Source organism: Salvia miltiorrhiza, unplaced genomic scaffold (assembly GCF_028751815.1).
Source record: "Salvia miltiorrhiza cultivar Shanhuang (shh) unplaced genomic scaffold, IMPLAD_Smil_shh original_scaffold_386, whole genome shotgun sequence".
In the NCBI taxonomy this organism is placed as follows: Eukaryota; Viridiplantae; Streptophyta; class Magnoliopsida; order Lamiales; family Lamiaceae; genus Salvia; species Salvia miltiorrhiza.
In genome coordinates this window covers 283,782-427,960 of record NW_026651539.1, presented here as the reverse complement: position 1 = coordinate 427,960, position 144,179 = coordinate 283,782, and the positions used below count along the sequence as shown (strand labels likewise).

Here is a 144,179-nt window from a genome sequence, read left to right as displayed (position 1 = left end):
ACCTTTAGCCTATGTTTGAAAACATTGTCTGTATAAGCCCATTTGCCCAAACTTAAGTTTATTTTGCTGAGCTGGGCCAATATTTATTTATTGAGCCTGTGTTTGATAGAGTGTGGGTTAAAGGCTTTATATGCATTGCCATTGTTTGATAACACGCCCTAATAACTCGGACACCTTAAGAAATGTATAATATGTCCTTCGCAATTTTTGGGAATTACAACCGTGTCCCTCCAATTCCCGCGTAATCAGATAATCAGGAGGGAGGATTTATAAACGCCAAGTGTTGTGTCATTCCACCCAATCGCTTCAAATTCTGAAGAGCCTCTACACTGGGAACACGAGATGAATTCGACGCAGCAGGGTGTGAGCTCAACACAACAAGGTTAGCACTTTGTACTCTGTCTCTGTGATACCGATTCCATGGTTTTTCGAGTGTTTGGTGTAAATCGTGGAGCTCCCCTGATGGCTTTAGCTTACTCTCGTAGCACTTGGGGAAGACTCACTTCCGTCCTCTGCTCGTATCTTCAGATACCGTCACATCGGAGTAGTTCATGATAAGAATAAAAAAGATTAGTCAGAAACTTCCTGACTAAGAATACCATTCCTATCTTAGTACTATTTCATCTCCTCATCACTACACTCCGTCTATCTCGATCTCATATAAAAACTCTTTCTAAGTAATCACTATTCTATTCTTGACTTATCACCTAATTTAGGTCTGTCAAGGAACAACTCATAGATAAACAATCCAAAAGCACATCGCAATCACATACACAAACTCTTTTTTGAAAAAAAAAAGTAAAATATTTTTAGTCGGGGAAAATTCCCAAAAATTTATTTTATAAATCATTCTTAAACCAATTATTCAAAAATTAATTCACATAAACAAGTTATGCCATTTTATTTCATTTTTCATATATAAGCTCAATTCATCTTCACTAAGCCACAATATAGGCATCTTTAATTCATATCTCATCTCATAATCAAAATCTTATTCAATTCACTCTTTCTGCACTGCCTTAACTTAAGAGAATAAACTGTTTCTCCTCGGAACTCTCCTGGGTTAGAGACTCATACTATTGGAAACATATTTGAGTCTAGTTTCATTTAAAAAAAAGTAGGTTGAAAAAATCCAAGTGGTTTAAGAGATATGACCGTTCTCCCACACAGTCTACCATATTCGGCAGTTTTGTGCAACCGAAGGTTTTGATTTTTGAAAAATAGTAAACATTGCCGAAATGACTTGAAATTTTGTGGGTAACTAGATAACACATTAATATCGTTATCATAAAAATTTGGAAGGCAAAAAGTCAGAGGAAGCTACTGAGAAGGGTGACTATAAGGTCTATTCTTCGAAATTTTCGGTAGAAAGTTGCAGTTGGTATTTTCCATTTTAAAAGGGTAGTAAACGATGTCCAAATGACTTAAAATTTTACAAGTACGTTTATAACACTCTTATATACTCACCATAAAATTTTAAAGATTTTTGGGTATCAAAAACCCGAGGAAAGTTATGCTACTTACCTTATGTGAGCACAACTCACGTTTAGCCATCGTTAGCATTATCTTTTTTGTTTTAGACATTTATTTTTATTTTAATACTTCATAAATCGTTATTAGGATCATTAATTTTAAAAATAACATAAAAATCAAAGTCTAATTTGTTCTTTTTATTAATTATTTGAAGTTAAAGGGAATATTAACAAATCGAACTTTGATTTTTATGTTATTTATAAAATTAATGATCCTAATAACAATTTATGAAGTATTAGAATAAAAATAAATGTCTAAAACAAAAAAGATAATGTTAACAAGAGCTAAACACGAGTGGTGCTCACATAAGGTATGTAGCATAACATTCCTCTCAAAAATCCCGTCGAAAGTCAGTAGGTCAGTAGCCTTTAAAAAATTTTCAAATTAACTCATCAACTTACCAACTTTAAGCATTTAGCCAACTATACCCTATTTTTTTTATTTATCAAACTAACTCACTTCAATCCTCATCAAACACCTTTAATCATTATTCTAATCCATCAAATATCATACCAACACTCTCATAAACTCATAATCATAATCAAATCATCACTCACTCATGAACTCCAACTTCTCAATATCATATAAACTAACTCATCCAAAAATTCACATATCAATCTAAATCCGTTCTTTACATGTAGAAATGGACTAAATAGGATCTCAATAGCATGAATATAATCTCAATTTAAGATTAGATGATAATTTTTTTTTGAAGGGTATGAACCCTAATTTTCAAAAAAAATGAAAAGAGAAATAAGTGGGTTTTCATGCTATTTTCATCCATATACATGCTTATATAACTCAAATATGATTAGATTTAAATAAATCTAACACTTACTCAATGATTTTTGAGTAGAAAATGAAAATATCCTTTTGACTTCAAGCTTTAAAAACCTTCCATAGTTGCTCTCGATTTGAAGTGTATAGCTGTTTAGAGCTTGTTTTAATGGAAGCATATGGTATAGAAATGATCTATGAAGTTTTGCACATGATCATCAATGGAGGATGATGAAGAAATTAAGAGACAAAGAGGATGAGAGGGGATGGTACATTTGCGGAGAGAAAGAGAAATAATTTGTTTTATTTACGTCCTTTGCTTAGCCTCCAAGCATAACTTATAATATTTAATTAATTGTTGCACATGCTTAATTAGCAAGTGGAGACCAGAGCTGAACAACTCAGAGGCAGAGACCAGAGCAGAACAACTCAGACGTCACAGCAGAGACCAGAGCATCTCATAGGTCATAGCAGAGTAGCTCAGACCAGAGCAGAGACAATAACATCTCAGAGGCCAGAGCAGAGTAGCTCGGATCAGAGCAGAGACAAAAACATCTCAGAGGCTAGAGCAGTGACAAGACATCTCATAGGCAAAGCAGAGTAGCTCCTACCAGAGCAGAGACAAGAGCATCTCATAGGCAGAGCAGAGTAGCTCCTACCAGAGCAGAGACAAGAGCATCTCAAAGGCAGAGCAGTGTAGCTCTTACCAGAGCAGAGACAAGAGCATCTCAAAGGCAGAGCAAAGTAGCTCCTACCAGAGCAGAGACAAAAGCATCTCAAAGGCAAAGCAGAGTAGCTCCTACCAGAGCAGAGACAAGAGCATCCCAGAGGCCAGAGCAGAGTAGCTCGGACCAAAGCAGAGTATATCAAAGGTCAGAGTAGAGTTTCTCAGACCAGAGCAGAGCAGCTCAAAGGTCAGAGTAGAGTTTGGCGCTACGCGGTCTTTTGGTAAGCAGTGGGGGTGCTTACGGCGATGGCGTATAACCGGCCTTCTTTTTAAAAACTTTGTTTATATAGCAAGTGGCACAATATCTCCAAGCTTTAATATATAATAATCATGTATCTCACATGCTTCCATATAATCATGTACCAAAAGTGTGTAGTATAGGGTAGTAAAAATAATTTAAGGCACATGTCTCATAATAAAATCATTACCCAAGATCAAATAATTGTGTGACTAAAAATAATTATAATAATAATTAGTACACACATAATTCACTCCTCATCTATCTCAGAAAACTTAATTCCGAGAAATTCTGTTAGGAAAAATTTTAACTCGATTTAATTATTCACCGATAAAATATATCTCATTGGTTGCTCGTTTTAATATTTAATCTCGTGTGCTATAATACTCAAGGAAATCATATTCATTCAATCATAGTCACACATGTATCAAGTAGGTCACATAAAAGTCATTTAAATATTCTCACTCAATCTAAATCGGTGAAATCCTAACGTCAACTCAATCATCTCACTATTTCAACTCTTCTCTATTGTGATTCTCACTTACTCTCATCGACTCTATTTCTAGTCGAGTATCCTCTTAAACTCTACACTCTAAACCATCTAAAAATAATTATGCTTCCTCTATCGAAAATATAATCTATATCATCATCCCAGTTCAATCAGCATCTCTATCAAAACTCATTCTCTCAAAGTAATTCATTCACTGGTTTCATCATCAGAATTCTAGAATACTCATATCTCAATTTATTGAGAAACTTCATCTCGGTCTTAAACTACTGCTAATATCTCAATGCTCATAATAGTGTCTCGATCCTATCAATCATAGGGTAAAAATACGGGGTGTTACAAAAATAGTAGAGTATATCTTATTTATTTCCACCTGCAATTCAAAGCAAAAGGCAACATAATATAGAAGCTTTTAGTAGATATAAGTTATTTACTGATTGAAAAAAATTTCCACGTGCCATTCAAAGCAAAGACAACATAATATAAAGTCTAGTAGATAATCCAAATCAAAAGATCCACAAAAGTCTTGGTTTCAGAGTGAGTTACAAAATTTACATGAATCCAGCCAGAGAGGTCTAAATTATTTAGAACATATTAGGGATAATATCACACAAGCTTTCCAACAACAAAACCAAACACGAGCATGCATATCGCCATAAAAATAAAATTCATTTGTTGGTCTGCATCTACCCTGGCGTTTCTTGCTTCAGGCAAATTGGTGCACTGACTTACGGCATCGGAGGAGGGTACCAGCCATAACCACGAGAGTCCATCTGGCATTACCACAAGTTATCAGCTAGTATGAGAAGGCAACTTGGCAAACATAAGCATTCTACATTCCACATCATTGGCATGAACAAGACATAATCAATTCAGGATGAATAAAACACACGCAAGAACCTAGAACTTAAGAGAAATGAACTCAATTTGCAGCAGGAATCAAGAGTAATAGAACAAGGCAGTCACATGACCAAGTTATGTGTAATAATAGCCAACTTGTTGGATCCCACAAACGTTAATGCTGATTTTGATATTGCTGCCACATAGCTTGTGCTAGGGCATCCCTAGTTGCACTCCATGTTGCCGATGGCTCCACTACATCCACATACTCACCATGGTCTGGTTCTGTGTATTCGTGGTCGTGCGGCAAATCATCGAAAACTTGTTCTATAGGATCTACATCCATCTCTCTTCTAATGAAGTTATTAATTAAAAAACATGCCATAATGAGTCTATTTTGCACCTTAATGGGATAGAACGTTGTGCTATGTAGTATGCCCCCACCGCATCTTCATTACCCCGAACGCGTGCTCTATAACATTTCATGCCCTCGTATGCCTCAAATTGAATAATTCTTCGGCATTTTGAGGGCGTGCTGCAGCGGGTCCCCATTCTTTTAAATGATACCTAACCCCTTTATAGAGTGCTAGAAACTCTTCAGTGTTCGCGTATCCATTATCACATAGATAATATGCGCTTATATATATATATATATATATATATATATATATAACATCACCATGTTAGTGCTATAAGAGAAATATGCAGAAACTGAACACAAATACACTCAAAGTTGAACTGAAATGCATTTAAAAGTTAAAAAGAATATACCCCGTGGAACTTTCAAGCCATTCACCCTGTTAAGGGCATCCCGCAATACTCTAGAATCAGCAGCTGATCCCTCCCACCCAGGTAATACGTAGACGAACCTCAGATTATGATCACAGACAGCTAAAACATTAGTTGAAATCTGACCCTTTCTCGTTGGATAACGGGGTTTATCGCTATTGGGCACCATCACATTGATGTACGTACCATCTAAGGCGCCTAAACACCTCTATAAACAACAAACAAGGCGAGGTATAGTGAGTATTATTCATAAAAGTGTCAAATTATAACATATATTAAGAACAACATAGTTGTCTATACCTTAAACCACTTCCAACGCGGATCATTCGAGTTGTCCGGAACAGTAGTAGGCTTAACCATCAAAATAACGTGCAAACTAAGAATTGCCCTCAAAACCACGTCGATGTAGTGTGAGATAGTCTGTCCACTCATCTAGAAATCAAACTTAACTACACGATTTTTCTTGTGATGAGCTAATACAGACAAAAACATTGCTACTTGCTCCTCGACGGACACATACCGACCATCACGAAGACCCCCTAGATCTATAAGCAGTTGACACAATCGACCGAAAGTATTCCGGTCCATCCTAAGATTTGTAACACAGTCTGTATCATTTAAGCCGATCAGCCTATTCAAGTGCTTCACTTGGTCAGGAATTCTATGAAGCATCATGTAAGGCTCAACTAACATCCTCCGTTTTCGTTTACGTATCTTATCCTTTTCAATAGTCTCGATTACGATGGATAATTGCATCAGTTGTGCCTGTAAAATCTCTTCAACAGCCACATAAACACAAGCATTCACACGCCTCTTGTTCGACATTGATTCTGTTCACAAATAAACACAAACAAGTGAATTCACATGCTCAGTGGCGGATCCAGGGGGGCTAGGGGGGGCTTCAGCCCCCTCCCAATTTTTGAGTTTTATTTTTTAATTATAGATATATATATTTATTATTTTGTTTTATATCTATATATATGTGTATATAAATAAAAAAATACAAGAAAAAATGTAGTAATACATTATTTATAGTATCCAACTATCCATATTAATTGCTCAACACATTGAGTTGTTACATTTATATTATTTTTATCATTTTTTTTCTTAGTTAATTTTTAATGTTAAATTTGAGTCAATTCTAAAGTTAAAAGTAAAATTACTAATTACTAACAATGAAAATTAGTTTATTTGTTTAGAAGATGAAACAATTTTTTTTTAAGAAAAATGAATAAAAGTACGTCTTTATATGCTTTCAATCTACTTGATGTTGAATTAATTGAATTGCGAACAATTACCTTATTATATTAAGTGATTGTTGAAAAAATGTATGAAAATGAAGTGTACGGAATGCTTAAACAAATTTGCTTCGGGGGCTCTCGCCCCCGAACCCCGTGTAAATATTTTCAAACACCGTAGTCCAATAGATTCAGCCCCCCCTAACATTGAATCCTGTATCCGCCCCTGCACATGCTCATAACACCCATGTGCATCGAACACATAACACACACAGCAGTGGATCTGTCATGAACAGAAATTCCAGCGCAAAAATAAAGCATTCTAAAGTTGCATAGCATAATCATGAATCAAGGCCCAGAGTAGGCAACATACGTCGTCGAGCAGACACAAAATCAGTATGCGAAAAACACATCTTCAACAATTTTTCCACAAATACAACCACATTCAACTTCTTCCACTAACAGATAGAATGATGAAGAATCGAATATTCCTAGCTTGAAAGTGCAATTCCAGCGCCGCGCAAGCCTCTAAACCGGAAGCCCTAATTGCACCCCCAAACACTATTCCCAGTATCAGCATTCAAAACCCCTGCTAACAACTGGAAAAAAATGTAAACATGGAGTTATTACTATTCATCACCACGAACTACAATCATTGTCGGTGCAAAAATAAAAGAAATCAATTTATTTTTTTTCCAGATCGGCGAATTAAAGTGAGAGAAATTACCGTCGATGGAGCGCCTGGGTATCGTGATTTCTGAGCTCTGGTTGTGTATGTAGCTGAAATTCATGAGCGGGCGGCGGGTCACACAAATTTGAAATTTTTCGAGGGGATTTGGGGAGTAATTTTGTGAATGAAATTTTAATCAAATGTTACTGTAGCACTCAGTATCCATAACCGAGGGTGGGCTCCGGTTGTGTTTCCATTAAGCAACAGTTCTTTTGGCTCGGGCTCTAGCCCAAAGACGGGCTTCGGACTTTATTTTAATTTGCTATCAAAGTCAAAAAGTCGCCTAACTAAGCAAGTAAAGAGCCCATTACTAGGCTTTCAAACTAATGTTATTTCAAATATTCTCTATTCTTATTGTCATGTTTACTTCGCCTTTTTTCTGCTATTAATTTCTATTTACTTTTATTTTTATGTTTTTATATTAAAGGGAAAATAAGTATATAGTATAAGGTTTTGTATCTTAAATTTTTTTAGTTATAACAGTTTAGAATGAAAGAAGAGTGAAGAAAAATATATTGATTCATTTTATAGCTCTTTTGAAAAAATAAATTTTTTGTATTAATTTTAATATAGCTTTGTAGATGAATAATTAGTTATATATTAAAATAGAATTTCAAATATGATTTTTATTTATATCTGTAATAATAATATTGTGTAATGATAATTTTTACTATCAAATAATTTAAATATTTAATAACTATAATTATCATTAAACTGTATACAAAGTTGAAAATTTTAAGTGTTTTCATATTTTTTGGTTCTTTATTGAATAACTAATGTGAATCGTTTTATTTTTTTCAAAAGAAATATTTTAAATTTGCTTACATTATGATTCTATTTCATCTTTATGAAGTATTTATTTATTTAAATATATTATTTAATTTCGATGATCGTCGTACGTCGCACGGGAAGACGTACTACTTAAGTCAAGATAGATATCATAGATAATGTTTGATAAGTATCGTATATTTGTGTTTGATAGTTAAAATATAATCCTTGAGATAACTCATATTTTTGTTTGATAGGCAATATATAACTTAAGATTAAATTAATAAATTATTCCAAAAAATAGATTAAATTTGCAAATTACTTTTTTAACCTTAATTTAAAAAAATAAAAAAAATCCCATAAAAGCAAATGTGTAGTCCCAACCCCCCTTGTGATAGAACACGTAACCCCACCCCACCCCTTTACTTCTTCTCAGCCTCGCCCTACAACCTCCGTCCTTTTTTCTCAAGCATACAGAAAATTATTGTTGAAATTTTCGTTGATTCACCGCCCTCAACGTTTCGACTCCGCCGCCACCCAATGCTCTGCCGCTGCCCAACACGTCTCCCCTCCCACCCCTTTCTTCCCGAGCAAATTACATCGGCTGAATAGAGGACGGTGGTGGTGGAATCGCTAATGGCGCCGCCATGCCCCAATGGCACCGCCGTTGCTATGCCCCAATATCTCCGCACCATTTCTTGTTCAATTTTGTGAACAGCGAGGGCGGGGGTCGACAAGGACAATGGTGGTGGAATCGCTAATTGTCTCTGATGGATACATTTTGTAAAATTCCAAAACAACAAGTTGTAAAATAAAGTAGAAATCAATGCAAGATTCACCCAAATTTTATCAATACTCACATTCAAAAAATCTCAAGAGCATAATGAAGAATTGGGGGGACAAATTTGTCAACCTAAAAAGTAATATATTTTACATGTAGAAATGAGTATAACTTAATTGGGGGGTGGCGGTGGATACAATTTCTAACAAGAACAGTAGGTTAGGTGCGGGCTCTGTTTTTTATGCGGACCTGGATGATAAATAATAATCCTATCAAACAGAACAAAATCTATAGAAATACTAATTAACACGCCTAATACACACTATCAAACAGGCCACTGAAGATTTATGCATTGGGCCCTGTACCGTATTTAATTACCGAAATAATAGTTCTGAATTAATAATCAATTCTAACAATTGAACTATTGGTTCCCTAAAAAAACAATTGAACTATTGGTAAACTTTGTACAAAGAAAATAAAAGTGAACAATTTGTGCTTAAAACATGTACATATAAGCAAATTCGATATAAGTATTGAAATATTTAAACTGCACGTCAGTTTTGATAAGATAGTATATTTTGTATAGTTAATAATATTATAATTATATAAAAAAAAAACTTCCTCGTGAAAAGGATTCGCAGTACTTCTATGAAAATTTATATTATATTATATTATACTCCCTCCGTCCACGAAATGAGTACTCATATTTCCTTTTTCGTCCGTCCACGAAATGAGTACCCATTTCCCTTTTTGGCAAGTGTACCCCACACATCTCTTTAATTAATACACTAAAAAAGTGGGACCCTTAAATTATTCACACTACACTCCATATATTTCTTAAAACCCGTGCCGTCCACAAATGAGTACTCATTTCGTGGACGGAGGGAGTATTATATTATAACCATCGCTACTAAATTAACAATATTAATTTTTCCCGCATTGCTACCAAATTAATTATTAAAAAAAAATACAATTGATCAAATTTTAAGGGGTCAGTCCAAATTACTCCCTCCATCTTTAAATAAGTCTCACATGACACAAAATTACACATATCAAGGAGAAGTATAATTTTACATGCATACTCTTAATTATATTTTCTAATTTCAAAATTTCATTTAATTATAATATTAAGACATGGATAGAATTGAAAGCAAAATTAAAGAAAATGGGAATGGAGTGATTTTACGACGCCATGTGGAGGACATGATGCGTTTTCTTACTATATATATATATATAATATTTTTATAAAAATAAATTTTATTATAATATTATGAATTATATTAAAGTATTATTTCAAAAAATAAAATTAAAAAAATTATATTATCATAACTTTGTAGTATTTTTTAATCTAAATAATGAATTAATTAATAAAAGTGAAATGAAATGTTAAAACATACTAATAATATAAGGTTGATTATGGTAAGAACTACATTCTAAGCACGTGATAACATTGCACTAAATGTATAAAGTTTCATGCATTTGCATTGAAATTTACCGTACTCACCGCAAAAAATAACAATTTTGCTGCCTACGGACAATTCGAACTCAGGTCCTGCATTCACATAAAAAGACAATGCATTTATCATAGTTTTTTATGATCGAATGACTGAAAATGGTTCTTATTCTAATTTTAAATAACGATTCTCATTTGAACCTCCTCATATATAGGGAATGGTTCCAATGAGATACCTCATATATGGTGAGATCTTAGATTGATTTGTAGGTGTTGATTTAATGTATCCTATAACTCTGGAGGGATAAATTTTTTACTTGAGTTCGAATCCTGGAAGGAGCAAAAATTATATTAATTTTTTAAATCTCGTTATTCAACACTGTATACTATTTTATTCATCACTATGTACTGACTTATTCATTAGTCTCACATCTCACGAAAAATAGAAATCTCACTAAAATCTAACTCTCTGTATGTATATATACACACACGTATGTGCGTGTGTGTGAGTTTTTTTTTTTGAAAAAGAAATATGCTTGCAAATCATAAATATATAAGCAAAGACCGACTAAGGTGTAAAACAATAAAGTTTTGAAAACTATGTATTGTAGTAACAAATAACACCACTAGAAATTTCAAAAACATTATATCAAAACTTTTTGAAAGGTAAAATGATACGCCCAACCCAATCTCTAACTTGGTCCAATTATGCTCCAGCCCATAGCTCATTAGGTTTTCATTATCAAATATAAATATTGTAATATCTAAGTTTGCAGAAAAAGGAATGAATATTTTGGTTAATGTTTATCAAATCTCTCTTCTCTTTTGATTTCTGGAGTTTGAGCTGCTCGAAATGCTCCACCATTGATAATAATCGCATCAATTGGTGCTTTCATTGAGGGAGCATCTCTCCTTGATTATCCAAAAAAAATGTCAAAATCTGATATACTCGCTGCCATTGAAGGGCTTCAAACCTCCATCTACAGCCTGCAAACCTCCATCGACGCAAATTTTTCGGCCACAAACACGTTCCCTTCATCACCAACTACTGCTCCAGATCTCTGCTGGTTTCCATCCCCTTCCCCACCACCCATTACTCCAGCTACATACCCACCACGAACGTTTTCCCCAATCCTACATACAACTCACTCCACATCACTTTTTCCCATTCGTCGTCTTAGCCCATTCGAAATTGAAGAGAAAAACGATCGTGGGCTTTGTTACAATTGTGACCAAACCTGGTCCAATACCCACCGATGCCGCAGCAAATACTTAATTTTGTTCGGCGCCAACGATGAGGATGACTTTGGCGATCCTAAATCTCCAGATTTCATGGCTGGAGTTGAAGCTACGGTGGATGATGTTTCAAGTCTTTGCGTCTCTGTCCAGCCACCACCTATGTCTCAGCCGCTATCCTCTATCTCTTTTGTATCTTAAGACCCACCACCCGATCCCACAACTATATCGCCTCATCCTTCACCATTCTCGACCACACATAGCCCTTCTCCGATTTTCTCGCCATCGGCACCCTTCGCCACCACCGTTACTCTAACTATGCAACCTAACTCATTTCCATCTCCTCTTGTACCACTGACCATTCCTGCACCGCCCAGCCCAACAGATCTGCCCTTTACTGATGTTCCATCCCATCAGCTGTCCAAAGCTATTCCATTTGACTTTGTTCTGCATCCGCTCACTCCGTTGCCACACGTATGGATAGATCCCTATTCACCCTGTATCACACCTCCTTCTTTTACAGGACTCGAGCCACTATCTCCGCTACCATCGATAGTTATCTAACTTGCCACCGCCGCCGCCGCCAACACCTCCACCGCCAATACAATCTCCACCCACCGAGCCACCCCCAGACTTACTGTCTTCACCTGCAATACCACCACCACCACCAATAACTCCTCCGGCGAGTCATCCGCCAATTTCTTCCCCACTCAGTCAGTCACCACCATCTCCGACCCTTCGTTGCTGCAACAAAAATTTACTCATTCTGGATTATGGATACCATGACCTTGATTCACCGGGTAGTCCTATTCTGGCAGTCAGCAATGAGGTTATTAAGGGTGAAACCCCACCGTCGATGTTGTCGATAATTGCAACTAATCTATGGCGAACTAGGGTTTATCGTGACTTGTTTAATCAGCTGTTTGACATTCATATTTGGCCCAAGTCTAAAAATGAAAAGCCCAGTCCAACCGTTATAGTTGGGGCACAGTACGAGTAGCCCAAAACATTTGATCGTGGCTACCCATGGCCCAAGTGCACAAGTCCATCTCTGTCACTTTCTTCAAGTTTATAAAATTGAGGTCATTCCACTGCCTCAAGCTGTGTCGCCCCTATTAACCACACTACATCGCACTGTCGAAATCAAGGAGAATGACAGCGGACTCGGCAGTCCATTTTGGTTGCTCATCAGTTCTGAGGACGAGATTGTGTCTGATGCTTTTGGACCTAGATCTGCTGTTATTGTGGATGTTTTAACCGTGGGCGTCAAGAAGTTCAGCTATGCGGTGAAGAAGTTTTCGCCGTAGATGTTTTACTCTTTCATGGTTGTTTTCGCCGCTCAAGAAGTTCAGCTATGCAGTGAACCGCCGCCGGGTCTCTTGGGAATACTCAGTCGATTTCATACCATGCCGTATCAGTTCTTGAGTTTTGCTTGGATTATTTTGTGCAAGTTTTCGGTTGGGACTTTTGTCAAGCACATGGTGGATGCATGGCTTTTTCAAGCTTTTAGCTGATTTAAATCAGCTTGAGCTTTTATCAAGTATGTGGGGCAATTTTTATTTCGGTTCTATTTTGTTTCTTTTTGCAATTAGTGGGCCGAATCATCTGCAGTATTCCCATCATCATTTTTCACAGCTTCACCTTGAGGGCAAGGTGATTGTAAATGAGTGGGGAATGATACGCCCAACCCAATCTCTAACTTGGTCCAATTATGTTCCAGCGCATAGCCCATTAAGTTTTCATTATCAAATATAAATATTGTAATCTCTAAGTTTGCAGAAAAAGGAATAAATATTTTGGTTGATGTTTATCAAATCTCTCTCTTCTCTCTTGGATATTTCTGGAGTTTGAACTGCTCAAAATGCTCCACCATTGATAATAATCGTATCATAAAAGAAAAAGATACTCTCTCTCTCTCTCTCTCTCTATATATATATATATATATATATATATATATATATATATGACTTGGGGGAGTTGGGGAGGGCGAGCACTGAGCAGTGGGGTTTGAACCCGGGACAAATGCTCTAACAGAGTAAGAAACATCAAATTAATTATCAAATTATTAAAGACTATCAAATTTGTATCTTAAAATAATAAAAAATAAAAATAAAACACAACCTATCAAATTAAGACGTCATGAGTATAATTTTCTGGACATTGCTTATAAGTTATTGAAGTATAATTAATTATACTACTGTTAAAGACGGGAGAAGTCTCCAAAGGGACACCAAGTGGTGCGACCTCCTGTGTGTGAACAGTGAGGTCCCGGGTTCAAACCCTACTGCTCCCCCTCCTCAACTCCCCTAAGTCAAAAAAAGAAAAAAGAAAAAAGAAGACGGGAGAAAATATTTGAAGTTCTCTAACATATAAACGGGAAACATGCACGAATGAAATTTGAAGGGACTGATTGTATTACACATATGGTTGTCCTTACTCCTTAAATAATGAAAATAATGACTACTCATCTCATCTACATAGTTAGTTTAACAAACGCAACCAAGAAGACTCCCAAAAATACCACTCTAGCTTCTCAAATGCGTTTAACAAAAAAGTTGGAATATATTATTCTCGATTTCGTGTGGGCAACATTTCTTGTCTAACTCTCCACAGCCATACACCCATAATTACTTATTTTTTGTTAGGTTTGGACAATATTGGAATTAGGTCACTTGCCAGTTTTTATTTTAGCAATTAAGATTTTCCTGCGTTTATTACTAGACATGATTTTTTTTACTAGGAGATGGGAAACTATATTTTGAATAACAATACTGTTTTGTTTCTTCTTAATTGTCAAAATTTAGTATAATTGACCTAGCGGTAGATGGTTAATGTCCAAGGTTTAAGGTCCTGGGTTCGAGTCCACCGTCGTGCGATCTTTAAATTTCTTTATTTATTTGTATAATTTATATATAAAAAAATTACTAATCTTTATTTACTTGTATAATTTATATATAAAAAAATTACTATAGTTAATCATCGAAACCTAAGGTCCTGGGTTCGAGTCCTCCGTCATGCGATTTTTAAATTTTTTTATTTACTTATGTAATTTATCATAATAATAATAATAATAATCATCGAAACTTGTGTCTCTATATATAGATTTGAGTGTCTCATATTTAATTTTTCCAGCATGATTTACCCAGCTTGTACGAAAATATAGACTGGGAATTTCAAGTTTATGTAGAAGGACTAATCAACATGCTAACATCTTTAAATGAAAAAGAATGTTAAATTTCAATCAAATCTTATTTTTTTAATAATTGGTACGTAATTACTACTAGCTAATTCATTAGTGTGAACACAACAGAATGAAATTTCAGTTGTAATTAGGTGATCGTTAGGCGTTGGATTGACCATTAAGCAATCAATGATGATACTATAAGAAATTAAATCGTGGATGAATATAAGTTTCGACATCTGGAATTTTTAGAAAAATGCTCTATTTATTTCAACATGAATTTGGATGAAAATAGTAGTTGGCCAACTAAGCTATTAAATCTCCGAAGTCAAATGCGGAAAAACGATCTCTTTAAATACAAAATATACACTTCTCCCACTCAACCCAATCACATTCAATTCAAAATCTCGACACAAACACAAAGACGCGAAATTAATCTCTAGAAAGAAATTAAGAATGGGGAATTGCGAGAGGCAAGAACAAGAAACGGGAGGAGAGAGGAGAGAGAGAAAGAAGCTCCCCAAATACGTGAAGCTTGGCTACCATTACATGATCTCAAACGGCATGTACCTCCTCCTCGTACCTACACTGCCATATTTAATCCTGTCCGTTCATCTCTCAACCCGATTATACGAGCAGCTGAGAGCTGCGGCGGTGTGTTGGACGCTGGTGGTGTTCCTCTACTTGATGAGGCGGCCGAGGAGAGTGTACCTGGTGGACTTCGCGTGCTACAAGCCCGGCGCGGAGGCGATGTGCAGCAAGGAGATGTTCATGGATCGGTCGAGGCGGGCGGGGAGTTTCACGGCGGAGAATCTGGACTTCCAGAGGAAGATTCTGGAGAGGTCCGGGTTGGGGCAGAAGACCTACTTCCCGGAGGCCCTGCTGCGCGTGCCGCCCCAACCCTGCATGGCCGAGGCTAGGAAGGAGGCCGAGATGGTCATGTTCGGCGCCGTCGACGACCTCCTCGCCAAGACCGCCGTCAAACCTAAGGACATAGGAATCCTCGTTGTCAACTGCAGCTTGTTCAATCCCACGCCGTCTCTGTCCGCGATGCTCGTCAATCATTACAAGATGAGGGGCAATGTTCTCAGCTATAATCTTGGCGGCATGGGATGCAGTGCTGGATTGATCTCCATTGATCTTGCTAAACAACTTCTGCAGGTCAAAAATTAATTAAAATATATTTTCATCACTCTCAATACTAATTAAAATATATTTTCATCAATCATAATACACTCAACAACTTTTTCTCGACTCTCAATAGTCAAGACACTCAATAGTTTCTTTTTTGCACCCCGTGTCATTCTCTTCTATTTTTTCATGTACGGATTAGATTAATATTTTTTTTTCTTCAAATATTTATAAAATGAATTCTGAGTGTCCATTAATTTGATGGAACAGGTGCACCCGAATTCGTACGCATTGGTAGTAAGCATGGAGAACATCACCCAAAATTGGTACTTGGGCAACAACCGCTCCATGCTGGTGTCCAACTGCATCTTCCGCATGGGCGGCGCCGCCATCCTGCTGTCGAATCGGCGGGCGGAGAGGGGGCGGGCCAAGTACCAGCTGATCCACAGCGTGCGCACGCACCGGGGGGCGGACGAGAGGAGCTACGGGTGCGTGTTCCAGGAAGAGGACGAGGCGAGGCACGTGGGCGTGGCCCTCTCCAAGGACCTGATGGCGGTGGCCGGGGAGGCCCTGAAGACCAACATCACAGCCCTGGGCCCACTGGTCCTCCCCATGTCCGAACAGCTGCTCTTCTTGGCGACGCTGCTGGCCAGAAAAGTGTTGAACATGCAAATCAAGCCATACATACCGGATTTCAAGATGGCGTTCGAGCATTTCTGCATCCACGCAGGAGGCAGGGCGGTCCTCGATGAACTGGAGAAGAAGCTCGACTTGAGCCAGTGGCACATGGAACCTTCTAGAATGACACTCTACAGATTCGGGAACACGTCGAGCAGCTCCTTGTGGTATGAACTGGCCTATACCGAGGCTAAGGGTCGGATCCGGAGGGGCGATCGCACGTGGCAGATCGCGTTCGGGTCGGGTTTCAAGTGCAACAGCGCCGTGTGGAGGGCGCTGAGGACCGTTGATCCGGCCGAGGAGAAGAATCCGTGGATGGATGAGATTCATGATTTTCCGGTTGAGGTGCCCAGAGTAGTCGCACTTAATTAGTTCATTCTTTGCACACAATTAATATCCTTTACACTTTATGTCAATAATTTGTTGCTCTTTTTTTTAAATAGAATTCATAGCATTACTACCATTTTTGGGGGATGTGGAATTTGTTGAGAGGTGTATCTATTTGGAAGGGATCTGAGAAGTTTGTTTTTAGATTACATATCTATATATACATGATTTTGATTTTTTGGCTTGCAAGGAGATCATATATATACATGCTATATCTTAAACTCTTTTAACGATAATATTAACTATTTTTTTACTTTTTTATTATTTTAAAATAATGGTTATTTCTGTCATCATTCTTTCGCCGACACCACCATTCTTCCCCAAATCATCCATACAAGTACAATATCCTTCTCCTCATATTCTAAGCATAGAGATAATGATCAATAAATTTGGAGTCGGGTTGTTAAGATTGAAAATCTTTAATTGGTTCTTATAAAATGGAATGACCACCGAAATAACGATACCTTAAATCAGTCGTGAGCTGTTTTAACGACTGAATTCTCATTTTTAACCATCCATTTTTCAGTCGTTAACACCATTTTTTGTAGTAGTGCAATAAACAAACACACAAGATTTGCTATCTAGTTTGGTAATAAGACACCTATGTCCGGGGTTATGCAAAGGGAAAACTTTTCACTACCTGAAGTTAAGTTACAGCAGACTTACAAAAAAAAACAACTATTAAAGCCAAGCAAATTTCCAAAACTTCACCAACGATGAAAGCTAGCAATGCATGTACCACTCACATTTCTCATATCTTAAGGAGCATTCAAAAGAAGGCATAGCTCCAATTAGCTATGTGTTAAACATACATATTTTCTATGTTTTTAAGGTCAATATGATGTCAATTTTGTATTGTATTAGTGTTTGATGGTTAGTTTAAACTTAATTTGATTTATTGTTTAACAATTGTTAATTCCTTCTTGTTTGGGTGAATTTGAAAAAATATTTGATACAAAATCAATGATATTGAGCTTAATTTAAAGTTCATGTCGATCGATACGAATTTGTTTGGCGATGTATTGGGAACTTAATGAAATATCATATCCCTGGTTTTGATGATACCAAAACTATCTCGTCCTCTTTTGTTCAGTCAAGATCTCTTTTAGAACTCAAATGTTAGAGTTCAATTTTCTTTGCTGTCGAAAGACTGAAGACTAAAGACCATGACTAAATAAAGATGGAAAAACAAGTCAAGAATGCAACAGTCTTGGACTTAATGGGAGCGTCACTGAATCACCAGTGAAAAGAGACGCCTTAATGTGGAGCTAAGGAATCAGCGGACTGATATTCCTGACACATATCAGTTAACATTCTTCATCGGACTGAATCCCCAAAGGTAGCATTAAATGCTTCTGCAGCCGCATTAAATGCAGAGATTTTGGAGATCCTCCTTTCTCTGCAAAGAGTTCCTATTTGATGCAACTTATCTCAAAGGCACCCTACAGGATGTACGATGAGACACAGTTCTTCAGCAACAACAGGAACCTCGAAGATTGCGAACTCAGCAAGATTCAAATCTACTCTCACAATGGCAAAAAACTTGAAGAACATCCCTCCAACGGATCTATTCAAGACTTCTCCTATAAATAGAGCTCGAGGAACACCTGCAATCTTTGCCAATTTAAACACATAAGTTGAAACTCTGCCAAAATTGCAGCTCAGCCCTCTCCTCAATCATAAGTTTGATGAATCGAAGAAGAGAATCATCAACGTACAAATCAGTTCACTGATAACACATATTCTCTTAGTACTTAGGCGAACCATTGTTTATCCAAAAGCTTAAGTTTTCGATTGCTTGAGACTCAAATCTCAGTAATCCTAGTTGAAAGAATCCATATCCCTTTTCAACCGCATCGAAAATAGAGTTGGAGTGGTCAATGTTTAGTGCCGGTCTAAAGACTAAACAGATTCGGTTTCCTTGGCACCCAGAAAGCCAAGAGGGAGTCCAGCTTAAAGGTTCTGGCTCCAAAACCTTAGTGTTACTGCTGTGTGGACACGAAAGTGTCAAGGCATACTAAGTGTAAAATCCAACCAAGAGTGGTGTTGGTAAGTACGCTGTAAACCTCAAGCATTGCCCAGAGTGATTGTCAGATTGATCATCTGACCGTGGAGTAGGAACTTTATTTCCGAACCACGTAAAATTCCTTGTGTCGTTTAACTACTTATCTCTGTGCTTACTGCTTATTCTTATTGAAACTGACTAACTGAAAAGTGCAACCAAGAAATTTTTTATGTATCACTGTTTCTAAGGGCTTACTGAACCATCTTATATTCCGTTGTTTGTGTAATATCCTTCTAACTGATCTATCTTCAGAAAATTTGTAAGGTTCATAACACTGCTCTGTTTTCGTTCAAAGTCTTTACTGAAATCTTTCTCTCTAAAACTGATAACACTTTCTCACGACAAAATCAGTTTTCCCAAAAAGATCCCATCGGGTGTATCCCCCCTCATACACCTGTTTAAAGACCCTCCAGGACCCAACAAGATGTTTTAAACGTGTTTTGATGGATTTTGAGGATTTTCGAGTTTGACTTAGTTTTGCTAGTATTTTCTCATCATGTTCTATAAATACTCACTGAAAGCTTCAAGAAAAAGGTATTGACTTTTATGTTCTGAATTTTTGCTTTGCGGAGCTTCGGAGATGAGAAGAGAGAATAGAAGATTTGTGATTCAAATCTAGAGATATCGAGATTTTGTGAATTCTTCTGCAAGTTATATTGTTGAAATATTTTGTTTTCCATTGATTTCAATTTATTGGTTTATATGTGTATGCGTGACTAGTAATCATTTATCCTAGAGTTAGGGAATAGTTAGAAGCTAGATTATTGAACTTATTTTGATTAAGTAATTAATCTAAATATATATTTTCCTTGTCATATTCTGAATTTTATTATTTGCTTTATTGACTGATCACCAATTTTATATGATTTATTATATTAATTTGATATTGAAAGATGATTATTATTACTTGAATTGAAACATGGAACATGGTTTTTAATGTTAGACGAGAGAACTTGAGATTAGTGTGAGGATTTATAATCTTAGGATATATATTTACTATGTTGAGAGTTGCATGTTTAAGTACGATTTGGGGACAATAATCTTGCATGCAATTTACGGTTTATTTGTTACAAGAGTAGGTTTAAACTTTTTCTATGATTGTGTTAGTAAGAATCGAGTCCGAGAATGATTAATTGATTTAAATTTGTTTGATTTCTTGATTCTGTATGTTGAAACCGAAGCTCTAGACTCCTCTGTTTGAATTCTCTTTATTTATGCAATTTTGTTTATTTAATTTGCATGCTTTTAGTCTTAATTAAATCAACTCTAAATTCCATAGTCTAGATAAAAGATTATAGTGTGAAATATGATCTTGCTTGGTGTTACACTGTATTGAAGTCTATTGTTTGCTTAGTTGTTAGATGATTAGTTAGCTTCTTGTTAGTTAGTTTGCTGAGTCAGCATGTATTAGTTAGACAGTTAAGTAGTCTGCGGTAGTATAAATATGTGTAATCAGTTGATAATTATTCATTCAATAAAATGAAATCATTTCTCTCACTTCTCAAACCTCCTGCTTTCTATTACTTTTAACATGGTATCAGTTGCCACAAAATAGTCCAGATTCATTCTCTCGATCCTTCTTTCCGTCTACATACAATCTTCTCCTGCTCTTCTCTCTCCATTCTTCATATTTTTCTCTTCCGTTCTTCTCTATCCACTCTTCCATGGAGAATTCATCTTCCGCTGCTCATCTTCCTCATTTTCCCCAAATTCTGAAACTCGATCGAACGAATTACGCGTTCTGGAGAGCGCAAGCTTTGTCGGCAATCCGTGCTCATGGATTCTATGACTACATCACAGATCCCGCAATGGCACCACCACCGCTTCTTCCGACTCCATCTAATGCAGCTCCGACAACAAATCCTGCTCATTTCGTGTGGCTACGACGCGATCAGTTTCTTCTCAGTTGGATGCTATCATCGGTGACTGAATCAATGTTAGGTCACGTAGTTCGCTGCAATACTTCTCGAGAATTTTGGTCTGTGCTCGAGAGGCTGTTCATGTCGCAATCGAAGGCCAGGATCATGCAACTTCGTCTTCTTCTCCAAACAACCAAAAAAGGTGCTCTGAGTGTTGAGGAATTCTTCCTCAAAATGCGTGGTTATGCAGATCAATTGTCTGCTGTAGGTCAACTCATTACTGATGATGAGTTGATTATGTACATTCTCTCTGGTTTTGGATCTGAGTATGAAGCATTGGTTGTCAACATCATGCATCGCACTGATGCTCAGAACTTACAAGAGATTCAATACTCATTCCAAGCTTATGAACTGCGGCTTCAGCAACAACATTCTACTTCTCAATTTGAACTAGCTGCTCATGTTGCTTATCGAGGACAGGGAAGAGGTGCACCTTCCTCTCATGGCTCTAACTCACCTGCTCGTGGTGGTTTCTCTCGAGCAGCTGCCTCTACCAAAAGTATTGTCTGTCAGTTATGCGGCCGAACAGGACATGTTGCTATAAAGTGTTTCAAAAGATTTGATATCCACTTCACTGACAACACAAATTCTGCCTCTCAGGCCTTTCTTTCTGATGTTACACCATCTCATACTGCCAATGTTATTGATGATCTCTCTTCTCAGGATCCATCTACTGCCGATGCCTCTTGGTATGTGGATAGTGGAGCTACTACACACATTACGAATGACATGCAGAACTTGGCCATCAATAATGACTACAATGGCAATGATAGTCTCATGGTTGGAAATGGTAATACTCTGCCCATCTCTTCAGTTGGTTTTAACACCATTCCTTTATCTTCTAACCATTCTCTATTACTCAACAACATTCTATATGTTCCTCAAATAACCAAAAACCTTTTGAGCATCTCTCAGTTCACAAAAGACAATGCAGTTACCATTGAATTCACTCACACTTCTTGTTTTGTGAAGGACTGCAACACCCAACAGGTCCTGCTGAAGGGAACACTATCTAATGGACTTTATCAGCTTGACTTGTCTTCTCTCTACAACAAAGCTTCTTCTCCATCACTCTGTCATAACACTTCTGCTGTTAGTATCCCTACTAGTTCTACTTGTAATAAAACTCCATGTAATAAGTCTGCTTCTAGTTCTTCTAGCAAGTTTGCTGGTGTATGCACTTCTTTAGATACCTTACATAGAATTCTTGGTCATCCTGGACCACATGTACTTGCTAAAGTCTGTACTCAGCTACAAATTCCTTATAAATCTACTGATATTAGCTTCTGTGAAGCATGCAAGTTGGGAAAAATGCATCAAAAACCACATACTTCTCAGCCTATTAAATCTACTTCTGCCTTTGATCTTGTTTACTCAGATTTGTGGGGTCCTGCTTCTACACTATCAACTGCTGGGTATAAGTACTATATAATTTTTGTTGATGATTTCACAAGATACACCTGGATTTATCCTTTATCTCTTAAGTCTCAAACCACTGCCACAGTCAAACACTTCATAGAAATGGTTAAGTGTCAGTTTTCAACATCTATCAAATCCTTTCAAACTGACTGGGGGGGTGAATTTAGACCCTTAGTTAACCATCTCACTACTTTAGGTATACATTTCCAACACCCTTGTCCACACATACATACTCAAAATGGGAGGGTTGAACGAAAACATCAACATGTCGTTGATATGGGTATTACACTATTAGCTCAAGCTTCACTTCCTTTCTCCTTTTGGTGGGATGCATTCCAGTCTGCTGTCTATCTCATAAATAGGTTTACCTTCCCCTTCTCTCAATAACATCTCTCCCTTTCAGGCTCTTTATCATCAAATTCCCAACTACAAGTGGCTCAAAGTCTTTGGATGTGCCTGCTATCCTTATCTTAAGCCATACAATCAACATAAACTGCATTATAGGTCTTCTAAATGTCTATTCTTGGGGTATAGTGAACACCACAAAGGGTACAAATGTCTCAGTCCCTCTAATAGAATGTACATTGCAGATACTGTTCATTTTCAAGAACAAGAGTTTCCTTATTCTACTATGTTCACTCTTCCAAGTCCTGCTCCTATTGAATACTCCACTAATATCCTTCCAATCTTACCTCTACCTGACACTCCAGTTCCACATCAAGTCAATCTACCTACAACCGACAGCTCTTTCTCATCTGAAAGTTCTCCTCCTTCATCATCAGCATCTTCCTCCACATCTTCAGCTCTTCCTTCTGCCACATCCTCTGCATCATCACCTCCTGCTCCATCTCCCTCTCCAACACCCTCTCAATCTCCCTTACCTCTCTCATCTCCATCCCCACCACCACCACCTCCTCCTCCTCCTCTATCATCCACCACCACTACTCACTCCATGATTACCAGATCTAAGCGTGGGATTTTCAAGCCCAAAAGTTATATTGTTGATCAAGTTTCTGCTACTGTCAATTCTAATCAGGGTACTCTCACATCCTCCACTACTTCTTTAGGCTGCTTCACTATACAACAACATGAGGTCTTTATTGTTCAGAATATTGCATCATCTTCTGCCTCCCAGCTGCCTTCTCTTCCCAAAACAGATGATGAGGCCTTAGCTCATCCAGAATGGTGCTCTGCTATGGAAAAAGAATTTCAGGCTCTGAATATTAAAGGTACCTGGACTTTAATACCGCCTTCTCCATTATACAAGATTATCAGCAATAAATGGGTTTACAGAATTAAAACTCTCTCTACTGGTGAACTGGATAAGCTTAAGGCAAGGCTTGTTGCCCGAGGATTTGAGCAGTTGGCTGGTGTAGATTTCTTAGAAATTTTTAGCCCTGTTGTTAAGTCTTCTACTATTAGACTAATGTTTGCACTCGCAGCTTCAAAAGGGTGGGGTATCCAGCAGATTGATGTGAATAACGCATTTCTCAATGGAGATCTTGAGGATACTATTTACATGTCCCAACCTAAAGGTTTTGAAGACTTGGAGCATCCTGATTATGTGTGTAAGCTGAATAAATCTCTCTATGGTCTGAGACAAGCTCCTCGAGCTTGGTATGATAAGTTGAGAAACTGCCTCTACTCTCTTGGCTTCCAACGGTCTATCTCTGACTTCTCCCTCTTTTACAGAAATAAGAATGGTGGTTTACTTCTTATACTCATTTATGTGGATGACATTTTAATAACTGGTGATGATCATTCTGAGGTGCTTAGCTTGATTGATCTTTTGAACAAACAGTTTGCTCTTACTTCCATGGTGGAAGTTCATTACTTTTAAGGACTTGAAGTCACCAAGTCTGGTTCCAGCTATGCTCTTTGTCAATCCAAATACATTAAAGAACTGTTGGATAAAACACATATGAGCTCTTGTCATCCCTGCCCTACTCCAATGACTCCAGCCACAAGGCTTTCAAAATAAGGCGGGGAGCCTTTTTCTGATTCATCTCTCTACCACAGCACCATTGGGGCTTTACAATATCTCACACATACGCGACCTGACATAGCTTTTGCCGTCAACAAACTTAGCCAGTTTTTGCATCATCCTACTACTTTACACTGGGCAGCCTGCAAACGAGTTCTGCGATATCTCAAAGGTTCCATGTCATTGGCTCTTCACTTTTCACCTTCCTCCTCATCCCAACTAATCAGTTTTGCAGATGCGGATTATGCTAGTTCTGTGGATGATAGGCGTTCCACCGGTGGATATTGTGTCTATTATGGCACCAATCTTATTACCTGGAGCTCTAAGAAACAGCACGTGGTGTCACGCAGTAGCACAGAGTCTGAATATCGAGCTATTACCTCTACCACAGCTGAGCTTCTTTGGCTTCATTCCTTATGCCAAGAGCTCAATCTTCCTGTTGCCACACCTCATAAGCTTTGGTGTGATAGCTCCAGTGCAGTGGCTTTATCTTCTAACCCAGTGTTTCATGCACGCACAAAGCACATCGAAGTCGATGTGCATTTTATTCGGGAGAAGGTTCAAGACAAATTTATGGAAGTTGGTCATGTTCCTGCTGCTGATCAAGTAGCTGATGTGTTTACCAAGCCTCTTGCTAAGCCTAGATTTTGTGCTCTTCGAAGATTGCTGTTACTTGAGCCGTTGGATGATCATGGATAAGTTTTTTGGAGCATATTGAAGTCTATTGTTTGCTTAGTTGTTAGATGATTAGTTAGCTTCTTGTTAGTTAGTTTGCTGAGTCAGCATGTATTAGTTAGACAGTTAAGTAGTCTGCGGTAGTATAAATATGTGTAATCAGTTGATAATTATTCATTCAATAAAATGAAATCATTTCTCTCACTTCTCAAACCTCCTGCTTTCTATTACTTTTAACACACTGTGTGAAATATTAGTGTACACTAATTAGAAGAAGAATTGAAATAGTTTTCATTCAGGTGTACTTAACCTTCTCGTTTCTTTCAAATTAACACCAATAAGGCAATAACACAATCAACCCAATTACCCAACTATGAGACTTTAATTCTTATCCATTATTAGTTGCATTATGACTTCTTTAACATTAATGTTAAAACACTTGGAAAGATATTTATCCGAGATAGTAGCCAAATATTGCTATATTTTCTCTCCGAAAATCCATGCATCTTACATATTGAATTTGACTTGTCACACAAAATGACTGATGACAATGCAAATACAAGAAAACTAATTGATCAATTAGATGGTTGTTAGAGAATCCAAACGACTGGACCAGAAATTCAGGATAATGTGCCTTCCCATCCATTTCCGGAACAACACATTTCCTTTTGTTTCTCAAACTCATCAACTTACACAAAAAAGTGATCATTACGAAGAACTACACAAGGAAGAAATCAAAAATCCTTGCATACCCATGTATGTAAATTTCATGAAAACTCCTTAATTTATAATTATAGAAACCCTTCTTTCCGCGAATGATCAAAACATCAAAATTATTGATCAATGGAGGAATGCGCCTTTTTGTTCATTTATAAAAAATGGCTCTTTCTGCCAGAAAAAACTGAGATGTTGCATATTATTTCTTGATTGGAAGAGGAAGGCCAAAGCTGAAGACGACGCCGGCAACCACCACACATAAATCTGCATGCATGCAGATCAGAGAGGCAAATAAAGAGGGAGAAAGAAGGAGCTTTAATGTTTCTGCATCCAGAAAGGAAAAAGAAAAAGAAAAAGGAAAAGAAAAAGATAAAGAAAAAGAAAAGGAAAAGGAAAAAATGATGGGAATGAAGTCAAATAAAAGGGAAGTGATGGAAGAAATTGCTGTGGTTATGGGATTAATTTCTGTGCAATTCTTGTACGCGGGAAACGCAATTTTGCTGAGCACTATATTGAAAACTGGACTCCAACCTTCTTCTCTAATAATCTGTTCCACTTTTGCCACTTTTCTTGTGCTCTCTCCTCTCGCAATCCTCTTTGAAAGGCAAAACTCCTATTTCTAATTTCTTAATTTGCTCCAAATTATGTTTGTTCTTGTTGATAATTATATATGTATAGTTGGATGTTCATGTTGCAGGAGTCAATGGCCTTCAAGGATCACTTACAAGCTTGTTATACAATTGCTTTTACTTTCCTTTGGAGGGTATGCATATAGCGCCTAAATACACGAACTTTCAAATATTCTTCATTTTGCGTGTGGACATAAAATCCTGCATCCAAATACACAAATTTCATTTTAATTCTTTTATTATTTTGCGAGTGTCGTAATCATAATTTGTGCATCGCAGGGTGACAGTGTTTCAATCTTTGTTCATGAAAGGAGTCCACCTGACCTCACCAGCAGTAGCAACAGCAATGCCAAATCTGGCACCAGGGCTCATCTTCTTCATCGCCTGCGCCTTCAGGTGTATATGATTTTGTTGAAGGCATCCCAATTAATTAATTCTAACAAATATTAATTAATTTGTAGGTTAGAGAGGATGGATATAGCATGCAAGTACAGCAGAGCGAAGATAGCGGGGACGATGCTGTGCGTGTTGGGAGCAGTGGTGATGAGCCTAATGCAGAGCGCCCCCGACGAGCGCATGCGCAACGTCGGCGGCGTCAAAGCCCCCACGGAGTTCGACTCACAGACAATCCTAGGTTGCATGTATCTCATTGCTGCTGTTTTTGTTCTGTCCAGCCAAGTTGTGCTGCAGGCTATAACATTGAAGGAATTTTCTGCATCGATATCGCTGTGTGCGATAACTTCGTTGCTGGGTTCCATGATTACAGCAATAGTGGAGATTGTTGAAGATCAAAATTATTGGGACTACCCTCATTGGCCTGCATCAACTCTTCAAGATTTGCTTGGCTACTCCCTTGTGGTAATTCAACTCCACTCTTTAATTTCTTCATTTTGCTCAACCAACCTATAGCACTAAGGTTGAGCCATGGCTAATTATTTTGATAGAAAAAAGGAAAAAAGAGGTAGAGTAAGTAATTTAAATAGAGTTGGATGAAAATTAAGTGCAGGCAGGCGGGATTAGCGGAATGTGTGTAAGCTTCAATGCATGGGCAATGAAGAAAAGAGGTCCAGTTGTGGTCTCCATTTTCAACCCTCTTGGAACTGTCATTTCTGCTGCCATCTCTATCTCCTTGGGCGATTCCATTGCTGCTGGAAGGTATTATTAACATATCATGATTTCTTTATTTTTATTATTAAAAATAGATAAATATTTGCATGGCAGCCTGGCAGGTATGTTGGTGATGTTCACTGGTCTGTATTTGGTGCTTTGGGCTAAAAGAAATGAAGGCAAAAATGCAGAGAGTCCGATTGTTGAGGACGACTCCATCCAAACCGTCTTTGATATTGAGAAGCCTCTTTTAACTTAATTCATTCATTCATTTTCTTCGTCTCAACAAATCTTCAATTCCATCAGATGTAAACTACTCGTTGTAGATAAGAAATCCAGTCTTGCATCTTGAGATAAACAAACTTAAAAACAAGGGATTTCTGCGTGGTGCGCATGCACTAATGAAATGGAACGTGAACGTCATTTCATATACATATCTCTATATTAACAATACTAGAAATATTGCATAAAGAAATTAAAACAAATATGTATATAGATACAACACCGCGTACATAATAGCCTCTCTCGCTTTCCAATGTGCGTCAATTAATTAACTATATAAATGCTTGTAGAAAAAACTTTAAATGTAATAATGTATTACTCGTGTAAAAATGTCTACTAATTCTCAAAATTTTTGATATATCTAGCTATAACATCCTTACCTATTTTCAAAATTATAAGGATGATTTAGTAAATAAATCTATATATATGTACGTATATATATTATTTAGATTAAAAATGTTTATTTTTATAAATTTCGGTATATAAGTTGATGGGGTGAAATCTGGCACGTCGGGATATCAAATCAGATCACAAATGATCGGATTGGATATCTCTCACTCGACAAAACTTACATCAAAATTGAGTGAAAAGATCTCGAGGCGAGGCCTTAGAAAAAGAGTCGAAAGATGGTTTTAGATCTGATTGTATCAGCATGAGCAACAAAAGCTATAATCAAAGCTGAATTGTCAAAGAGGCAAATCCATGTATCACACTACAAGAGAAGAAATCAAAGGCAAATGAAGGATAGATGGAGAGTTGTGTAACACCTATGGAAGATTAAAAGCACTTAGAGCTTGAAGATTTCATCTCTGAAAGACATTTCGCAAGACCATAAGTAAATCGATCTCGATAATAACACATGACAACTGATGATTTACACTTAGGGTGTGTTTACTTTGATAGAAAATGTTAGAAAAAGTATATTTTCAATCATTTTTCACATGTTTCCTATGATGGATAATTTTCTCCGGTCATGCTGGAAAATTTATTCGGGCAGCCCCTTTTTCACTCATTTTCTCACAAATGTTGGATAATATTATCCTATTGGGAGGGTGTGAAAATATTTTCCAACATTTCAATTTTTTTATCCATCTATTTATAACAAAGTAAACACAGCATGATAAAAAAAGGAGAAAAAGATAATATTATCTCACCTTTTCTTATCCATCCTTTTCAAATGAAAATTTTACTATTAGGGTGCGTTCTCTTTGGTTGTAAATATTATTTTCATGTGTAGTTTGTTAGTTTCGATGTTAAGATCGAAACCCAACACAACGTACAAGTATATATCCTTATTTCATTTATTTTTATATAAGATAATTAAGTGCTCCCTTCGTCCACAAAAAATAATCTTAAAATGGGACGACACAAGTTTTAATAGAAATAGTTGAATACATTGTGAGTGGAGAAGAAATCTCACCTGAAAGGTAGTGTTAATTAATAATGATAATTAATTATATTGTGAATGAAAAAAGGGGTTCACCATGTGATGTAAAGTTTTGAAAAATAGAAATTGACTAATTTTTGTGGACGTCCCAAAATGAGAAAAATGAACTTTAATTTTTTGTAGATGGAGGGAATATTATTTTGTACCAAAAATTCTTTAAAATATTGAAAGTATTATCCATTTTGAGACTATATATAAAAATATTATAAGTCAGATGTAACAACTATAACAATTTTAGTGATTGAGTCGTTGATTGGTCATGATCTTCAATAGATTTGATGAGGTAACCACAGTTGTAAAAAGGAAATATATTGGGAAACATCCTAAATTATTATTATTTTTTTTTCATCCAAAATAACTCATTGATCAATTTAGAATATATATCCCGAATATTTATTTGTCTCCCCTTCTATTTAACCCCAACACTACACTCTCGAATCATGCACATACACACTCACAAAAAAAAAACTGGAGTTCAAGAATTCAAGTTTTGATTACTTTTTCTGAAAATATAAATATATAGAAAAACCTTTAAGTTAAAAATATATAGTATAATATATATATTATAAAATATATAGAATAACTTCAATATTTTCTGGACGTATTTTAATATGCGTAAATACCTTCTACCAATGTATAATGTATAGGCCGGCGCTGGTGCATATTAATAATTTAATGTCTGACAAATGGAGTGGCTTGATTAAAAATTATCAGGCAAAAAATGACAAAAAAGATTCATAAATTTCAATTCAATTTAGATAATAATAAGCATACAAGGAATTCATATCATTTAGATTATATCATGCCAAATTGAATAGTATAATGATATAAATTAAAGAGTAATAAAGCTTACATTTCTACGTTTATAATTCAACTAGGAAAAAAAATCAGTGATATAAGGAACATACAATTCAAATTAAGCAAGTAAGCTTTTAATATTGGATAAACAAACACATGTGGTGTCTACTCAAATTAAAATTATCTTTTAAGCTTTTCAATGTTAATTATGAACCATATATTATATATACAATAGTTCATATTATAGAAGCTATTGGTATATATTTTATTTCCTATTTTAACTATTAAGGAAAAAGTTTAGTTTGAAAAAATTATTTTATGACAAACTAAAAAAACTATTAATTAAATTATAAACATAATTCGACTCAATTACAATATTAATTCTAGTTTATACTAATCATGAAAATAATATATTGTTTTAAAATTTGGCAAAAACTTTGGGTGAGACTGAGTGTATGAGATGGATTGAGTTGGGGCAAGTTTGGGCGTGGGTCATGGGTCACAATCCGGTTATAAAATATGGATAATTCAAAGTATATATATTGTTGTGATGAAAGTAATAATCGACATGAAGAAAATGTTTGTCAAACATTACTTTTTTTTTTTCACAACAATTGTTATTTTTACTCACGAGAACTTGTACTTTTAATTTATTTGGTTAAAGTAATAACTATCGTAAGAAAAAGTTAATACGAAAAAAGATAATGTTTTCATATTAATTACTACATTTTTTTCACGATGATCCGTGCCACAATTCTCCGATGATGCACCCCGTAGCCACGCCATGGGCCGCGGTCGCGCCAGCGCCCTGCTGCCCGGGATCGCGCCCTCTTCATCTAATCCGATCTCATGAATAACACCGGTCTCCTGACTCATAAAATTTCTCAAAATTAATTATTACTATATGTTATTGTGATTTTTCTTATAATTATTCAACTCTAATAATTTCAAATAATTGATTAATGTGAATTAAATTTGTGAATTGTTTGCAACTCACACATCTAGCTAGTCTTAATTAATAAATAGTCATCTCCGATCCCTTCTTGGCTGCAGAGTTTGACTTTAATCTAAAGGAACATTTTTGCATATTCGCCTCTTCGTTTGAAGTTACTAGCTACATTAAAAAATCATTCGAGAAATCTTCAAAGCTTACTTAAGAGCTAGGATTAAGATAAAAATAGAGCTAGCTAGCTAAGTATGATACACGTTTTCTTTTTCGAAGCTAAGGTATGACGCACGTTTTCAAAGCAGGAAAAAAGTAGTTCATATTTTCATGCATGTCTTAAAAAAAAGTATTTGTCCTTGATATTCATGCACACTACTACACGTACACGTAGAGTAAGTGAAAATAAAATGACTACCATATACTGATATTAGTCTACGTTGACCAATTGTTATGCATGTTACTATAATATGATGAATTTATTATTACTAAGTCCCGAATTAATCGTGGAAAGCAATCGACAACCGCACACTCACAGAGAACACCTCTCCACCACCCAACACTTTCACCTCAGTCTCTCCCTCTCCTCCACAAAAGCATCCAAGAAATTCAACTAAAAACTAGGTCTTCCCCATTCTTACATACTTTGTCCAAAACCACCCCACATTAATCTACTCACTACTCTACACACTATATATAACCACTGGTCCCACACTACTACATACATCACCATAGCCCACCATCACTTTGTATATACATATATATAACACTCATGAGCAATTAACAAAGAGAGAGTTAGCTGGAGTGATGAGTGTGGAGATGATGGAGAATGAGCATCTTCAACATGATAAGCAAGAATTGAGGCAGTATAGAGGCTTAGGGTTTGGGGGCCAAATGAGGATCGCAACCAACCACGATCATAATGCAGGTGATCATCAAGGGATGAGGATAAAGCCTCATGATCATCAGTCCAACAATAACAAGCATTCCTACTTTCTTCGTGCTAAGACGCCTCGATTTCTAGGGTTTCATCACGTGGGCGAGGATGACGGTGAGTTCAAGAAGCCATCGCCGATTAATAGAGAAGGTATTGAGAGAGAGAAAAGCTCCTCCTCCTTCTTGCCATCTCCTCGCTCCAAAACCGACACGCCATTGATCCACGAGCACCCGAGCTTAAGCGAAGAGGAAGACCTAGCTAATTGCCTCGTCATGCTCTCGAAGAAATCATCATCCCACGGTGATGAGAGAGAGGAGAGTAATTCCAAGGGGAAAGAAGTGGTAGAGAAGGGCACCTTCCAATGCAAAGCTTGTAAAAAAGTGTTCAATTCCCACCAAGCATTAGGGGGCCATAGGGCAAGCCACAAGAAAGTTAAGGGCTGCTTCGCGTCCAAGATCGACGGCCTCAACGACGACGAAAGCCTCGACGATATTCAGGAGCCGTCGATGCAAGAGGATCAAGAGCCCCACCCGCCCCCACCCGAGCCCGACACCGCCCTCCGCCCCGTGCCCTCCGCCAGGAAGAGGACCAAGATGCACGAGTGCTCCGTCTGCCGCCGCGTCTTCTCCTCCGGCCAAGCCCTAGGCGGCCACAAGAGGTGCCATTGGCTCACAACCTCCACGGACAACGCCTTCATCCCGAATTTCCACGATTTCCAATACGATCACCGGAGCCAACAGCTCTGCAAGAAACCACCCCTCTTCACTACTGCAAAGCCCCATCATCTTCTTGATCATGAGCATGAGCATGAGCATGATCATGATCAACAGCTCGATCTCAATCTCAACCTCCCTCCCGCGCCACAGCATGATCGGAAACGCGATAATGGTGGCGACGACAATGACAACGACAACGATGGCGTTCATGATGGTGATAGAACTAGTAAATGTGAGGCATCGACAAGATTGTGCTTGCAGCAGTGGACCGATCAAAACCAACTGCCGAAACCCGGTGACGGCCCGATCGACCGGGGCGGCGAAGAGGCGTGTGAGATGAAGCTAAGAAAGCTGAGCGATCTAAGGGATGTGAACTTGGATGGAGGGTGGTTGCAGATGGGGATTCCTTCAACCAGTGAGATGAGGTGATGGGATTAAAACCAAGATTAAACTGTTTTTTTTTCTTTTTTTCTTTTTCTTGTTCCTTTGTAATTAATACGTATATACTATTATGTATCATCGCATAAATTACATGCAACGACAAGAATAATGCAATTTAAACTGATATATAGTTTCGCCATTTCTTTGACCTCTCTACTCTTGATTATCTTATTTTCTAGTTTGTTCATCTCTTATGTTGAATTAAATGATCAAAATTTCATGCAATGCAGCAGGGCTTATTGGCAAATAGGCGTTAGTTGAGGGACTGCATGGAAAAGTCTGTTATAAACAGACTTTAGCTGTTGAAAACAGAATGCGCGCAGCTCGTTTCTTTTTTGTTGCTTGTATATCCAGGAAGAACTCGAAGTTCTCAAGAGAGAATAATCTCACAAATTTCATATATCATCAAAGTTCATTCATTTTTGTTCCATACAGCCGCCATATATATAGGCAAAATAAAACCCTAATTTAAAGAAGGACATAATCGTAAAAACAAGCAAACAAAAGAAACTTGATCAGCAAGCTAGAATAAACCCTAGTGAGAAAACCAGCTCCGTACGCTCTGCTCTGCACGTCCGCTCCTCGACTCTGGAAAGCAGGGATTCCTCTGGCGGGAGGATTCCTCTGGTGGAAGGATTCCTCTGGCGGGAGGATTCCTCTGGCGGAAGGACTCCTCTGGCGGAAGGACTCCTCTGGTGGGAGGATTCCTCTGGCGGGAGGACTTCTCTGGCGGAATGACTCCTCTGGCGGGAGGACTCCGCTGGCGATATGACTCCGCTGGCGAGATGAGTCCGCTGGCGAGCTGACTCCACTGGCGAGATGACTCCGCTGGCGAGCTGATTCCGCTGGCGTCCATTGATTTCTTCTTTAATTAGTTCTCAGTTAGTGAATTCATATTGTTGTCTGAAGAGAGATTAAAGCAGACTGTGAGAGAGTGATAAGAGAGAGTGCATAAGAGAGTAGCATTCATTCTTTCATTCCAGTTTGTAGTTTCGAATTGTATTTGTTCTCGATTGAATCTAGTGAAGAGTTCTTATCTTGATTGTGTCTTGAGTGAGTTTTGAGCATCTCAAAGATCGATGCTATTTGGCAGAGAGAACACAATAACAATTGAGGAAGTTAATTCAAAATGCATTGAAAGCGAAGGAATTGCAAAAGCAAAATGAAGGCAAACAATAGATGCAGACTGAAGCCATGAATGTCAAGAAATTCAAGAAGTGGAAGGGCAAACAGGAAGGGAAAGAAGAGTTATCAAACTAAAGAAAAAGAGTTTGATAGGAAAGAGACTCGCAAATGTCATCACTGCAAGAAACCGGGGCTCAAGAAAGTTTGCTATCAGACAAGAATCAAGGCTCTTACACTGCTGATGTAGCAAAGGAGATGAAGTTGCAGAGATGTTGAATGTGGTCAATGGACAAGTAGAATAATATTGGATCTTAAACTCGGGTTGTAGCTTCCACATGTGCCCAAGAAATGAGTGGCTTTCTAATTTTAGAAGACTTGATGAAGGCTCTGGCTTATTAGGAAATGACCTGCAGGTATGTACAGTTGGAGGCATGTATTGGAAATATTAAGTTGAAATTGAAATTGCATGATGGATATATGAAGGATTATCTGATGTTAGATTTATTCCTAAGTTGAAAAGAATCTTAATATCTCTGGGAACATTGGAATCTAAAGACTATAGTTGGAAGTCAGAATTAGGAAATCTCCATATTACAAAAAATTCTAAAATATAATGAAGGGAATTAATTAGGAGATTTAGTCTGTACTATTTGGTGGCAAATACATTAGTTGGTGATTGTGAGAATGTTTCTAAAGAAGACTATATGATATGGCATGCTAGACTAGGCCATGCATGTGGGAGAAAGAGGATTGAATGTCATCAACTGCAATGGGAGATTGAAGGATAGCAGCTGTGAACAGTGCATTTTGTAAAGAAGAAAAAGAGAGCAGCTGAAAGCTACCTTTTGGAATTGGAAAACATCTATCAAATGGCACTCGCACTACAAGAAAACGCGGCTCTAGCGACCGAATTTTCGGTCGTTAAACTCGAAAATTCGGTCGTTAAACCCTTAACGACCGAACTAACGACCGAAAACTGTGGTCGGCGTTTTGTTCGTCGTGCGGGCTTCAACGACCGTTTTTTTTCGGTCGTTAAAATTTAACGACCGAAAATTATTTTTAACGACCGTTTATGCGGTCTTAAAAACAGTAGCCAAGCCTGCCGGGGACGACAGATTTCATCTTTCAACGACCGAATTTCGGTTGTTAAACAACGACCGAAAATAAACGGTCGTTAATCTTCAGGGATATTTCACGACCATTTTGTTTTCGATCGTTGTTTAAAGACCGAAATTCGGTCGTTAAGATAAGAATTTCGGTCGTTGCTGGACGTTTTTTTTTTTCTGTTTTTTGACGTCAATTTTTAACGACCGTTTACCGATTTTCGACCGGATTTTCGGTCGTTAATTTAATTACTATTTTTTTTCTTCAGAATTTATATTTCCTGTTTTCAATTATATTGTAAATTATTCAAAATTATCAACCAATATCAAAGTAGAAAGACATCAAATAACAAAGTAGCAAATCATAAAATATGTCAACAAGTTTAGAAATTCAGTATTCAAAGTATAGTATCTACAACAAACGAGAGTAAATATAATCACAGGTCCGGGTGGGTCCCATCAGAGGCGTCGAAGGGGGACTGTGCTCGATATCCTCGCATGAGGAGCGCGATCTGGGCTTGCATCTCCTGTATAGCCCTGCTCTGAGCCTCCTCGTTCGCTCTCCTGGCCTCTAGCTCCCTCTGTGTGGAGCTCAGCTCCTCCCTCAATGTAATGAGCTCATCTCTCGAGGCAACAGGGAAAGAAAACTGGGAGGTGCTAGTGGAGTGCGTGCTCGACGACTCACCGCTCTCAGTAATCGCCCTGGACATCATCATGCCTAATCCCATGATGCGCCCCCTCAGATCAGGAGTGACGACCTCTCGGAAGATGCGATCTACATATGAGGGCGTAACCTCTTCCTGTGTTTGGCGAAGCTCTGCCAATCTCCTATCGACCTCCAACTACAATACAAAAAAAGTTAGTGTTGGGGATGGATCCAACAACCACGAAATAGGATGTCGGGTACGTCCGGATCGGCGGGCACTAGCAACCTGAGAACCACAAACACATTAGATCCCTTCTAGGAACACCAGTGGGGGTGTCGATGGAAGGGCCTCTGACGCTCAAGTCAGTTCAACAATAAAAGATATTTGACGGAATTCGTAAAAATAATAATAAGACGTAAAATTAATGAAATAATAGAGCAGGGTTGAAGTAGTCGGTCTGGCTGGTCGGACTAGTCAGCCTGACGGGTCAGGGTTGTTCTGAACTTCAGACCGTGAGAGCGTGGAGGCGGATTGATTGAGCAAGAAAGCAAATCGTGTAGAGTATAAGTGCAGGTAGCAGTGATTAGAGTATGAATGATCGGCTGGGTCGTCTGACCTAGTCGGGTTATATATATCCTAGTCCTCTGGCGGCTAGGGTTGCTTTTCATCTTAAGTTCCACCCTAACTGCTCCGAATTTTTAGGAAAAGATATCCCACGATGCCTATTTTCTCTCTCTCTTCAACAAGTAGCAGCCCTTTCTAGGGTTTAACATGATGAACCTGTATGTCTCTGGGCCCAAATTTGGACTTTCGATATGGATCGAATCTGACCCATCCGATTGGACCGTCTAGTTGGACCGAATAAATTCATTTGGGCCTTATACGAATTTTTCCCAATACAGTTAGAATAGTTGTAAAATAAATTATTCGAACAAAAGAATTTAAAGACAGTAAATTAACGTCATACCCCATGCTGCGCAGGTCGTCCAACGGTATACTGTCCATTCTTATAATGGATCCGTCGAAAAGTAGCCCAAGAAGTCTCGTCAAAAGGAATATTGCTCTCTCGAGCCTTCCAAAACACATTAAAGATAAAATTAACAATTTAGCATGCATAAAAACTTTAAATAAAAATATCTACAAGTTACCAGATGCTCAGCATGATCTATAGCACTACGCGACCCTCCATGATGGATAGCCATCCCTGTACCCGGACTGCATGGCTCTGAGCGGCGATTCATGGACGCCTGAGTAGACCTTGTCTGAGTCTGAGGCAAAGCCCAATAAACCCTCCAAGCAGCCTCAATGTTAGGCTGAAGATAATCAATCGTCTTCCTTTGTATCAAAAGGACCTTCTTGCAATTGGAGATGTAATCCTTATACGCCACTCGAGCCGACTTAACCCACGCTTTCTTAATAGCCTGCCTGGTATGTTGCATTTTATCCCAACAAAATACTTTCTGTTTAAAGATATTGCAAATAAGAGTAAAATTAGTATTATGATTGTTAATTTAGAATAACATTATTATATATGAGATGATCGTACCTCAAACTCATCGAAATAAAAATCCTTCATCTCCTCAGTCAAATTCTTCCAATTGGTGCCACTTTCATGTGGCATACCTTGGAAGCTATCAGTCGCCCTAGCCCGAATAGCTCTAGTCGGCCTCAGAATACTTAAAGTTTTGAAATTAAATTTAGAATTAATGTACATTACATTTTGAATGATACATTGTGAAACGTACCTACGAGTGAAATACACCCATGTCCGGCCATCTCTAGCAACACGTTCCTCCTCCACATTGGAGTTTTCATCCTCGGGCGGCGTATCAGTGATCGAAGGACCAGAATCGAATGGAGTAGAAGTAGACATCTATATCCAAATTTGAAGTAATTAATATATTAGTTTGTTTGTTTTATTGTTGACCACACTAAATATATAAAATTGACAAATATGGTTTATTTGAAGTAATTGATTACTCAATCAGATTCAGTGTTAGAAGACTCGGGGGATTGTAAGATAAGGTCTTCATCATCTTCATCATCATCATCATCATCATCATCATCATTTATGTCCACCTCGCCTCCATGTGGATGAACCGTTGTTGGAATGTCATATATATTCGTAAGAGATATTCTGCCTACGACTTCCTCTTGAAAAGGCAAAGACATTGTTTGAAGTTCAGCTGTGGAAACTTCAACAACTGGCCTTGCTTGGCGAGGATATTGTTGGAAGTTCAGTTGTGGAAACTTTACAAGCAGCAAACCAATTTCTTTTGTTGTTATTTTTACTCGGATACAAGCAATAATAAACTTGTGCAGCTTGATTGGCGAGGATAAATGGTTCATATTTGGAATAACGACGATTCGTGTGCACTGAAACTAAATTGAAGTCACGATCAATTTCGGTTCCAATTAGAATTTGAGGGTCAAACCACTCACATTTGAACAATGTGGTTGTTTTCATTGGTAGCCCAGGATACTCTAGGACAACAACCTCTAACAAACGACTATAGAAATCTAACTGGACACCGTTCAACACTGAACCCTTAACGCACAATCCACTATTATCAGTTGATTTCTTCGAGCCATAAGAAACCGTATGAAATTTGAATCCATTGACAAAGAATCCTTGGTACTTAGTAACTCTGTGCAGAGGTCCCAATGACAAATGATGCAAAAATGAATTGACTAGCTCATTTGTTGGATTTGAAGCCTATTATTGAAAGAAAATTATTAGTAAAATCTAATTATAGTATACTTTGAGATAATTAACAAAGAAAGAACTTACATATGCTTTGAACCATGTGGGAAATTCTTTCTCAAGTTTCAGTTGCAGTTCATTGGATGAAAGATGAGGAAATTTGGCACGCATTTCATCCTCAAACAACCTATAGATTAATATCATGTTAATTAAACAACCTATTATTGAGGTTTTATGAGGAAATTTGGCACGCATTTCATCCTCAAAAAATTAATGTTTGATAATTAAGTATACATACCTTGTGTAGGTTTCTGTAACTTCTGTGCCATTATTTAGCACGTACAAATGGGCGGCGGCGTGCTCTTTAGGTTCCAGAAATCTAGTTGTCATCTTTTCAAATGGCCTCCCAACATACTTGAAGACAGACAACATGTCAGGGAGCACATCAACACCACTACCTTCAAAGTTTCGAGGTACATTTCGTTGCTTTGTCTTAACGTGATCTTCAAAGTAATAACAACAGAATGTTGTAGCCTCTTCCACAAGATAAACATTTGTAATTGATCCTTCAACTTTGGCTTTGTTTTTAACCATTTTCTTCAACTTTCCCAAGTACCTCTCAAATGGATACATCCATCTATATTGTACGGGGCCTGCCATCATGGCCTCATCGGCCAAGTGTATTAGAAGATGCTCCATAGAGTAGAAGAAACTAGGAGGGAAGATTCTTTCCAACTTACACAGAATGACATGAATGTTTTCTTGCATCTGAAGAAGATTGTCAATTTGAATGTTTGGTGATGTCAAATCTTTGAAAAAGAGACAAAGATCTGTAATTGCTTTCCACACATTGAATGGTAGAAGTTCTTTTAATGCGATCGGCAATACTCGTTGCATCATCACGTGGCAGTCATGACTCTTCATACCAAACATTTGAAGTGTACTCAAGTTGAGACATCTACCCAACGAGGATACATAGCCATCAGGAAATCTAAGCCCTTCAATCCACTTAAGTAAGATTCTTTTGTCATCATTATCAAGCATATAACATGCTTTGGACACCGACTTCCCAAAGATGAGTTAACTCAGCAATCAACGGTTGAAGAAAAACATCAATCATATCCTTTGGATTGTGTGGCCCAGGGACAACAGCAGTGAGAAATATGCGTTGTTCTCTCATGCACATCCAAGGAAGAAGATTGTATGGGGTAAGTAGGATTGGCCATGAGGAATATTGCTTTCCAAAATTATTGAATGGCGAGAATCCATCAGTACAAAGCCCCCAATCTTACATTTCTAACTTCAGCCGCAAAATCAGGAAATGTACTGTCAAAATATTTCCACGCAGGTGAGTCTGCTGGGTGTCTTCTCACACCATCATTAACTGATGTAGCATGCCATCGCATATCAGCTGTTGTTGCTTTATATGCATATAACCTTTGCAATCTTGGGGTGATTGGAAAGTAATGCATCTGACTGACTGCAACTAGGCGTTGTTGGCGACTTCCACTAGGACCAGAAGATTCTTTGTAACGTTTTGCATCGTAAAACTTACACTCGTTCAAGCTTTCATCACCCCCCCCAAAAAAAGCATACAGTTATTGCGACATTAATCAATCTTTTCAATTGGCAAACCCATCCCACGAAGCAATTTCTTTGCACTGTAGAAATCTCCAGTCACTAAATTATCATCGGGAATTATTTCTTTAATCAACTCCAAAATCTTATCAAAACATCGCCCTGACATATTATTATCCGATTTTAAACTCATCAATCGAGCTACAAGAGATAATTGGGTATGAGTTTTACAACCAGGCCACAACTCTATATCTGCCGCCTTTAACATATCATATAAATGTTGGTCTGTTGGGTTTGGAGATTCTTCAATTAAATCATCGACATTGTGAAATTGAGCTGTCGCTACATCCATCACCATCGTCTCATAACGATTTACTTCTCTATCTTGTTCAATGGTTACAATACGCCTAGCAACATCAGGGACTTGCACTAACGCTTCACCATGCATCGTCCATTTATGATATCTAGGGATAAAACCATTCTTTGCCAAGTGAACCCTCACAGTCATTGGAGTATCAAATTTTTTGTTCTTACATTTCGTGCACGGGCATTTGATCTTATTTCCAATCATTAAGTCCGGTCGAGAAAGTGCATAATGGATAAATACTTCCAATCCATCCATGAACTCTTCTGTTAGACTACCTTGAGCATATCGCCTATACATCCACCCTCTATTTAAACTCATGTTTATATTTCCTGCATTCATATATTATTAATATTTTAATTAGTTCACACATTAGATTTAAAATTAAGAATATGAATAAGAGTGGAGATTAAGATTAAGATTAAGATTAGGATTAGGATTAGGAATTAAGATTAAGATTAAGATTAAGATTAGGATTAAGATTATGATTAGGAATTAAACTTGGGAATTAAGATTAAGATTAGGATTAGGAATTAAGTTTAAGATTAAGATTAGGATTAAGATTATGATTAGGAATTAAACTTGAGAATTAAGATTAAAATTAAGATTAAGATTATGGATAAGAGTGGAAATTAAGATTCAAATAAGGATGAAGATTAAGATTAAAGAAGGATGACCGAAGATTTGACTTAAAGAAATATGAAGATTATGACGATTAGGATTTCAAGAAGGATGATTGAAGATTGAAGATTGAAATTTCAACACAACAACAAAACCAGGGCGGTAGTCATTGCTACCGCCTCCGCCTCTCCCCCACTGGCGGCCCAAACTCCAATTAATCACAATCATACTTAATCGCCTCTCCCCCACCGGCGAAACTATCATGCTTAATTATAATTAAAACATGCTCAACGCAATTAATCATGCTAAATCATATATTTCGGCTCTCCCCCACCGGCGATAAAGCGAATAAAATAAATTTAAACATTCTAAGTTCTTTAAATAGAAATGAACCTAACTAAGTTCTTTAACTAAATCTAATATGTAGAAATCAACCTAACTAAGTTATTTAAATAAATCTAATATTTAGAAAAAAACCTAACTAAGTTCTTTAAATAGAAATGAACCTAACTAAGTTCTTTAACTAAATCTAATATATAGAAAAAAACCTAAGTTCTTTAAATAAATCTAATAAAGTTGTACCTACCTAAATTCTCTTAAATAAATCTAAAAGAAATTATTTTACTAAGTTCTTGTTCTTTAATTAAACAAATCTAATAGAAATGAACATATATAATTAGCATATAATTTCACATTACATTCAAACTAAATTCACATATAATTCACATATACCATACAACACAACAACTAAATTTCACATTAATTCGTTTTAATATAATTAACCTAAATTTCAAACATATATAGCATATAAATTTCTAACTAAATTTCTCATTAATTCACATATAATTAACCTAAATTCATATACTAACATACTAATATTAACCTAAATTCAAATTAATAGCCTACATTATATAAGTTAGACGAACTAACCTACAATTGCTAATTCTGGCAACGGCAAGAGCTTTCCGGCGAGGCCAGGGGCGGTCCGGCGAGGCCAGGGGCTGGGAATTAGAGTTAGGGTTAATAATTGGTGAAATGTATAAAAAATAATTAGGGTTAGGATGAAAAATTAACTTACCGGAGAGCAGCGGCGTGCGTTGGACAGAGAGCAGCGGCAGCGGCGTCGCATCGGACAGAGAGTAGCAGCAGCGGCGTCGCGTCGGACTAGAGCAGCAACAGCGATGTCGGTGGAGGTGGGCGTTCATCGGACGGAGGCGACGGCGTTTGGAACGGAGGGACGACGGCTATCTCGACGGCAATGGCGAAATCGGCGGCGAGAGGCGGAGAATCGGATGAGGAAAGGCGGAGAAGAAAATGGGGGAAAAAATTAGAAAACCTAAGTTAAACCCGCAACCACAACGATCGAGTTTCAAATTAACGACCGAAACTCGATCGTTACATAATTTAATTTTATTACTCCCTCCGTCCCATAATAAGTGGCCACATTCTTTTCGGCACGGAGATTAAGAAATGAAGTGTTATGTTTTAATTGAGTGGGGCCCATCAAAATTATTGAGTTAATTAAAATAATTTCTTCTCCCTTTCACTTTCTTCTTCATCCACTGCCACCCACCTCCGGCGAAGTCGCCGGCATCAGCCACCCCCTCCTCCGGCGAAGTCACCGTCGCCAACAACCACCACCACCGCCAACAACCACCACCACCACCGCCACTCAAAAACCAGAAATCAAAACCTCGTCTCCCTCCCAATCTGCCAACAACCACCACCACCGTCGCCAACAACCACCACCGCCGCCAACAATCACCACCACCACCACCACTCAAAAACCAGAAATCAAAACCAGATCTTGCCCCCAAACCAGATCTGAAAGAGAATAGAGGGAGAGAGGGAGGACGACGACCTCAAATCGGCACACAGGGAGAGAGGGAGGACGACGACCTCACCCAAATCGGCGCAGGCGAGCCCTAGCCCCCAAATCGGTGCACGACCTCACGCATTTGGGCGGCGAGCTTCGAATCCCCCAAATCGCCCAAGGATGCGACGGTGAGAGGGAGGGAGAGAGGCGGCGACGGGATCTGTAATGAGAGAGAGGAAGAGAGGCGGCGACGGGATCTGTAACGAGAGAGAGGAAGAAAGGCGGCGACGGGATCTGTAACGAGAGAGAGAGGGAGAGAGGCGGCGACGGGATCTGTAACGAGAGAGAAAGGGAGAGAGGCGGCGACGGCGATATGGGCGAAAGGCGGCGGCGGCCGGAGAGGCGAGAGGCGGCGGCGGCGACGGGGGTGGCATCCCGCCGGAGAAGAAGAAGAGAGAGGCGGCGACGGGATCTGCTCTCTCTATGTGTGTGTTTGTGTGTGTATGTTTATTTTAAACATAATTGAGGGTTTAATTAGTAACTTAATTAATGATCTAATTAAGTTACTCCCTCCGTCCCATAATAAGTGGCCACATTTCCTTTTTCGTCTGTCCCACTATAAGTGGCCACTTTCGTCTGCTCTCTCTCTCTCGTTACAGATCCCGTCGCCGCCTTTCTTCCTCTCTCTCGTTACAGATCCCGTCGCCGCCTCTCTTCCTCTCTCTCATTACAGATCCCGTCGCCGCCTCTCTCCCTCCCTCTCACCGTCGCATCCTTGGGCGATTTGGGGGATTCGAAGCTCGCCGCCCAAATGCGTGAGGTCGTGCACCGATTTGGGGGCTAGGGCTCGCCTGCGCCGATTTGGGTGAGGTCGTCGTCCTCCCTCTCTCCCTGTGTGCCGATTTGAGGTCGTCGTCCTCCCTCTCTCCCTCTATTCTCTTTCAGATCTGGTTTGGGGGCAAGATCTGGTTTTGATTTCTGGTTTTTGAGTGGTGGTGGTGGTGGTGATTGTTGGCGGCGGTGGTGGTTGTTGGCGACGGTGGTGGTGGTTGTTGGCAGATTGGGAGGGAGACGAGGTTTTGATTTCTGGTTTTTGAGTGGCGGTGGTGGTGGTGGTTGTTGGCGGTGGTGGTGGTTGTTGGCGACGGTGACTTCGCCGGAGGAGGGGGTGGCTGATGCCGGCGACTTCGCCGGAGGTGGGTGGCAGTGGATGAAGAAGAAAGTGAAAGGGAGAAGAAATTATTTTAATTAACTCAATAATTTTGATGGGCCCCACTCAATTAAAACATAACACTTCATTTCTTAATCTCCGTGCCGAAAAGAATGTGGCCACTTATTATGGGACGGAGGGAGTAAATTATTTCCATTTTTAGAAAGTGGCCACTTATAGTGGGACAGACGAAAAAGGAAATGTGGCCACTTATTATGGGACGGAGGGAGTATTTAAAATTTCGATTTTTAACGACCGAAACCCGGTCGTTAAAAATACTTATTAATTACTTAATTTTTATAAATATAATTTAAAGACCGAATTTCAGTCATAAATATTAAATTAATTAAAAAACAACGACCATTTTCTAAACGGTCGTTGTTATTATACGAAAAATTAAAAATATAATGTCTGAAAATTAGTTAACGACCGTTAACAATGGTCGTTACCATTAAAATTATATCAAAATTTAATAAAACTGTTTTACGACCGTAATTCGGTCGTTGACACGGTCGTTAATTTTTAACGACCGTTTTGCTCGATCGTAGATTTTAAAAAAATAAAGTTAAAAACATTAAAAAAAACGGTCGTTAAAAATTAACTTTCGGTCGTTACGCCCGCCATTTTAAAGATCGTTAAATTTGGTCGTTAAACTCCCTGTTTCTTGTAGTGTCGGGAATATTTTCATGTTGATCTCTGAGGATTTGCTAGAGTTGAGACTCTAGGTGGAGGAAGGTTTTTCTTATCAATCATTGATGACTACTCCAAAAAAATTACGAATTAATTTATGTTTTAAAGCATAAGAATGATGCATTCCGAAGTGTAAAGAATGGTGTATATCTGTGGATGTAGAGAATGAAGTTCCTCTAAAATGCCTAAGGACTGACAATGGTCTTGATCGAGTTCCTATCAAATGAGTTCAATGAATTCAGTAAATCAAAGGGCATAAGGAGGCATAGGACTATCCCATGCACTCCACAACAAAATAGTGTGGTGGAAAGGATGAAATAGGACAATGTTGGAGAAAGTGAGGTGCATGATTATGAGTTCTGATGTCAGACCTATGCTCACTTGAAGCAAGACAAATTAGATGCTAGAGCTATAAAGTGCATAATGATAGGGTATCAAGATGGCACAAAGGGGTACAAGTTATGGTTCTATGAAAAGGGCATGAATAAGATATATACATCAGTAGAGATGTACTTTCAAATAAGTCATTCTTAGAGGAATGAACAGATGCTTGGGAAGTTGAGCTCAAAGCAAGGAATGATAGTATTGAAATTAAGGTGGAGCATGATAGAACAATTTCTGCAAATTCTCGGAGATTATTTGATAAAGAGAATGCATCAGATGAAGATTCCTATAGAAGTGATGGAGATCTTAGTGATTATTTGCTGGCAATTGATAAATTCAGAAGGTAGATACACCATCCAACAAAATTTGGTGATGCAGATCTTGTAGCCTATGCCTTATCTATTATTGAAGAGACTGAATATCAAGACCTAAGCAAATACACAGAAGCTATAAACAACAAGTTTCGAGAGCAATGGATTCTAGCCATGAAAGAAGAACTGGATTCTTTCGAAATGAATAGAACATTGATTATAGTAGATAAACCTGCTAATCACAAGGTTGTCAGTTGTAAGTGGGTGTTCAAAAGGAAGTTGAAACAGTAAAAGGAAATGAGCAAATTCGTTTTAAAGCAAGGCTGGTTGTTATGGGGTTTACTCAAAGAGAATGGATAGATTTCAATTAAATTTTCTCACCGGTAGTTAAACACACTTCCATGAGGCTATTGTTATCTCTAGTGGCTCAACAAGATCTGATTCTGGAGCAGTTGGATGTGAAGACAACATTTTTACATGGGAATTCAGAAGAGACAATTTATATGACTCAACAGAGGGTTCCATTATGCCAGGAGAGTCTAACAAAGTCTCTTTGTTGATGAAATCTTTGTATAGATTGAAGTAGAGTTCAAGGCAATGGCATAAGATGTTTGATGAAAAAATGCTGCAGATTGGATATTATAAATCCAATGATGAAAATTGTGTTTACATTAAGAAAAATCAGTGAGTTATAGTGTCTTATCTTCTGTTCTATGTAGATGACATGTTTATAGCTAGCAATAGTCGGTTGGAGAGTGATATGTTAAAAAAGGAACTTCAATCTAGATTTGAAATGAAGATGTTTGGGAATGCAAAAGGAATATTAGGCATGTATGGATATCATAAGAGACAAGAAGAAAGGTCTTTTATAGTTGATCCAAAGGGATTATGTTAGACCCTTGAGAAGCGAGGCCCGAGACACGTCGAGTCCGTATGACGTGCCACGACAGGTTGGGGCAAGGTTGTTGAAAAGATAGGCAACGGATCCAAGTGTTGATGCGGAGCAACACAACGTTCGGGTGAGTACCGGGCTAGATACGGATGGTCGAGTGCGAGAATCGGGCGAGTGTCGTGCGTCGGGTGCACATGTTGCCGAGCGAGCGTGTCGGGTGATTCCGAGAGCTGCGCATCGGGCGTGTGGCGCGCCGAGGCACGAGCACCCGTCATGGCCAATACGCGAGTTGGCGAGTGCAGTGCGCTGCGCGCGCACGCAGCCGAGTGAGCGCGTCGGGTGATTTCGGGCGCTGCGCATCGGGCGTGCATGGCGTTGGGCACGAGTATCTGCCGAAGAGTGCCAAGGTGGGTGAGCGAGCGGTTCCGAGGATTGCGGCACGGGCGATGCGCGCCCGAGCAATTGACACGAGGAAGGCGTGTCTTGGCTAAGGCGAATGGATGAAGGCATAAAATGTCCTTGCTAGGACTTGAACACGGGATTAGTTGGAAGCAGCATGGGGCGGTTGCTAGGCGCCAACAACCCATGCCTATGATTGGCAGTTTTGAGTAGTGGGGCGAAAAACTGCCCGGCGGTTTCATCCATGAGCCTTGTGTCAGTTTTGCCTAGTGATGGGGGATGTTCATCACGTTTTTATGATGTATTCTAAGGCAATGAGCCATAGATGAGATAGGGAGTTTTATGTGCGAGCTTGAGAGCAGGTTCCTTGTAATTTTATTGGGGGAATAAAATTAAGGGTTGGGGCGTGGTGCCCCCGTAATTGTTGTGTGTTGCTTTCAATTATGTTCATGATTATGTCCGTTGCGTGTGAACTTTAAACTCGTGAGCCTCATACTTTCTAAGTGACAAACGAGTGTTGGTGAGGGTGAAGCTGGTCGAGTTGCGGGAACTCGACGCTACGCAAGGGCAAAAAATTCTAGTGCAAAGGATACCTTGTGACAGATTACATCATGAAGATACTACAAAAATTCAAGATGTTATTTAAAAAAATTTATACCTCCCCCCCCACACACACATATAAATAAATAAATAACTAAATTCCATAAAATACATATTTGCACAAAGTATAAATAATAATAATGCATGATTTAACTGTTTTCCCTTTTTTTTTAGGTGCGAATTCACTTACTCTAATCTTAAAGAATTTAATTGTTATTCTTACTAAATGAATCCATTGAGAAATTTTATACGGATATTACAATAGATCTCGCTGAAATATTATAAATTACCATAGAAAGAGTTCAGTTCCGACGGGCTCGTCAAGGTTTTCAATCATTTCGAGGAGCACCTCCAATGGTGGTGTCTTAGAGGGGTGTCTTAGGAGTTGGCCCCACCTAAGACACACCCCTCTCCAATGCATTGTGTCTTAGGTGGGTGCTTAAATCCTCATTTCCACAAAATTCATATTTCTACACTTTTATTTTAAAATTTCTAATTTCATTAAAATTAAAATTAAACATTACAATAATTTAAAGACATCATTTAAATACAATAAAAAAAATAAAAATTACAATAATTTTCTAGGACTCAATCGGACCAAAACGAGACCAAATGTGCTATTTCAAGTCCAAAGTGAGGCGAGCATGCATCTCCGCGTCTCGCATGGATGCTTGTCGAGCAACAAATGCACGAAAATCACGAGGTTGAGATGCGGCGCTACTCGACGCTTCGTCGACGTCTTCTTCCCACTGCGTTGCTTGCTCGCCTTCGTCTTCGATGATCATGTTGTGCAAAATGATGCACGTGAACATGATGTCGCTCATCGCCTCCTTGCTCCAAAGACGCGATGGGCCTTTGACGATTGCCCAACGAGCTTGAAGGACGCCGAAGGCTCGTTCAATATCCTTGCGAGCCGCTTCCTGCATCACTTTGAACCTCTTCCCCTTCGGATCCGTCGGATGTGTAGGACTCTTCACGAATACAGGCCAATTAGGATAGATGCCGTCAGTCAAGTAGTACCCACTTGTGTAGTAGGCGTTGTTGACTTGATATGTAAAATATATATATATATATATATAAATAAAAAACGGTCATTTTTTTTAAAAAACAATCGAATTTCTATTTTTTTTAATAGGCGCGTCCGCCGGACGCGCCATACCCTCCACGCCTTCGCCCCGGGTCTCCGCCTCGCCACGCCTTCGCATCTGGCCGAGTCGCCAATGCGCCGCCCGCCTCCTCGCCACGCCTCGATCCAGCGCTCGCAACGAGCACTGGAGGTGCTCTTAAAGAGAGATCGAAGATTACATTTACAGGTTACTATTAGCTTTTCTTACTCCTTAAATTTATTTTGATTAGAACCGCGTTCACCACATGCCTTTAGCTCGATTTCTTCCCGAACTCATCAATTCTCGAACCTTGAACGCCCCAAAGTCTTGTTGGTTTTCTTATACTTCTCGGCATTATTCTCAATAAGTTTTTAGCTCTTTTCCATTAATTCAGCAATTTTATTTATGCTGACGTTTTAACCTGATTCGACAACTTTAATTTTCAAAATAACTTATTTTGAATAAGTTAAATATATATCTTCAATAAGTTAAAATGTAGCTTATTAGAGGTAGAACAATTAGAATTATACCTGTCTTATTACACAAAAGTAATTAGTAAACTCATATTCTTTTTTCTAAATACAAGATATATATCATATCATGAAAATTTCATATACTCTCTCCGTCCCGAATATATATAGGCTTGTTTTCCTTTTTCGAATATCTCATTTATATAAGCTTATTTCTATAAAAAATAGTTATATTTTTTTACTCATTTACTATTATATTCCTTTTTAATTTTTTAATTTACTCCAACTTTGATACATCATTAAATAATAAATATGAACATATTAGGAAGTTTACTAATATGTTTTTATTTTCAAACATTTTTTTTATATTTGTGAAAATCTCAATCAACCTATATACATGGGATGAAGTGAGTATATATTAATGCAATAAATTAATCAATTTAATGATTAATCAACAACTAAACTAATATAAATTATAATACCATATATAAACTAGACCAAATAATCGAACAAATGAAAAACTTATACCACTACTCAAAATGACTGCATATAAATTTCCAACTAAAATTATATAGTCATGTGATATGATGGTGAGATTCTAAAAAGTAAAAGAGATAATCTCAGCGGTGATTGTCTCCTTTTTTTCCCAATAATAAGAGCACAATCCTACATCCAAATTTCAGTCTTTCCATGCCATGGATTGCAATCCAATTTGGTAATCACGATTTATTCCACAAATTTCTTAAATTGTAAAAAAGCTTTTCTATATATTTGAAGGAAAAAAGAAAAGCTAATAATAATGCTTTTGTATTTATCCCAACCTAAATCTAATAAATCTTGATTTTGTGAAAAACGAAAAGAAACCAAAAACACATTTGTTGTTTTGGTGGAGAGTGGCTTTCATTAATTCATTGGCGAAACTCTAGTCAGCTACAACCTCTTAGGCCTAGCCTCCCACCACCTCCACCTATATATCCCCTTCCTTCAACAAGAGAGAGAGAGAGACACGACTGGGGCATGTATCTGAGGGTCTCAGATACATACAAAAAGCGTTTCCGATCTCTGATTTGGTGAATGATTGATGGGCAGCATGGATTGCAAGCTCTGCTTCAAGCGATTCTCAAACGGCAAAGCCTTGGGCGCTCACATGCGGTCCCACTACGCCATCCTCCCTCTTCCCCCCAAGCCCCATGAACTCACCGATGACAAATCCGCCACCTACTCCCTGAGAGAGAACCCCAAGAAGAGCTCCCGCCTCCCGGATCCCGACTTGCTCGATGTCCACAGCGACTCGCCGAGATTCAAGCGCCCGAGAGGAGACGATCAAGAGGAGGAAGTAACCAAGGCAGAGTTGGAGATGGAAGAAGGCGATGTCGCCTTGTGTTTGATTATGCTGTCGAGAGATGTGTGGAGGAATAATTCAGACGATTCGAGTAAGAAAATCCATAGATGCGAGAAATGTCACAAGGTCTTCAAATCGTCGCAGGGATTGGGGAGTCATAAGGCCAGCCATTTCAAGAGGATCAGGAATTCGTTGCAAGAGAGAGAGGGAGAGGGAGAGGGAGAAGGAGAAGAGAGGGAATCGGTTGGGGATCAAGTTCATGAGTGCGCATTGTGCCCCAGAATCTTCAAATCCGCGCAAGCCCTTGGCGGCCACAAACGATCGCATTTTCCGGCGCCCAAATTCCGGAGGAATTTGGTGGATCTTAATCTGCCTGCTGCAGTCGGAGTTGTAAATGAAGAAATTCTTGCTTGAATCTGTCAATCAGAAGAAGCCAAGTTTTGGAGGTTGGAAAATTATAAATCCCATTTAGATTTTATTTTTATTATTATTCTTGATTTTTTTATCAGACTTAAAAATTTTAGGCTGCTCTGTTCTGTTTGGTGGAGATGGGATTTGAGGGGAAAACAATGAAGCATTTATTTGTTTGTTAGAGATGATTTTTGTGCCTGCTTTTTGATTGGTTGTTCTGTGATGGAGAAGGAAGCATTAAACATGTTGCTGTTGCATGTGATTTATGACTGCATAACTTGAAGTTTTCTCTTCTGTTTTCTCATAGAATAGAGAGAGAGAGATTTACATGCATATGGTGACTGGTTTGAGGCACAAGAATCTTGAGTGTCCAGAGCTGCAAGCATTGTTTTGTGCTTTGTTTCCAGCTGTTAATAATTTGGGATTTCTGATCTCTGATCATCCTGTTCAGTCTGCAAAAAGAACCATTTTAAAAGTAAGACTTGCTTTCTCTCTCATCATTTTCTCTCTCTGCCATCGCCTGCTTTCAGGCTTGCACCACACTTCCTATCATGCCACAAGTAGTTACACATGGTAGGATAGAATTAGGATACACATTTATCTTAAACTAAAAATTATCAACTTTTGTGAAAAATATGATGATTTTTATATGTAATTGATAAATTCGCTTTCAAAAGTGAAGAATTCAAAAATAAAATAAAATGGATTCAGGATAACGAATTTATTCAATAAAGTTATGAATCTATAATGAATTTATGGTCTATGAATTAAAAATAGTTCTTAATTTATATTTTTAAGAGAGTTTATACAGTCTTTTATATTAGTACATATGAGAAATGCAGTACATTGGTGATAACATAATTTTGTATGATAAAAGTTAGAAAGTGATGAACCAAAGCAAATAATTCATAGACTAAATTCTAAAAGCTTGTTCAATTTGGTCCAATACTTGATGCTGGTAGCAGTGTTTATTAATTGTTGTCTAATTTGACTTTGATTATTTCCTTGTGCTGACTTTTCTTACAAGTGGTGCAATGAGATGAGAATTGGTAGATTTTTGAGCTCATTTTTTATGTTGATATGTAGGGCACGCGTGTTATTATTTTATTCTTTTTTAGTATTCAGATCGAAATGATTAGATGGTAAATTTTAGGGGACAATGTGAGGAGTTCAAGAATAACGGTGTCTGTGTGGAAGTCGCCTTGTACATTTCTATAGGTTTCATCTATACCTTTTGTTTAGTATTCATTAATCATTATTATTATTATTGAGAAGATTCGAGTTAAATCTCGTATTTGAATAAAAGTTATGATAAATTATATATCGTGTCCGATCAAGTGTACATACGAGACGGGGCGGCTCCAAATTGAAATGCGGATTTGGACAAATTTGGATGTGGGTAGGGCTAGGGCCGAGTGCGGGTCGAGTCGGATTGGATACGAATCGCGAGTCACAGCTTCAAAGTCATTATTGTTGTGATAAAAAAGTAATAATCAATAGGAAGAAAAGTAATGTCTGTCAAACGCTATTTTACTTCACGATAATTATTATTTTTACTCACATGATAAGTGAAGGAGATTACCGCTGGGTTAACGCGAGTGATTTGTAGAATAAATGCAATACATATACGCTCTTGTATATGAGACCGATCTCATCGGTGAGACCGATCTCATCGGTGACCGACTCAAGAGTATTAATTAATTTTGTATATCTTAAATATTTTTGCATACATATGATCATGTTACATAATTTTTTTTAATGAAATAGTAATAACATACTACATTTTCGTGTGTGCGTGTTGGCCAAGCGGTAAGGGGTTAATGCCTTAAAGGTCTTGGGTTCGAGTCCCCTGTGACGCGGCCTTTAAATTTCTTTATTTAATACTGTTAAGTTATCAAAAAAATAACATACTACTACTTTTTTCTAATTGATCGCTGTATTCTAAAAATGCAAATAAAATTATTAAAATATTGATATTAATAAGATTTATTTTCTAATTGATCACAGTATTCTAAAAATGAAAATAAAATTATTAAAATATTGATATTAATAAGATTTGTGATTTATGATTATACATGGACTTTTAATATATTTATTTATTTATTATTTCTTTAACATTGATTACGCCAACGCATGTAAAAATTCTAAACATTTAAAATTAGTCAAACAACTATAATTGTATATCAATCACAATCCTATTAAATTGATTATAATATAATCAACACATTATAATTTATTGTAGCAATTAATAAATATGTTGTGTATAATAATTCTCCTCTCTATATAAACTTCAATAATTGTTTGATAAAATCACACTTGCTACCATGATTTCATTTTCACTCTGAAACAATTTAGTATCTTAAATTACCACAAGTAACACCATGTAATTTATAAGAGTAATATTAACAAAAATGTTGAAAAAACGAATGTTAATAACATTTAAGAGCAGTGGAAATTAAATAACACACAATATACGTTGTCATGAGATTATATAAAAAAATACAACCTGAGAATGCCCCATGACCAAATCCACTATATTAACAACATTACAAAGTACAATACAAGATCTCTTGATACTCAACCTTTACAAACCGCCTAAGGATAAACATCTATCTATTAATTGTACCTGAAATGTTTATTCAACACAAAAAACAATAGTCGTATAACCTAAGGTTAAACAGACAAATAAACAACCTCCTACACTCTAATTACATTAGTCTTTGATTATTGCCCTTGTCATCCCGACAATACATAGATAGTATTTACAGATTGATTGTCTAAGAATCCTCCGTGAAATTAAAGCTCGAAAAGCTGGTTTCATATTTGCAGCAGGAAAATGACGAAATGATTATGTTAGGTTGGTAAAAATGCACTTGCAAGTCGTATGCATGAGATAATCATTTTGCAACTTTTACATAGTGTCATGTCGTGGTTAGTTTCCTCCACTTCTCACTTCCATACACCTTGTACAACCGCTGCAAAGCCTCTCAGAAGACTGCTAGTTAATATGTCGTGGAATGTTGGTAGGAGATCATGCTTCCTAAAAAATAGGAACTGTCGTCCCATTATCTTGGACCATGATAAGATCAAATTTCCACTTATTAAAAACGTGTCTAACTACATAGAACGCATTATTCCACAACCAAATAATAATAAAACGTAAAATAAATGGAAATATTAATAATATACATTTACTGATGCAGAGTCAAAATCAGCTTCAAAGCACACTCTTAGAATGTTGCTGGAATCCAGAAATATTGATAACAAAATGTTATCAACACTGGAATCAACATTGTTGGAGTCAATATTAACTCTAAGACACTCCATAATTTTTTTAATATCACTTATGTCTTTATCGTGGTCCTTTATCCAAATTTATATCCAAACAATGTCATATCGGCGATTAAAATGGAAGATTATTTGTGTTTATGATCGTACATTGCAAAGCCCCAATGATATTTTTAATTATGAATGTGTTTGTTTTTCATAATCGTGAGGTGAAATTCTAAATTCAATTTTATATTTTAAAATTATTACTTAGTTATATGTTTTGTTATCTTTCGTTGATTATATATTCCATGTATCGTAACTTTTAGTATTTACATATTTTTATTTTTGGTTGTCCCATAATTTTTTATTTATTTTTATTTTTAGTAAGTGAGACTCTTATTCCACTTCACTTCAATCACTTTAACACTTTCATAAAGATGAAACCCTTATTATACTTACGATACATACAACCACTTTACTAAAATTCGTGTCATTCTCAATTGGATATTAAAAATTGGGACGGTCAGAGTGTTTTTTAATTAGTCGCATGTTCATCGCTTAGTTCAAGCCTATATTGAAAGAAGATTGTTTTGGTGATGCATAATAAACATTAGTATAAAACAACAATCAATATTTACTTTTTAAAATTCATAAGCAGTACGGAGAATCACTTCCAACAATAATTTTCCGCTAAACCTTCACCATATCATCATTAATTAATAGTAATAATTAACTCAATTATTACTTACATTAATATGTATATAGCCATATGTATATATAATTAATTTGTTTAAATAATTTTCATTTTAAAATTAACCAACTCAATTAACTCAATTTTATCTTTTTTACGAAAAAAATTTATTGTCAAATTTAAAATATTTTTTATAAATACTAGTATAACATAATGTATATCTATTATGTATTTGAAAGAATTTTGGTGAAATACACGTCCACACATATCTATAGATATACGAATATTTATTAACACTTTATATATATTATAAACTTTGAAACAAATTACATTTTTGTTCTTTCTTCTTTTTTCAATGAAATAACTATTATTTTTCTTACAATATTTTAGTTATTTAAGGAATATAAATTTAAAATCCTTTTTTATTTTATATAAATCTGATGAAGTAGTTCTAAAATATTTTTCAACTTAAAAATTATAAATATGTATTAGTTTAAAATATTAGTACAATTAAAATAATATTCTAACAATTAAATCGACATCACATTATCAATTTTGTTACAAATCATAAAATTTGAAGTTATTCATATTTATATATAACTAAAAATTTAAAAATATAGCATTATTATTTATTTCCTACGCATGGCACGGAGAGCACAGAGCAAATCTAGTTATGTATACTTTAATTTTGTGGATGTTAATTTCTTTCTTTCATGATTTATTTGAATCGATGTCTTCTAGCATGCAAAATAAGAATGTTTTTTAATTATTTTTAGACGAAAATAAGAATGTTTTAGGAGTGTAGCTTTATTGGGTTCGCTTTAGAAAGAGCAAGTCTTCTTTATTCCTTGATTGTGTGTTTAGCCATCAATTGAGTAAACTGCAAGATAGTGTATTAAATTTCATTTTGACCCCTCAATTATATGAATATTTATATATACGCATAGTGTCACGTTGTTGGACGTTGCCTTCTCATCAAACTATCAGTAAATTAAATTTGGTCTCTCTCTCAAATATTTAACTCAACTTTAGCTTGAAGTGTAAGTTATTAAGTTAGTCCAGCCGGAAAATCGAAGTTGTGCGACATATTATATTTAGCCGGAAAAAAATTAGTAAAACAAAAAAAAAACTTTTGTAGCTACAAACAATGCACAGTTTAATTTGTGATTAAAATTTAATTTAAAGTTCACACAAGTTCTTGGTGACTATACTTTTGTTGGCACTTAAAAAGCAAACATTCTTTTTTGTCCATCTTTTAAAAGGTTTCGTTTTGTTTCCAACTTTTTAGTCACTGGGCATGTTTGCTCTTTTTGTGATCGTATACCACATACGCCAACTTGTACCACCAAAATCAATTTATTTCATTTTTCTCGATAAATATTTTTAGAAAAATTATGTAATAGTGTATTTGATCTAGAAATTCATTTAATTTTAAATATTATTTCCCTTTGGGGATTTTAAGGGGGTGATCCCTTAGGTAATTTTTTTAAAAAAGTTTAAGATAGTTAGTTCGTTTTAGTTTGTTTCTTCTTTGATGTTGTTTGCCTTGCCTAATGGGGAGAGCCTTTTTTGGCTAGCCCTTTAGCTGTATTTAGCATGTTCTCTCTCTTCTTTTTCCTGTTTTCTATTTTGGGTGTTGCCACTTCAGGTGGCTTTTTTAAAAAAAAAAAAAAAAAACTCTACCTCCGGCCGCAGCCCCATTCTTTTTTTTTTTTCTTCTCTTTCTTCTCCACCCCATTCTTCTCTTTCTTCCCATCCCCACGGCTGATCCTCTCTCTCTTTCCCATTTCTTTTCCATCTACAATCGCTCCGGCCAACTCACCACACTCAATCTCTCTGCCCTCAACTTGACAAGTGAAATTCGTTCATTTTTCTGCAATCTATCACGGTTGGCCCTCTTCCTTTCCTCTTTATGTTTTTTTTTTAAAAAAATAGTAGTGTGTGTTATACATGCGCCTTATAAAATTGCCTAAAAGTTTGGTTGCTAATTTTAGAGCTCAATATGAGTCGAGGGGGTGCGCCAGCACGCGGGCGGCTCTAACGCCAAGGCATAAGGCGGCCGTTAGAGCCGCGTTGGAATTGCTCTTAGGTGAATATACACAAACAATTTAGTTTTATGGTGAATCTGAACCTAGCGTTTTAACATCGGATATGAGCTAGTGTTTAATATATATATACCACAATTTGCTCGTGATTAATATAATTAAGATTGTTCCATCGCAAGAAGTCTAATTCACCACTTTCGATTTCATTATGGATTTTACCTAGTTAAACTTGTACAAGAATGGTAGGCTGTTTGGGGTTTTTTTATTTAGTTATTGCTATTTTTTTAGCATTCCGTACACTTCATTTTCATGCATTTTTTTAACAATCACTTAATATAATAAATAATTGTTTGCAATTCAATTAATTCAACATCAAGTAGATTGAAAGCATACAAAAACATACTTTTATGCATTCTTTTAAAAAAATATATTTCATTTTCTAAATAAATAAACTAACTTTCATTGTTAATAATTAGTAATTTTACTTTTAGAATGGACTCCAATTCAATATTAAAAATTAAATAAGAAAAAAAATAGGATAAAAATAACATAAATGTAACAAATCAATGTACAATGTCAAATAATTAATATGGATAGTTGGATATACTATAAATAAAGTATTATATTTTTTCTTCTATTTCTGATTTATATACATATATATAGATATATAAAATAAAATATATATCTATATTTAAAATTAATTTTTTTTTAAAACTCAAAAATTGGGAGGGGGCTTCAGCCCCCCTGAATCTGCCACTGCCTGCAACATATATAGCAAATAGAATATCATATTCATAGAGACCGACAAGCGAAAACACAAAGAATAATTCAGCACAAATACATATTCAATATCTAGGAAAAACAATAAAGGGTGGTGAAGATCTAAAACTAGATACAAATCAAAGCAAATACAATTTAGAGAATGAAATCAGATAATAAAAACACTGACTCTAAGAAATGTAATAACATTAATTAAACTTATGTATTTAACCTATTAATTCAATTACCAATTTAATCCGGACATGATGAAAGATCACAATTTTATTCATAATCTTCACTAACAAACAACTATAAAAATAGATTAATAAATTCTCTATCACATTCAAGTTTCAATTCTCAAATTGATCAGCTAGACATGCAAATTATTGGCAAAATAATTTACAAGAAATCAGACAACATGAATCATGAATCATAAACTGGAGGGCAAATTGATATCAATAAATCAAACACACATATTCATTCAATTGCATACAAACCCTAGAATCAAAAAAGAAACTTGTTAGGCATAATTACATAAAGTAAAGACATAATTAAAATAAAAGCAATTGAATTAAATAAAACTTGCAGAAAATAAATTTAAGCTATAAAAACTGAGAAAATAATAAATTATAAATTTAGGGTATGAAAAATGGTGACAATGAGTGTCTAATAGGCCAAAAAAAGGACCTATATATAAGCACATGAGAAAAACATAGTAAAAATTCAAAAATACAGACAAAAACACATTTGGGGTCCACTCTTAGAGGCTTTCCGCCTTTTTCCTGTGGTCAAGGGCCGCAGCTACGGGGTATGACCGTGGGAACGCTCTGTATTGTCGCACAACAGTAGTGGTTATGCCCGCGGCCGCGAGCGTGACCGTGGGGCACTTGATGTTTCGCCTGGTGTTTTGCTTCGGTTGTATCTCCCTCGTGTGAGCTCTGATTTGCAATCCGTTTGCACCTACAAACTATCGAGATGACCTACAACTTTCATTCAAACCTTTCAACGATATTCACTGATGAATGATTTTTAGACGACGTGTCATTGCTCACAAAAACTGCATTACACTGGCTCTTTAGATTGACTTCTGTGTTGCTAGTTAAATGGTGATTTTGGATTTACTTTTGTAAAATGAGGTTACATATAGAATAACCCTTAAAAAAAATCAAACCAGAAATAAGACTCAATTAATGATTTAAATAAGTCCAAGTTAATATCAATTACGGCCCAACTCATTTTATGATCTCAGCCCACTTAGTGCTCGTTTGGTTCAAGTAGAGAAATGAAAAGAGAATAAAATCAAATAAAGGAGTGGAATGGTATCAATAACCATTACTTTTATTGAGTGTTTGGTTTGACAATGGAAATGAATCATTAGTAAGGGATTCCCTTTCTTTTATTTCCCCTCTATTTTGAGGGGTAACAAATTGGGTGATTGGGTTACCCTCAAGTATGGGTAATGATTATCTCATTACCCAAACCAAACAACAAGTAATGGATTCAATTACTTGATTGTCTTTCCAACCTCTAAAAATACCCAATCAAACGTGGGCTTAATTAATCAAAACCCAAATAAGCCCAGCAGATTAATTAAAACAAAGCCCGAAGTTGTAGCCCATCTCATCTCTCTCAATTCACGCCCAAATTCTGCCGATCATCTGTCTCTCTCATTTGATCTCTTTGGGCCTGTGGAGCCCACACTCCTACCATCAATTTTTCATTTTCTTGCTCTGAAAGAAATTAGTAGTTATTTTCTCTTCTTCTTTTTTGATACTTCATATTTTCGCAAACAAAAGCAGAACGAAAATTCACAAACTACAGCAATAATCATGGACCCCGCGAAGACGATACCACTGGAAGGCCGCGCCGACGATTTGCTACGCTTCGGGATCCACGGCGTCAAGAGCGATATCATCGAACCCCACCCTCTTCAATCTGCCCGTCGCTCTGTAATGTTTCAATAATTTCACTCTCTCTCTCTCTCCCTCCGCCTATTGATTTGTGTCTTTCATGCTGAGTTTTTGTTTTGTAATGAACAGGCGAAGCAAACGCAAGAAGAGATGAAGAAGAAAATCCTGGCGAATACTTACGGCGCAGCATTCCTGATGAAGATGGAGATGGATCGTCAGATTCTCTCCAAGTTTGTGTTCCTCTAGCTCGTTACTCTTTCTCTCTCTCCACACACACGCGCTCGCACTCACTCTTAATTTGCTTGTTTTGTGTAGTGAACATTAGGAGCTAGGGTTTTTAGTTTGGCGGAAAATTGGGGTTTTTTATTTCGAATTTTTATACGTTTGAGTCTGGTTTAATCGAGATTTCTTTCCATATTAATTCAAGTTATTACGTCTTCTTTCTGCTATGATGTTTCCGTTCATTTTTGTTCCTGGTGCTTTCTTTTTGGAGAGCTTATAGTAATTTCCAACAACTTAAAAGGTTTATACTTAATTGATGTAAGCTAGAGAGGGAATTGTGAGTTATAAAGAGAAAATCCTAGTTAGAGAGAGAAAATTGACGAGATATTAAATTGGAAGGGTATATGATGAAAATAACTAACAACAATAGAATTTTTTTTATGAAATAATCGTTGCTTTTAAGATTATGAAAAAATTAGTTGCGGTTGAGGAACTTATTTTTGGGGAGCTTATAAGTTATTGGAGTTTAGTTGTATCGCTTATAAGTTTTTTTTGGAACTTATTTTGGTTAAACACTTCTCAAGAGCTTATAAGCTCCTAAACAACTTATAAGTTGTTTTAAGGAGCTTATAAGCTCAGCCAAACACCCTCTTAGTTGTTAAGGTTGGAGTGGTACTTGGTTTCTAGTGCTATCAGAAACTGATTTGAGGATTATTTATATGCTACTGAAGTTTTCGTCTTGTCTATTACGCACCTGCCTTTGTAGATAGAATTTTATAAGTATTTTAACTTTCTCATATATGGAATGTGGAAATGTGTCCTGGAGCTGATTAAAAAGCTATGATAATAACCTGTAATGATGCTGGTGATATTGCTACAATGTGTGGGTTATGACATGGATCATTTGTTGGAAGAAGATTCTTGAAATGCAGCTCATGTGTTCCTTCTTATGAACATATATTCAATCTCGTGTAGTTTTGTTTTGCTGTAATCCTTCTGAATGGTCTAAGTGATGAACTAGCTGAATCAAGAATAAGTCTGATGAATTTAAGTTAGATTATGTGTGAAACTTAGTGCAATTATGCTCTAATAAAGTAATAATGCCGTGCAATTGTAATCAAACAATGTCATTTTCTATCATTATCAAAGTTAATGTGCTTTATTTTGTTTTAGTGAGTGATATTGTTTCTTGTCATGAGGCCCATGACTTATGCTATCATGTGTTCCTCAAATAATATACTTGCATATTCTTGTGTTTGTGAAGTTCTTAATGTTCTTTTACTTCATGTAAAATTTTGTATATGTTTGTTTCATTTCATAATAGTGATGTCAAAATTAGTTCCATATGCTGAATCTTGCAATAAATAGTTCCAAATTTATAAATCCTGTCCATGAGCTGCATAAAATCCTGCATATGTTGCAATAAATATCTCTCGGATATTATTGTTAGCCTTGCACAAATTCTGCTTAATATATTGTAATGCAACCACTTTTTGCTGCACAGATTTCAAAGGCCTCCTGGTGTAGTACATTCGTCGTTTGTAGGTCTAGAGGCCTTTACTGGAACTATGGAAGAGTTTGGTTTTGAAGATTATCTCAACGGTAAGGAAGTACTATTCAAATCACAGAACTTTTTCCATTTAACGTTTCATCAGTTTTACCTTGGATGATAAAGCTTATAAGTGGTAAAAGTTATATATATACCTTAAAACTAAAAACAAAACTTCTCTGCTGCGACCTTTTCATCATCTTTTTCAAAGCCATACACGAAGTCCTAATTATAAGGCTCTAAGTTCCAAGTTCATTCTCATGAATAGCACATCAATGTCTATTGCTGAAGTTACATCTATTATATTTTTGCTGTATTCGTGTTTCCATTCATGCATTTACAGGTAGCTTGCAGTTAAGTACAGAACTGATTTCTGAACTGTTAGTTGAGTCTCGAGTGAAATTATGGTCTAATGCTATGATCATGCAACCTGAAAAATGCTGTGAAACAGTTCTGATTGTATTTATGAATCCTTGCTCTATTCCTGAACTTTTATATTGCGTTTCAGATCCTAGGGAGTCTGAATCATACCGTCCAGTTGACCTGCATCACGGTATGGAAGTTCGTCTTGGTCTGTCGAAAGGACCGCCATGCCCCAGTTTCATGTGAAGCATGGATCCTAGGCCTTCTCTTGGTGTATTGATACTATTACATTTTTCTCTGTCCACTTAATAGACTGTGTTCTTGGTGTATTCATACATGGAATTTATCATTGGCATGAGTATCGCATGTTCTTTCCTTTTTTGTTTGATTATTTTCTTCTTAATAATTGTATGCTAAATCAAGTGGAAACCCAACCCTTTTTTTTTTGGTAAATAGAGGGGGTTTTATTACCAATGAGCAATATCGCAAAACTTTACAAGTTAACAAAGCAAAGACTACTAATTGGGTCTAATTCTTCAAATATCTCATCACTTTCCTATCATTTGCTCCCATTGTAATTATGTGTAGTTGGCACTGTCTAACCACTTGTTCAACCGTACACACATTATCCCCAAATTTCCTTGCATTTCGTTTTTTCCATATACAATAAATCGCAGAAGATAGCACCAACCTATAGAGAAGTTGCCTTCCAGACTTGGTTCTGTATTGTGTCTCCATGAAGCGCAGCTCCCCTTGCCAATCTAACACTTGTTCATGAACTCCACTCCATTCAGCAAGTTGCTTCCAAATATTTGCAGAAAAAGAGCACTTGAAAAATAAGTGATCAATAGTTTCATTCTCAATCATGCACAGAGAACACTCCTTGTCACAATAAATTTCAATTTTCTCCAGCTTTTCCATAGTAAATAGTCTTCTTAAAATAACCAACCAAGTTATAAATATAAACTTGGTGGTGCAATATTCCTTGTAAGCATCATTTGCCACTCCACCTTTGATATGCCGGATCAGTTAATATTTCAGAAATTTAACCGGATCATTTTAATATGTTCCTTAATTTAGTGTTTCTTTCTATTTTTTGTAAAATTGGTTAAACTCTTATTCTACTTTAATACTTTCATAAATATGGGATTCTTATTTCACTCACAAAATTAAGGTGGTAATCAGTCCGATTCGATTAAAATCGAATTGATTTTTTGGTTAACTGGAACCGAATAAGGGCGATTTTACTAACCGCTAACCGAATTGGTTAATATATACTGTTAATCGGTTAACCGCAAATAATCAATTTATTTAATTAAAAAAAATGCACTTCCATTGCTACTGAAGAGATTCGAACCTATGCTTTAGGAAGAAAGAGTAAAGTCTTATCCACTCTATCAATTCATCATTTATGTTTACATATAATATAAAATTATTTTTATAGAAACTTGTAATTAATTTCAATTACTTTATTTTAATTGTTATAATAAAATAAAATATTTTAATTATTAATTCAGTTAATCGATTTTAATCGATCGGCTACCGGTTAAACTGATTAACCGAATTCTAGAGAATTCGATAACCGAAAACCGAATCGAACTAATAAAAATAGATTATCGATTAATTGATTTATCAAAAATTCGATTTGGTTACGGTTATAACTGATTAACCGAACTCGTTTTACCATCTCTATACAAAACACTCAATCCTTTTATTAAAACTCATGTCCTTTTTAAATGGATAGTAAATTGGGGGATGAATGGAGTATAATATTTATAATACATTCATTTCAAATATCTAAATCAAAGTGTTTCAACTTTTATAATAAAACTTTTTAATTATTCAATGTCTTAGTCAGCCACATATTAAATTACTATAAAACTTTAATCAAATGAATAAGTTGTAAAATAAACTATGAATTATTTATATTTTATGTTAGAATTTAACTTTTAGAACTTTCACAAAATTCATAGTAGGCGTATTTTGAAAAATTAAGTATATGAATTTTTCTTAAAAACTTGTCTTATTTTTACTGTTTATTAAAGCTAAATATTAAGTAAGTTTAATAAAAAAAAATACTCATTCCAATATTAAAAACAAAAAAGGGACGCAAAACTATAAACAAATTAAAAGCCCAAAAGGATTATTAGAAAACGAAAATTAATTAAAGCACACAAAAGGGGGAGAAAGTGCCAAAAAGGAAAAGGGAAAGTAGAAATAGCAAAACTGAAAACCAGAACGAGCTAACGAGCCCTAGCTGTTTGTCATCTTCTCACTCACTCCACAGCTCGCCGCTCTCTCTCTCTCTCAAGGTAACAATCGAAGTCTCTTCCTCCTGTTGTTTAATGTAAAATTTCCCTACGCATTTACGGTTTCTAGTGAACTGTCACCCGGGTGTTCTCAAGTTTGACAATGGTGGAGAGTTTTGCTTTAACGTTGTTCAATTTTCACGTAACCATACATGTTGCATCCTAATTCCTAAATTTGGTTGCAATTTAAAATTTTCGACGGTTTTGTTGATTATTTCACGTGCATAACCCTAGGTAATTTTCTTGCGCTCCATTTTATCTCCACATTTAGAAAATGTTTTCAATCCTTATTTTTTTTTTTTAGAAACGTGCCAGGATCCAAATTTGATTGGTCTATAGGTGAAGTTGACTGTGTAGCGACTCCAAGTGTGTAGCGTAGAGTGGAGCATAGGTTGGGTTGATATTGTAGTAAGAAATGACTGTGGTAGCCACATTGATGCCATTTAGATATATCGAGGTGCCATTGTCACAATGCCAGAATGGCTTAGTGTTCTTGCAATGAGTTTTGTCATTTGAACGATAACTGCTTCCTGTATTTCAGCCTTTCTGCTATTTTGGTTGGAAGTACACTATAATTGAGTGAGATATACCTCGATAATTAGGTATGAGTGCATATCAAATCACATCTAAGGATAGCTCTAATTTCTTGTAACTGTGTTTTAACGGGGAGCAGATTGTAATCTTACTAAAACAACATATTTATACTCGAAAACTTCAACTTCTGTAGGTTGTAATTATTTGCCTTTCTTTTCTTGTCAGTTTTTTTATTTTGTCCTATCAGTGAATCAAAGCAGACCCAACAGTTAGTCCGGTTTGGCTGGCATGGGAAGTAGAGAAGAGTTGGATGTTGATGATGATTTTAATGAAATTTACAAGGCATACACTGGTCCAATGGGTTCTAATGCGCCAAATGAACCAGAAAAAACAAGCAAAAGGTCACATGCAGGTTCTGATGAAGAGGAGCAAACTCGTGATCCTAATGCTGTCCCAACAGATTTTACTAGCCGAGAAGCAAAGGTTTGGGAAGCCAAATCTAAGGCTACAGAGAGGAATTGGAAGAAGAGGAAAGAAGAAGAAATGATTTGCAAAATATGTGGTGAATCAGGTCACTTTACTCAGGTACATTTCTTGCAATATTAGTCGACTGCATCATTGTTTATGTATGTGTGTGTGAGAGAGAGAGGGGTTCTTCTTTTGGTCACTTCAGTACCTTCCTCTACTTTAATATATTCTGTCAATTCTCAAATTTAATTGAAAAATGGATCTCCTTAATCTTTAAAATCTGGATCAGTCTTTCTTAGAATTTAATCAATTGGATGCATGTCACTAAACCTAGCTCTTGCATCCTTCACGTGAACTTTTGTTATGTGCTTTGCTTATTTATTGAAACCACTCTCATTTTATTATTACAGTTTCTAATAAATAGTGTTTTAGGGTTGCCCATCTACTCTTGGAGCTAATCGTAAGTCGCAAGACTTCTTTGAAAGGGTGCCTGCAAGAGATCCTCACGTGAAAGCTTTGTTCTCAGAAGATGTAGTAAACAAAATTGAGAAAGATATTGGATGTAAAATCCAAATTCAGGAGAAGTTCATAATTGTAAGTGGCAAGGATAGGTTGATCCTGAAGAAAGGCGTTGATGCTGTTCATAAGATTAGGGAAGAGGCTGATAGTAAGGGTGTTCATAAATATCCAGAAGATGGCGAGCGTAAAGGTTCTTCAAGCTCTCCAATTTCGCAGTCCAGGTCATTTGAACGTAGAAGTCCCGTTATCTCTCGGCTGGGACGGTCTGGATCCCAAAAGTCCAACCCCAGCCCCCACCGTGCTGCACATATCTCTCATAGGTATGGCAGACAAGAGAAAGGCATGGAAGACCGTGTGCGTGAAGATCTTCAAAAACTCTCAAGTGCTTCTCCCCATGGTAGGTGCAGAATTTGGACAGTTTAATATTTTAGTATTCACTTCTAGTCTTTTCTAAGCTTCATATTTGTCTGGTCCATCGTTTTCAGTAATGTTGCTTGTTTTTCTAATCTTTTTTGCAGCAAGAGGTAAGTTCTTAGGCTCAAGCGTTATGTTCGATTGTGATATTACTTACGTGGTGGTTCTGAATTGAAAAAGGATGGGTCTCCCAAAAGATTTTTTTTTTATCAAAGACTCCCAAGTCTCGTTTGCCCCAGATGGATTCACTAGGAGGGTTTAAGATAGTGTCATGATAAAGCTGCAAGAATTGTTAAACATCTTGAAAGGAAGTGCTAAACACTACTTTCCTTTGGTGAAGCTTATGGTAGTGATGGAGGTAGAGGGCGATCAAGCCATTCCAAGTCTCCAGCCCATCCTTCTTACGTAGGAAACTCCTTTAATTCATATGAAGGCCATTCTCAGAATAGAAGCAGCTTCAGGGCGGATGGATGGAGTGCTGACAGAGCTGGATCTAACATGCAGCCTGAAAGTAAGTTTGACTACCCATCCTTTCCCCAGACACTGGAGGAATTGGAGTTGCAATATAAAAGGGAGGCAATGGAACTTGCTAAACTTCGGGACAAAGAAGAAGATGATGAAAATTTCAAGCATCGTGAGGTTTGTTATGCTTCTATATTTTTAAATGAAGCCATTTCAAGCTTAATTTTGTGCATATTGCATATCCTGAGTGCCGCTTAAGCTAAAATATTAATTGCATATTATCTTTTTCCAAACACATGAATTTCAATATGTAATGCTGCTTCATTCATTTTAGGCTAGTCCGTTTTTTAATTATTAGCAAAGTAGTAATTAGTCTCCATTGCCCCCTCCCCCTCCAATTTTTTAGGCTGTTACAGAGATGAGAGATAATTTCTTGAGAAAAGTAGCTACAATGAAGGGTGAACAAGCAAATATGTGGGAAGAGTTTCTTCAGTTACATGAACAGAGGAGGCAAGAAGCATGTCAACACATTCCTGAATCTGATTTTACTGGTTATAAGCAACCGAGTTACCCAGACTTTGATAGTTCCGGAAATCTTTATCACTCTGGACCTGGTATGCACTCGAGGGGCAGGTTTCCAAATGCTATGGACAGTTATCCTTCTAATAGGCCCCATGACAGTTGTGATGATTTCCAGCGTCACAGGCGTGACTTCGGGAAATCTTATAATCGATACTAAAATGTGCGGTGAAATGGAAATTGGTGAGTCGTCTACCTTTAAATCCCCTTGTGTCGGTGTGTGACAATATAGGCGAGATTTGCAACGGTGAATTTCTTGACAACCAAATTGCCTTGATATGAATCAGAACAGCACTCCAAAGCAAATATTAGAATTCTTCTACATAGAACTGTAGGTTTTTGAGGGTATGGATAGGAAGGATTTTGTTAATATAGTAGAGTTACAAGCTGCTGTCACGGTGCCAGATGCAGATTTTGTAAATTGGTGTCTTTATTTTGCTGAAAATGCAATCATAAGCTGAATTACCGCTTCCAAAATTTTCAGGCTATTATTGTTGGTTGGCTGCAAGTGTTGCACTCGGAGCACTCTGTCTAGGTAAGTATCCATGGTTATCATGCATACATGTCAGCTCTAGAATGCAGCATCTTTTTTCTCCATCGTGAGAGAGACATCTCTGTTGCTTCCAGTCTTTGTAGGACTGCCTTTTGTAATCCAAAAATCTACTGTTTATGCAATTGAACTATGGAATTTTGGATTTTAGGTATTAGATTGGTAAAGAGAGGTGTTATTGATCCTATTGATGTTAGGAGCTTTTTGAACCACATTTTTTATTCTGTCAGCAAATCAAATGATATGTTGCTTGGCTGCTTTTATAAGCCTGCTTGTTTCTATACATTCTTTTTGGGGATGATTTTGTTATGTCGTAACAATGTGGAGTAGTAGAACGAGTCCGGCCTTTGTTCGTGCTAAAGATTGCCCCAAACTATATATGAAAGAGGTTGGGGGCGAGGTATTTGACCCGATTAGGTAAGGATGGTGCAACTCCTCTTAACCGTTGAGTTTTTCGTTTAGCCCAAGAGTTGTTTTATCTTGGTGAATGCAGATACATGGGGGAAGCTGGTGGTTTATTTTAGCAAACGTAGTCTAGAAAAGATTTCTCGTCCCTTGTTGGCATAACGATGGATGGTTAATTTGCAGTTAATGTTATATCAAGCTCTGATGATTTGCTAATTAATTGTGAAAATTTAGTTTATAGGTAATTAGGTATGATGCATTAAGAGGCCATGCACTTACCTTTCCTAATATAGTTCTCTATTATGTTTGTATTTAGAGATCCTTGTACTTTGATATATTGTTTCGTTACAGTCCTACAACTTTTTCACTTTATTAGGCCCCTTTGATTCTATGATCAATACCATTGGATCCCTATTTATCAATTTAAACAAATTCATTAGTTTTCCCATTAACTATATCCAATAACATCAATTTATTATTAAAATAAATTCCACGTAAGAATTGGGTGGGGAATATTGTTGATTCTTGCAGTGGACGTGACAGATAAATTCACTCATCGATAGATAGGCCCTCCAAACAAATCATAGAATCAAAATAGAAATATAAGCTCTTGTGATTATTAAAATGGTGAGATTTGTTTGAATTTAGATCTAAATGTGTGACATATCTCCCCATCCAACTTTCCCTAAAATGGAAATTATTTTTTTAAAATAAAATTTTTCAAATGGATTGAATAATTATAATTATTGTTTTTGAGAAAGTTGTAGTTGATTTTATGTATTATATAAATATATATAATCTTTTAATAGGTAATACGAATAATTTATTAATTTATGCTAAAATTAAATATGGTATCTATCGAAGTTATATTTATTAAGATTTAATAGAATCAATCAAATATTCCCTTCGTTCACGAAAAGTATAACATTTTTGTCATTTTTTATATCTACTAGAAGTATGACACTTTTTTTTAGAACATGCACACACAATCTTTTTCTTATCTTGTATCTTATGTGTTGAAAAGCTAAGACATCCATACAAAAAACATCTATTTATATAGTTGATGAGTTTATACGATAAACAACAATTCCAAAAGGATAATTTGTTGCTTATGTATAAACCAAGCAAAAAATTGTGCTAATAATCATACCAAATAGCCAAAAGCATTCGTTAAAGGTCCTAGATCATAAGTAGAGCTTGCATCATTTTTTGATAGTATCAAGTACTTTACACAATCCTTCACATAATGGATTTATTAAGAGAGTTCACATATTAATGAAACTACTAGTTGTGTGATAATGATTACGCAAATAGTGAAGGATTTTTCACTCATTATAAAGAAGTTAGATATCTAAAAGAATGGGGGCCTACGACCGCTAGGCCAAAAAATGCAGAAGAGTTGTTTAACCTCAAACACACGTGCCATTAAGCGTGCCTTCGACATTATGAAGATGAGATGGGGAATACTCCTGAGCACTACGTACTACCCAGTGAAAATTCAGAATAGGCTCATAATGGCATGTTTCGTAATTAACAATTTTATTCGATCTGAAATGGTTATTGATACCATATAACAACAATATGACTCTCTATTAAATGAGGATGATGATATAGAACGAGAACACGAAGACTAGGTTGACGGAGTGGAGTCATCCCCGAAGTGGAATGCGAAGAGAGATGCACTAGCACAGGGCATGTGGCAACAATATATAAGTAATGTTTAAGGTTAGTGATATTTTGATTCACCCTACAAATTGTTTGGTCTCTTGTGAACTTACAATTGCTATGTTGTTTATATCCTGCCATGTAGGCTATGGATTCGTAAGACGATGCTTCGAAAGCTATATCCTCATTGTCGATATGGGAATGATTGAATGCCGCTAAATGTGTTGGCAAGGATGCAACGCATTTGGGGAGGTATTAATACAAGTGTTCCTTGAACCTCAAACCTCAAAAGGCATTCATATGATATGACGAATATCATCAGCGAGAAGTTGCATCAGGGCAGATGCCACTGTTTCTCGTCGGGCAGACATACACTATAACTCAAAAACATCAATCTACTACATCCCCAGTCAATAGAGCACATGGTGAACATCAGTCTAGAAAAGCACCACATATCCCCATGTGCTTTAGGGGTGACATTGAAATACAAGTTGCTTGTTTGTTCATGGCTCTCGTTCTTGTATAGTTTGGTGTGGTCTGTTGTAAATTATGACATCAATTTTTTTGTTCGTATGAATGCCTTGAAGTGGTATGTGGAGTTGGTTATTAACAACCTTCTATTTTTTATTTTTTTCTAGCCTCAGCTATTTTAACTCGTCTAAACTCATCAAAAGTCATTCCTAATGTATTAGTTTTTTGTAGTCTCTAGTTTTTAGTTATTAATACCCTGTTTGGTAGGACTAGATGTTCTTATGAAAAATATTTGTTAGTTGTTATTTTCATTTATTTTTAGATGTCTTGGGGATTATGGTGATTCATGTAACAACTCATGGTTCATGCCTTTCATGTTTTTCAATATAATTTATAATTTAATTATTCAGAAACTGTAATCATCACCTTTTAGAGGGTAAAAGGTAATTATGCAAATGAGTGGCCATTCGAAGCAATAAATGTACATAAATATACAAATTGTCACTTGGTCTTCATATTCTATACTCAATAAACACACAATGTCATTATATGTTAACTGACTTACAACCGTGTGAATTAATTAATGTGAGCCTTATACTCTTTGTGATGAAAGAACCAATAGAAATTTATTACCATTGCAGGTAATTTATTGCTAACCGCCAAATTCCTTGCATATAATTCTCTATATAAGGACTGGTTGGTGAACACAAAAAACACCAACAACCTTTTACTCTTCTGACTTACTGTAGCCATGAAATTCTCCAATATTCCTTCACAAAGTTGATTTTTCTATTACCAAAATAGATTGCCGAGATAGACTATTTATTGTTCCGGCGTATCATCACGAACGAATAAGACTGCTATCCGACACCGCCTCACAAATCACACCCATGCACTACTAACTGCCATGGGATCCATCAACCAAGAACTCAGGCGAGCCTTACGCTTCGTGGATGTAGGGAAACGAGTGGCTTTTCTGGAGGGGCACTATACAACATTCAAAAGGATTACTCGATTGCCAAAGACGCAATGTGATCTTCACAGTAACCGTGTCATTGCGGATGACTATGTCTGACAAAGGATTTTTAAGGTTTCAATATATATATCTCGAGAGGGAGGGGGAGAGGGGTTGGTCAGAGACTCAAGAGGTGCCATCCCGGCAACTTTTTGCATTTCAAGCATCTTTCAGTTTTGATGCACAGCTTCAGGCCTTCTTTCATGGACTTCATATCGCGGCCACTTTCTCCATACATGTCTAGGCCGAGTTGGATGCTGCAGTTGTAGTTTCATTACTCCATTCAGGTACGCATGGTTTAGCCCCGACAAGACACACAGTTACCAGGATTCGGCTTATCCTGCGTGGTATACAGGTGCGATTCACTCACATTCATCAAGAGGGCAACTGCCCAGCAGACTTTATGGCTCTCTATGGACATGATGTTTCAGTGATTTCTTCGTTCGATGCTTCCAATGTTCTTAGGTATTTTTTTAAAACTTGTTAGAATGGATCAATTGGGATATCCTAATTTTAAACTTAGATATGTGTAGGTTGGTTTTGTGTTTTATGTTTAGCTCTTTTTGTTTTTTCCTTTGGGGTTGTCACGTGTGGATCATTCCTAAGTTGGTGCTCGTTTGGTTGTTGAGCTTGTTAGTTTGGGTCACTCGTGACAACCTTCTTTTGGATGATAAGTAGTTTGCTTATCAGTGTTTTTTGAGGCCTTGGTCACTTTTGGACTAAGTCCTATTGTAAGCAAATACAAAGAAAGTATTAAAGAAATTATCAGTCACTCATTCGGTTTTCTCAAATAGGGATTCCACCGATTTCACGCTGTTTACTATTTTCCCCATCAACTAGATTCGATTTTTTTCTTTAATTTTCAACAAAACTAAGTGTTTCCATTTGTTTTCTTATTCTATATCTGCAACCTTATTTTGTCACTTCATGCACCTAAGCAATTCTTTTTTCATGAGAACATTAGTATCTGCATAGTAAGCTTAGGCTTGTAGACTTTTGCTATGCTTGGTCAAACATCTATTACTGGAAAGACTTCCCATCATTTGTATTGTGGACTTTTGCATTTTTGTGACCTTTCTTCTTCATCAAAATCGGTGCCTTCTATGCTGCCAGCGATGCCCATTAGTCGTAGGAGAAAAGTATTTCAAGCCTTAGTATATGATTCATCTGTTATATTCCATCTTCCACTTTTTGTGTGCAGCTTCTTTCTTTTGAGATTGCAGTTGGAGTGCCGAAATAGAGGACGAAGTTTGTAGGAGCTGCTATTGTTCATCCTATTTTTGCGCGAATCCATTTTATCAATTTTACCGAATTTTTGTGTGAATCTATGAATTTTTGAACATTTTTAGTGTAAATCCCTGCTTTTATGCATGAATTCATTTTTTGCGTGAATCCCAAATTTTATACATGAATCTCTGCTTTTATGCATCAAATTCAGTCCAAGAATTTGACATAAATTGTGCATAAATGTCCAAGAATTTACCAAATTCCCACATTAAATATATTAAATTCTTGCATTAAATATGCACATTAATCGTGTGGTGCGCATAAATCTTTTTAATGCGCATATATGATTCACATAAATCGAATTATTGCTCATTTGAAGCCGCGTCAATTAAGATCACTTCATACTGAATATTCCAAAATAAAAATCAAGCTCCAATCATTTATATTTTTATGATACAACACATTTTTTTCATACTAAACAAATAATAAGAAAATAAAATGGGTATAAGAGCATCCGCATTGGTGTTACATGATAGCTTACTTTATGATGGGGGGAACCACATGTTGTAAAGAAGCTGCATTGAGGTTACATGATAGCTTTAATTTTGATTTTTATGCTTTTCACTTAAATTTAATAGCTCAAATTTAAATAACACATTTTACTAATAATTAAAATTCCATTAAAATAAAAAATCTAAAAATTACATAAAAAAAACATAATTAAAATCCTAGTCTAGATAAGTCCACAACGCTTGAGCATTTCTTAGACCATGTGCTCGTGGGCCATCCTTTGTGCATCGCTCATATGCGTCGTATCCAGACTGAGGAGTTGCATATCGAGCTCCCTGTCCTTGAGCTCGTTCTTTTTGGCATACTCGGCGGTGATTTTTTTCAAGTTCTGGTCGGGCCGCTCCAATGCCTCTTTGTACTCCGATGGTTGCTCGGAGCTTGCCGCCTTCCCCTTCCCCTTCGCTTTCACCGCCCTCGCCGCCGCCTTGTTCCCAATCGGCCGGGCAGACGAGATCTCCTCGCCCGACGCCGAGGTGGTGAAGACGCCCTCCTCTGTAGTCTTTGTCCTCTTGGAGGAATGCACGTCTCCCTCGAGGTACATCGACTTGAACTTGTGATTGTGTCGGAGAATTTTCCACGCGTTCCAGTAGTTGAAGGAGGCGTTAGTTGCGCTCCGACTTTTGAAAAGAGTTTGGGCCTTGTCCCGGAGCATATCGTCAGAATGGCCGGAAGGCCACCGACTGCGCGTCTCCACCCAAATACTCTCCCACAGCCGCACCTCTTGGGCCACTCGGGTCCAGTGCCCTTAAATCTGGTGGTGCATGAGGTTGGCGCCGATGATGGGGTTGACACGGGCGACAATCCTCTTCCAGTAATCGTACCCCTTTTTATTTGTCCCACGGATGGCGTCATTTGTCTCCTCCATCCAAATTTGGACGATAATGTCCGTCTCTTCAGGGGTGTAGGTATGACGGGCAGTCTTTCCTTCGCCACCGGCGCCTGCCTGTCATGCCGATCTTGTGGGCGACTTATTTCCTCCGGCTGCCTTTCTTCGGTTTGGCGGCACTATGGGCTGCCGAAGGCATCTCCTCGCCGGATGGAGGAGCATCCCCCAAGTTACATCCCGACAAATCGGGATGATAGTCGTCGGATAGATCGGGACACCAATTTAGGTCATAGTAAGCTGGGTTGTGTGGATCCATGGAAGATGTAGAGAGATGATGAAAAAAGAAGTGAGGAAGATGAAGAAAATGGTGGAAGAAAGAAAGTGAGGAAGAAGAAGAAGAAGAAAAAAGAAGAAAAAGAAGAGGAAAAAAAATAAAAATAAAAAAATCGGTCAACAAAACACGCAAAACGAGGCAATCAAATTCGAATTTTGCATTTTTGCGCCAATCACCAACGGTCGAAAGGGCTACACGATAGAACGTGTAGCCCTCGTGTAACACTGGGCTGCATCGGTTACACGATAACAGCCTTACACGAGTAGGCCGCTATCGTGTAACCGATGCGGATGCTCTAAGATGTAACAAATCTAGAAAATTATATTATAAAATGTGGTTAGTTTAGAAAATGCCTTATTTTTAAATCGAATTCGAGATTTACTTTACAACCACTTGCAAGGACATTATTTTGATATTTATCCCGACATGACATTTACTAATTGTGGGCCGGTCCGCCCAATTTGTGAGCCGTTGGCCATCTAACCCGGGTTTGTGTGTCTCAAATCCAAGGGCGCAAACTCAAGTTTACAAATACTTGCTGCCGCCTCCCTCTCTTCCTCAACTATGGCCGCTATTGAAATCGCAGGGAAAGGAGCTATGGATTCTTCCAAGAAGAAGCGCAAGAGAAGCAGAGACAAAAGCAAAACTCCTAAACCCCTACAAACTGAAGACGTAGGAATTGAAGACTTGAAACGAGAAGAAGAAGTAGACCACGAGGTTGAGGATGAACAAGTGGCCGTCGTGGAGAAGAAGAAAGAGAAGAGCGGAGGAGAAAGCCACCAAGAAGAAGAAAAGGTAGATGAGGAGAGTGGTTTGAAGAAAGAGATGAAGGTCAATTCATCGGGAATTATGACCACCGAAGCTTTTGAAGCGCTGCCGATGTCAAAGCTCTCCATGGATGCCATCAAAGATATGAACTTTGACTATATGACTCAGGTAATCAAACTGTGAGTCTGATTTTGAGGTCGTTTATGGCACAAGTTTTTGCGATGTAATCACATGTTACTTGAATATTTTCGTCATTGCTAGATACAGTGTTAAGTTAATTGGCGTGCGAAACTGTAAAATAATATGCCCTAGGAACACACATCTAGTCAGATTCTTTAGAATGTCCAATTGTGTTGAATCGTTTTTATGTTCGGATATTTCTGCACGATAAATATCATTTAACTGGAGATCACTATAGAGCTCATACCGATTAGACAGAAAGGAATTGCTGATTGTTTGTGTTTTTTGTGTTGGGTTATGATGATGAAGATCCAAGCTAGAGCAATTCCACCACTTTTGGAAGGCAAAGATGTTCTTGGAGCTGCAAGGACAGGTTCTGGAAAAACACTTGCCTTTTTGGTTCCAGCTGTTGAATTGTTGTTTAACATACGTTTCACACCTCGGAATGGGACTGGTGTTATTGTCATTTGTCCAACAAGGGAGTTGGCCATACAGGTACACATTTTTCTTTTTCATTTTAACTTGTATCGATAATGCTACACATACACATCAATATCAACTGTAGACACTTTTTTGACTTAAAGCTTCTTTCTTTAGAACTGTATTACACTGTGTATAAGCAATGCTATAAAAAAATACTACTCTGTCCCTCTTCGGGCTATCTTGAAGAGTAAAATCGATGTTAGTTGATTCCACCTGTTGGTGGTTACTGAGACCATCCGTTATTACATATTTATGTTCATGTATCTGTAGTTGTCTAAGCTTGTGCAGAGGAATTTATCTTATTAGTAACTATGCTAGGTTATTAGTAATTTATCTTATTATTAACTATGCTAGGTTATAAGGGGTTGGATTTTCCTTCTACTGAGTTTATGTTTCTTATTTGCTTTACTCTTCTTGGTAACTTGGACATTCAGATTTTGTGAATCATCATGTGGTATCATGAACTCACAATCTGATGGCTACACTTTAAAACCTCTTTGTGCACTTCCGTTCACCTAAGCGGCTAAGCCAAATCTTGTCAGCTCCTTGTGCCCTTTTATATAAGTCGATTGTTGAATTACCGTGGTGCATGATTCTTTTGGGTTGGCTATGTAATACACTCCTCTCTATCCCCCGCCTTTATTTTGGGGCCATCCCTCTAACTTGTAACCTATGAATTGACATCATTTGGTTCCGCACAGATCCTTTAATTTGAACTTTTGCATTTTTAAAAGACTTAACTTTCATTAAATGATGCAGACACATGCTGTAGCTAAGGACCTTATGACGTATCATTCACAGACACTGGGATTGGTAATTGGGGGTGCAGCACGAAGAACAGAAGCAGAGCGTATAGTCAAAGGAGTTAATCTTTTAGTAGCAACCCCTGGTCGACTTCTTGACCATCTCCAAAATACAAAGGGCTTTATATATAAAAACCTGAAGGTATATATGACTGTGTCCACTCAATGTCTCCCCTGCAACTCCCCAAGTCCCATTTTGATTCTTACTTGTTTTTATAGAAATGTTATGCTGCAATAAATAAGCATTCCATCCCAGTGTTATTGAGGAAGCTTCTTTTTACACACCTAAAGAAGGATGCTCATGATGAGCCTTTTCAATGCTATGTTATGCACATCACTAATTTTCTATTTCTGCATATCTCGTGGTAGTTCCTGCTGCATATCACTTATCTCTGTTGCAAAGTTTTAGATGCAGAGCTTCTCCAAGACGCACACATCCTTCTAGGTTGAATCTATTTTTGTTGTCAGTGGACTCTTGCCTTACTTATATGCTCATTTTTTGGAATATGCAGTGCCTTGTGATTGATGAAGCTGATAGAATTTTGGAAGCTAATTTTGAAGAAGAAATGAAGCAAATTGTTAAAATCTTGCCCAAGGTACATATCACCAGAGCTAAAGTTGATTATTTAATATGTCACTGCAATTGCAATTGCTAAGTATTCTAATTTGCCATTGTTGTATATACACTTCATGGTAACTCATGTCTGACTTTTCTAATATGCCAACATGTGCAGGAGAGGCAAACAGCTCTTTTCTCAGCTACACAAACGAAGAAGGTACGTCTATTCTTTTTCCAGGAGATGACCTCTATAGCTGTTATTTCCGGGAAAAAAAACTAAGAAATTGATAGTAATCAAACACAAAAAATGAAATGGTAACATTAAATTATCTACTCGTCTGGTCTCCCAATGCTTTGGCCCCAATTTTGTTTTCAAAACTTGAATATATATATATATATATATATATAGGGTTGAGTTCAACAGAGAATTATCTTTTTCGAGAGAACGAACAAATCTATATATTTTACGAACAGATCAACATAAGTAATGAACAGACGTATTTAGTAAAAATATAGAAAAACTCGCCACCAGCAGGATTCGAACTCTGGGCAAATTGTTGTTCATGCGGTACATTGATCTGTTCATTAAAATTATAGATCTGTTCGTTTTTATTTTACGAATTCTCTATTCTCCACAATATTTAGCTTCTCTGTTGAACCCTTCTCTCTCTATATATATATATGTATATGCTTATGTGATTGGAAAAGTGTAGTTTCAGCTTATGTGATTGGAAAACCCTAGTTTTATTTGCTCCTTGATAAACACAAAAGGAAACTGCATATTCTCATTTCAGGTTGAGGACCTTGCACGGTTATCATTTCAGACGAAGCCAGTTTATATTGACGTGGATGATGGAAGAAAGAGGGTGCGAAAGTTGTTTACTTCCTCTTTTTGTTATTACAAGGTATTCTAAACTAACTTACCATTAAATGGTGTAGGTCACCAATGAAGGACTGCAGCAAGGTTATTGTGTTGTCCCTTGTGCCAAGAGATTTAATCTTCTCTATTCCTTCTTGAAGAAAAATCTGTCAAAGAAAATCATGGTTTTCTTCTCATCTTGCAATTCTGTCAAGTTCCATTCAGAACTTCTTAGATACATTCAGATTGATTGCGAAGATATCCATGGCAAGCAAAAGCAGCAGAAAAGAACGTCTACCTTTTTTGATTTCTGCAAAGCTGAGAAGGGTATCTTATTGTGTACGGATGTTGCTGCACGTGGCCTTGATATTCCTGCAGTGGTATGCTTTTTTACTTAAGGCGAGCTGTTCCTTATTCCCTTGAGGACCTGAGATTAAAAAAAAAAAAAAGGATTTCAGAGAATTTATACATGGCTTGTGGTGGTAATATTTTTACCCTTCTTTCTTTAGGACTGGATTGTGCAGTATGACCCTCCTGATGAGCCAAAGGTAATGACAAACAGCTCCTGTCAAGTTGACTTCTGTAAACCCCTAATGTTTTTAGTCTCCTATTCCACCTCTTCCTCACCTGTGGTGTCATTGCTTTCAGGAATATATTCATAGAGTTGGTCGAACAGCTCGTGGGGCAGGTGCAAAAGGGAATGCATTGCTTTTCCTGATCCCTGAAGAGCTACAGTTTCTTAGTTATCTTAAGGTAGTAGTCCTATGTGATTCCACGCAATGTTACCGGTGCCTGTGTTCTTAATCTAGCGCTCTTGTTGCTGGAGTCCTGGGCATCAGTGGTGCACTGTGATCTTAATCTAACTCTCCTTTTGCTGGGGTCCTGGGCATTACCTTTCCTTTATGAATAGCTTCAACCAAATGTGAAACAGGGATCGATAAACTTATGCAACTGAAGTTTCCTGTCCTCAATCAATCATGATATTCTTAAGGACCCTGTGATGGCTGAAGATCTCTTTTAGGTCTATTAGTGCATGGAGAAAATTTTGTTTGGTTATTAAATGTAGCTCGTATTATTGTTTGATTTCGGTTATTAGCATTTGAAGGATGGCATGCCATATGATGCTATTTTTTATGCTTATTGTCTTCTATTATTCCCTGAAAATGTGATTTCTGGAATTTTCAGGCTGCCAAAGTGCCAGTCAAAGAGTATGAATATGATGAGAAGAAGATAGTGAATGCTCAATCCAAGTTGGTATGCTCTTGTGTACAAGGCTTTGATTTCATAATTTCTTAGAAAGTGCAGTGCCCTCTTTATCCTATTTCGCTTAAACACAATTGTCATTATGCTTGTGATGCAGGTAAGCATAATATCCGAAAACTATCATTTAAACAAGTCGGCCAAAGATGCGTACAGATCTTACATTCTCGCTTACAATTCACACTCTATGAAGGACATCTTTAATGTTCACAGGCTTGATCTAGAGGTACTTCATATTCTTCTAACTGGAACATCTATCATGCATATACCCAAATAAATGTATTGTGGGATTTGTTAAAAATTGCAGTGACAAAGTGCATTAATGTAGAAATTGTTTGTAAGATAAAAGTTTCTTGTGATGTCTGTCATTAGTTGTGGGAAGTAATTTGATTTGCTTCTGATTGTTGTGCTATGGCAAACAGTTTCACAAAGCAACGACTATTGATTTTTTCTCACAAAGGCTTGGGGGTGGAGATTTTGCCGCGATATTCCTGTAGGAGTTGGCAAAAATAAATTAGGGAGCCTTGCTATAGAAGTAGCTATTAGTTCCCTTATATATTTCACATTGCACTTGTAATTTACTTGAATTATAGTATATTGCTTTGCCATGCATAGGCATATCGTGTCACCCTTTCCACCTGCGCATATCGTGTCACCCTTTCCACCTGTGTATGTGTACGCCCGATTGCTTGCTGACTTTGGTTCTTGGCAGGCTGTGGCTGCTTCATTCTGTTTCACTTCACCTCCCAAAGTAAACTTAAACATTGATAGCAATGCCTCTAAGTTTAGAAAGAAATCACATAAAACTGATGGAAGCCGACATGGATTCAGCAGGAGCAACCCGTATGGAAGGAAAGGTGAAGATGACACACGACAATTTGTCAGATATTAGTCTAAGGTGCATGATCCATATAATCAATTTTGCAATGAGTTTGGGCTGAAAGCAACTTTCCTGTTGGTTTATATGTTAAATCTGTACTCACAAAAATTGAAGGAATTCCTACTTCTGTATCACAATTTTGGAGCACCAGTAATGCCTTTTTTAATTCGAATTCTTGGCTTCTTTGTTCTTGCTTGTGTTCATGATTCTTCATGTAGATGCTACAACTGATTGGGATGAACAGCAATTTCGTTATTTTTCATTGAATTGTTCTCGTCTTGATCTCGACGCCTTTTGCATTAATTTGTGGAGTTAATCCTATGTTCTTCCATCATAGTGAATATGTGACAACTAGCCGCAACTCAGTTGGTAAGACAACTTCCTCTCCAACCATTAGATTGAGGGTTGAGTCACCATAAAAAGGAAATAAGGAATTATTATTGATTCTCCTTTAAAAAATTACATAGTGAATATGCATGAAATGTTATAACCTTGAGTTGGGATTTTGAAGTTTGTTAAATGGATGTTTAGTACAAAATCAATCTTTGTTGGATCACGAGCAACAGGGTGCACTACACATCTTCTGCTTGGGATGAAAGAAGAATAGATCTTCAACAGATTGGGAAAGAATCTTGTGATTTCATCATCAGATTCTTGTCATTCCAGGAGATATTTGGATGCTTGATAGTTGATATCATTCATAATCATTGGAGCTGCTATAATTCTCATACTAACCTTTCTTCACACACTTGTTTATGTGCTTTCTTACAAGAAATGGTCACCTCCCCTCTATAATAAAAATATATGTTTTTACCTCCAAATATGTCCTAGTTGAGTGTAGCATATTGCAATAAATAGTAAACATTGAATGCTATCTTGTTTCAACATGAGTTTCATTTATAAATCAGTTAATATAAAATTGTTATTTTGTTGAGATATGACTTTAATACTTTTCATCCCACATCGGTATTAGATTCTTGATTACTGACACAAGTAATGTTTTCGTGCTCCATTGCGTGGGCTTGTAACCCAAGTGGAGCCTTTAAACAATCATTTTCTTTCTCTAGTCAAATTATTTGATTTTTGTTTCTTGTGTTATCACAGTCTAAAATTCACTTAATAATCTAAAGCAAGGATATCAATCGACAATCATCACTTTCAACTTTTTTATATTTTCTTAAATTTTTTCCTTCACTTTTGATTCATTGTGTTTTAGAATAAGCATATTCAGCCCAATATGACAATCATATTTTCGTCCAGTCAGATTATTTTATTTATTTCCGTGTTACCACTCTAAAATTCACTTAATAAACTAAAAGTTAGAGTTTATAATAATCACTTTTTTATATTTATTTTCCAATTTTTGAATTAATAATTGATTATTATGGTCAATTACCTTAAAGTTAGGGTATACTATAATCTTTTTAGAAAAAAATCGGAACTCATTTGGATTCAAAGAAACAAGTTATACTACTCCCTCCGTTCCAATAATAATGTCCCAAATTTTCTTTTTGGACGTCCCATTTATAATATCTCAACTCAAAAAAGAAATAATTTACTTTTATCTATTATTTCTAGGGTTAAGTATCAAATAAGCCCCTAACATAGAGGCCCTTATCACGTTTAGCTCCCTATAGTCGAAGTTGGGCCAACTAAATCCTCATACTACCTAAAATCGAATAATTGGGCCCTCCGCCCTAACGGTGACTTAACGCCGTTTGTTTTCAATTTTTTTTTTTGTTAAGTAGTCGGCGATGAAGCGCATTAGACCACCAACCGACGGCTGACCTGGCAATTTTACCACTAGATCCTCCTTCGGGAAGCTATAAACACCCCCAACCAACAATCCAGCCACAACCGCAGCAGCCGCCAGCCACCACCACAATCCCATCTCAGAAAATCAAATCAAGAAACTGTCTTTCTTTTGCAAAAAGATGCAGACTTTGATAAATGGACTTGGTCATATGCCCAATATTTGGCGTGGGAAAGAAGTTGAGCTGTATAAATAAATGAATTCTGTTAAGAAAGAGGGCATTGAATTATGGGTTGCCTTTTGTGGGGGATGAATCCAACAATCACGGAAATGACGTCAGGATCGACGGGCACTAGCAACCTGAGACCACAAGTAACTTTAGAGCCCTCCGAAGAGCACCGGTGGGGGTGTCGATGGAAGGGCCTCCGACGCTCAAGTCAGTAAACAATAGTAATAAAAATCGTATTGAAAGCAATTGAAAGTAAATGAAATAGTGAATCAAGTCGATTTGGTCGACGGAGTTGAAGGCGATTTGAGCAATGAGCGTGGGCCGTTGGGTCGTCCCGATTGATCTGATCACCGGAAAACCTAAGGCTGGGAGCGTGGGGGCAGAAGAGTGCTAGAGAATATGTTGGAATGGGAACGATCGTAAGTATCAGTCTGAGTGTTAATGACGGCGTCCCCTTCATTGTGTTAATGAAGTAGTATATATAGGTATGGGCCTGACGGCTAGGGTTTTGCTGGCACGTCCCCTTAAACCCTGGTCGTTCCGATATTTGGGGGATCGTATCCCTGATCTCGTTCGTTTCTTTTTCTCCAAGTCGCTGCCCTTCTAGGGTTTGTTGGAATGTTCTTTGAAACCCTAGCGGCTCCGGATTTTTAGGAAATGATCTTCCGCGACTTTCGTTTGACCTAGTCACCCACGTTTGACTAGGTTTTCGTAAGCGTATAATTCCGTTTGTTTGCTTTCGTGTTGAGATGTTTACTATGGTGCCGCTGCCAGGACGGAGGGGTCACGCCTATGCCCGAGCAGAGAGATCATGCCGCTGTCAGAGCAGAGGGGTCGCTCCTCTACCATAGCAGAGGAATCGAGGCGAGTAGGGAGGTCGCCCCGAGCAGAGGAATCGCGGCGAGCAGGGAAGTCGCCCTGAGCAGAGAATTCGCTGATCCCTCTGGCGAGGGTTTCGCTGACTCCTCTGGCGAGGACTTCGCTGATTCCTCTGGCGAGGCGCCAGAGGAATCGCGGCGAGCAGGGAGGTCGCCCCGAGCAGAGGATTTCGCTGACCTCTGGTCAGTCGGATTTTATCCACTACACCTTTATCAAAAGTGCAATCCTGAAATTCTCCAGAGGTAAAATGGCACTCTTTTTTCTTTCTTTCCTATATATAGATACAGCAGGGTGTATGCATATTGCGTGTGTGAATTACGAGAAATGTGAGCGTCTGCGACGCATTGAGGCGAGGATATTTGGATTGGTGTAATGAATTTTTGTTCTTATCTCATCGTATCAGAAGTTTGTTGTATAAAGAGATAGAGGGGTGAAATTGAATGATCAGAGCCCAGAGGCAGAGAGACATTGGAAAGCAGCAGAAGAAGCCTCACTTATTTCGGCGATGAAGCACAACCAACAAAATTTAAAAAAAAATAATTGAAAACAAACAGCGTTAAGTCGCCGTTAGGGCGGAGGGCCCGATTATTCGATTTTAGGCAGTATGACGGTTTAGTTGGCCCAACTTCGACTATAGGGAGCTAAACGTGATAAGGGCCTCGGCTTATTTGATACTTAACCCTTATTTCTATCTATTTCCTCATTTATTTTATTTGTCTCTTATTTTTTCATCACTCTATATATCTCTCTTACTTTATTTACATTTTTTTAAATTTATGTCCTCAATTTTTTTGGGACGTTATTATTAGGACGGAGTGAGTTTTAGTTATACACTCCTATTACTTTCATAAAACTCAAATATACAAAATAAACATCAATAGTATTAACTCAAAAAATATGAAATTTGAATTTATTTATTTTCTCTAAATTGTTAAGTTTTCTAAATTATCAATTAATGACTCAAAACAGTGAAGTTAAGATTGAACCACACAAATTCATCAATAATATATAAACTGTGTAGCAGGATTTTACCCATAAAAATTAGTGATATGATAAAAGAAAGATGTAAATGGTAGCTGGGGAATGCAAGCGGGAGAGTGGCCGACTTATCAGTTTAATCCAAAACCTCACACACACACACTCAATGGCGGCTGCCGCCACAACGCTCCGCCTCCTCAAACCGTTATCCTCCGCCGCCTCCCCTCTCTTGGCTCCTTTCAACAATCCCACAATCAATCGTTCGGTTGCTCCGCTGCTTCTTTTCTCTTCCGCCGCGGTCTCCCGCCACCATCGCAGGTTCTGCACCGTGGTTTCTGCCAGCGTCTCCTCCGGCGAGGCTACTAAGGCCGAGCCAATCGAGCTGGAAAAAGGCGCGAAAATCCGCGAGTTTCGCAGGAAGCTCAAGATTGTGGACATTAAAGGAGGAGTTGATGAGGGATTGAATCGATTGGGGGAGACTCTTGTAGTTAGGGGATGGGTTAGAACGCTCAGGGCTCAGAGCAGCGTCACGTTCATCGAGGTGCGATTTCTATTCCAGTTTGTGATTGATTGGCATTTTCCTAACCGTAAAAGATGGCAAAGTATTTTGATTGTTGAATAATGTTTTTTGTGGTGAATAGGTCAATGATGGTTCTTGTCTTTCAAGCATGCAATGTGTAATGAGTTCCGATGCCGAAGGTTATGATCAGGTAAAGTTAATAATGCTAATCGGAATTCTTTAGATATTCTTCATTGTTGTGCATTTCTTTTGTTGTGTGATTGATCCCAGTCGAGTTCTGTTCTTATGGTGGACCTGTGCAAGTGAATTGTTCTCTCTTTCCCTAAAAAAAACTACTGCAAGATGTGCGATGCTGCATTGCTCTTCTCCAACCACTTAGATGGCACATAAAATCTACTAGTATTTTCTGTACGGAGGGATTTGTTTCAGTAGTTACCTTTTGTTCTCTTTGTTTGACAACTTAATTTCATAGTCTTCATCTAATAAAGTGCATAAAACTTGTTATTCAGCATGCTGGGGGACCATTCTTGTGTGAGTCCTTATCCTGGATTTATAATGGAATACCTCATTTGGAGCCCTATATTTCTCTGAGAGTTTATTGTTTCCACTTTGGTGTTCTAGGTTAAGGATTCTATTCCTTGTTAGTTTAACTAATGCACAGCCAAACGACTGAGCCTACTTCTTCGCCCTTTGTGCAACGTGCGGTGTAACCCTTGAATTATAAGAGTTGTGGAATTTTCTTCATGTCTCCCTTGCTTGATTGCCATTTTCTAACTGCTGGAAATTGAGAGATTGACCCTATATTGTAGTTTCAGGGTAGGAGTTCTTGGAATGATTCTTTGATGAAGTTGCACAATTTGATTAGTGTTTACTTCTTAATCGCACTGTATGACTCAAATTATTGAAATGTTATTGTTTCCCTGGTTGTTTTGATTTATTAATAAATTGAACATCATAACCGATGTAATTCAATAAAATTAGGAAATTGAAAGTTAAAATATCTAAAGTATATGAATGCATGAGATACAATAAGATTTGTATGTCTAAGTGAAGCTCTGTCCAGGCTTTTGAGAAGGGAACTGTCGAGAAAGAGAGCTAGTTTGTTTGTTTATTTTGTTTTTGGTATCTCTTTTTGTGCGCTTGTGGGTGTTTTTCTTTTCACTTTCGCTCAGATTTTTATGTGGTTTTTCTTTTCACTTCATCTATCTTAACATGAAGATGAAGCAGACAGAACAGATATTATGATAATGCCAAGTATTAATGGCCACGTTTTGATTCTTTCGAATAAGCCAGAGACCTTTCTTGAAATGAAGGTTTTAAATGGTTTCTTTGAACTTTGAGACATGATCTCCAGACTTGAACTTATGGGCAAGCTCCATTAGTGTCAAGTAGTCATTCATATTAACTATTGTAAGAACATTATTTATTGTAAAAAACTTTAGATGTTTCTTGGGATAAAATATTAGGCCAGGGGAATCAGTGGGTATCATTCACAATTGAGTCAAATAAGAATTGGATACATATGGTTAAAGCTTCTCCTCCTTTAGGGTCAACCACTGTACCTGAACTACAATAAACCTTTTGAATGGGACAGACAAATTTGTAAGAGTATTAGGAGTTTATACCCTTGCAACTTTGTAAGAGCACATGCAAATTTGCTTGTAAATTTTGGTGATGTGAGCCTGTGCATAGCTTGATGGCTTCTGGATTTGGCTTCTGTTTTTATTTCTGGACCTCGCCTACATTTGTCTCTTAATTCTGTTTTTTTTTTCTTTCACTTTCCTGTAATAATGTAGATTGGGGGGTCTGTTTTGTCATTTTTGTTATCAATTCCTCTTATTAGGTGGAGAGCGGTGTCATTTCTACTGGTGCTTCAGTGTGGATACAAGGAACCATAGTAGCCAGTCAAGGGTCAAAGCAAAAAGTAGAATTGAAGGTCGACAAACTTGTTACGGTAAATACTTCTCATCAAAATTTAATCTTTATCTTATAGTAATAATTTTTATTTTCAATACTGTAGTTCTTAGACTTCTTTTTTGCATTAATTTGGAAATGATAATGGTTCTGTCATCAAGAAATCTCTTCATGTTGTTGGTTCAGGGAGTAACTGGACCATTCAAATGTTCTATGAAGTTAGCTTTATTATCTTTTGCTCAGGAACAGGCATATCTAGCTTATTTTTATGTGGTTTTGTGTCAAGAAGATGATTATGGCTAGACTAGTTGACTTGAAATTCACAATTTCTGCCATATTACATAGTATAACAAAACGATCTACATTTTTTTTTCCTGTAGCATGTACATGATTCTGCCAATGATGATGGCAATAAAAACTTAGACATAGGAACTTGAGCCTTGTAATATTTTCTATGTAAGGCTGTGGATGTCCACCTCTTACATATTGGTTATGTCTTTGCACTTTCAACCAAAAGTGCTGGATACATATGGCAATTTCTAATATTGTTGATCCTTTTGTCCTTTGTATGATTGTATCCTCTTGAAGTGCTATTATCTTCTTGATTGTGGTTCTGATCTGTTTGATTGAAGGCTCAAAAGCAGTGATTGAGCACGAGACTATGACTACAATAAAACCTTCTATAGTATGCGACTGCAAACACACATAAAATTATTTGATAAGTACACAATAAACAAACAACAAAGTTTCTATGCAGTTCTTATAGCTGTAATTGATGATATATGCAAATAGATTCTTAAAATTCATCTTAAGATGGTTCTGAAATTCAAGATGGTCTAACAAATAATGTAAAAGCTTCACATGCCATAAATAACAGAAGATTAAATATTGGTTACGTGGTTGACGTGGATGCATTTGTCCACTTTAACGTATGTTGTATACTATACTGTCTGTTATGTTTTCTTCATATATGTTGTGACTATGAAATTGTTTTATAATTAACCTTTTCTGTAGGTTGGTACAAGTGATCCTTCTTTCCCTATCCAGAAGAAAAGGGTCAGCAGAGAGTTTTTAAGAACTAAGGCTCATCTGCGTCCACGTACAAATACTTTTGGGGCGGTAAGACTCATCTTCACTTTAAAAGGAGCAAATGAATATTGAATGACAGGTTCTGATTTCACCCCATCCTTCCCTCCACTCCCAATGTTTTTTTATATTCTATGGACACTATCATTTCGACTAGAGTAAAAGAACCAGATCTCAAGCCTTCTAAAAGGTGATTTCTGCATGCATCTTTTACTAGTTTGGTAGAAACTAGAAAGTCAGTGAATCATTCCATGTTGATTAGCATAATATAGTTTGAACAACTTCAGAAGTTTTACAATCTTCCCATTTACATTGTAGGCTATTTCCTTGATATGGCCATTTGTGCCTATTTTCTTTCTTCTGCAGCATCCTTAGCCTAAAGAATACTTCTGCTTCTGTGAAGAATTATTCATTCAGTTCAGGCACAGTTTATTGGCTACATTAAAGTGAAAGATTATCTTTCTTCCAGATCTTGTGATCATAGATATATTGTGCTTTCTTGTCTGTATATGTAATGTTTATTTCAGTCTTTTGCTAACATCAAGTATCAGTGCTTTGGATATTATTAATCAGCGTATAGCTATTTCAATTAGCCTGTATTAAGAAAATATTATATCCGTTTTTGGCTTAGGTTTCAAGAGTGCGGAATGCTTTGGCCTATGCCACACACAAATTTTTCCAAGAAAATGGCTTTGTTTGGCTTTCCAGCCCAATCATAACTGCTTCAGATTGTGAAGGAGCTGGTGAACAGTTTTGTGTAACAACCTTGGTATGTGTTTCTACCAAATAGAATCTAAGTAAAAAACATGTGCTCAAGTTTCACACGTCATGCTTATCCTGCAATCTTGTGGTGCTGTGTAATTAATTCTCTGTCTTTGCTTATTAAAACATCGTGATATAAGTTGTTCAACATATTTTGCTTTTACCCTTCAATTGAGTCGGATCAGGTTTAGGTGCTCATCCCATTGTTTGGACACTCAAATATGTTCATCACTAAAATCTGCTTGATGGCTTCATTGCACCCTTGCAAATTATTCTCCAGTTTTATCTTGATCCCTGCAAACAATCATAAATCCATGTCATTCACTGGTTACCCAATTTCTTGATTTATTTGTTTGAGGAATAATGGTTGGCACTTTACTAGTTCCATTTTCACAAGTTTGCTTCTACTTATATAGAAGTTCCATCCCGTGGGATTATAAATATGTTCTATATTTGCTGGTTGACGGGACAGGATTTGTTCCTTGAACAGGTTCCGAACACCAGTGAACCTGCGCATTCTCCAGTTAAAGCCATCCCCGCAACAAAGGATGGTTCAATCGATTGGTCCAAGGTAAGGTTTTCATCTCTGTACTTTTCCTTTGTCAAAACCATCTACAAGAAGCCGAATCTTCTATAATGAATGAAACCTCCTGCTCTTGCTATTCATGCTTTTCTTGTCCAATACCTTACTTTTTCTATCTTCTCTTGTTTTTCACCATAATTTTTGTTTTCCATCTTCTATAAGCTGATTGGCTATATCTTTGCTCTCACTTTTTCCTGAAACTTGAGGGGTGTTCATTTGGTAAAACCATAGAATTGAAGCGAGATAACTCTTCTGTTGATTTACTATAGACTCAGTTAAGCTGAAATTTATTATTAACAAAAGGAAAATTTGAATTATGATTTTTGTCACATTGTTTCCAAATCAAATAAAATCAGACCCAAAAGAAATAATTTTCTGGTGATTGGAGAGTCAGAGTAGATTTAGATTAACAATGTTGGTATTAAGGAGCAAAGCATGGGCTACAGTGGCTGTTGATGGGCTGTTACAACATTTATATTCTGTTATGTAAATTTTGCTGATTTGTTCTCCACTTCTCCTTGTGAGCTTTCTGTGGTTCAATTTCACCGAGTGTTTTGCTTGGGGTGGTCCTTAGGTTACAGTCATTTAAGTAAATTCTTCAAAGGATGCTCCGATCTATAAGCTATGTACCTTTTTCTGTATTTCTGTGGCAGATATCATGTGATGGAGTACTACTTTCCATTGTATTCTTATGTAAAATAAAGCATTGAAAATAAAACAATTCTTTTCGACAGTCTTTTATAGAGCGCGGGTGCCGTCGATGGTGTATGTATGCTCGCGGGAAGAGGGCAGTGACCCAGTACTAGTTGTTAGTTTTATTGTTCTTATTTATTATTTCCCTTGTTAATTTCCATTGTCAGTCCGATGTGCATGGGCTTAGGTTTTGAGTAGGGTAGTATTTATAAGGGTTTCTGCTATTGTTGAGATTTATCGAGAAATATTATTTTTTGCGGGACAGCTTGCCGTAGGCCACTTTTGAGGAGATTTATCGCAGTTACATAATTTCTTCTTGATCTCTGCCTTCGTCTATCTGTCTTTGATGCATTAAAATGGTTATAGCAATTCTTATGGTCAGTCTTTGATGCATAAAATGATTACTAGATACTGCAGAAGAATCTTTTAAATGTTGTTTATTGTCTCTCTGCAATGGAAGCCAGTCTTTTTTATCAAATTATGATGTGTTCTTTGTTTATTGTCTGGGCAGGACTTTTTTGGAAAACCAGCTTTCCTAACGGTATCTGGGCAGCTGAATGCGGAAACATATGCTACTGCTCTTACTGATGTAAAACTCTTGCTTGTCAATTAATATGTACAGATGTACTTACCACTAGTGTACAATTAGCAATTTAAAGCTATCTCTGGGATCTCTTACATTTGCTTATGTACATGTTGCGTATATTGTCTGATAATATTTTTTGGCTCTCTGCCAGGTATATACTTTTGGTCCTACATTTAGAGCAGAAAATTCAAATACGTCTCGGCACTTGGCTGAATTTTGGGTATACATAGTATTTATGAAAGTTGTTCACATATTTACTTCGTATTTGTTTTCTTTTCAATTGTTCCCTTCCAGAAATTAGTGTTTCATGGTGCATTTGGATCGTGGCAAAAATCTTAACTACTGCTTCTTTTTCCCAAGATGATTGAACCAGAACTTGCATTTGCTGATTTAGAAGATGACATGGCTTGTGCAACTGCATATCTCCAGTATGTAGTAGGTTACCTTGCAAACCTATTTTCCTTTTATTCTTTTATTGACATCCTTTGATTCGTGCTATGTGTTTAACACTGACTTATTTTCTAATTTTGCTTGAAAGGTAAAATACATTCTTGAAAACTGCAAGGAAGATATGGATTTCTTCAATACTTGGATTGAGAAAGGAATCATCGACCGGCTAAGTGTATGGATTCTTGTTTAGTCATTTGGGCCTTCTTTATCTTTTTCCTTGTTTTCTAAAAGCATCTCTTATGCCTCCATCATGCCCCCCTTTATTTTTCTACTATTTATGCTATGTCTTATACTCTTATATGCTCGTCTTATATTACTGATTGTTGTGTCATTTTGAAACACGCTTGTCAGGATGTAGTTGAGAAAAAGGTTGTCCAGCTGACATACACTGATGCAATTGAACTTCTCCTGAAAGCAAAGAAGAAATTTGAATTTCCGGTATTTGTCTTAAGGCCAACACTTATTTACTTCATTTTTTTATTTTTGCCAATTAGGATTGGCAATCTCAATAATACATCTAAAGCCAGCACAAGAATTGACTGAACAATGTCATACTGCAGTTCGTAGAAGTCTTATTTTCAAGTGCCATCCATTCTTTTTTACTGCTATCAATGCAATTTTTATGCTAAACTTGCTCTACATGGTGGACTGACCCAATATGTTGTTTATAGGTAACATGGGGATGTGATCTGCAAAGTGAGCATGAACGATATATAACTGAGCAGGCTTTCGGTGGATGTCCTGTAATTGTAAGAGATTATCCGAAGGTAAGAATACCTTTTTCTTGGGTTTATGTGCATATGTTCTTTTATTGATTGGTGATTGAACTTTTGTTCTCTTAACTCTCAGGCTATCAAGGCATTTTACATGCGCCAAAATGATGATGGACGGACTGTTGCAGCCATGGATATGTTGGTTCCTCGGGTAAATCTCTGGCAGACTCACGGTTCTATCTATCAGATCGATAATCTGAATATGAAATATAATGTAATTAGAGAGAACAATAGCCTGCGTCCATTTGGATTGAAGTGTGCACAGTGTTCTATCTCAATCTGCTAGGTTTTATCTTCCGACTCCATGCAATCTACTTATGCCACATTCCTACTGCACCCCCCACCAAACCCACCCACCACCTGATTCTAAGGTGTCACTGAGGCATGCAGAAAAATCTTTACAAAGAGATTTTATGGCCTCTGCATTTTAAATATTCTTTTCTATTTTCTTTTGTCTTCTAAAAACTACTATTCTTCAGATTGGTGAACTAATTGGTGGAAGCCAAAGAGAAGAACGCCTTGATTATTTGGAACAAAGGTTGGATGATTTGAAGCTCAACAAGGAGAGCTACTGGTGGTATCTTGACCTGCGGCGATATGGTTCAGGTGCTTATACTTCATCCAATTTTGCATTCCCATCTTATTGAGTTAAAGCGAGATAGCTTATGCTGAAGGCGTATGCAAGTGTCAAAATTGAGGGTGAAATGCTATATTAGCCCTAAATATTATTGGGTGGGGGGGTCAAACCTAAATACTTTGAGAAGCGTACAATGTCCTTTTTACCCTAGTTTTTGCCAAAAAAAAAAAGCCTAAGAATCTCGGAATTTTCAATGACACTTTCATGGATTGTTCACAAATATATTCATTATGGGAGTATTGTGTGAGACCATCTCAAGTGTCAAGATCTGTGAGCCGGTACCCGTATTTGGGTTTCATCAAAAGGCCCCAAATTTAAAGTTTTTGGCAAAATGTACTGAAACTGCATACTTAGGAAGTATATAGGACTATTTTTGCACTCTTAATTATGTGAATAAAAGTGTCTAAAAATGCACCCTGAGAATGATTGAATGAAACCTAGTATTTCTTGTGCGGCAGTTCCCCATGCCGGATTCGGATTGGGGTTTGAGAGGCTCGTGCAGTTCGCAACTGGTGTTGACAATATAAGAGATGCAATACCCTTCCCTCGTGCACCTGGATCAGCTGATTTTTGACATGTTCAAACTATGATTTCAATTGTAATTACCTTCCTCGTTGGAACACCAAGATTTTGCAGTTATATTATTTTTTGCTGTACATTGTTACTATTGTATCTTAAAGAATCCAAATCACTTTCTTTTGCCATAAAAAAGACAGATAAAGAAGCGAGTGACCATAAAGTTTGGTCATTGAATATCTCACAAGAGCATATATATTCAAAATCAGTGATTGTGATCTTCCCACTTCGTATACCTGTAAGGGAGCAATTGGCCAAAGCAAAAGAGTATCATTAAACAGCGTAGATTTTCATTGATAATCAGGCATTTAGCAAATGAAACAAAATGTTACATCTTATTCAACTATTATAACTTATCAAAATCCTTTGCTGCAACATTCCGATTCTTTGCTCAAATAAATAAACAAATGAGCTGTACAGTTCGCACGCTATCTTGAATGATGAGCAAACCTCTATAAAGTATAGTAGGCTACTACATAACAAACTAACATTTAAAATACAATTGTAAAAACATAAACATATAATTGGAGAATCGGGGGCCAGGAAAATAAAAGAGGCTATAAAAAAAGAAAAGAAAAAAGAGAAAATTGTCGATCTCCATCACTTGCTGCAGACAATCTGTGAATTGAGCAGGCTCTGTGGCTGTATGGCAAAATTTGTTATGTACATCTCGAGGATATCAGAGTTCGACTTCTTGTAGATCTTCTCCGAAGCTGCCACCATTCACCGAGGAATCTGCTAACGATGTGTCACTTGGCATGAACATTGAAGGGCGCATACCCGTTGCCTCTCCCACAGGCTGTGTCTTATTTGGAGGGCTCATTGAATCATTTAAGCTTCCACCCCATGAAGCAGTGCGCCGTGAATGTGAGGCAAAGGAATTATCACTCCCCCCCTTGTTGTATATGTTACTCATGCTACCAAATCTTTGCATGGCCGCCATGGAAGATGAGGGAGGAGGCGAATGGAACGAGTCATTTGGAGGAGAGGAAGAAGGGTTTTCATAAGTAGTGGAAGCATTTTGCTTTTCTTCTACATGGGTATCAACAACTGGCTGCTCAGCAGGGGATACTGGTGTCGGAACAAAGAATTTTGGGTTTACGCCACCCGCTGGTTTAGCAGAAGGTACAGAAGGCGACTGGAACCCACTTACTGTGTTCCCACCACCTCTGTTGAAAGTGTCAACATACCTAGCCATTAAAAGAGAGAACTAATCAGATAGAGCTAAGTATTGTTTAACTGATAGCATCTCTTTCAAACAGTTGCAACATCAGTTCCCTTGTTATCACAAGCATGTTGCCGTCTCAACAGCAAACCAGTAATAGTTCAAAAGGATGCCATGGGTAGATACCCTAGCATTTATGGGATCACTAGTAATACAACACCCAAATCCCAGAATAACAACATGGGATAGATGAAAGCTGGGAAGCTTGAGCAGTTACTACTCCCTCTATCCACCAATTCGTGTCCTAATTTGCCATTTTGGTCCGTCCACCAATTCGTGTCCTACCCATTTTTAGTAACTATCTCCTTAACAAATAAATCACTTTTTCTTAAAAATCGTGCCCCCTTCTCCACTCAACAAATAAATAATACACTTTTTCTTAAAACCCGTGCCCCCTTTTCCCCTAGGACACGAATTGGTGGACGGAGGGAATATAAGTTAAATCCCCGATTGTTCTGTTCTGTTTCCACGCACAGTGAAAGATAATCTAAGTAGCACCACGAATAAAAAAAAGCAGTGTTAAGAAGTGTTAAGAATTTACCTAGCGCGAACACCAATCCTTCCACGTGCTGAGTACTGATTGGCTGTCGGAGGAAGTGGTGGCATTCCTGAACTGTTATCCATAGTGCTTGGGCTTTTAAATTCTAGATTCCCATTGTTATGAGGAGGTTCATTTTGCAATGAACTCATTTCTGATGCTCCATTCTGAAAAACTGCAGCCTTTGGTGGTGGTGGAAGAACTGCTTCAGGTGCTGGAGGTTCAGCACCTTCCTCCACCCATCTCTTGAGTTTGTCATCGTAACGGAACTTATTTGTTTCACCCAATTTCGCCTAGAAAAAAGCAGAAACAGGATCAACCAATCAATAAATGCTTTACTAAAAATTAAAAAGTGTCTTCAAGGCAAATTTTTGGGAAACAGGGAGCTCCTTCAATTTACCTGGCGGCCTTGACGAGGTTTGAGTACTAAACCAACAGTCTTCTGAAACAGCTGAGATCCAAAACTAAAACGACCTAAGCGAGACGTACCACCTGCCACTGATGCTTTGTCCTGTGTGCCAGTAGGACTTGCTTCTTTTGATGGATCAGCCTGACTCTACATGTCAAGAAAATATATCATATAATTATTTGCAGAAACATATGAGATCATTCAATATATCTGAACAAGCCTCTTCAGGCAAAATAGCATTTAAAAAGGTTGAAAGAAACCTGCATTGGACTCCTTCCAAAGTCAGGTTCTGAAACACTTCTTGTGTGCATAATCTTTTTGTTATCAGCTGCCCATTCATTTATAGGCTCCATGGATTGAGGAACTAATGACGACATAGCCATCGTTGATTGACTACTTGATACTCTAGGTCCAGTGGACTGGTAATGACTCTCATTACCGTGAACAGCACCCCCTGCTGTTGGTATAGGTGGTGGCAGGCCCCCAACAACACGATGTGCAGTACTATCAAAAAGGTTTAGCAATTTACCAATAAATTCCTTGGGAGCTAAGTTTACAGAGAATCCTCCCTGCATCACAAGAGGTTCCAGTTCTAAGAATTTACCAAATATTGCTGACGTATATGAAAGGAAAGCACAGATACCTGTTGATGAGCTTTAATCCTTTCCTCAAGGGATGAAACTAAATTCCTCAGATTCTCCAGCTCCAGAGTTCGACCAGTTTTAAGCGATTTTAGTACTGCTTGACAGTACCTACAGCAAAACCAAAATAATTATAGAAAACAAAGACAAGATCCATAGAACAAAGGCAATAATCCACAAAAGAAGTTAAAGGTATAAGATAAATACTTTAATGCCTCGGATGTCCTCCCAACTTCAGCCAACATGAGTGCATATACATACTTATAAGGTTGAAATGGAAGTAGGACAAACTGAGAGTTCCCAAGTGTCTTTGAATACTCATATATCTCCGTCCTCTGTTAAAATACAGAACGGTCAAACATGCAGTTGGGGCTAATATCAATATCCTAAATACATACAGAATAAAACTATCTAATATATTATGCCTCTGCAAAGTACTTTAGCCCAGAAGCAACCGCAGTTTACCTGGCCTTGGAGGAATTCTATCCACACGGAAATACGGAATCAAACACAAAAAAGTATTCTTAAAATTTGTTGACACTAAGTGGATGTTAAGTTACATGCTACAAATCAGTTGACCCACACTAAAGCAGATATCTCGGAGCAGTAAAAACAACCCATGCCTAGACGGGCTGATTGAAAAACCATTACCCTAGGCAGTGTTACGTGTTCTCAAAAGTTAAAAGGACTGCTCTACACGGGCTGATTGAAAAAACCAGTACCCTAGGTAGTGTTACGTGTTCTCAAAAGTTAAAAGGACTGTTCTACCCAGTAAATGGTAAATCAGGCAAACCTGAATTGCTTCTGGACCTGCATAAGTCCGCGGCGATTTCCAGTGATCTGCACCGATAAGACACAATCTTGCACTGTCTGAATATGGCTCAAAGCTAGCTTCCGCAACCAAATAGCATATATGAGCAGCAATTATCTGAGCAAATCATTCAGCAATTCAATAATTCACGAGTTAGCAAGGATTGAAGGAACTTCCGAAAGTAAATAAATGAATACATCGAGAGAAATTAGACATACATCACTTCTTTCCTTCCACAAGCAATCACCAAGATGGATAAGAACAAGTTCATCATCCTTTGTTCTATTTGCAGTTATCACAGCCAAATTTTCTTCCCAGTCATCCAGCATGCAATTGGCTCCAAACTGGGTATTTTGCAATACAAAACAGAGATAACGATTTTTAAACTTAACATGCTGCCAAAACCTAACAAGATACAGATTAAGAAACAGAGGGAAATAGATATAATATCCAACTAGATCTTATAGTGATGCATAACACCACATGTTCAACCTTTAGAAACAACTATCATACCTAAAAATTTCAAATATATAACAGGTAAAATAGCAGAAAGTTTTTCAAAGCATTTACTTCACACCTGTGCAGGTTGCTGAGGCACATTTACAGCACCAGCCATGTTGTTAGCAGCTGTAATATCTGCAGAAAACACATCTGCTGGTTGGCCAGCAATGAGCAGGCACAATGTTCGCAAGGGTGATCCAGCCACTAATTGGCGAAGTGCCATTTGCTTGACAGTTTCAACATAGAACTGCATAGGGTTTCGCCAAGAAAGTTATGATAAAGTTACATAAATAGGCAAAGAGAGGACTCTAATTTTCATTAACCGGAAACAGGACTGAGGTGCTTATGAACTAACTTGATCGCCAAGTTGTGCAGCAAGAACAAGGGCAGGACCCCACAACTGTCCCTCCTGTGCACATTGTAAAGCCTCCTTCTTTCTTCCGGAAACCAGAAGATTTTGAACCTCAGCAGCAGTGGCCTAAAACAGAAGTTATATCAGTCGTATATAGAATTATTGATTAAAGCATACATGTATTTGCATGGTAAACAATTGAATACCTGCAATTGTCCTTCAGATGGAAGTTGCTGCAAACATTGGGTAACATTGCCATACTGATTAAACTGCATACCATTTGTTTTAGCAGAGGCAAACAGTTTGGCAACTGCAGATTCTGGAGCATCACTTTCCTGTTGGGGCAAAAATAATGAAAATACAGACATAAACCAAAACAATGACACGGACGATGGATACAAATGTATAAGCAGCTAATTTCTGTAATAGAACAAAAGTTATAGGGATAATTAACAAACAATCGATATCCAACACTCAAATCACCAAGGTACAAGGAAATTTGATTCAGTGGCTATACGCTTTTACAAACTCAAACACAATGTTAATATCTTCAGTTTGCATAAGGCTTATCCAGCATAAAAGTTTATAGCGATTGACAGCTTGGTCCATGACCAACAGAGGCATGGAGGATAATCAAAGAAAAATAACAGAAAAAACCGTTGTTGACCTGGTATCCTAGACACTACCACAGCTCACCTCTATGATTTTCACAGGACAGGGTTTAAGATTTACTTGTTTATTTGTTTAACTCGCTGTAGTTCAATATAAAAACCACTGTTACATAAAAATCAGATTAATCACATATTTGAAGGGAAAAAAAATGTGAATAGCATGAGATACAACATAATACAGTAAACAAAACGTATATCAAGCAGCTGCCATTAAGTATATTTCATGCAATTAGTGATAAGTTTACAGTTTTCTCAAAAAAACAAGTGATAAGTTTACAGAAAGAGACTACCGAATTTCTGAAGCAGATATTGTCGACAAAAAAGAAGAAGAGCTCCGTCTATGCACAATTTAAGTAATCACAAAGTAAATCAATTCCTCGTTCACTTGAACATAGTAATCTACCTTCATCACAGCATCTGTGCCATAAGGAGATCGAAGTTTTCCATAAAACTGACAAGCTATTTTTAACAGTGACAGGAGTAGCCTCAACACTTGAGCCTTTCTGTAATCCATATCTGTAGACTCGGAATTTGTTAACCTTTCCTCAATCCATTTATTCAACTCTTTTGTGGCCACACTTCCACCAGTAAGAGGACCTGGAAGAGAATGCCGGCAGAGAGCCTGGAAATAAGTGCTAACACCCCTTACATGGTTTACATTATCAATGCTGCCAGTCACAACTTCTGATAAGTTGAGTACAGATATTGAGCCTCCCACGGGATTCTTCATGAAAAAAAAAATATATAAGCATGAAATACAAGGAAACTAAGTGATAGAACTTATGAGAATGGCTTAGACACTGACCTGACTTCCAAAGTTCATACTTTCACTAGAGTTATTATGTTTCATCACAATGAGCTTGCCGCCAAAACCAAAGGCAACTAAAGCATGAGCAGGACGACCAGCAGATGACCTTCCTGACGCTGGATTGTATGTCATTTGAGTTTTCTGAATCTGCTGCTGTGAGAAGTTCACAGAATTTTGATTGCTATAGTAGTCATTCGAAAAGTATTTTGGGTCGTTCTGATTGACTTTGGAGTCATTGAACTGTTGTTGACTGAAGTTTCCACCAACAAACTGGGAAGGCATGGAATAGTCGTTCTGATGCTGGCTTAGATTCTCATAATATGGACCTTTTACCCCATAATGGACATTACTTTGTTGACTTCCATGCAGACTGGTAGGAACATTCTGTGCATAGTTGTTTTCTGTAACTTGAGTTTCTGTGTATGGTAAAGCAGCTTCACCAGTATTACCAGCATTGTCAGGTAACCACACTCTTGAGTTCTGTTGGTTGTAATTGTTGACTGATCCCACCCAATTCTGATCCGGGCTTTGGCTGCCAAAGCCTTGAGGATTGTAATTATTACCTTGATCGTGCAAACTGCTTGCCTTCAGATTGTTGTTGTGAGAAAACATATCAGTAGATGAATAATCATCCTTATTCATCTGATCGTGAACTTGAGCAGTAGACTGCGCTGATGGGGCATATGATTCCAAAGCTCGCCATTCTTGGGCAATAGTATCATAGTACCATCCAGGGTACTGAGGATCAAACACCATATGAGCTGGGTAACCGTTATTATCATTAGAAGCTTGATTCCAGTCTGATGAAACCACACTGTTATCACCACTCACTTCTGACACCTGATTCCAATTCGTTGCTTCTGTAGCATCACTCGCCAGAGAGGTCTGATTCCAATTAGAAACAGTCTCTGTAATACCCGCCTCAGCTACAGCCCCAGATACAGAATGGGAAGTTTGCTGCATGTAAGAGAGATCAACCTGCCCACCACCGCCTCCCCAAGTAGAAGTTACATTAGAGTCAGCATTTGCTTGCACACTAGAACCCACATCATAGCCATCAACCTGATACCATTGTCCAGTACTGTGGTCATACTTCCAGCCTGGATATTGGTTTTCCCAGTACTGGGTGCTACTCAAATCCTGCATAGTTGAACTCTGATTTGCTGCAATACCATCATTATGTTCATTATTGTACTGCCCACCTGTATTATCCACATAGCTGGATCCATGTACATCATTTCCAATAGCATCTTGTGGCCCATTCTTTGAAGTGACCCCTACAGTGTTGCTAAATGCATCACCCGCATTGGCCCCTCCAAATTCGGTGAAAAAGTCTGAGTATGATCCAAAGCCATTACTATCATTTTGAACCGAATCCGCATTAAAGGCACTCCAGGCAACTTCCTTAACTCCAGCAGCCCCTAATCCGCTAGTAGTCTTGCTCAACGTTGGCACGTCAGAGACACCCACGTCTGTAGTCTTACCATTGTCAGCATTGTGCGAAACATCAGCACCACCATTTTCATTTCCCAGTTTTTGCATCAAGTTACCAAATTCAAATGAATCAGCCGATACTAAAGGAATTCCACGTTTGTCCCCTGTTTCCACTTTGTTAATCTGTTCCACTGTCTCCACTTTTGCAATTATATCATCAATTGTGCTACGATCACTACTGGAGACGTGTTCAACATTAACCTCATCCTGATCGTCAAGCTCATTGATACTCAAATTGGCAAAAGCCTTAGCCTCATCGGATTCATTCCCATCCGTCAAGACATGATGGGCTCCAGATTCCGTCGATGTGGTGACTTTAAAGTCCACATCGTCGTCATCATTCACTAATTTATCAAAAAAATCCTCGTCTGTATTATCCTCCACCGTAAATGGAGGATTCGAAGCCATCCAATCAAACCTAACTTTAGATTCCACAAAACTCACCCCCAAATTTCACGGTCACAAAATTCAAAACCCTAATTGATCCGAGCTAGCTAATAAACACACAGATCCAAGGACAAAACCTGCCTAATTCCACAAAAAACAACCCGAACCCATCCAAATTGAACAAGATCCAGGGTTTTACAACTCCACCAATAAGCGAAACGCGGAACACGAAGATAACAAAAACACGAAAATTCTGCAAAATTGTGAATCAATTCAACACATAGGACCTAAAAAAATTACAGAATTGATGCAGAAAATCTTTGACTTACAGATCAAAAATGAAAATTGAGGAAACGGAAGGGATCGCCTATACATACATGTTGTTTGTACGTATATATGTAGAGAGAGAAAGAGAGTGTGTCTGTAAACTCAGAAGAGAAGACAAAGCCTCGATTTCGCTCCGCAGGTCTCAACAACCCACCGAAAACCTCCTCTCTTTTACCCCTAATTATGTATATATTCACACACACATCTTTTCTTTTCTTTTCTTTTTTCCTACAAATATTATCAAACTGCAAATTAGTAATAACTTTTTATTCTAATTTTAGGTTCTAGTTTGGGAGGTGTGATTAAATAAGAAAACGAATTTCTTACGTTAGGGATAAATTCTTTGATCTAAATTAGAGATGTCAAAATCGACCCGGCCCGATGGGCCGGCCCGGCTCGCCCGGGTTAGTAGGCGGGCTGGGCTTGAAAAAATAGAGCCCAAAAAAAATCGGGCCTAAAAGCCTGGGGTTTTTGGCCCGTCGGGCTTATCGAGTTTCGGGCTTTTAAGCCCGGGGTTTTCGGGCTTTTTTGGCCCGCCCATTTATTTTATATATATATATATATATATATATAGGAATGGGATCATATAGATCCCAATGCTTATAATAGATCCCTAGATCTAAATCTTGACCACACATTTATGACATGTGGCGCATCAAGATGGTGACACGTGGCAAGGATTCCAAGGCAAAATCTGGAGGGGTAAAATTGGAATGTAATTTTCGGATTTAATAATTAAAAAATATATATATTTTTTTTTAGATTTTCTCAAAATAGATATATTTTAGATGCATATAGTTTCACACAAAGATGCATAAAGTTTTCACATGAAATGCATAACTTTGAACAGAAAAATGCATTTAATTTTTCCAATTTTGGTATTTTCACCACCCCACCCAATACCACCCCCCAATCCAGCCTACACCACCCCCCAACCCTCCCCATTACCACCCCCCAAAAATATGCATGTTTCACATGCATATAAAATCAAACAAAAATGCATAAAGTTTTCACATAAAAATGCATTAAATTATACAAAAAATGCATTTCATTTTAATAAATCTGGTAGTTTCGCCACCCCACCCCTGCCCCTGCCCCCCCACCCCCACCCCAAAAAAAAAAAAAAAAAAAAATTTCAAAAACTGATTTTCTAATTGCTGGCCCACCCCCGCCCCCCACCGACCCACCCCCCACCCCCACACCCCCCCCCAAAAAAATTTTTATTTTTTTATTTTTTTAAAAACTGATTTTCAAAAAAAAAATTTGGGGGATGGGTGGGTGGGGGGGTCAGTGGTCAGAAAATCAGTTTTTAAGAAAATAAAAAAATAAAAATAAAAAATTGGTGGGGGGTGGGTGGGTGGGTGGGTGGGAGGTGGGGGTAGGGGTGGGTCAGTGGTCAGAAAACCAGTTTTTAAAAAAATAAAAAATAAAAATTTTGGGGGGTGGGTGGGGGTGGGGGGTAGGGGGTGGGTGGGGGTGGGGTGGGGTTCTGGGGTGTGGGGGGTGGGGTTGGGGTGGGGTGAAATCTTATGCATATTTATATGAAACTTTATGCATTTTTATATGAAAGTTCATGCATTCTCATATGAAACTTTATGCATCTAAAATATACCTATTTTGAGAAAATATAATTTTTTTTTGAATTTCGAAAATTACATTCCAATTTTACCCCTCTTCAGATTTTGCCTTGAAATGCCTTGCCACGTGTCACCATCTTGATGCGCCACATGTCATAAATGTGTGGTCTAGATTTGGATCTACGGATCTATTATAAGCATAGGGATCCACCGGAACCCAACCCTATATATATATATTAATTATATTTATATACATTAAGGAAACTTTAAAAGACTAAATTATCTCAAGCTGGATTACAAAAACAAAATTTAATTCATGTTTATTTATATTTAACAATGATATGATTTATGATTTTTATTTTTTTATGAGAACTATCTTGTCGATTAATAATGCACTAATTAAATACATCATTTGTTATGAATTTTTAATTGCTCCATTTATGTAGAGCAGCAATGCAGCATATGGTGTATTCTAGCTCAAATTTGAGATGTTTGTGCCGAAATTAAGATATAAGAGCCCAAGTTTATTAATTTAAATTTGAGTTAATTTTTTTAATTTAAATTATTTTTTATTAATTTTGTAAAAAAAATAATATTAAAAAAATTATGGCCCGGTTTAGCCCGATGGCCCGAGAGAGGCTGGGCTGGGCCTAGAATTTTGTAGCCCGATCTAATTTCGGGCCGGCCCGACCCGGCCCGAAAAATCGAAAGCCCAGTGGGTTCGGGTCGGGTTGGCCCGACCCGTACCATTTGACATCTCTAATCTAAATACTAAAATGAACCCAAAAAATTACTCATTATTCTAATTAAGATTTTACATTTTAGGATGTGAATGGTTTGAGTAATTCACACCAGCATAAAAATTTGTTGTTACAATCACGTAGTAATTGGTGGTGTGGGTGGTAGAGTTAGGATACAAATTTATAACCTATATATAAAAAAAGGTTACTTTTAATTTGAGATCAATTTTAATTAATCTTAAATTAATTTTAATGATAAACTGTTATTACAAAATAATTTTGATGTCAATCTTCTTAGAAGTTAGTTAAATATAAAATAAATAGCTTTTTTTTCTTTTTTTTCTTCTTATTTAATTTTTCATTTTATTTCTGTTATAAAATTGTGAAATTTGACTAATTATTAAAAATCACATAACGAACTTTAATTTAACATATTTTATCTAAATATTGAATTTGAAATAAAAAAATTATTTTAATTTAAAGATTAAAACTTAAAAACATTTATGTCATATCTCCTCTTTTTTAAATAGGTCGATTTTTTATTTTCCTTTTTATTTTACTTTTAGCCTATTTTTTTAAAAAAATAATTGTTCTTGAAAACATTAGTTTTTATTATCATTAATTCTTTTTTATTCTATATTTAGCTCATATATATATATATATATATATATATATATGAAAAAGTTTAAATAAAAATTACTATATAAAATGAGAACGGAAAACTAGCTAGCTTTTCGATCGTCAAGATCTATGGTGTATGCATTATATTATTGGGTGAATACATCCCATGGTTATAATTATGGAGGGATCATAAATTTTATTTTTTAAAAGTGTATTAATTTTAACAATGGATGCATTAATTTAACGAGGCGTGCGCCGCAGCAGCAGCCCGGCACGGGCAGCTCAGCGGCAGCAGCCTCGGCGTGGCATCCGGCGCACAGCAGCAGCAGCCTTGGCGTCCAGCAACAGCACGGCAGCAACAGCAGCAGCAACGGCAGTCCCCGACGCAGGCAGCAGCAGCCTGACGCGGTAGCCCTCGGCTCCAGCAGTGTCGGCACAGCCAGCAACAGCCTCGGCGCGGCAGCAGCACGTCGGCAGCGGGCGAACGGCCGTGCAATGCAGCGCTGGGCGCGCAGCACACATCGCGCAAGCACGCGCGCGCACGCCGCCCCAGCACGCACAGCCCTCACGCCCCCGCCCGACTCCAGCAGCCACGCCTCCTTGGCAGAACCCAGCACCGAGAGCAGCAGCAGCTGCACGGCGCCTGCCCGGGCGCACAGCGCACGGTGCGCAAGCACACACGCACGCGCAGCCCTCATCGGCGCACGCAGTAGCGGCCTCGTCTGCCCCCGGTCCGCCAGCAACCATCCAGCCCGGGAGTTTATGCGCGCGCCGTGGCGCACGGGGCTCGCGCAGTGCGCAGCCCTCCGTGCCCTCGGCGCCCGCCACCTCCCGGCTCGCCAACCTCCGTTCATTCGATGTTGATTCGTCGTCATCTTCGTCTCGATTTTCAATTTTACAGATTCCAAAGGAAAAACAAATACAAAAAGAAATCCTAATCTAACCACGGATTTTCTCGTGGTGAAAAACGATTACAACGTCAAAACGACGTATTCCACGAATCAACAGACCACGAAGAACAACGGCATTAAAAACAACGCACATTATTAATCGTACATAAATTAATAATAGAGCCAAGAAATTAATCCTGGGCTCTGATACCAATTGAAGGAATATTAAACTGAATTAATGCTCCGTTTGCCCGATGATCGTTTCTTGGATTATTATTAATTTATCATACAACGATTAATCCTAACATGCTCCTATGAATTTAACAACTGCACGTTGGAGTTAGAAAATACCTGAAGAATTCCCAAGAATTCGTCAATCTGTCGCTGAACAGGTCAGTCAGCTTCAAGCCTTCGTTTGAAGCCTCAAACGTCCTCAAATCGCATTTCGCCCAGAAATACGACTTCTTCGTCTTCGAGAGAGCTTTCCGTGGCCGCCTGATTCGTCTGAATCGGAGTTCTGTGGAGGAAGTTATGGTCGTTTTACGGAGACTGCCAGAACTTGGTTTCCTGCGAAAATCTGACTCCAGCTCTGATCTTCTCGACTGTATCCCGCTCAATTCCCAACGTTGGATGGACAACGAGCTATGGAAATTCCCAAGACATAAATCACCTCACGTTTTCCTGCGCCTCTCTCTGCTCTCAAAACCCTAATTTTATCAGTTTGTTTTCCTGAGAGCTGACAGCTGTATTTAATAATACAGAAAACTGAGAGGGGGCGCCAGTTTCTAGGTGAGGACCGAAAATCTGCCCTACTTGGGCTAGGAGACATTGGGCCAGCCCAGGGACCAGATACAAGGAATAAAGATGGGCCTCAAATAAATTAATTTATCTATGGTCAGCCCAGACCATAATTAATTTATAAATATCAGTTCATTCCACTAGAGAACCGATACTGACTTACCCCTTTATTGCCGGTGATGAGTCGGGGCTTGTATTTAGACTTATTAAATCTCCGTATTTAAAATATCCGACATCCATTAATTAATTAGAGCTCTGACAGCTTAAATTAATTAATCTCTTAATAATTCCTTAAGCAGTACCACTCAAACTTTATTATTACGCCTGAACTTAATCAACCTGCAGGGTTTAGCGTAATAAACCTTATTGAGCTCCTTAAGGGGATGTCATTATCCTATACCGGATACGGGTACTAATACAGATAATCAAATATCATATATTAACCGCTATCACCCAAGATACAGAGTACTCGAGTTAGTATATAATTTTCACCCATAGTAAGTCAAAGTGATATACGAATTAATATATATATCTGAATACTTATTAGTATTAAGATTTATAAGTCACCGAGATCTTGATTCTTCACTTAAGTCAGATAGAAGAATACATCTCAAACTGTGGTCCTATCAATACGTAATGACGTACCAGTATAGACAAGTAGCCAAGACAAACTACTTCCATCTATACTGCAGCCTAAACCAATAACTTGTCCTAGAGTTATTTCGGCTGTGATCATATTATATCTCTTAAGGTTATTCCAATTATATGGTCTTCTGTGATCTACAACACACCATATAATCTACTTATATAGAGATAAAGAACATACATATGCAATCATGAACACAATCAGATAGGAGATCAGATAGTGAACTTAGGAAACATTGTATACAAGCATAAAACGTTCTTGCTTTCAGTATACAAATCCAACAATCTCCCACTTATACTAAAGCAAACTTTTAGTATACAATGCGTCTATTTACCAATCACCTAACACTTCTCCCACTTATACTTAAAGTTTCCTAAGTGGGTGGCATCAATCTGGCATCAATCGCATTCCCATCTTTCAATGACCATTTGCGATAAGCCTTTTGTGAAAAGATCAGTAGGTTTCTCCAATATGTGAGAATTTATTCTTTGAGCACATAACCTCGATTTACGAATAATCGTATAACTTGGTACTTACTCTCCATGTGTTTGACCCCTTGTGGTTTTAGGATTCCTTAGAGTTTGCAACTGCACTTGAGGTACCACGAAGGTGATGCTCTCACGCAAACTAGGAATCACTCTTAGACCCTGGAGGTAGTGGTCAAACCAAAAGGTTTTACCTCCCAATGAAAACACATAGCTCGAGGTAATTATTCTTTGTTCCGGTCAGCCTGGAAATCCGAAACCGTATAATCCAAAAAGGAAACTAAACTGTCTAACTGGTAAACTACCCTTATTCTCTAGTCAAGGACTTGAGAATATAATTTACCACAGTTCAGTGTCTTAACTAGGACTATACTGATATCTTACAACCATGCTAATTGCATAGCAAATATAAGATCTCGTACATAGTAATCCATACATGAAGCTATCTACTGCGGAAACGTAGAATACTGTCTTCATTTCCTCAACCTCAACAGGCATCTTAAGACATAGTCTTTAGATAAAGGAACGCCATATCTAAAAGGTAGCAATCCTTTCTTGGCGGTATTCATACTAAAACGAGCATTCACAGTATCAATGTAAGACACTCGAGATAAGCCCAACATCCTTTTCTAGTGATCCCTTATAACCTTGATCACAGAGACGTATACTGTACCTCCTTAGTCTTTCATCTGAGACTGTTCGGATAACCATTACTTTATGTCTTGACAATAGCTCCATATTGTCGCCAATTAGGAGGATATTATCTACATAAAATGCAAGATAAACCACATCACCGATGACACGAGAGCGATTGACACGAGATGTTTCTCTCCCTCCCTCACGTAACCTCGATGGTTTAAGTGAGCTGCTATGGGTAAAATGATCCGAATGTTCTGAGCATGGCACTGGCGAAAATATCATCATAACCTATACCCTTACACTGGGCATAACCTTTCGCCACCAGTCTAGCTTTGAAAGCTACGACCTTGCTCATTCGGGCCTGTCATTATCTTGTATACTCACTTACAACCTAAGGCTTTACTGCCTCCTGGTAGCAAGATTTTCTAGTATACACCCATATTCTTAATGGATTGCTCCATTGAGGCGTGCCAAGAATCTACATTCTCGTCTTCCACTAATTCCAAGTAGATATCTGGGTCGATTCTCTTATATTCACTACCAGGGACTGAATCTAAAGATCTTCCCAAGAACATAAATCGATCGGGTTGTCCCACAACCCTCCCACTACAATGAATCCTTGGTGGCACATGTGTGTCAACAGTGCGTGCAGTGTCTTGTGGTACAAAACTCTTGCACACTTGGCTTGGGTGATGGAATCGCCTGTCTAATGTCTTCAATTTCTTGAAGTACACTATCTGACTTGGATTAGTGATTACTCCCATAGTCCACTTCTAAGAATCGTATGTCATTGCTAATAACCACCTTCTGATTCTTTAGGACTAATTGCAAAGATACATAACTCATCATCGAACATATTTTTCCAAGAGTGACCTATTTCTTCTCTCCACCACACCATTTTATGTAGGGATTACACGGTGTAGTAAACTGGGTTGGAATCCCAAACACTGACAATGAATCAGAAAAGATCATTTCTAACACATTATTGGCCCTTTATCCCCTTTGCCATGAATGACATGGTCTCCATCTTTTCCTCTATACAGGATTCGCAAGTTCGAAATAGTACAACCTGGATTGAATCCAATGTACTTATTTAGACACGAGCCTTTGGATCCTGTTAAGATAGATGTGACCTATTTCTAGGGTATCAATATATGTGTAAGATCCTCATGAGAGATTAGCCTTAACTTTTCTCTTTCTTTTGTTCGATGATGTAAATGCAATATAAAGGTATTTTGTAGACAAGTTATAGTATGAAGAGAGATGTTCAAAATACCAGAATAAACAACTTTGTCATTTCTTATGATAGAAACACCACTATCAAAAATGACATAAGATCCATCTATTCAAAATTTTGGAACATGATAAGGAACTCTCAAAAACTAAACTATGTCTTTAGAACTTAAAGACAATGCTTCAATTGCAACAACTGCGACTCTAGTCACGTTGCCTATGAAGACAATCATCTCATCACTTCTCAGCTTCCTTGTCAGCTTAAAAGGCCATGCAAGGTGTAACAATCATTATCAGTTTCTCTCGTTATCCACTACTCACAACTGAGTAGAAAATGAGCTGATATGTCTCAGTTACTATAGCAAGTGAAGTACCTTAACCCTTTGCCTTACGTATTGAATGAAAAAATATTCAATACTCAATCTTATCACACCACTACTCCCACTATTTCCCTTGTCTTTCTTGCCCCTTGGACCCTTCTTCTTCCCGTCATTCGACGAAGAAGATGGCTCTCATTTGGCAATAACAAGTGCTTGTACATCTCTTTCCTACAACTTCCTTAGCCGTAACTAGAGCATTCAACAACTCAAAAAGAGTATTATCTTTCTTGCTCATAACAGCATTGAGGCGGAAGTTCTTAATTAAAAGACTTGGGAAGAAAGTTCAGGATAATATCGACTTTTGCCTCACCGTCGATACTCCCACTGAGCAAGTCAAGTCCGTCAAAAAATTTGCATGACATGCTCGTGCACTGAGTTGTGCTCACTCATAAAAATAACAAGATTACTCTCATCAAATTTAAATGAGCAGCTCAGTCCAACTCTCCGAACACTTTCTTGAGATTCAGCATGATGCTAATAGCATCGTCCATGCCCTGATGTTGGAGCTACAAGGTTTGTGACATTATACTCATAATATAGCATATAGCCACATTATTCGCCTTATGTCACCTTTTATGTAATTCATTTTTCTCATCAGTTGACTCATTATTCGGACCAATAGAACGTGGAGTAGTAAGCAACACAAAAATTATGTTAGTTTGTGATAAAGATAAAAATCCAAAACTGCGTTTCCATTTTATATATGTGGACCGGTTAAAAGACTTTGTGCAAGAATAAAGAAACAGGAGACATAGACATATCTGAAAGTAACGAACATAAAGCACATAATTCGTAACAATAATATTGTAACCTTTTGATAAAACAATATTAATGAAACCTCCAACGGCTCAAAGAATCCCATGTGCAAGCCACGTTGGGTGGACGTTTACACACGAACTCCTTAACCAGACTATTTACCTAGTCATTTAATTTCCATCCATGTCAACTTAACCTTTTGACAATAGGAAATTAATAGTTGGCACCTTAACTAGACCATATCATCATCAAGAAGGGACTCCTTTGGGAGTTGTACATTGTACTTGATATGATATCTAAGCAATGACCGCATTTTAACCTTGAAAATTAAATTCTCGAAATTAGCATACTCACTCGGACCATGCCGCTTTCAATTTAATTTTCTTGGTTATCTTATTTAATTCCATTCTCCAAAGTACTTGTGAAAATTACACAAGTAAGCCACGTTGGGTGGACGTTTACTGCATAACTCCCACTACTTTAATGGATTTAAATATTTTTATAGAAACCTCTTCTGACAAACTTATGAGAAACAAATATGAAGTAAGCCACGTTGGGTGGACGTTTACTCACATTGCTAATCACTTTGTCTAGAGACCGCATGTGGAGGTCTACATAATTTTAAGAATAAAAATTAATAAGAAATAACCACAATTTAACTTTGAAATTAAATTCTTGAATTTGACATACTCACTCGGACCATGTCGCATTCAATTTAATTTATTAGTTATCTTATTTAATTCCATCCTCTAAAGCACTCGTGAAAAATTATACGAGTAAGCCACGTTGTGTGGACGTTTACTGCATAACTCTCACTACTTTAATGGATTTAAATATTTTTCTAGAAACCTCATCTGACAAACTTATGAAAGAACAAACATGAAGTAAGCCACGCTGTATGGACGTTTACTCACATCGTCAATCACTTTGTCTAGAGGCCGCTTGTGGCAATCTAAACAATTTTTAATCATCTATAAAATTATTAATACAACTTAGTCTTTTTCTTTCAAAAGGTTTGAACATGCTCAACACATAATCCTAAACATGCTCATCTAGAACGCAACATGTAAAACATGCTCGCAGAATTCTAAAAACATGCTTAAGAAAACGATAAACCTAGCATGCTTGTCTAAACGCAGTTAATAAACACATATTAACAAGCAAAGACAAAAACAGCATGCAACGAGCAAAAAGGATTAACACCACGACATGCAAAGAACAGAATAAAAGAATAAAGTTCTTCGTGACCCATTCGTGGAATCCCAAATCTAATCTATTACATTTAAAACAGAAAAGAAAAGGCTCAAAAACGTAAAACTCGGCCCGAACAGCTTCGTCAGGCCCGTCTTTGAAATTAAGGTTTGGGCCCCCTAGGGTTTGTAACACGCAGCTAGGGTTTGGAAACCCTAGCTGCCGCCGCCACCTTCCTAGACACCCGCTGCACAGCGCCGCCGCCGCAGCTCCCGGCGTGCGCCGCAGCAGCAGCCCGGCACGGGCAGCTCAGCGGCAGCAGCCTCGGCGTGGCATCCGGCGCACAGCAGCAGCAGCCTTGGCGTCCAGCAACAGCACGGCAGCAACAGCAGCAGCAGCGGCAGTCCCCGACGCAGGCAGCAGCAGCCTGACGCGGTAGCCCTCGGCTCCAGCAGTGTCGGCACAGCCAGCAACAGCCTCGGCGCGGCAGCAGCACGTCGGCAGCGGGCGAACGGCCGTGCAGTGCAGCGCTGGGCGCGCAGCACACATCGCGCAAGCACGCGCGCGCACGCCGCCCCAGCACGCACAGCCCTCACGCCCCCGCCCGACTCCAGCAGCCACGCCTCCTCGGCAGAACCCAGCACAGAGAGCAGCAGCAGCTGCACGGCGCCTGCCCGGGCGCACAGCGCACGGTGCGCAAGCACACACGCACGCGCAACCCTCATCGGCGCACGCAGTAGCGGCCTCGTCTGCCCCCGGTCCGCCAGCAGCCATCCAGCCCGGGAGTTTATGCGCGCGCCGTGGCGCACGGGGCTCGCGCAGTGCGCAGCCCTCCGTGCCCTCGGCGCCCGCCACCTCCCGGCTCGCCAACCTCCGTTCATTCGATGTTGATTCGTCGTCATCTTCGTCTCGATTTTCAATTTTACAGATTCCAAAGGAAAAACAAATACAAAAAGAAATCCTAATCTAACCACGGATTTTCTCGTGGTGAAAAACGATTACAACGTCAAAACGACGTATTCCACGAATCAACAGACCACGAAGAACAACGGCATTAAAAACAACGCACATTATTAATCGTACATAAATTAATAATAGAGCCAAGAAATTAATCCTGGGCTCTGATACCAATTGAAGGAATATTAAACTGAATTAATGCTCCGTTTGCCCGATGATCGTTTCTTGGATTATTATTAATTTATCATACAACGATTAATCCTAACATGCTCCTATGAATTTAACAACGCACGTTGGAGTTAGAAAATACCTGAAGAATTCCCAAGAATTCGTCAATCTATCGCTGAACAGGTCAGTCAGCTTCAAGCCTTCGTTTGAAGCCTCAAACGTCCTCAAATCGTATTTCGCCCAGAAATACGACTTCTTCGTCTTCGAGAGAGCTTTCCGTGGCCGCCTTATTCGTCTGAATCGGAGTTCTGTGGAGGAAGTTATGGCCGTTTTACGGAGACTGCCAGAACTTAGTTTTCTGCGAAAATCTGACTCCAGCTCTGATCTTCTCGACTGTATCCCGCTCAATTCCCAACGTTGGATGGACAACGAGCTATGGAAATTCCCAAGACAGAAATCACCTCACGTTTTCCTGCGCCTCTCTCTGCTCTCAAAACCCTAATTTTATCAGTCTGTTTTCCTGAGAGCTGACAGCTGTATTTAATAATACAGAAAACTGAGAGGGGGCGCCAGTTTCTAGGTGAGGACCGAAAATCTGCCCTACTTGGGCTAGGAGACATTGGGCCAGCCCAGGGACCAGATACAAGGAATAAAGATGGGCCTCAAATAAATTAATTTATCTATGGTCAGCCCAGACCATAATTAATTTATAAATATCAGTTCATTCCACTAGAGAACCGATACTGACTTACCCCTTTATTGCCGGTGATGAGTCGGGGCTTGTATTTAGACTTATTAAATCTCCGTATTTAAAATATCCGACATCCATTAATTAATTAGAGCTCTGACAGCTTAAATTAATTAATCTCTTAATAATTCCTTAAGCAGTACCACTCAAACTTTATTATTACGCCTGAACTTAATCAACCTGCAGGGTTTAGCGTAATAAACCTTATTGAGCTCCTTAAGGGGATGTCATTATCCTATACCGGATACGGGTACTAATACAGATAATCAAATAAGTATCATATATTAACCGCTATCACCCAAGATACAGAGTACTCGAGTTAGTATATAACTTTCACCCATAGTAAGTCAAAGTGATATACGAATTAATATATATATCTGAATACTTATTAGTATTAAGATTTATAAGTCACCGAGATCTTGATTCTTCACTTAAGTCAGATAGAAGAATACATCTCAAACTGTGGTCCTATCAATACGTAATGACGTACCAGTATAGACAAGTAGCCAAGACAAACTACTTCCATCTATACTGCAGCCTAAACCAATAACTTGTCCTAGAGTTATTTCGGCTGTGATCATATTATATCTCTTAAGGTTATTCCAATTATATGGTCTTCTGTGATCTACAACACACCATATAATCTACTTATATAGAGATAAAGAACATACATATGCAATCATGAACACAATCAGATAGGAGATCAGATAGTGAACTTAGGAAACATTGTATACAAGCATAAAACGTTCTTGCTTTCAGTATACAAATCCAACAGAACATACGTTGAAGCTCTGCCAAACTCAAGACTCAGCTTATACTTAGCCAAAATACTTGAATCGAAGAAGAGAATTCCCATTGCCAAATATCAGACACCTCATATACATACATTCTCTTAGAATCTCTAGGCACATATTCTTTATCTTTAGCCTGGATTTTGATTATTTTAGAGCCTGTTCTCGGTAATCAATAGTTGGAGAGTTCAACCCTTTTCTACCAAAGTTAGAAGAGTGATTGAGATAAAGAGAGTTCGAGACGTCGTTCTGAACTCAGAAAATCTTAACCACCGCTAGCTAGATGCGTGTTGTCTAGCAACTGCGAGTTAAGAAAGAGCGAGAAGTCCAACCCAGTGTGTTGGCTCTGAAACTTGAAGTTTCAGAAGCAAGGTTTGCTATGCACTCGTAAGCACAAGCCCAGTGATTTGTCAGTGTGATCGGCTGACCGTGGACATAGGAAATTATTTTCCGAAAGACGTAAAACTATTTATGTTCTTATTGCTTTCAGTATTTAATTTTCACGGATTTGTGTACAAACTATTATTCATATTGAACCTGATAAAGTGAAAAGAGAAACCCTAAGAACTGACAAAGTGATTCACATAAAGGCTATTTCGTAAAATTGTTTATGCTCCAAGTGTTATCAGTCTAAGTAACAAATCTTCGGATAGTTAATAAGATTTCTAACACTTCTATGATTGTTTAAAACAAATTAGACTGAAACCCTAAGTGAACTATCAGTGAGTCGACACGTTCCTCGCACTGAAGTTAAAAATACTGAACCAATATCAGTATCAGTCTACGCATATTCTTAACTGATCTTATTTTACACTGAACACTTCAGTCTACTCACTTCAGTATCAGTTTCGATACTAACTTCATTTTTCAAAAGAAGTTTTAAAAATAGCCTACTGGTGTATTCCCCCCACACACCAGTTTAGTAACCCTACGAGACCCAACAATTAGTAATAGTTATATAATATTTTTCCCTCTTCTCCTACCAAATTTTTCCTCATTTTTTTTCTAAACATTATCAAATTTGATTCATGAAAAAAATATTCCATATGCTTCTTAAATTTAATATGGTATAAAAATGATCAAAAATAAATTTAAAACAAATAAGTTGTGGAAAATTTAAAATCTAAGATGTTTTATTTTCTCTCTTTATTAAAATTTTACAACTTTTTATTTATATTTGTGCATGAAAATTTTTATTTATTTAATCTGACGTATAATGCTCTATATAACTAATTAAACAAGGTAGCTTCATAAACAAAAAGTTCCTGGACATAATATCACGTGCTCAATGTTATTGGGCCTTCAAAACTTTCAATAAAAAGTAAATTCAATATATTAATGCCTAAAAAGAATGATATTACACCTATAGGAGTTTATTCGGATTTAATAAATAAATGATACAATTGAAGTGAATAAAGAATAAATATACAAGTAAATGTGGGGCAAAAAATTAAAGAATGAATTATTAAAAAATATCAAGCATCTGACGGTGCAATCCAGTGCCTTCCATTGACAAAACTCTTGGCAAGAAATGGATGGGCCGTATCGTAGTCCAATTCTCGGGCCCAAGATACCCCACGCACTGCTGCTGCTCCCGGCCCAAAACACTTGTACACTCCAAAAAACACAGTCCTATAATTTTTTTCCATACCCAAAAGAAACATATAAGTACTTTTGCATAAATAAGATTATAGTCACTATATCATAGATACTACAACAAACAATGGGCATTTATTTTCATGATTAATAAAATGTCATAATTTAGTATTTTTATCTTTAAGAGCATGATTTCTCTAATCTCATATTTTTTAATGAGATATAAATCAAGCAGAACTAACTTAAATGATAAAAATAATCAAAGGCATTGAGATATTCCAAAGTTTCAATCCATCAAAATAAACAAGAGATTAGTCTTACTATTTTTGTGATAATATAAATTGGTGACTTACTTGTTCTTGTTGCTGACGTGATCCCAATCGTCCCATCCCCCGCGAGCAACCACGTCGTCGAAGTAGGTGTAGGAGAAGACGATCCGGGAGTATTGGCCCATTGCACGGCCCACGTAGAGCGGGCCGGTTCCGGTGACCCGACAATTTAGAAATGCAAACCCGGTTTTCTCATCGGGCGAGTTTCTGTCTTGGGCCGCTATCGACCCGAATCTCGTTGCTATTGAGTGCAGCTCACAATCCTGCTTACACCAATTAAATAACATAAGTAATTCAAATTATTTAATCGTATCTCACAAGACACGCACACTATGTTAATCTACGTAGATTTAGTTTTACTAAATGCACAAATTTTTAGTTAACAGAAGGAAGACAGCCAATTATTGCTATTATGAAAAATATATTTTCCACCTACATTAATCATGCCATAGGCTCGTAGTAAAGCATAAAATGATCAATCATAAAAATGAGTAGATTAATAATGTACTCTTTTGATGATTTATGTTCTTGTGATATTAATTTTCACAAGAAAACCTGTGATCATTAGTTCGAAAGGAGATAACTGTACTGGCATGGAATGTTTGCACAAGAAAATAGTTTGAATTGAAAATTGAACACAATAGACGCTGTCGAAAATTTGAATTTAGAATGACATTGAATATTCTTGTTTTTTGTGCTCCTTCCTATAGAGATAAGTTTTTAATATATTGGAGATGTAATTTATTATATATAGGTGGAAGAAAATCTTAAAAATATTACACAGTATACAAAACTTATTTTGAAGAAATATTCCCTTCGTCCCACGAAGCATGACACAGCTTCCTTCCTATAGAGATAAGTTTTCACTTTTTCACCTACCACACTTAACACACAAAATATCAATTTCTTAATTTCAGTGTCGAAAAGAACTGTGTTATGCTTCATGGAACGGAGGGAGTACAAAGTTAAGTGACTAATGGCAGCCTACTCGGAAAAAACTAATAGTAGTGCCATCATCTAAAAATATAGTGTTCCCGGCCAAATTTAAGATAACTTAAAGAATTTGGAGTTTGAAATTAATATTATCCATAAGATGGCAATGAAGGCCATAATATATATTTCCTCATGAAAATAAAATAAAAATAAAAAGCCCATACTATATGAGTGGGGTGCAGTGCACGATTGAGCTCAATAATTTATTTAAAACCTCAAAAAAGTAAAACCCCTTTTGAATTTCTTAGAAAGATGCCAAAGACAAAAAAGGACCAGACAAGAGACAATACACACACAGCTTTTTACCGTCAAAACTTTTTTCAATAAGTTCAGGGGAAAAAAAACTGTTTTTCTCACCTAATTTTCTTGTAATTTACAAAATATTTTGAAAATTGGAGAATTTGGGAATCTCCCAATTGGAATATATGTAGATAGGACAATCATTAATTGAAATCCAAAATTAATACTCAAAAAGATAAGTATGAAGACGAGATACTATAGTGCTTCAAAATTGATAGAGCAGGATAACAATATTGTAATTAATTTGTGCCACTTGCATGATTATTATCTCAAGTTTAATCATATTGATCACATCCTAATTAAGTTAATCAGTAGTAATTTCCGAAATAATATACTAAGAAATATAGAAGATTAGTTTGGAGAAAGAACTTACTTTGTACATGGACCTGCCATTGCCAAAAATGAAGTCTATGGAACCCTCAATGTAGCATTCTTTGAAATAATGGCGGCCGGCGTCGTCGCAAAGAGTATCCTGCGCTCCATAGAAACCACAGCCGGAGAAGAAGGCCTTGTCGCCGGAAATTCTGAACGCCACCGCCTGCCATCCCTGCATCCCCGGCATTGGTGCCGGTGCAGTGTTCTACAACATATATAACTCTATTATTACCATTTTATAAAACTATAATAACAACATGCAATAAATAGACAGCACATATATAAATCTAGATCTACAGACTTAATTGGGGCAATGCTTTCGAATTCAGCAAAAAAAAATTAGGGTTTCTGGATTAATGATTCCGATTTCCAACAATATATATACTCCATATACTTCCTCTGACAAAAAAATAATACTCCAGTGGCATTTTTTCTTCTTTTTCTCCAATAATTATTGTTCGTCTACCAATATATGTGGTAACTTTTTATCAACAGAATATTTTTTTATGATATTTAACAAGTTTTTTCTTTTCTTTTTTGAAACTGGATAGTATTTAACAAGTTCTTCAGTTGAAATGAGAGTAGCCACGATAGGGACGTATCAATCGCTCACAGTTTCATTGGACCAGTGCTCTGACATATTATTATTATAATTATTATTTTTTAATTATTATTAACTGTATTTAATAATAATAATAATTATCATAATAATAATAATAATTATTATTATTAAAACTGACAAAATCTCAGTTTCTGAACGGCTATATTATATATATATAGTAAAAAGTTAGGCATGCTAGGACAATTTGAAGTATCTGAATACAAACAAAGAAAACAATGTGAAAAATAACGACAAAAATATGGTGAGGAAAGGTGGTGTTATTGAAGAAATATAATTAATGTGATGCAAGTACAATTAGTATTATTTCCATGAATTAGGTAATTTATTGTGCATGCAAATACATGAGACGTATATTCGAAAACATAAACAAGTAATTAAATTAAATTATAAAATGATGGATACCTTGAAACTAATATTTCTGGCAGTAAAATAAGGCGCATAAACAGAGACAGAAGCAGTGTGATAAGTTCGCAGCTGCTGGCCGTCTGCTCCTTTGTCACTTGCCCTATCATGCCACTCTATGACCGTCGTCTCCCTCCCCGCTCCTTGAAACGTTATGTATGGCTTCGACGCCGGAACCACCACCTTTTCTCTGCATATCATTATCACATCATCATCATCATATTTCCCATGCATTCACATTTATAATTTCTGGGCCCCATATTTAACATCTTCTGTCTCATATTTCATCTAAGCCTCTATTTTTAGTGTTAAATGTTCATAATAATAATATTAATCAAACTTGTTCAAAAAAAACTGATAAACCCTAATCATAAAATAATCAATTCTAACTAGCAAAAAAAATTAAGATTTAAAAATAATTATATACCCTGAGCATACTCAACCCTAAATCGACAGAACAAAACTAAACAAAATTAAAAGATTTGATTTTGAAGGGTGGTATACAAGTGAATACTAAAAAGTAGAATATAAGATTTTTTTTTCATGGTTGAAAAAATATGTGCAGTGATGAGTGATTTGTTTTTAAAAATATAATGTGAATGAGTGATTAATTACATGTAACAGCCAGCGGCGATGAGGATGAGGACATTCATCATATTATTCTGAGGGACGGCGTCGACTGCCGCCTGAACCGTGGGGTAGTCTGCGAGGCCGTTGACGTCGACGGTGATGACGCGGTGGCCGGAGGGCCCCACCCATTTGTGGTGGTGCTTGCTGGAATTGGAAACCCCAGATTTATTGGTAGCTGAATTGATGCTGTAATGGGTCGATGCTGCTCTTGAATTTCCTGCATTTAAAGACAGACAAAAGATTATGAGAATACTAATATTTGCTATTAAACTACTGCAATTAAAAATGAGGGAGTAGAAGTTAAGAGAAGCAGCCATTTTTATTGAACTTCAATAAAATGGCATAGAATTTGCAGAGAAGAGAATGTTTTGGCAGAGAGTTTGAAGCAGGATAACAATTCTAAATTTCTTGTAAAAAAATTTAGAGAATCTGAGTGATGTCTGTAGAGAACAAATACTGTTGTTAGTATATATATATATATATATGTGTGTGTGTGTGTAGGCATGTGTTGGCAAATATGGTCACGGCAACGGTCATATTTCTGGTGATAGTTACATTTAATTATATTTTGGCCATAATATAATATAGGCATGCTTGATCTAGAGGTGAAAAAGGTCAAGCAAATTGATTCCAAAATGATTATCTACTAATTATTATATGAACAAATTATTTTTATTGTAATGTAAATGATAATAATAATGTCATAATGATGTGTCAGTAACTTGTATTTTTGCTGGAATGGAGTAAGTGAATGGGAAAGTTTATTTATTACAGCCAGTTTGAGATACATATATAGGAAGAATTGAAGTACAAAAAATATGTGTACCAACTTATTAATAATTATATTAATGTTATTATATCATCAAGAAGATATATATACAGTGAAGAGGATTAATTTTAATTGTTCTTTCAGGTATTATAAAGAGAGCTTTTATTAATTAGGAGCGATCGAATTTGTCAAAACTAGATAAGTGAGAAAAATAATTGGAATTTATTATAGTTATGATCAGAAGGAAAATAATTAAAACTACAAAGTCAGTCATAAGAATAACAAATGGTATATATACCAAAGGTTGAGACGTGGCAGAGAAATTCTAAATGTAAGTTTCAAACATATATAGAGATTGACTTGACAAATAATTTTCAGTTAGGTCTCCTTTGCTAGGCCGGCTTGATGAAATAAATTAAGTTTTATTAATGTTTTTTTATACTATTAGTTAATGTGCTTACCAAATATATATAAGGCTTCGAAATTATTTCTGCTTTAAATATCTCTACATGTATAATGTATTGGTGTATAATTCATTGCGTGGTTGATGTATTAAATTGATATAATTATCTTTTTTTGTTACATATTATATTATCACACCTTGGGAGTGTAATACCTAATCAAGGACAGGTGGATAATGGATAGGGGATCATTCCTTTATCACGGGCTTTAATTTCTAAAGCAAATATGATATTAAGTTACTCCAGGGACAGGTTAAAATAATAATCATTAAACAAAATAAGAACGAAGAATTATTTTCACCTATTGAATAATGAAGATCTACAATAATAATCACTAAATAAAATAAGACTAAAGAATTATTTTCAACTATTAGATAATGAAGATCTACGATAGATACGTCATCTTGCTAAATAAATGCAGCATTTGGATTCGAATCCTGAAGAAGCAATTTTTTTTTTTCGAATGAAGATCTACGATAGACACTGCACACAAAAATGCATTGCACTAGACAATCCGTTAGGTACCTTTCGCGGCTGCTCGCTGCCTTGATTATGCGTACAATGCATATAATTGGACACAAATATGCATAATTTGGCATACAAAAATGCATTGCATATTTTGTGATAACATTATACATATTTTTGTGTTCAATTATATATGCATAAAACAAAATCAGTTTTTTTTTTAATATTCGAATTCTTTTGTGTTCATGCAATGTATTCAAGTTAGGTGTCAATAACCGAGAATTAATTACTTTATGTAATAGATGTAATAAGAACTTGATGAATTGTGTTTAATTTGTATACTACTCTATCTGTGCTTCCCAGTATAATAGTCCTCTTCGATATTAAGAGAATACATGGATATCATATATAGATATATATCACACTGATCCACTTCCCCAAGTCAAAATAAAATAAAATAGAAAGATAAAGAATACATTAAATAGGGGTATACCGTATATTAAGGAAATAAAATTTATTGTGCAACATTTTAATAAACTTATAATTTTATGATGGACGGGAATAAAAGCAGTGGAATATTATTGAGATAGAGGGAGTGTTGTTATATATGAACCGTCCCAACATAAAATTGGACTTGTACATATGTACATGCAGTGTGAGAAGCATAGATTAATTTATTGATCGAACACATACTGAATAGTGCGATTTTTATTGTCACTTTTGAGTTTTTGAGAATTGTAACTACTAATGATTGAATAAAAGGGGAAGTAATCAATAATTTGAAATACGTATGAGGTTGATTAATTTGGTTCATACAATTAACTATAAAAAATACAAGCTTAATTAAGGATAATCATTTGGACATACCAAAATCATGACAATTTCTCAAACTCATTTCAAAAAATAAAACCAGCTACTCATATTAAGAATTACAAAAGCGACGATCGTCATAAAATAAAATCGTATCGTAGAATTAAAACGTCGAGTTAAAACGTGTGATAAAACATGAACGTGCAATATATAAAGACTATTTAAAGTGATTACATGAGTTTGGCTACTTTAAAAAAGTTAATATGCAATATATATTCTTATTTTTCTTAAAAAAGTTAATGTGAAATATATATTCTTATTTTTCTTGATTGTTGTGGGGCTTTGGATCTTTAAATTCTGAACCTAATAGACATCATGATTTTCTAATTTGGTCCAACTTTTAAACAGCTAGCTTAATTAAGGTCATACAATATTTTCAACACATGAAATAGTGTGACACTATTTTGTCTTAATTTTGTAAGGTTTTACCCAATAGTAAGAGATTTTACACACAAGGCACTTTGCCGAGTACTTTCCGTTTTCTGCTTAGGCTACGTTCTAGTTTTTTATAGAAATTCTTTTTGTGTCAATTCTTTCCAAGTTCTCTTCTTGTATTTGTAGCACTACTACAAGCCACGACAAACCAAAATGTATCTCTAGCTAGCACTAGCACTAGCACTTGCCTAAAAAAGGTTTCTACCACTATTTGAATGAAATATGAAAGATTTTAAGATTTTATGACATTGAATCAATTTTGGAATGTGTTAGTGTGCATGCGCAAGGAATATGTGTGGTGTGATTATGTAAATTGTAACTTTAAAAAAAGAAAAAGAGAATTATGGAATTAGATGTTATATTAATTTACAAATTTGGAGTGTTCATTTCATAACTACTAGTATGTGCCCGCTCGTGCGATGCACGACCATCATCGAAATTGAACGATAATTTAAATAAATAAATAAAAATGTTAAACATAATATATATATATATATATATATAAGTAAATATAAACATAAATGATCTCAATAAAAAATAAATTATTCACAATATAATCTCAATAAAAATATCAATCTGAAAACATTCGAATTTTCAATTATTGAAATAGCAATTAATTGATTTAATTGATAATGTGTATAAATTTATAAATAAATAAATTATGAAATATCAAAAGCAAGTATAGATGATAATGAGTATCATTATGGATCATATAATATTCTAAGATGTACAAAACTATTTATTTACATATAGTATAACTGTAGTTTAATATAGTTTTCGAATGCATATTTATGAGGTCATTTTGTTTATGCTCAAATTTTAAAATAAAGTTACAATGTATACATTTTTTTTTCAATTGGAAAGTGAAAAAAATAAAGGGTTTAACATGAGATATGTGTCGTTCATTTTCCAAAATAAAATGCATACAATTTCAGTAAATTTAAATAAATGTGCTACTAAAAATTTAAACTCTTCAATTTACTTTTATTTTTTATTTTTAAAGAAAATAGATAATGGTTCTCTAATTACTGATTTTCCAATGAGTAATTTTGAAGCTTAAAAATTCGATTTTTAAGATATACTATATATTAGTTATTTATCTACAAAATTATATTAATATAAAGTTGACCTTTAAAAAAATATTTTTAAGCTAAAGATTTCTAAAATGAACAAATATAAGTTTCATCATTGTAATTGCATTAAACTGATATAATAAAAATATAAATAGTAAAATATAAAAAATACTGATCTATAGTAAAAACATAAAAAATAAAATAAAAAAATATGGAAAAAGGAATGAAAGAACCGTGAATTTTAAAAAATGAGAAATGAGAGAGGAGATGATAGAGGAGAGAAGAGAGAGGAGAGAGAAAAAAATAATTTGGTGACTTTAAACTATAATAACTTATTGGTTTTAAATTTATTTTTTATAATTTTTACATCAAATTAAAGATATCGTCATTATCTTTAATTTAACATCCATATTGAATATTTTTTTATAAATTAAAGTTGATGAATTTAAAAGAAAATCAAATTGAATAAATATATTTGAATAGTGTTTTCTAAGTAATTAATATATTTTGTTGAATTAGTGTGAACGTGTGAAATGAGTTAGTGGTGTTAATAATTTTTTTTAACCTTTATATTAAAAGTATTATCAAAATTATTAAGCATACCGTGCAATGTACGGGAAATGATTTTATATTTTTATATTTATATAAAATTGATTCCTACTCAATTATTATATTTATAAATATAATAGCAAATTAATTATACTTGAATATATTTGAGCTAAATATTGAAAAATATACAAGAATAAAGAAAAATTCACAATAATAAAAATTGATATTATGAAAAGCCAAAAATGTAAGTAAAAAATTAGAAGTAAAAATAAAAAAGAAGTGAAAAATTATTCAAATAAAAGATAAGTGAGGAGAGAGATTTTTTTTAAAAAAATTTAATCTTTAAATAAATATAAATTTTATATTTTAAATTAAATATTTACATAAAATATATAAAATTAAAGCTCTTATCATGATATTTAATTTGATATGAATATTAAATATTTTATAAATAGTCAAATTTCACAACTTTAGAAAGAAAGAAAATAAATAAAAAATAAGAAGATAAAGAAAAGGGAAAAAAAGAAAAGAAAAAAAAATATAGTTTATAAATAAACCTTAAATTTTATTATAACTAAAAAATTACCACTCAATTTTAAAATCAATTTCAAATAAAAATTTTAACTTTTTAAAGTATAGATTAAAGAAAGTAAATTAAAAATCAATTTTTTGCTGCACAAATCTATTTGCTTTTTTTTTTTTTTTTTGAGACGCATGCTTTCTTAAATTCATATGCAGTTTCTCAATGCATTGCACGTAAAAAATGCAGTTTTTAGTGCATGCTCCATTTTTTTAGACGTGGGATTTGTAAGTTGTAATTTAATTTAAGTTAGTTTAATCCATTTTTTGTGTATATATAATATGACATTATTTTTTGAAGGAATCACAAAATCGCCATTCAAATCAATTTCAAATTGATTTGAAATCAATTTCAAATTGAAAACTGCTGTTTTAATATAGTATAGATGCGCACGATTTCATTATAATTCAATTATGCTTATTGATCAACGGTAGCAATTTCAAGATGAGATTTAGTATCTCATAATTTTGTGTATGCCATCGTGTCCCATTATTAATAATATTTTTTATAAAAATAAAATATACTGTTATAATATTATGAATTATATTTAATTTTTATTTCAAAAAAATTATATCAAATCTTAAAAAAATATATACATAACTTTGAATTTATTAACCTATTAATAAAAGTGAAATTAAATGACAAAAAATAAGTATATACTCCAATTGAATGGAATAAACCTTAATTAATAATCACAAAATTAAACTAAAATATATCAAGTTGAAAGAAAAAACATGTAAAACAATATAAAAAATAAAAATAGAACACAAAGTGGGACACCAAATATAATAAACTAAATCTCAAGTGAGTTATTCCATTGTCTTACTCGGCCTTACGAACGTCCATTAATTTTGGAGTAAATATATGTTATTAATTTCCAGCAATTAATCATTTCTAATTAAGAACCCTTCTAAATTGATATCTATCCTATCCACATGCATCCGTTCTTTCTTATTTTTAAAATTGAATACACATTTGAATATTACTAATAACCAACATTTTATACGATGTTGTTAATGAGCTCTATCAAAATCAAGTATGTTAGTTGTAGATGTGAGTAAAATACATATTGCGGGTGGATTACTTGATATAATAATAAAAAGGGACTACTATTGAAATGGAAATGATTAAAATTAAAGCAATAAAAATAAAAAATAAACATCAAATATAGGGTGGTAATTAAGTCTTGTAAAGTATGGCTCAATAAGATTATTTACTATACGGACAACTAAGCTTACTTGATTAGACACTTTCTCTTTAGTCATTAGTTGGGAAATTCGAATCACTACAGAAGATAAACGAGGAATCATTATTGAGTATTTCAAAAAAGAGTAGCATTTCATAACAAATTCATTTAGTAATATATTATACTATATAATGTATGTATAGGAATGAGATAAAACATAAATTAATTTTAAAATATTTCAATTCGATTATCGAAATTTTATCTTTTAAAAAATCATCGTTTCATAACGAATTCATAGTATTAATTTGGTCCCCGCTAATGGTCTACATCAAATGCGGGCCTGTGTGTGTGTTTTTCCGTGAACGTTGTAAGAAGAAGGAACAAATTCTGTACCAAGTCGTAACGGCTGATTGAGACAAAAAATATTTTGTTTTGTTGTTGTTTGGACAAAAATGCCATTGCTAGAATTAGAAATCTGAGTTAAGCATGAGTGTGATTGTAAGGGTTGTATGGGAAATTATTTGAAGGCATAAATGAATTGGTGGAAGTCACGAGATGATGATGGGTGGATGGTAGGCCCCAACCACTGCGCAGAACTTTCCGTTGATGTGGCGTGGCCCCTACTATATTTAATTATTAATGTTTGCATCTCCAAACTTCATTCTCTTCCATATTTGTATATAGAGTTTTTTGTGTTTATACCATACTGTATTTAATTTTCTATGTTATTGGATTCATCATGAATGTATTGTATGCTACGTTTGATGAATATGATATAACTTATTTACTGTAACAGTTGAAAGTTCTTAATAGAGAAATAATAATAATAATTCGATAATTACTACTCCCTCCGTTCGCCAAAAGTATTCCACAATTACTATATTTGGCGTCCGCAAAAAGTATTTCACTTTCCTTTTTAAGCCATGGTCCCACCATCCACCTTTATATTTTATCCTTACAAACACTCTTTATTTACAAAAAACTCACCCTAAATTCAATCTCAACCACACATCTCATAAAGTGGTGGGGCTCTTTCTCCACTACATCAACATCATCACACATTTTATTAAACTCTGTGCCCGGCCAAAATGGAATACTTTTGGCGGACGGAGGGAGTATTTAATTAAATATTCTAATCGACTTTGTTTATTTATTTTTGATATTGTTGGTGCTCAACAATAACATATTTGTAACAGAAAGTAACAAGAACACGAAAAAGGAGTTGAGATGTTGAACTTTGTATTGCTTTAGCGAAAGGCTTTGAAAGTAACTGAACAATGATAATCGATGATCTTATACTAGAGTTTTACATGTATTTATAGGTAAATAACTGTGAATCCTAGTGGGAGAAGGACTCGTATTTGAGTTATAATCACACTACGCTTCCTCATGTTTATCTTCGTATATTTATTGTAATCTTAGCTTCGGACTTGATTGGTTGTGGATATTGGACTCTTTTAAGATAAGATCGTCTCTGTGAATTTAGGCTCGTTCCGTTGAAGGCGGCTCTGATTATGGCCCGGAAGCTCTATTATCGATTCAGCAGCGCTGTTTTGGGCTCTGCAGCTCTGTTCTTCGAGAATCTCTCTTTTTTTTCGTTATTTTCATCCGATATACATGTAATGCATATTTTATCCTCATCACATATGATTATTTAGGAAAATAAAATTATAGTGTAAATGTGTATAATTAAAGACATGTGTGTCTATATTTAAGGTAATATAAAGTGATTATTAAAAGAAAAAAAACATATCAGATCAAATGAAATTAAAAAAAAGTGTACATATATACATATATATGATTATGTTTCTTAACAAACACAATTATCTTATCCGAGCATTAATATGTTTAGTAGTATTATTAATTTATTTTGTAAAATTAAGTGGCTAGGATATGAATCTCAATCCATCTATCTTTCGACCAACCAGGGGCGGGGCTAACTTACGGAAGGTTTTGTGCAAAATTTAAAATCGGACCCTTTTTTATAGCTAATAATGTATTAAATATATATAAATATATAAATATATATAATAGGGGGCCCTCGATTTTTTGGGGCCCTGTGCGGTCTCCCACCCCGCACACCCTCAAAACCGCCAATGCAACCAACTTAAAAGAATATTTATCAAGAAATTATCTCATATTATCAAACAAATTGATCACTTACAATTATTCAATCTCTTATAATATTATTTACAATAAGGGTGTGTTTGTTTTGAGATATAAAGAAGGGATAAACTCCATTTACCATCTTATATTTCATTTGTTTTGATGTAATGAAAAATTTGGATATATGGTATAAATTTTTGAGCAGCATCCCTTGATAAATGTATAATTTTATATGTAAGGAGGGTGATATAATTTTATACCATCTTATAAAGAGATGATAAATATATACCAAATAAGATATAAAAAACGTGGTCCACATTTTACCTGAAAAATTTATAACTCATTATATTATTCCTCTATTTAAAGGGATAAAAAGAAAACATACCCTACTATTCAATATAAAATTAAATATTATGCATATTAAATAATAAGAAAAGTTTGATACCATAAGTTTTTTTTTTCTTTTGTTCTTTTTGAGAAAAGATACAAGAAGTTGTTGATAGTGGCTAATTAAAGGCTAGCTGCTATTTGTTCTTTGTGTTTTGCTCCGCACGCTACGTAACTTCCACGGAGCCTCAAGCTTGAAGTTCCAACGGCTCCAATGTGTGTGTGTTGACGGCGGTGAGAGAGAGAGAGAGAGGAATAATAGGTTAGATATTTAGTTAGTACTAAGCTTGTCGCGTTTAATTAGGCTCTCGTCTCGTCGACTCTAAAATTCTTTCATCACACTTTAAAATAATTTCCGAGAATAGGAATTATAATCTCAATCCCGAAAAATTAGAATACTCGATTCATAAATCAAGATAAAGCTGGAGTTATCGAGTTGATATTATAAAAAATAATAGGACAAATTGCATGAAAATACCTCACTTTATATCAAAATTTGGTTTTTTGACAATATTTTTAGTTGTAGCAAAAATTTCGACGAGCTTTCAATTTGTTGCAATGTCCGTCCGGGGAAAATTTCGGGCCAAATTAAATTTGAGTTGGCAGCCGGAATGCCAACGTGACATCAGAAATGCCAAATCACACCCCTCTCCCCTCCCACATCACCCTCTCTCTCTCTCTCTCTCTCTTCCCCATCCCTCTTTCCAATTCCCCCTCTCCCTGTCGGCTCTCACCCTCTCTCTCACTTCCTCCACCGCTGCCACAACCGCCCAGATCTGCCACAACCGCCACACTGTCGGCTCTCTCACCTCCGTCGGACGCTTCCCCTTCCCCCATCTCCCACCGCTGCCACTTTCTCCCCCCTCCCTCTCTCTCTTTCCTCCACTCAATTCCCGGCGCCGGTTTTCAGGAGACGGCTCAAGCCGAAGAACGACGTCGAGCGGTGGGAGATCCCAGAAAACACCTCAGCCAAGAGAACTAGGGCGCCACTACCTGAAATTTGATATATGAAATTTGGTATCTAAAATTTGGTGAGAGAGAGAGAAAAGGAATCGAGTGGCGGCGCCGAGTTCGCCTCAGCCAAGAGATCCCCTCTCTCTCACTTCCTCCACCGCCCTCGCTGCGTACACTCCGCCGCCGGAAAACCTCGTGCGGTGGAGGTCCTAGAAAAGGTCGGTCCTCGCTCGCCGACAGTGGGGGATGGGGGAAGGGGAAGCGAGCAAATTGATGTGTGCGATTTAGTTGTCTAGATTCAAGTTATTTATCGTGTGTTTTTATTTGGTATTACCCAAGTTTGTGGTGTTTTGCTGCAGGATTAGCATTAATTGTGAGTGGAAGTTGGTGGATGCTAAGAGGGAAGAAAGACATGAATTCAATGAAGTAAACGTAATTTTTGGAGATGATTAGAGATTGAGTTTAGAGTTAATTATTCTAAATGTAATTAAAGTCTAATACTCTTATTTTTTATTTATTTTTGGGCTTAAGTTGTGAAAGGGCCGAAAATACCCTTGTTGGGTGATAGACGGTACTTTAGGGATTTAATCCCTTAGCCTTTTATTCCCCACCTAGCCGCCACATTAGGATTATTAGATTAGGATTTAGTTTTAGTTTGAAAGGGATTATTATTAGTTTTTAGTTTTATCTTTATTTTTTTTGCTTGCTAAAACTTTGAAGAGAGCTTTTGAATTTATTTTGGAAAATTCTTGGCAGAACACGTTTCCCTCATCATTCTATAGTGGTGATTGGTTTGTTATTCAATTGCAATTTATTATTCTTGCTTTATATTTGCTTTATTTGTTTTATTATTTTTAGTTTAATTATGAGTAGCTAATTTTTAATTCGGCGAGAATAATGAAGTATTGATTTAATAATTTGTGAGACCTAATTGTTCATATAATTGATTCCTGTTGATTTTGATTTGTTTCTTGTGTTTAAATTAAGATAGTTCTGATTTAATTTAAGCCTGATCAATTAGGTTAAATTGGATTATAGTCAATTAGCACCTCCAATCCGTAATTGTTGGAATATGGCTGATTAGTGATAAAGCTATCATGTTCTTAGTAGGAATAAATTGGTGGATTAATTATTACTAGCGTATCTAGGATAATTGATCTAAATTGGGTTAAAATTTAAAGGGTATTAAATATATACACATATATCTTTTCCCAAAAAACGATTGTAGAAATAACTTTGTAATTTACGTAGGAAAAATAGTTATGCTAAATTCATTTGATATAAATATACTGATGTAGATGTAAATCATGTAATGGTTTATTTCGTAGAATTTTTTTTAAAGTGCTACAATCTTTCTACTGGATTAGAAAAAAGAGTTAAAACAGATGACATGTGATTGCTTTTGTGCATAAGAATTTACAGAAGAGAAGCAATCAACTCATGAAAATCCAACCACTTAAAATTTCTTTTCAATTTTGCATGTAGCAAAACAGGGCTGTTTACAGAACATGATCCTCGTTCTCCTCCCATATTCCAGCCCACAAATCAATAAAATTCTCTTCACTTCACTCGTTATACGATCTCACACAAGACTCTACCTCCGATTCAGTAAAGCTTACTGAATCCAGAGGGCAACGCACTCTCGCCCAACCTCAGCAAGAAACCTTCCCTCTCGAGCACAACTTGCAGGGAAGACACGATTCTGATAAACGCGACGTACAAAAGGGGGGAGCTGCAGAAGGCATAGGCGAAGACAGAGAGGGCCCTGACGACGCCGTCCGAGTACCACGGGTAGGCCATGACGAGAAGGGCGCCCAAGAAGCCGAACCACGGGACGAGAACGGGCAGCATCGGGAGCAAGAAAGCGTTAACGGCGACGAAGCAGAGAGAGAGGGCGCCAAGAAAGTAGAGGGTCCAGCCGATGAGAGGATGAATGGTGACGGGAATGAAGAGAATAGGGAGCAAGTAGGCAGCAAGAATGGACCACAAAGCGATCAACTTGAAGCCGATTTGGATGAAGAAGACGCTCTTTTCCTCGCGACGGTAGCAGAGCTTCGATAGATTAGGGCGGGCAAGGCGCGCCACGCCCATTATCCCCAAGTAAAACACGGCCTGGATAACAGCCATCGGCATCTCCGCACCGTATCTGTGATTCAAACAGATTATATAAACAGATAAATTCAATCCATTAAATTATTGTATTGTATCACTCGGAATTTGAGTGCTAACCCTATAGTTTGGAGGCGTTGCCTGTGCCAGTCGATGCCGAGCGGGAGGACCGGCCACGACCACCAGTACCACGGCTTCAGCCACGAAGCTCCAGGGAAGGTGATCACGCTGTTCGGACCGCACGGTACATTCCACCGGAGCTTCAGATCTAATTAAATCAAGTAAGAAAGAGAAGACTCTCATCATTCCATTCCCAAATCAAGTACTGAAATGAAAAAATTAAGGCGATGGCGATTGCATACAATAGTAGGAAGCATCCATTTGGTATCCGAGAGGAAGCCTGTAGGTCCCATCCAGCTTGGTGCCATTTGGAGGAGAAACAAATTGAGGCGAGCTGAGTAGATCTGGGAAATAGCTCGTGAGAAATCCTTGATCGGCACCGTCGGGATTGCTTCTCCCGATCTCCAATTCATGCATCATGTCGTTGAAAACCGCCATGGACGGCTGCAAAACGAAGAGGCCGGTGTGGAAGATGCAGGGGTTGATGAACACCGCGCAAAACTGGCCGCATTGGAAGAGTTCGTCGGTTTTGCGGAGGAAGAGGTTGTCGGCATCGAGCATCACCACTCGATCATATTGGACGAGCTTCCATGCGTAAAGCTTGTTCAGTGTTAGCTTGAATCTCCAATCGAATTGCGATTGAACGCTGTACGGATTCCTGATGTTCTCAACGCTCACCACCTTCGCCCCATCCTCTTCTTCTCTGTATCAAAAACACATTAAAAAATATTCAATTTTACTTCTTTATATTTGAGTTTGAGGCGTAGTTGGTTATAGTTGGGGGAAATGTGATCGAAACAGATAATTGACAGTGGCACCCATCTTAACTAATGATAATTTTATGATTTGAATTAATTAATGAAAAAGTTGAATAGCTAAGTAAACTTGTGGTTTAAAAAGTCAAAACGACAGTAAAACGAAATGAATTGAAAGTCCTAAGCGACTTTTAAAATGAACACGAGAGAATATAATGAGTGAAAAAGAAAAAGAGAGAATATAACAAAGTCAAGGAATTTTTAGCCCGCTTTACTTATCTCGAGTAGAGAGAGGCCTTACGTTGATTGGCATGTCCAACCAAATAAAAATTATGAATTTAAATATTATATATACAATAGATAGACTTTTATCATAGTTTTAAACATTTTTAAATATAAAAATATTCCTATCTTATGGTATCAAATATGAATAAAACTTATTCATATATATTAAACTAGTATTTGCATCATGTGCAATACACAAGAAAATGTTTTTATATTTCTATATTTATATAAAATTGATATAATTTCAGTTATTATCATTATATTTATAAAATTGATACTAATCGGATATATTTAAGCTGAATAATCAATGAATAAATAAATAAATAAACCCACAATAGTAAAAATTGATATTATAAAAGGAAAAAAGTTAAGTTAAAAAATAAAAAATAAAAAATTAAAATTAAAATTAAAAAGAATTTCAAAAATAGATTAATTCAAAAAAAAGTAAGAGATAAGAGAGAATTTAAAACTTTTAATCTTTAAATAAATATAACTTTTACATTTTAAATCAAATATCAAATATTTACATAAAATATATCAAATAAGATCTTATCATGATCTTTAATTGGATATGCATATTAAATACTTTATTCGTCCCGTAAAAGTGTATCACATAAGGGATTATGCGAGTTTTAAGAAAAAATTGGTAGATAAATTGTTGAGTGAAAATGAATGGTTGTAGTTGAAGTGATTGTTGGGTTGTGTAAAAATAAGTGATTGTGGTTAAAAGGAGAAAGTGGGGTCATGTCCCAAAATATACACTTTTATGAGACTGACGAAAATGAAAAATGTGATATAATTTTTTTAAAAAAAAGGATAAAAAAAATTTATTTTACAAATAAACCTTCAATTTTATTATATCTACCAAATTACCACTCAACTTTGAAATCAATTTTAAAATTAATTTCAAATAGAAATCTTAGTTTTTTAATAATAGTAGTGTAGATTACTGAATTGACCAAAAAGAGAAGTAAAGGATCTCGATCCAAAAGCATGGTAGTCCCAAAATCCACAAAAAGCAAATTTACGTTTGCGTTCTAACAAGACAGATTAATTTAAAAAATAGGTTCGGCATTTCATAAACATCCAATTATAGATAGTGACATGCACTCAATTTTAATAAATGTCACAAACAAAATTAGGCTAATTCACTCAGCCAAATGTCGTCTATGTATGCACTTCTACTATGTATGAACTCTTTATACATATGAATATAACATTTTTATATGCATATATATATACACGTATATATGTTTTTTAAACGAAGTCAATTTTGAGATATATATAAGAAATCGAGCACAAGTTGACAGCATCAGATGCAAACAATTTCAATCCATACTTTTTTTCCAAGGCTGAGGCCAAGCTAGAATCTTTAGTGAGTCTATTTTCACAACTTTCCTCATTCATAGTAAGTTGAGTTGGGGTCGTCCACTCTTTTTCTACTTTATTTCATTCATGCATTTTCCAGTTATTTTCAGCCTTACTTCTATGTCTAATTTAAGCATTAAAGCATTGTAATATTCAAACGAAAGAAATTCCAAATTTATAAATTCCATACAATATTCATCTTAACCAAGATGGCGTATACCTACTTGGAATAGAATATTGCCGTATATAACGGATTTTTTGGGAAAAAAAACAAAGATACTCGAAAATAATACTATATGAATTGGTAGATAACCAAAAGTGAAAAGATTGCCGACTCTTATCGTGAAATATGACAAATTAATTAATCAATCAGGGAAAGATTTTAATTTCGTAGTTATTTTTATTTTATATTAAACACTTAAAAAATAAGCATTTCATCACTTGAATTATTAATACTTGTGTAGATATATCCTTTTGACTGATATGGCCAACGTTGCACTTAAATTATGTAGGACTTTGAATACTTTTATCGACAGAAGTAGTGGGTAGGGGAGTTTCCTAGAACTATATATCTTAAATGAAAATAACTAAAATTAGAGAGTATAGTAGAATAAATTAAGTAAAATAAGAGGACGTGGATCCGAGTCTACCACCAAGCTCATTCATAATTACTTTACTTAGCTTAATATTGTTCTTTGCATCATCTATGCATATTTATCAATAAATAAATAAAAGCTCATATTTATGTATAAACACTAGTAGGAAAAACATATAAATCACAATCATAAAAAAAATCTCCTGTGCATTTGTTATATATATATACATATTATACATATACATATATATACTACTCAAAATTAAGAAAAATAAAATTAACCGTATTTTTTTACATTTTAAGCGTATTTAATCATAACAACCAAATTAAGTAAAATGGTTATGGTCATGTCAATTAATTTCCTATCATGAAAATAGATTTATTACTTAAAAATGTACAAAATTTTAGAAGTAGAAATTGAAGACATGACCATGTGTAATTTAATAGGGCACGACCAAATTGGATATGCTCAAGTGCGTGGCATCTGAGATGTCAATTTAATGCTTCAGCGTAAATATAATTGAAAATGCTGATATAAAAAGAAATATTTTAAATTTTGGTGTGTAAATTAAATAATAATCCACATAAATTTAAGTATTTAACTGGTATCAAAAAATGGCCGGTGGACAGCAGAAAGAAACAGAAGAGTAAGAATATCCAAAATTAATGAGAAATTGGGAAAACCGCCCTTTTCTCGATAGCTCCACTTTGTGAATATCCGACTCAATCTAACCTTTCATTTATGCTTTCACTTATCATTTTGTTTTTCTTTTGTATGAATTACACGAATAAATAAATAAAAATATACGATGTAGTTATAACATAATTTGTCATTTCTATGATCATGTAATTTGAGTAAGAAATATGCAATATAGCTATAGCATAATTTGTCATTACTATGATAATGTAACGTTGAGTTGCATCAATTTGCCTCTTTTCCCTTCTTTAAATCAAACCCCATATAAACAAATATGCAACATGGTCCATCTAAATAAAAGGTACCACTATGGAATTAAGTATTTTAGGTAAACATAAGTTAGATACTATAAGAATTCTAATTGATGTTATCACTGCCCATAAAAAATATCGATTGTCAATTCCTATAAATATAAAAATATATAGGTTTAATCTAAGTTCTGGTTGAATATGTAATTAAAGATAAAATGTCGCTAGAAAAGTCTTTTCAATCGATTTTTTTTTTCGAAAATTGAGATGATTAAATGGCACAATAATATTGGTCCTAGTTAATTAGTTAAGTTGGTCGAGCGACCTTTACTGTCTTCCAAAATAAGTTGACTAAGTAAACTACAATATCTATCTTGTTTAATTTGGTGAATTATATAGGTTTAATCTCCTGAATTTTATTCAACTATTTGAATATAACACAATACTTAATCTCGAGATAATATTACGTAAATTTAATCTCATCTTATGTGTCTGACATTTTTTATATAATAAAATTAATTTTAAACTAATTTAATCTCAATTTTCTTTTTTTGATTCCACACAATCTCCAAAAATATGATACTTTTATTCCACTAATACTTTTAACACACAACACACTCAATCATTTTATTAAAATTTATGTCATTTTCAAAGAAAAAATAAAGAAGTAAAATTGAACCAAAAGTATATTTTAGACAGTTAAAATACAAATCACCAAAAGAGGCTAGAAATCATCAACATTAAGAGTTGGTATTTTAAAATAATAAAAACAAAAAGAGGAGAGAGAGAGAGAGAGAGAGAGAGAGGTGGTAATGGTATAGTACTTACAGAGCTTGAACCCAGCGGGAAGGTACATCAATGGAGGCAATGACGACGAGATCAGCATCGACCTTAAGATGACGGAGCGATCTCAGCATGACACGTGTGGCCACATAGAACTCGTAGTCCCTCGGCGTCCCCATATACATCATGGTAGCATAGGCATTTCTGTGCACCCCGCCTGCCACCAACCTCACAAAAATCACCAATCCTAACAAACTCACCCACCGCATTTTCTCTCTCAAACAATCCTCCCCGTTTTTCTCTTCTTATATGGAAACCTTCACACGAAATCTCATTCGGATTCCCACCCTTTTCTGTTAATTATAACTTCTCTATAATAATGCGACCAAGATAGAATATATATCTCTGTGCGTCTGAAAAGTAAAAGGAAAAGAAAAACACTTTTGCAGAAGAAAAGCCAAGAAACGTTGAGCCTTTTGTTTTTTTTGTTCCGATGCTGGATTTGTGTGTGTTTTTCTGCGTGAAAAGAGACCGAGAAACACACACTGTATATATATATATATGTACAGCGCGTTCGGAGTGGTGGAGGGGGAAAGTGAGGGGAAAGCGGCTCTTTAAAATTAAAAGGTTTAATTCTTGAATAATTCTTTCTTTCTTTTTTTTATCTAATAAGGTTTATTTTCCAAAATTCAGATATTATGAATTTTGAACTTTTCGGAACCATGGTTGTTCTCCAAAAAGAAAAGAAGACTTTTCAAATGATCGTCTTATTTTTAGAAATATGCTGAAAAGGTAAGAGCAATAAGTTAAAATTGGACATATGGATTGTAATGGAAAATTGCATAAAAACTCCCTGCGATAAATCCGACCTAGAATTGATTAATTTTGATATTATTATTATTATTATTATTTGGTTGACTAAACTGATGCTTATACATACCTGTATAGGCCTCTTGAGTCTTGGCACTTCATGCTCTAGATATTTTCTTCCCCGGGTCCACCTTCAGAAATAAGCAGAATCTATACTATACGTAATAATGTCACTAATTATTTATGAACTAATATTTGTTATTACCCGTTAATGATGCCCTAGTTGAATTTACAAAGGTGAGACACTCAAACACTTTCGTTCGTGAGAGATTTTCGGTTCAATTTCGTTTATATACAGTGTAGTTTTTCTACCTGCGTACGATTATTTTTTCACTGTTATATAATATAGAGGTCTGTTTTTTTCCCGATGTAATTTTTCTGCCTAGGTGCGATTATTTTTTCACCGTTGTTTGGTGTAGACAGGGCCGGCCCTGGGCATGGGCCAGCATAGGCGACCTCCCAGGGCCCATCATTTTTGGTGGTCTCAAAAAAATAATGCTCCTTTAATATAGTACTCCCCCGTTCCACGAATCTTGACACGTTTGGTTTCGGCACGAGAATTAAAGAGTTGTAGATTAGTGATAAAAGTGATAAAGTAAGAGAGAGAATGTAATAATTATTACCTTATTTGAAAATGTGTCAAGATTCGTGGGACGGCCCAAAAAGAAAAACGTGTCAAGATTCGTGGAACGGATGGAGTATATGTTATTATTTAGGCTTAATTCACACACACACACACACACACACACACACACACACACACATATATATATATATATAGGGAAAAGTTCTATGGAAACACAAAGTTAGATGGAGAAAGGAGACGCAATCTGGTTCGTTAGATCAATCTTGATCAAAGACTGAGATTAAAAGTCAATATAATTAAAACTGGTAAGATTCATATATCCCTAAAATTACTCATTTCCATTTTCTCTCTCCCTCATCTCTCTCTCTCACGATCTGCCCGTCCACTCTCTCCTCTCTCTTTCTCTCCCTCTCCCTTTCCCTGTCACCGTGAACCCTAAACCCGCGCCGCCTAGGGTTCGAATCCCTCAGCGCGGCGCCGCCTCTTCCAACGCCTCCATCCGTCATCTCTCTGTTCTCCACACCATCGCCGCCGCCTTCAACCGCCGCCTCCCTCCGTCATCTCTCTGTTCTCCACACCACCACCGCCGCCTTCGACCGACCTCAAGTTCAGCCACCGCCGCCCAAGTTCAGCCATCAGAATCTTCGACCGCCGCCTCCCTCCGTCCTCTCTATGTTCTCCACACCACCATCGCCACCTTCAACCGTCGCCGCCCCGATTCGTCCGCACCACCACTGCCGCCTTCGACCGCCCTCAAGTTCAGAGCCACCGCCGCCCAAGTTCAGCCGAAGAACTTTTGAACTTGTACATATAATTCTGTGAACTTATACATATAATTTTATTGAACTTGTACATATATTTCTGTGAACTTTTGATTTTCTAGAATTCTGAACTCCGGTCGCCGCCCCCTTCTCCGTACATTGAACATTCGCCGGAGAAGAGGAAGGGGGCGGCAGATTTTACAGATAATTTTATTGAACTTATACATATAATTCTGTGAACTTTTGAATTTGTGGTATTGAACTTCTGAACTCCGGCCACCGCTCCCTTCTCCGTACCTTGAACATTCGCCGGAGAAGAGGAAGGGGGCGGCAGAATTTACAGAGGGAGACGAGAGAGATAGAGATGAGAGGGGACGAGAGAGAGAGAGAGAGAGAGATGATGGAGAGAAAATGGAAAGTGAGTAATTTTAGGGATATATGAATCTTACCAATTTTAATTATATTAACTTTTAATCTCAGCCTTTGATCAAGATTGATCTAACGAACCACATTGTGTCTCATTTCTCCATCTATCTTTGTGTTTTCATAGAATCTAACCCTATATTATATATATATATATATATATATATATATATATATATATATATATATAGGGGAGAGTTCAATGAAGACCACTCCCCTATATAGAGAATGAAGACCAAATCAGAGCCATTGATCTCACCAAAATCAACGAATCAAATTCATCCGAATTCTTCAAGTTTAGGAAATCCCGTAAATTCCTCATTTTCCAATTCTGGGAACCAACGAACACTATTATGAACTTACGAACACACTAATGTTCGTCGATGTGTTCGTATAAAAACCAAATGAACATACTAATGTTCGTCGATATGTTTGTATAAAAATAAATGAACATACAAATAAACATACTTATGTTCGTAAGTTCATAATAATGTTCGTTGGTTCCCAGAATTAGAAAATGAGGAATTTACGGGATTTCCTAAACTTGAAGAATTCGGATGAATCTGATTCATTGATTTTGATGAGATCAATGGCTCTGATTTGGTCTTCATTCTCTATATAGGGGAGTGGTCTCCATTGAAGCTGACCATATATATATATATATATAGAAAAATTAAATAGAGAATGCCAAATATTTAGAGAATAGAGAATTCGTGAAATAAAAACGAACAGATCTACAATTTTTATGAATAGATCAATGTACCGCATGAACAGCAATTTACCCCGGGTTCGAATCCTGTTGGTGGCGAGTTTTTCTCTTTTTTTACTAAATATGCCTGTTCGTTAGTTATGTTAATCTGTTCGTAAAATGTATAGACGTGTTCAAAATGAAATATATAATAATTCTCTGTTTAACTTGACCCTATATATATATATATATATATATATATATATATATATATATGGTCAGCTTCAATGGAGACCACTCCCCTACATAGAGAACAAATATCAAATCATATGCGTCGATCTTGCTTAATCTAACGTACGGTTTATATAATTTCTTGATTTGATTTTTGATGTAATTAAATATTGGTTGATTAAATCCACTGAAATCTGGGATCACGTTGAATAAATCCCAGAAATTTCGAAACTTCCTGTTCTAGGACCTGATCCGTCAATGAACATAATATGTGAACATTATTATGTTAATTTGTTTTTCCTACGAAAATATCGACGAACAGTAGTATGTTCATTTATTTTTTTACGAAAATATCGATGAACATTAGTATGTTCATTTATTTTTTACGAACATATCAACGAAAATTAGTATGTTCATTTATTTTTTTACGAACATATCAACGAACATTAGTATGTTCATTAGTATTTTCTACGAACATATCAATGAACATAAACTGTGGATGCATTATGCACGTAACAGACTCTTCATCAAATTAATATTCCATAAATAAAAGATTTGATTGCCTATATCTATGACAATTAACGAAAATATCAAATCTTCACCAGATGAATCATCACCCTTGGATATACCATGATCGACGCATAGGATTTTGTCTTCGTTCTTCAAATTTTGATGGTCTCCATAGAACTCTATCCTATATATATATATATATATATATATATATATTTAATTATGGGATAAGTAGCAAATAGCCTCCTATCATACAACCTCCTAACACAATTATCTCCCTATCTTTTAATTGTGGGCTGTTAGCCCCTCAACATCTCATAAAGAGTGCAAAATTCCCTGTTCTAATTGACACTTAACACCGTTAAATATTTTATTTATATTTTTTTTATTTCTTATTTCACTATAATATTTGCCAAGAAAAATACACTTCTACAAATATTTCTACGCAAACCTCAACCTTAATTAATAATTAACAACTATCATTAATATAAATTCATATTTTTGGGAACAATCGACGAGTACGCAAAGATTAAAATATGCTCATGCAAGTGCTTCTATTTATTTCTCCAAGAAGCAGGATACATTGACCATGATATCCAAGTGGTATGATAAATAAAAATACGTCAAAGCTTATGAGCATTCAATCTTACACATTTTAATCTTTGGCATTCGCCGATTGTTCCCAAAAAAAATTAGAACTTATATTTAATTATACTCCCTCCGTCCACAAAGATTGTGTGTTTATTACTTTGTTAGGTTCGGAGGGTCTCGAATAGGTGTATGGGGAGGGGGGGAGAATACACCTATGGGCTATTTTTCTTTCCTCTAAAAACAGAGGGATCTCAAGATAGAGATCAAAACGAAACTTTACAAGCAAACTAAGACACCTGTTAACAGAAAGGAGTTTTGACCAAACAGGGTTGACGACTGATACTGAAAGACTCTTCAGTAAGGAGTTATCAGTTAAGTTACTGGAACTTAACTGATGCACGTAGATGCTTCAATCGAGTTTGCTAAAACAGAGATGATATAAATCTTTCTGACTATCAGATGATAGATCAGTTAGACTGATATCATACGTAGCGAAAATAACTTTGTTTCGTAATAGCCTCGGTTGAGCACGTTGTTAGTCTTAGGTTTCTCTTTGCAGTTATTCAGTATTCAGTTTATCAAACATAAGAACACAAGTAGGTATGTAAAACTGAACGTTGTAAATAACATAGAGATTTTTACGTGGTTCGGAAAATACTTTCCTACATCCACGGTCGGTTGATCAAACCAACAATCCACTCCGCAAGTGCTTAACTGGTGCACTGCAAACCGAACCGTGTGCTTGCCGGGTGCACACAACCGTTCCACTGAAGATTCCACTCTTCAGTACCAACACTTCACTCGCGTTGGATTTCTCACTCCTAGCACGACCTTGCACTAGGATCTCACGGAGTCAGAGTACCTTCCTGAACCCCTTTACCACTCAAACACTCGATTCTATCTCTCGAAATGAGGTTTGAAAAACTTGCCAACTAAACTTCAAAGAACAAGTTCTTTGGAGCAAGTTTGACCTAGGCTTCTGGGTAAACAGATATTTGCCTAAGGTCTAAGAGAATGTGTGTAATCAGCAGTGACTGATTTTGGCTTTGGAATTCTCTTCTTCGATTCAAGCTTTGGGGAGATTAAACTTTGAGCTGAGTAGCAATTTTGGCAGAGCTTCAGCTTATGTCGTTGAATCGGTGAAGATTGAAGTGATCCTCGAGCACTACTTATAGGAGAGATCATGAATAGATCCGTTGGCGGAGAACGTCTTCAAGATTTCTTTCGTTGGAGAGCTTTTCGAATTTGGGCTGAGGCTTCAATCTTCGAGGTTCCTTGTTTGGTGGGAACGACTATGTTGATGAGCAGGAGATGCGACGTCTCTGATAAAGTAGCCACCAAATAGGAATGACCTCTACAGAGAGGGATGGTCATGAGATCTCTGCATTTAATGCGGCTGTACTATGTGAGCACGTGGCTTCCTTTGAACGTTGGAAGTTCAGTCCGAGGAATAATGTTTAACTGATACTTGACTTTAGTATCAGTCCGCTGTGTCCAGAGGGCACACATTAAGTAATCAGTTCCGAACTGATTCTTCAACTGATACTTCAGTTGGTAACTTCAGTCTTCAGTCCTTCGTTCTTCAGTCTTCAGTCTTCAGAACTGCAAACTAAACTAGAAACGAACTCTAACACTTGAGTTCAAACTGTTCTAGTCTATTACATATTAAACCTAAGGATTTTGGTATCATCAAAACAAGACACGATATTCCATGGGGTTCCCAACATACTTCTTTTAGTCCGTTCACGAAGATTGTGTGTTTTCCTTTTTTGGAAACCTACTTTATACTTTAAACACAATTCACACTCAATATTTACACAATACTCACCATTTACTTTTACAATTTGGTAGACCTCATACTACCCTTTAACAATAAAATCACATCTTCTAATTTTTTTATTAAAATTCGTGCCCTCCACTCCACCAGACACTCTTTGTGGACGGAGGGAGTAGTTCTTAATTATTAGTTAAGGTTGAGGTTTGCGTATAAATATTTGTAGGAGTGTATTAACAAATATTATAGTGAAATAAAAATATATATATTTAACGGTGTTAAGTGTCTGTTAGAAATAGGGGGAATTTTGCACTCTTTATGAAATGTTGAGGGGCTAACAGCCCACAATTAAAAGATAGGGAGATAAATGTGTTAGAGAGTTGTATGATAGGGGACTATTTGCTACTTCTCCCTTTAATTATTGACCATTTGATGGATCATGATGATCAATGGTCGTATTTATCCCTTCTCTTTCAACATTACCTTTCTCTATTGAACATTTTCCTATTATATAAGGATATATTCTTACACATTTCAAATTTGATTAATTAATCGATCCCATTTAAATTTATAAATATTAATAATAATCCATCTAAATAAAAGTGAAATATTACAGAGTAAATATAATAAATATAATACTCACTCCGTATATAAAATATGTCATAATTTGTCATTTTGGTGCGTTCACAAAAAAATGTCTTAATCTATTTTTAATAATACTTTGTGGGTTCATTTCTTCACTTACTAACTTGTGGGTCCATTTCTCCATTCACTAATTAATTTAATTAACTATTTCACTTTTTCTTAATTTATGGGCTTTCACCACTCACTAAATAAATAACACAAGTTTTTTTAAAATCTGTGTCTCCCTCCTTTAAGACATCTTTTCGTGGACGAATGGGTAATAAATACGATAAATAATATACTAAAATATTGATAAAATAGAAAAAAAAATGCCATGCAGGCATGTAGATATGGTCGGACCCATTTATAATTATATATTCATACTTGTCTCAAACCCGATTTAAAGTTATTTTTATTACACGTTGAGATTTGAGTTCTAGTTGTTTGCATCATACTTCTGAACATCGTTTCATTTGGAGCTTAAAAGACACTTGAGCATCATCTCATATCGAGCTTGAACCAAAACTGACCTTTGAGCATCATTTTATTTAGAGCTTGAAAGACCAGAGCTGACTTCGAGACATCTGACTTATGAGCAACTTCTTATCTGGAGATTGAAAGACCACATTTGACTTTTGTGCATGAGACTTCGGATCATCTCATCCAAAGTTTGAAAGATTCTGAGCATTGAACTATTGTGTGTCATCTCATTTGGAGCTCGAAAGACCTCATCTTACTTTACAGAGATTGAGATTTTTGAGCATCATCTCATTTGGAACCTGAAAGATCAAGTATGGCTTCCGAGCATGTTTGAGCATATCTGTAATTTGAAAGATCAAAACTAACTTCTGAGGACTCAACGTCGAAAGTGAGATGACATCTGAAAAGACCACATCAGAATATTGAGCATCGATGAACACAATATCATCTGATATGAAGCTTTGAATACTATCAAAATTGTCCATTGATCATTAAGCTTATGAGTATTATTATCTAAATTTAAAAGATAATAAATGATTTCAGATTATCGAACATCCAAACTATGGTGTCAAAAGAAAATGATAATTTAAAATGTATGCCATATTTGCTTTATTGCAATGTGATATAAAAGAATATTTGTAAATTTGTAATATTTGTGTGCAGGGTTCAAAAAGACTGTAATCTTCTGAAGCAGAAAATTAGAAAATCTCTTTAGGGCATCCATAGTGGAGGGGGGACGCCGACGCGCACTTAGTGCCCCCCTCCCCATCAAATGCCACACCAGCTTCCCCGACGCCCAGCTCGCCCCTCCGTAACTGGTGCACAACGGTTTGTGATTGGGCGCATGTTATACACAGCCCAATCATATTTTTTCATGTCATTAAAAATAAATAAATAAATAATCAAAAAATCAAAAAGCTGGCACCCTTTTCAGCGTTTTGGTAGAGAGCCGTTTGCAAATGGCTCGTTTGCAATTTTTTTTATCTTCTATATTGCTTCTATAAATTACTCTCTGTTTCTATTCAATTTCACACGCAATTCTCATTCTTCTTCTTGAAAAAGGTGGGAAAAAAATCAAGAAACGCAATGATCTTTAAAAATTTTAATTGTAGGTTTTTTTCTATGTTGTTTTAATTTAAAATAATTTAGGACTTTTTTTATTTTCAATCAATGTAGTGTTAAATTTTATTTTCAATGAAATTCATGTTATTAAATATAGTGTTAAAATTAATTAAAAATAAATATTAAAGATAAAGATAAAATAAAATACAAAATTTAAGAGTTGTGGTGTTGGCTCTCCAATATGAATGGTGGGCTCTTAAATGGTGGAGACCATTTTTAAGAGCCCATTTTTGGCTCTCCAATATGGATGCCCTTATTTAAAAAATTATTCAAAACTTTTACACTGGGAGATTAAATGTAACACCCCGATAACTTAGATTTATTTTATAAGTTTAATTAATGGTATTTTTCTTGTATAGCTTATTATTATTATTATTAATGATTCCTATTAGAATTAGAACTCCTTTTATCATCTTTATTCTTTATCTTAGTAGGAGATATACATAGAAAATAATTTTTTTATATTTATCAAAAGCTC

General features: G+C 36.5%; 12 protein-coding genes across 17 annotated transcripts; 8 read left to right on the top strand and 4 right to left on the bottom strand.

Moving 5' to 3' along the window:
- The first annotated feature begins 14,625 nt into the window (after positions 1-14,625).
- Positions 14,626-17,184, top strand: LOC131004349 (3-ketoacyl-CoA synthase 20-like). The gene is made up of 2 exons (XM_057931017.1): positions 14,626-15,960; positions 16,201-17,184. The coding sequence occupies exons 1-2, from the start codon at positions 15,256-15,258 to the stop codon at positions 16,978-16,980; spliced, it is 1,485 nt and encodes a 494-aa protein (XP_057787000.1). The 5' UTR covers positions 14,626-15,255; the 3' UTR covers positions 16,981-17,184.
- An 8,495-nt stretch (positions 17,185-25,679) lies between these two features.
- On the top strand, positions 25,680-27,856 carry LOC131004350 (WAT1-related protein At5g47470-like). Of its 3 annotated transcripts, none has more exons than XM_057931018.1 (6): positions 25,680-26,378; positions 26,472-26,537; positions 26,683-26,799; positions 26,865-27,261; positions 27,410-27,558; positions 27,625-27,856. In XM_057931018.1, exons 1-6 carry the CDS (start codon positions 26,047-26,049, stop codon positions 27,767-27,769), a joined length of 1,206 nt encoding a protein of 401 aa, XP_057787001.1. In that variant the 5' UTR covers positions 25,680-26,046; the 3' UTR covers positions 27,770-27,856. The 3 variants fall into 3 exon arrangements, with proteins under 3 accessions (XP_057787001.1, XP_057787003.1, XP_057787004.1); XM_057931020.1 differs by having other exon boundaries at positions 25,681-26,378; positions 27,633-27,856; XM_057931021.1 differs by having other exon boundaries at positions 25,682-26,378; positions 27,606-27,790.
- A 3,833-nt stretch (positions 27,857-31,689) lies between these two features.
- LOC131004374 (uncharacterized) lies at positions 31,690-33,206 on the top strand. Its single transcript, XM_057931053.1, has one exon. It carries the CDS (start codon positions 31,788-31,790, stop codon positions 33,060-33,062), a length of 1,275 nt encoding a protein of 424 aa, XP_057787036.1. The 5' UTR covers positions 31,690-31,787; the 3' UTR covers positions 33,063-33,206.
- A 14,929-nt stretch (positions 33,207-48,135) lies between these two features.
- LOC131004359 (uncharacterized) lies at positions 48,136-48,444 on the bottom strand. Its single transcript, XM_057931032.1, has one exon. The coding sequence runs from the start codon at positions 48,442-48,444 to the stop codon at positions 48,136-48,138; it is 309 nt and encodes a 102-aa protein (XP_057787015.1).
- Positions 48,445-49,954: 1,510 nt separating this feature from the next.
- LOC131004375 (zinc finger protein ZAT1-like) lies at positions 49,955-51,341 on the top strand. 2 transcript variants are annotated; one of them, XM_057931055.1, is made up of 2 exons: positions 49,955-50,882; positions 51,160-51,341. In XM_057931055.1, exon 1 carries the CDS (start codon positions 50,176-50,178, stop codon positions 50,848-50,850), a length of 675 nt encoding a protein of 224 aa, XP_057787038.1. In that variant the 5' UTR covers positions 49,955-50,175; the 3' UTR covers positions 50,851-50,882; positions 51,160-51,341. The 2 variants fall into 2 exon arrangements, with proteins under 2 accessions (XP_057787038.1, XP_057787037.1); XM_057931054.1 differs by having other exon boundaries at positions 51,155-51,341.
- Positions 51,342-59,221: 7,880 nt separating this feature from the next.
- LOC131004343 (cyclin-B1-2-like) lies at positions 59,222-62,047 on the top strand. The gene is made up of 4 exons (XM_057930988.1): positions 59,222-59,561; positions 59,652-59,752; positions 61,249-61,346; positions 61,802-62,047. The coding sequence occupies exons 1-4, from the start codon at positions 59,442-59,444 to the stop codon at positions 61,900-61,902; spliced, it is 420 nt and encodes a 139-aa protein (XP_057786971.1). The 5' UTR covers positions 59,222-59,441; the 3' UTR covers positions 61,903-62,047.
- Positions 62,048-63,821: 1,774 nt separating this feature from the next.
- On the top strand, positions 63,822-67,757 carry LOC131004368 (uncharacterized). The gene is made up of 6 exons (XM_057931040.1): positions 63,822-63,968; positions 64,725-65,084; positions 65,400-65,883; positions 66,241-66,539; positions 66,769-67,124; positions 67,426-67,757. Exons 2-5 carry the CDS (start codon positions 64,788-64,790, stop codon positions 67,099-67,101), a joined length of 1,413 nt encoding a protein of 470 aa, XP_057787023.1. The 5' UTR covers positions 63,822-63,968; positions 64,725-64,787; the 3' UTR covers positions 67,102-67,124; positions 67,426-67,757.
- Positions 67,758-74,453: 6,696 nt separating this feature from the next.
- LOC131004367 (DEAD-box ATP-dependent RNA helicase 51-like) lies at positions 74,454-80,063 on the top strand. The gene is made up of 12 exons (XM_057931039.1): positions 74,454-74,940; positions 75,262-75,447; positions 76,195-76,380; positions 76,751-76,834; positions 76,973-77,014; positions 77,592-77,663; positions 77,737-78,036; positions 78,166-78,204; positions 78,305-78,409; positions 78,842-78,910; positions 79,017-79,142; positions 79,629-80,063. Exons 1-12 carry the CDS (start codon positions 74,569-74,571, stop codon positions 79,806-79,808), a joined length of 1,761 nt encoding a protein of 586 aa, XP_057787022.1. The 5' UTR covers positions 74,454-74,568; the 3' UTR covers positions 79,809-80,063.
- Positions 80,064-83,624: 3,561 nt separating this feature from the next.
- On the top strand, positions 83,625-92,394 carry LOC131004345 (asparagine--tRNA ligase, chloroplastic/mitochondrial). The gene is made up of 15 exons (XM_057930992.1): positions 83,625-84,176; positions 84,277-84,345; positions 85,999-86,109; positions 87,084-87,188; positions 87,787-87,924; positions 88,408-88,488; positions 89,705-89,782; positions 89,931-89,999; positions 90,140-90,214; positions 90,318-90,401; positions 90,581-90,667; positions 90,901-90,996; positions 91,079-91,153; positions 91,482-91,608; positions 92,098-92,394. Exons 1-15 carry the CDS (start codon positions 83,727-83,729, stop codon positions 92,211-92,213), a joined length of 1,761 nt encoding a protein of 586 aa, XP_057786975.1. The 5' UTR covers positions 83,625-83,726; the 3' UTR covers positions 92,214-92,394.
- A 137-nt stretch (positions 92,395-92,531) lies between these two features.
- LOC131004344 (protein transport protein SEC16B homolog) lies at positions 92,532-100,654 on the bottom strand. Of its 3 annotated transcripts, none has more exons than XM_057930989.1 (14): positions 100,382-100,606; positions 98,169-100,305; positions 97,767-98,087; positions 96,899-97,027; positions 96,696-96,818; positions 96,417-96,587; positions 96,058-96,183; positions 95,822-95,956; positions 95,236-95,363; positions 95,031-95,139; positions 94,648-94,956; positions 94,379-94,534; positions 93,982-94,271; positions 92,532-93,405 (listed from the first exon to the last, which is right to left on the bottom strand). In XM_057930989.1, the coding sequence occupies exons 2-14, from the start codon at positions 100,071-100,073 to the stop codon at positions 92,895-92,897; spliced, it is 4,413 nt and encodes a 1,470-aa protein (XP_057786972.1). In that variant the 5' UTR covers positions 100,074-100,305; positions 100,382-100,606; the 3' UTR covers positions 92,532-92,894. The 3 variants fall into 3 exon arrangements, with proteins under 3 accessions (XP_057786972.1, XP_057786973.1, XP_057786974.1); XM_057930990.1 differs by having other exon boundaries at positions 100,430-100,599; XM_057930991.1 differs by having other exon boundaries at positions 98,169-100,654.
- A 13,654-nt stretch (positions 100,655-114,308) lies between these two features.
- On the bottom strand, positions 114,309-118,772 carry LOC131004379 (probable pectinesterase 68). The gene is made up of 5 exons (XM_057931058.1): positions 118,232-118,772; positions 117,617-117,806; positions 116,591-116,797; positions 114,949-115,187; positions 114,309-114,631 (listed from the first exon to the last, which is right to left on the bottom strand). The coding sequence occupies exons 1-5, from the start codon at positions 118,561-118,563 to the stop codon at positions 114,475-114,477; spliced, it is 1,125 nt and encodes a 374-aa protein (XP_057787041.1). The 5' UTR covers positions 118,564-118,772; the 3' UTR covers positions 114,309-114,474.
- A 10,747-nt stretch (positions 118,773-129,519) lies between these two features.
- On the bottom strand, positions 129,520-137,360 carry LOC131004357 (putative glucuronosyltransferase PGSIP8). Its single transcript, XM_057931030.1, has 4 exons — positions 135,087-137,360; positions 130,553-131,013; positions 130,311-130,458; positions 129,520-130,227 (listed from the first exon to the last, which is right to left on the bottom strand). The coding sequence occupies exons 1-4, from the start codon at positions 135,308-135,310 to the stop codon at positions 129,687-129,689; spliced, it is 1,374 nt and encodes a 457-aa protein (XP_057787013.1). The 5' UTR covers positions 135,311-137,360; the 3' UTR covers positions 129,520-129,686.
- Between the last annotated feature and the right edge of the window lie 6,819 nt (positions 137,361-144,179).

Coding starts and splice junctions, on each gene's coding strand:
- LOC131004349 (XM_057931017.1), top strand. CDS start 15,256: ATGGGGAATTGCGAGAGGCAAGAACAAGAAACGGGAGGAGAGAGGAGA. Junction 15,961..16,200: donor TTGCTAAACAACTTCTGCAG/GTCAAAAATTAA, acceptor TTGATGGAACAG/GTGCACCCGAATTCGTACGC.
- LOC131004350 (XM_057931018.1), top strand. CDS start 26,047: ATGCAGATCAGAGAGGCAAATAAAGAGGGAGAAAGAAGGAGCTTTAAT. Junction 26,379..26,471: donor CTCGCAATCCTCTTTGAAAG/GCAAAACTCCTA, acceptor TTCATGTTGCAG/GAGTCAATGGCCTTCAAGGA. Junction 27,559..27,624: donor GATTCCATTGCTGCTGGAAG/GTATTATTAACA, acceptor TTTGCATGGCAG/CCTGGCAGGTATGTTGGTGA.
- LOC131004374 (XM_057931053.1), top strand. CDS start 31,788: ATGAGTGTGGAGATGATGGAGAATGAGCATCTTCAACATGATAAGCAA.
- LOC131004359 (XM_057931032.1), bottom strand. CDS start 48,444: ATGCAGGAAGCGGCTCGCAAGGATATTGAACGAGCCTTCGGCGTCCTT.
- LOC131004375 (XM_057931055.1), top strand. CDS start 50,176: ATGGGCAGCATGGATTGCAAGCTCTGCTTCAAGCGATTCTCAAACGGC.
- LOC131004343 (XM_057930988.1), top strand. CDS start 59,442: ATGGACCCCGCGAAGACGATACCACTGGAAGGCCGCGCCGACGATTTG. Junction 59,562..59,651: donor TTCAATCTGCCCGTCGCTCT/GTAATGTTTCAA, acceptor TGTAATGAACAG/GCGAAGCAAACGCAAGAAGA. Junction 61,347..61,801: donor TTTTGAAGATTATCTCAACG/GTAAGGAAGTAC, acceptor ATTGCGTTTCAG/ATCCTAGGGAGTCTGAATCA.
- LOC131004368 (XM_057931040.1), top strand. CDS start 64,788: ATGGGAAGTAGAGAAGAGTTGGATGTTGATGATGATTTTAATGAAATT. Junction 65,085..65,399: donor AATCAGGTCACTTTACTCAG/GTACATTTCTTG, acceptor ATAGTGTTTTAG/GGTTGCCCATCTACTCTTGG. Junction 66,540..66,768: donor AAAATTTCAAGCATCGTGAG/GTTTGTTATGCT, acceptor CCAATTTTTTAG/GCTGTTACAGAGATGAGAGA.
- LOC131004367 (XM_057931039.1), top strand. CDS start 74,569: ATGGCCGCTATTGAAATCGCAGGGAAAGGAGCTATGGATTCTTCCAAG. Junction 75,448..76,194: donor CAAGGGAGTTGGCCATACAG/GTACACATTTTT, acceptor TAAATGATGCAG/ACACATGCTGTAGCTAAGGA. Junction 76,835..76,972: donor TTGTTAAAATCTTGCCCAAG/GTACATATCACC, acceptor CAACATGTGCAG/GAGAGGCAAACAGCTCTTTT.
- LOC131004345 (XM_057930992.1), top strand. CDS start 83,727: ATGGTAGCTGGGGAATGCAAGCGGGAGAGTGGCCGACTTATCAGTTTA. Junction 84,346..85,998: donor ATGCCGAAGGTTATGATCAG/GTAAAGTTAATA, acceptor TCCTCTTATTAG/GTGGAGAGCGGTGTCATTTC. Junction 90,668..90,900: donor AGAAGAAATTTGAATTTCCG/GTATTTGTCTTA, acceptor TGTTGTTTATAG/GTAACATGGGGATGTGATCT.
- LOC131004344 (XM_057930991.1), bottom strand. CDS start 100,073: ATGGCTTCGAATCCTCCATTTACGGTGGAGGATAATACAGACGAGGAT. Junction 94,957..95,030: donor GGATTAAAGCTCATCAACAG/GTATCTGTGCTT, acceptor CTTGTGATGCAG/GGAGGATTCTCTGTAAACTT. Junction 93,406..93,981: donor AGGATTGGTGTTCGCGCTAG/GTAAATTCTTAA, acceptor TTTAATGGCTAG/GTATGTTGACACTTTCAACA.
- LOC131004379 (XM_057931058.1), bottom strand. CDS start 118,563: ATGGCTGCTTCTCTTAACTTCTACTCCCTCATTTTTAATTGCAGTAGT. Junction 115,188..116,590: donor ATGGCAGGTCCATGTACAAA/GTAAGTTCTTTC, acceptor TGGTGTAAGCAG/GATTGTGAGCTGCACTCAAT. Junction 114,632..114,948: donor CACGTCAGCAACAAGAACAA/GTAAGTCACCAA, acceptor AAAAAATTATAG/GACTGTGTTTTTTGGAGTGT.
- LOC131004357 (XM_057931030.1), bottom strand. CDS start 135,310: ATGCGGTGGGTGAGTTTGTTAGGATTGGTGATTTTTGTGAGGTTGGTG. Junction 131,014..135,086: donor TCCCGCTGGGTTCAAGCTCT/GTAAGTACTATA, acceptor TTTTTGATACAG/AGAAGAAGAGGATGGGGCGA. Junction 130,228..130,310: donor CAACGCCTCCAAACTATAGG/GTTAGCACTCAA, acceptor TTTGAATCACAG/ATACGGTGCGGAGATGCCGA.